Genomic DNA, 144179 nt, shown 5'->3' with positions numbered 1-144179 from the left:
TGCACGGTACATCCAAACCGTCATCGAACCCATCGTTCTACCATTCCTAGACCGGCAAGGGAACTTGCTGTTCCAACAGGAAAATGCACGTCCGCATGTATCCCGTGCCACCCAACGTGCTCTAGAAGGTGTAAGTCAACTACCCTGGCCAGCAAGATCTCCGGATCTGTCCCCCATTGAGCATGTTTGGGACTGGATGAAGTGTCGTCTCACGCGGTCTGCACGTCCAGCACGAACGCTGGTCCAACTGAGGGCCAGGTGGAAATGGCATGGCAAGCCGTTCCACAGGACTACATCCAGCATCTCTACGATCGTCTCCATGGGAGAATAGCAGCCTGCATTGCTGCGAAAGGTGGATATACACTGTACTAGTGCCGACATTGTGCATGCTCTGTTGCCTGTGTCTATGTGCCTGTGGTTCTGTCAGTGTGATCATGTGATGTATCTGACCCCAGGAATGTGCCAATAAAGTTTCCCCTTCCTGGGACAATGAATTCACGGTGTTCTTATTTCAATTTCCAGGAGTGTATTTTGCAGATCTCTGGAGCAGACCCAAGTGCCGCCTTCCAGGCGGGATCCAAAAGGACGGGAATCAGTAGATGTGATGTACATGTACAGACAAACAAATGATTAATGTTTCATAAAAACTGATCTCAAAAGGAAGAGCTACGCGTTGGTCGACCTCTGGCCCTTATACAAGCAGTTATTCGGCTCGGCATTCATTGATTGATTTGTTGGACGTCCTTCTGAGGCATATTATGTCAAATTCCGTCCTATTGCCGCGTTAGCTCGTCAAAATCCCGAGATGGCTGCAGGTCCCCGCCCATAATGCTCCAAACGTTCTTAGTTGGGGAGAGATCTGACGACCTTGTAGACCACGCTAGGATATGGCAAGCACGAAGACAGTGGAGACTCTCGCCGTGTGCGGGCGGGCAGTATCTTGCTGAAATAGAAGCCGAGGGTGGCTTGCCATGAAGGGCAGCAAAACGAGGTGCAGAATACCGTCAACGTATCGCTGTGCTGTAAAGGTCCTGTTAAGAAAAGGAATAGCACCCCAGACCATCAGTCCTGCGTGTCGGGCCGTGTGGCAGGAGACAGACTGGTGGGTGTTGGTTGGTTGGTTTTGGGGAAGGAGACCAAACAGCGAGGTCATCGGTCTCATCGGATTAGGGAAGGACGGGGAAGGAAGTCGGCCGTGCCCTTTGAAAGGAGCCATCCCGCCATTTGCCTGGAGCGATTTAGGGAAATCACGGAAAACCTAAATCAGGATGTCCGGACGCGGGATTGAACCGTCGTCCTCCCGAATGCGAGTCCAACTGGTGGGTGTCCCTCTGCTGCCCGGGGCTACTCCAGACACGTCATAGGCCTTGACTGACTGGAGTAGAACTGTCTTTAGTGATCGAGTTCCGTTTCCACCACTCTCCGGGTCGTCCCCAGACACATCTTCGCTGGTCATTGAGGCTCAGTTCGAAGCGGGATCCATCACTGAAGACAATCCTACTCCAGTTATAAGATATCAACCTGACTGTCGCCCACAATTCTCTATGCGCTATTTTTTTATTCTCAATGAATGTGTGTGTAGTCCCCGTTGTTCGCGCGTCAGTCACAGTTCTTTGAACGCTCTATAATTTATAAGTCACATACGGTCGCTGAGTGCATCCACTTTCCGAATGGAATGTAACCTGATAATATGGAACATTACGTGCACAGTGGACTGACTACTTCGGATTGAGAATTGTGGAGAGTAGGATCGCAGTGGAACTGTAATTAGTGCCATTTTTGTAATCTGCCATCTTGAATATGGAATGAAATCTGATTAACTGCGATAACATTTGATCACTTACAAGAGGATGATGTATACTGGATTGCATCTGGGAGGTTCATTTACGGAAAAATATAATTTCAGAAATAGAAAAGGTACGAGATTTTATTTTAAATGGTTCAAATGGCTATGAGCACTATGAGACTTAACATCTGAGGTCATCAGTTCCCTACAAATTAGAACTACTTAACCCTAACTAACCTAAGGACATCACACACATCCATGCCCGAGCCAGCATTCGAACCTGCGACCGTAACGGTCGCGCGGTTCCAGACTGAAGCGCCTAGAAACGCTCGGTCACAGCGTTTTATTCCAAGATCTAACATCGACAAAGAGCATCAGACAGACTATGATTATGAACCGTGACTTGTAATCATTTTGTTGTATACATTTGAGAATTCAACTAATAATTAATTTTATACCTGGAAGTGTGAGAGAATTGCGAAAAATACTGGCGAAGCGTCATCTCCTGCCCAAAACTTTCCATTCAAATTATTAGATATTATTCAGTGATGATAATTTAACTCCAATTTTAGGGGTGAGAAGTTAAATTCGCAATCGTGATTGAAATTCTTCTGGGTATTATGCCGCGTCATTGCTAAAAACTGACAACAATAATAAACTAGTTATTATTATTGTTGTTAGTTTTTAGCAATGACGCGGCATAATACCCAGAAGAATTTCAATCACTATGACACCGGCCGCGGAAGCCTAAGTTCTCATATCAAATTCGCATTCGTTTAGACCAGGACTCTGTGTATACAATCTGTGTGTATCTGTTTCATGCTACAGCCGAACGAGTACTGCTGCTACGACATTGGGTGTAGACTACGCGGTGCGTGCTTTAACCGGTACAGTTGTCCCACACTACGAAAGAAGCGCCATAGATTTATTTTTTTGGCAGTACTCGCCGCCTTTTCCGCAACGGTCTCATTCGCATTTTACTGCGGATTGCGGTTCGAATCTCTACTCCTCGTACGTACCTCTGCAAGCAGTAAATAAGAACGTTAATGTACTATGCAAATTTCCAATTTACGAAACGGCTCCTATTGAGAATGTCGACAGCAAAATTCATTACTCTACATCGTGCCCGGTCTAAGCGGTATCTCACAGAGAGGCGTGCAGTCATTTGGAGCCGCTATCTGTGCCGATCGGCTGTTCGCTGCGGTCCTACGTGCGCTGGGCGCCCAGAAGCGGAGGGATAAAATATATCGGCCGCCAGGAGCACGTCCCACCCAGGGGGGACATCGCAGATAAGAGGGGCGCGCGGAGGGCCAACACGGCTGCCAGCGGCTAATTACGGGCGACGTTTCGCAGAGGAGAACGAGAGAGCGAGTCCAGCGCGCAGCCGTGGGTGGCGCTGCCCCGCCACTGTACGCTCCACGGCGGCCGGTCACGCGAGCGCTATCTACATCTGACCCGCAAATCACTGTTTTGGTGCCGGCGTGATTTAGTGCCCCGTCGCCGTGGGAGTTTAGTAGGATTCTCAGTACTCCAGAAAAAGCGGACGCTTTCCTTCACAGAACGCTCACTACGCACCGAGTAAGCTTCCACTCCCCACTCGTTCTAAACGGAAGCCAAAACAAAAACTCCCAGCGCCAAAAAAGATTTGTGTGAGATAAATGAAAATTAATAGTCGTGTTTCTACATCTGAAAAATGAAGCCTACTCAAATTTCGAGCCAGTCACACAGTGGTTTTTTGAAGGACATCATCTTTACACCAGTTATAAGTTTTTATTACACTATTGCAATTTCGGTCTTAGGCCATTATCAAGTACTGATATTATGACTTCAAGCCATGTCAAAGTAATGTAAGCTTACACATTCGTATGTCTTTTTTTTTTCTTTATTGTATTTCAATTCCCCATCGGGGCGGGCTGGCAGCAGCATATGCGCTGCTCTTCAGCCGAAAGACAGAGAACAAAACAATAGAAGACATTTAAAAACAGCAAAGGAGAGAATAAGGTGAACATAGATATAAAAAAGGGGAAACATCATGGAAGGCAATAGACAAAAAACGGGGTGACTGTAAAATGGAGATAAAAAACTGTTTAAAAGTAGCACACACAAAAAGCCACAACTGCGACGATTAAAAGAACACAAGGCACAGTATGACTGGAGCATAAAGGTGTTGACGGATGGCATAGCGCATAACGTAACACTGACGGCGAACCTCAAGGCAGTACACAATTAAAATCACACCTCTTGACGCACAGGAGAAACAGCACTAAACACAACACTGATGTGGCACATTGATGATGATCAATACAGAGGATCTGCCAGGTTCTAGGAGATGAGGGAGACCTGAAGAAGGGAGGGAGGGGAAGAGATGGGGGAGGGGAGCGGGGGGCGCGCGGAAGAGGGCCAGGTACGGAGGGATGTGGGAAGGAGAGAGGCAAGTATGGGGTGCAGGGTCTCAGGGGAGGGGGGGACGGAGGAAAAGCCGCTCTGGGAGAAGGAGGAAAGGGGAGAAGGGGCCCTGGGGGGGGGGGGGGGGAACAAGGCCAGGTTATAGTTGGAAGGAAGGGTAGATGTCACGGCGAAGTTCGTCATCCGGGAGGGGGAGGCATTGGAAACTGCCCTGATAAAGGAGATGGAGGGTGTGGAGGTGGAGAGAGGGAGGGATACAGCGATAGAGGCGCGGCAATGGGCGGGGGGTGGAGAGGAAGGAGGAAACCAGAGAGTGGAGGGGATCAACCCTGCGAACAATGTAAAGGATGCGGAGATGTTGGAGGAACAGGAGGAGGTGGGGGAAGGGGATCAGTTCATACAGGAGCCGTGTGGGGGAAGGAAGGCGGATACGGAAGGCAAGGCGGAGCGCATGGCGTTCAAGGATTTGGAGGGCCTTGTAAAAGCGGGTGGGGGCGGAGATCCAGGTGACGCTGGCATAACAGAGGATAGGACGGATGAGGGATTTGTAGGTGTGGAGGATGGTAGAAGGATGCAATCCCCATGTCCGGCCAGACAGGAGTTTCAGCAGGCAGAGGCGGGAATGGGCTTTCTGCTGGATGGCCAGGAGATGAGGGGTCCAGGTGAGGTGTCAGTCAAGGGTGAGGCCAAGGTAGGTCAGGGGGGGGGGGTGAGTTGGATAGGACGACCATAAAGGGTGAGGTAGAAATCATGGAGGCGAAAGGAGCGAGTGGTGCGGCCTATGATGATTGCCTGGGTTTTGGAGGGGTTGAGATGGAGGAACCACTGGTTACACCAAGTGTTGAACTGGTTAAGGTGGGTTTGGAGGGTACGTTGAGACCCTTGAAGGGTAGGATAGAGAGCCAGGAAGGCGGTGTCATCAGCATATTGGAGAAGGTGGACTGGTGGGGGTGGCTTGGGCATATCAGCTGTATACAAGAGATAAAGGAGAGGGGAGAGGACAGAACCCTGGGGGACGCCAGCCGTGGGATAAAAGATACGGGAGTTGGTGTTGTGGAGGGTGACATAGGAAGGACAGTGCGAGAGGAAGGAAGCGACCAGATGGACAAAATTGATAGGCAGGGCGTAGGTTTGGAGTTCAAAGAGGAGACCGGGATGCCATACACGGTCATAGGCATTTTGGAGGTCAAGGGAAACAAAAATGGCGGAGCAACGGAAGTTGAGCTGGAGGGACAGAAGGTGAACAAGGTTGAGGAGTTGGTTGTCAGCAGAGAAAGAGGGTCGGAAGCCACACTGGGTAAGGGGGAGGAGGTGGTGTTGAGCAAGGTGCTGATGGATACGGTGGGAGAGGATGGATTCAAAGACCTTACTGAAGACAGAGGTGAGGCAGATGGGACGATAGGAAGATGCAGCAGAAGGGGGTTTGTTGGGTTTGAGGAATAAGAGGACGCGGGAGGTCTTCCACAGGTCAGGGTAGAAGCCAGTAGAGACATTATAGAGATGGGCGAGGACAGTTAGGAAGGAATAGGGGCTTTCTCGAAGGTGACGGTAGGTGACACAGTCGTGACCAGGGGCCGTGTTGCGTTTGGACTGGAGGAGAAGTTTAATGTCTTGTGCTGTGATGGGAGTGTTGACGTCGGAGGGGGGCAACTGCCCCAAGTACTGGAGACTAGGAGCAAGTGGAGCGACCGAGGTATTGGCATGTTCCCTAACGGTGGGGAAAAGAGAATAATCAAAGTGGGGATCATCGGGGGTGGAGAAGACCTCGGAAAGGTGGGAAGCAAAGTGGTTGACCTTACTGAGGTTGTCAGGAAGGGGGCGATCGTTATGGAGAAGGGGGTAGTGGGGAGCGGAAAGGTAACCAGTAAGATGATGGAAGGCGGACCAGTACTTGGAGGAGTTGATAGGGAGGGTGGCGTTGAGTCGTGTGCAGGTCTGGCGCCAGTCTCGGCGTTTCGATGCTGTAATAAGGTTCCGTATGTGTCGCTGTATTTGCCGGTGGTGTTGGAGTGTATCCCTGTCACGAGTGCGCAGGAAGGAGCGATAGAGGCGGCGGGATTCACGGAGGAGGAGGACAGCCCGCGGAGGGAGAGTGGGATGGTGTGGGTGGATGGTTTTAGTAGGAACATGGGCCTCCACGGCGTCAGTAATTACCTTCTGAAGGAAGGACGAGACGTGGACGATGTCGTCAGGACGGCGATAGGTAAGAGGGTGGCTTTCGACCTGGGTGGAGATGGAGTCCTGGTAGGCATCCCAGTTTGCACGGCGATAGTCATGGACGACCTTGGGAGGGGGTGCAGGGTGCGGAACCAGAGGGGGGCGGTTTGCAGATGTTATGGTGAGAAGGACAGGGAGGTGATCGCTACCTGTGGGGTCAAGGACGGCGACAGTGATACGCCCAAAGAGGTTGGCAGAGGCAATGACAACATCGGGGGTGGTGTTACTTTCGGGTCGGGTGTGCTGGGGAAGGGGAACAAGGTCACCTTGGATTGTGGAGAGGAACTGATGCCACCGCCAAAGGGCAGCAGGAGTGCGGTTATGGATGTTGAGGTCGGCGGCAATCACATAGGTGGAGAAGGTGTGGTCAATGTGTGAGATGAAGTCATAAGAAAGAGGAGCAGTGGAGCGGACATAGATGGTGGAACAGGTAATGGTGAGGGAGGGGAAGAAGACGCTAAGGGGTCATTGAGGAGAGTTTGTGGCCGGACAGGGATATGCTTAAGGTGGCCAATCGCGACTCCACCCTGCGCACGAGGACCAGGAGCATCAGTGCGGTGGAGGAGATAGGGGGAGGTGCGGATAGAATGGTGGGGCTGGAGAAAGGTTTCGTTCAAGAGGAAGGTGTCGACCTGGTGGTGGGGGAGGGTGTGCATGAGGAGGTATTTGTTGGAGTGGAAGGAGCGAATGTTCTGGAAGAGGATGCGAGACTCATGCCACGCCATGACAGGAAGGAGGAGGGGAAGAGAGGGAAGGGAAGAGACTTAAACTAGGGTGTCGAGGCGGGTGAAGGTGAAGTGGGCTTGGTTGTGGGAGTAAGTGGCGAAGGTGTTCAGGTGGAAAACAGAGCGAGCAGCAAGGGATATTTGTTGGAAGGTGTGGGGGCGCTGAAAAGGGTGAATGTTTTGGAGTACAACGGTAATGAACCGGATGATGTCATCGGCCGTGGGGGGTGGACGGAGGGAATTGTTGGGATGGACAGGGGGATCGACGGGGCGAACTGGGACTGTAAGTTCAGGGGAGGCTGCAGGTATTACAGGAAGGAGGAGCAGCGAGATTGGGGCAGTTCTTAAGAAAGTGGGAGGCCTTGCAGTGGAGACAGGTGGGGGGGTTTTTGCAGTTGGGAGCCAAGTGGTCATTGTACATCAGGCACCGCTGGCAACGGTAGGATTGGGGAGGGGATTTGGAGGATTCAACAGGGTGGCGACGGTGGTATATCAGGGCACCCTGGGTGAGGAGATGGTCTATGGATGGGGCGGATTCAGAGAATACCCGCATGAGGTAGGTGGGACCAGAGGCATTGTGGATACAGCGTGCAGAGCGGATTTCCAAGTCCGGGTGGGAGTTCAGTTCTACCAACACTTCATCCTCTGTGATCACCGGGCTGAGCTTGGTGATCACAGTGGTGTAGGTGGGGGGGCGACGGGGAGGCTGGGGCTGACGAGGAGTGGAAGCGGAAAGGAAGGGTGTCAGAGAGGCATGGGGGCCAAACATAACTCATGGGAGTTTTCGCAGGAGGTCTGTGTGAAAGGATGGGGACGGGGACTTGATAAGGACTGAGTCCCTGCGGGGAATGAGTTGGGAGATGGGAGCACCAGGTAAGTACTTTCGTATTTCCTTGGTGAGGGTACGAGCGTCGAGGAACTTAGGATCGGGAGTTGACAGGACAAAGGTGTGGAGGGTGGGGGCCAAGGTATGGGTGGCAGGAGGAGGGGTGGTGTCCATGGTGACGACAGGTGGAGGGGGAGGTGGTGTTGATTTTGTGTGGGAAGTGGCGGGAGCAGAGTCGGATAGAACGCGCTTTTGGGGTTTTTTTGGAGACTGGAGGCTGCGAGGAGGGGAGAGGGACGGGGAGGAGAGGGAGGTGGCGGGTGGCAGATCCCTGTGGCGTAGTGAAGGCACCGGGAGAAGCAGCTGGTTCAGTGGTGGCGATGGTGGGTCGGCGCGACGTGATGCGTGCAGGAGATGCAGAAGACGAAGCGATGGGGTCGGTGAGAGACGGGAAGCCAACCACCTGAGGGGCGGCAGCAGAGGCGGCAACAGAGGCCTACGTGAGGGCGGGGGTAGGAGTGGGAGCTGTTGAGGGTGTGGAGGCTGGAGGAAGGGTGTAGAGGTGTGGGTATACAGCGGGGGAGGAGATAGGGGGATGGGTAATTGGGGGAAGGGAGGGGGAGGAGTTAGGAGGGAGGCCAGGAGAGGCACTCCAGGAAGTGACTGTGGGAGAGGGGGAGGGGGAGGTGTAGATGACGGTGGAGGTGGGAGTACTCATTGCAGACGAACGGCAACGGACAGACAGACGTGCAGCAGGCAGCGGCGGCGTCGGCGTCGGCGATGGTCGGCGGCGAACAGACGGACGAACAGCAGGCGGCGGTAGCGGCGGCGGCGGCAGCGGCGGCGGCAGCGGCAGCGGTCACGACGACGGCGACGGCGATGGACAGCGAGCAGGCAGGCGGGCGGACGGACGGACGGACGGACGGACGAACAGCGACAGCAGCAAGCGGCGGGCACACAGACAGACAGACAGACAGACAGACACAATCTTCGAAGACGGAGATTCCACCCTGAGAGTAGCCCAGGCTTTGCAATCTGACGCTTTCGAAGGAGGGGATCCAACCCTCTAGATGTTCGTATGTCGTTGTCAGTACTGTTAAATACATTCGTGACGTTTTTACACAGTGCGAGCACACGTATTAGTAGCCTGCAAAAACTAGTCTGCGGCTGTGGTCTAATGCATTCGTGACCAGTGATGGGTTAACGAACATGTGCACTTACAGATTATGTTGTTTTACGATGTTTGAATACGTGTCCTCGCACTGTGTAACAACGTCACGAGTGTATTTAACACCATTGACAACAACAGACATCTCCGGCAGTACTCCGAAAGGATACTGCCCTTCGATTGTGCCATTCCAGCACTAATCGAAGCGCTAGGATTTCAGGTGCCGGCCAGCCGAGCAGCAGCGGTCCAGCCGAGCAGCAGCAGTCCCAGCCGAGCAGCAGCAGTCCCAGCCAGCCAGCCAGCCAGCCAGCCAGCCCGCTCTCCAGCGGCAGCGGCAGCAGCAGCAGCGGCCCCGGCCCCAGCCCCGGCCCCGTCCGCGACAACAGCAGCAGCAGCAGCAGCAGCTGCGGCATTCCTGCCAGCCGTCGCCAGTGCCAGCGCCAGCAGCGTGGGCCTCTGGTCTTCATCCGTCTTCGTCTTCGTCTTTCGTCTTCATCTGTCCCCAGTTTTTTCCTTTCCTTTTCGTCCTGTGCATTTTTGTTTATCCCTGTCGTCATGTCAGCCGCCACCACCACTACAACCACAGCCATAGTTTATATTTCCCCCTCCGCCGCCACCACCCCCATTACATGGTGTGCCCAGTCACACCCCCCTCTTTCCATCCCTCCTCTTCTCACTCTCCCTTCGCCCTCGCTCTTTGTCGCCCCCTCTCCAGCTTCTTCCTCCCGCTTCTTTCCCTCTGATCCTTTCCCCCCAGTCCCCCAGTCCATCACTGCAGCTCCAGCTAGGGTGCCCAACTCTCCCCATCGCCTTCGCCATCACCGCCACCACTGTCGCCGTCGCCTTCACCGTCACCATCTCCGGCGCCGACTGCTGCGTCCATTCCAGGACCTGCCCCTTCCCGCCACCTCCCTATAGCTCCCGTCCCTCATGTCACCACCCACCCTTCTGCCGCCGTTAAACACCCTAGTGAGTGACACCACCACCTCCTCCGCTCCCAAAAAGGCCCCGCCCTGTCCTCCTTCCCCCCCCCAGGATGCCATGGATGTCTCCCCACCTGGCCCTGCTCCCTCCGCTTCCTCCTCCTCCTCCTCCTCCCCCTCTTTATACAAATACCTTCTCTCCCGTCCCAATCCTTCCCTTCTTGAGGCCTGGAATCTCTCCCTCCTCCTCCACCAACACTTCCCGGGTGCCCTCATCTCTCTCCTCACTCCCAGATGGGATTCTGTTCTCATCTCCTCCCCCAGCCCAACCCTCCATACTGACATCCTCTCCCGCCTCCCCATCACCCGTTTTGGCCCCAACGCCTCCCTCAGCCCTGCTCCTTTTCCATCTCCTACCTGCCAACCCCAACCCCCGTGTCGCCCGCCAACCCTCACCACCATGATCACTCGGCTCAGTCCGTCGATCACGGAGGAGGAGGTGTTGGTGGAGCTGAAGGCGCATCCCACGCTGGAGGTGTGGGCAGTCCGCCGCATTTTCAACTCGGCCGGCCCCACCCGCCTTATGCGGGTTTTCTCCGAGGACGCCCCCTCCATTGACCGTTTCCTGAAGGAGGGTGCCCTCCTCTTCAACCAGCCCTATAACGTCGACCCCTCCCATTCCCCTCCTCAATCCCTGCGCTGCCAGAGGTGTCTGCACTATAATGCACACCCAACAACCGAGTGCCACGAGGCCCCCACCTGCCCACATTGTAGGCAAGCGCACTTCCTTTGGCAGTGCCCTAACCTTCAATCCCCTCCTTCCTGTAATACCTGCGATCTCCCCCATCCCACCTACTCCCAAAAGTGTAAAGCCCGACCCCTTCCGACCATTCCTGCACTCACCGTCCCTGTCCGTCCTCTGGATGCCCCCACCCCTCCTGGCAATTCCCTTCATCCCCCTCACCGCTGAGGACCATCAGGTTCCTCACCATTGTGCTACAAAACGTCCACCCTTTCCAGCGCCCTCACACCCTCCAAAAGGTCTACCTCGCCGCCCGTTCCATTTTCCACTTAAAAATGTATGCCACCTACTCCAACAACAGGCCCATTTCACCTTCTCTCGTCTTGACACCCTTGTCTAAATCCCTGTCATGGTGCGACAGCACCGTATCCTTTACAACAACATCCGCTCCCTTCCCGCCAACAAGAACCTCTTCCTGCACACCCTTGCCACCCACCGCGTGGATGCCTTCCTCCTCAATGACACTTTCCTCCAACCCCAACACACTGTCCACACGTCATCCTACCTCCTTCACCGCTCCGATAATCCTCTCACAATTGCGCGTGGCGGAGTTGCCATTGGTCACCACCGCCAGATCCCAGTTCGGCTCCAACCTCTCCTTCCCAACCCCACCAAACACCTGATCCTTAGTCTCTTCTTCCCCGGCCTTACTGTCAATTGCGCCACCATCTATGTCCGCCCTAACGTCCCTATTCCCTTCGACTTCCTCTCCCACATTGACCGTGCCTTCTCCTCCTACGTGATCGCCGCTGACATCCATAGTTGTTCCACCGCCCAGTTATGGCGGTGGCATCAGGTCCTCTCCTCCCTTCAAGGCGACCTCATCCCCATCCCGCAGCACACCCATCCCGAATCCAACTCCACTCCTGATGTTATACTTTCCTCCCCTAACCTCCTTGGCTGCATAATGGTGGATGTCCTGGAGCCTATTGGTAGCGACCATCTCCCTGTCTTCCTCACCATTTCAGACGGTCGTCGCCCATGCCTTGACCCTCGTAATGACCCTCCCCCAAAGTACGTCCATGACTATTCCCGTGCCACCTGGAATGCCTCCCAGGATACCCTCTCCACCCAGGTCGATAGCCACCCCTTCACCTACCACCACCCTGACGATGTAACCCATGCCACCTCCTTTCTCCAGCAGACCTTGTCTGTGGAGGCCCACGTCCCTACTGTCGCCATCCACCCCCACCGTCCTACCTTACCCCCATAGGCCGTCCTCCTCCTCTGTGAATCCCGCCGTCTCTACCGTGCTTTTCTCCACACGCATGACCCGAACACACTCCGACACCACTGGCAACTCCAGCGACACATTCGAAATTTGCTCGTGGCTAAGAAACACTGGGACTGGCGACAGACATGCACCCGTTTAAATGCTACCCTACCTATAAACTCGTCCAAGTTCTGGTCAGCCTTCAGTTGCCTTACCGGAACTAAACCCTCCCCCTACTATCCTCTTCTCCATGATGATCACCCTTAGTTAGGCCAATCACTTTGCCTCTTGCTTCTCCGATGTCTTTTCCATCCCCGATGATCCCCAGTTCGATTACTCCTTCTTCCCGTATGTCCACGATCAAACTGACACCTCTGTCCCTCCCTTCGCACCTGGTTTCCAGTACTTGGACAACATTGCACACACAGACCTCAATGCCCCTATCACTACACTGGATCTCATTGCTACACACTGCACGAAACGCAACACCGCTCCTGGTCACTATCGTGTCACCTACCATCACCTTCGTGAAGCTCCTGTCTCTTTCCTCTCCACCCTGGCCAGGCTCTACAATGTAGTCCTGTCCACCGGTTACTACCCCGACCTATGGAAAACCTCCCATATCCTGGTGTTCCTTAAACCTGGTAAACCGCCGTCCGCCGTCTCCTCCTAACGTCCCACCAGCCTTACCTCGGTCTTCAGCAAGATCCTGGAATCTATCCTCACCCGCCGCATCCACCAGCATCTCCGCCAGCACTGCCTCCTTCCCGTTACCCAGTGTGGTTTCCGGCCGTCCTTCTCTTCCGACGACCTTCTCCTTCACCTCACTCATCTCCTTTCCGAACAGCTTAATTCCCGTCGCTCCGCAATCCTCCTCTCCCTGGACCTCGAACGTGCTTATGACCGCGTATGGCATTCCAGTCTCCTCTTCAAGCTCCAAACCTTCACCCTTCCCATTAACTATGTCCGTCTGATCGGCTCCTTTCTCTTCCACTGTCCTTCCTACGTCACCGTCCATAACACAGATTCCTACACCTTTTTTCCATCCGCCGGTGTGCCCCAAGGCTCCATCCTCTCTCCCCTTCTGTACCTTTATATACGGCGGACCTGCCACCGCCGTCACCCCCTGTCCACCTTCTCCAGTTTGCCGATGACACCGCCTTCCTTGCCCTTGCCCCCACCCTGCAACGCTCCCAACACCTTCTCCAATCCCATCTTGACCGGTTCACCACTTGGTGCAACCAGTGGTTGCTCAAGGTCAATCCCTCCAAAACCCAGGCGATCATTGTAGGCAAAACCACCCCTTCCTTCCGCCTCCTTGATTTCTATCTCACCATCTATGGCCGTCTTATCGCCCACACCCCCACCCTTAAGTACCTTAGCGTCACCCTTGACCGTCGACTCTCCTGGACTCCCCATCTCTGGACAATCCAAGCCAAGGCATGCTCTCGACTCTGTCTCCTCAAGCTCCTTTCCAGCCGTACGTGGGGTCTGGACCGCTCCACCATACTCCACACCTATAAATCCCTCATCCACCCTATCCTTTGTTACGCCCATCCGGCCTGGGTCTTGGCCCCCCCAACCTTTTATAAATCCCTTCAAATACTTGGACGCCATGCTCTCCTCCTCGCCTATCGCATCCATCTCCTCTCTCCCACGCGGATCCTGTACGATCTCATTCCGTTCCCCCATCTCCTTCTTTTCTTTGAAAGGATACAGATCCTGTACACCTCCCGCAAACTCGATCCTCCTCACCTGCTTGTCTCACCCATCCTCTCCCGCCCCCACCCGCTGCCGCGCCTGTATTCCCATGTTACACCCGGTCTCCATCTCTCCACCCTCCTTACCCTCTCCCAAGGTGGCTTCCGCCAGCTCCCCCTCCCTGATGATGTCCTCCTCCCCTCCATCTACCCCTCCTATCAACTTTGATCCTTCCCCCCCACTTCCTGTGTCCTTTCCTTTAGGCACCCTCCCTCCCTTCCCCTCCCTTCTCTTTCCTTTTCCCCCTATCCCTTCCTCCACTCTTCTTCCCCCAGGCTTCCCCTCCCCCTTCCTCCCTTCCCGCTATCTCCCCTGCCCATGGCATCTCCCCTCTCCCTCTCCCGCACCCCCCCCGCCCGTCCTCCTCCCTTGGCAGGTCCCCGGACTTGTTCACGCTCAGTGGACTTTCGCGTGCCGGAGATCATCGCCATCAGTGTCTCTTGTGTGTGCCTTCGTTTTGTGTTTAGTGTTCTTTCGCCGTCATGCCTCCACCGTTCATGTGTGCGGTCGCTGTCATCTGTGTTATGTGCGCCGTGTCAACAAGTGTTAGTGTTTTTTCTCGTCCAGCGTGAACAGCTTCATGTTTATTGTTTTTTGTATCTACATTTTTTGCCCACCGTTTTTATTGTATTGTCTGTGTTACCTTTATGTCATATTATTGTGCCACTTAAGGCTGAAGAACAGCGTAATATGCTGCTGACAGCCCGCCTGTATGAGGTGATTAAAATTACAATAAAGAAAAAAAAACATACAAACTACCATCTGCGCCCATCCTGTCCGCCTCTCCCCCACCCTCACCTGCCTTGGCCTCACCATTGACCATCACCTCACCTGGATCGCTCTGCTCCATCCAATCCAAAGCCCACAACCCCCTCCAACTTCTCAAACTCCTCTCTGGCCAGACATGGGGGTTGAACCCCTCTACCACCCTCCACACCTAGAAATCCTTAATCCATCCCATCCTCTGTTATGCCAGTCCCGCCTGGATATCCGCCCCCCCCCCCCAAATTCTATAAGTCCCTCCTGATCCTCGAGGGCAATGCACTCTGCCTCACCCTCTGTATACGCCTCTTGTCCCCCACGCGGATCCTCTATGACCTGATTCCTTTCGCCCATCTGCTCCTATTCCTCAAACATATCCGCATACTCTACACTTCTAGCTGCCTTGATCCTCCTCATCCCCTGGTTGCTCCTCTCCAATCCTGGCCCTCTGCCACGCCTTTACTGTTGTGTCCCCCTTACCCTCCATCTCTACACGCTTCATCTCCTTTCCCAAGTTGGCTTCCATCAATTCCCCCTGCCAGATGATGCCCTCTCTCCCTCCATTTATCCCTCCCATCAACCCTGATCCTCACCTCCCCCTCCCTCCCTCTGTCCTTTTCCTGGGCTCCTTCTCCCCCCCCCCCAATCCATCCTGTTCTTTCCCTGCCTACCCTCTCTCTGCCTCCCTTCTCTCCCCCAAGTCCTTTTGCATTTCCTCCTCTGCCTTTCCCCATTCCCTCTTGTGTCTGCCCTGCCCCCTTTATGAGTCCTCTGTCGGTCCCCCCCCCATTCGTTTTTCCTGTCATCCCCCCCCTTTTCTTCCCCTCATCTCTTCAGATCCCCCCCCCATCTGCCCTTGGCTGTGGTGTGTCATGTTCATTCCGACTTTTTAGTACAGATTGTTAAGTGTTGTGCGTCTTTTCCGAAGTGTTGCGAACGGACATCATATTGTCGCTGGGTGTGATTTTTGTATCTCTTGCGAACTGAAACCAGACTGTCGCCGTGTTTTTTAATTGTCTGTCTACTATTTTACCTGTCTGCTTCCTGCATATTTTATTAGCATCGCCCACACTTTGTTTTATGTTTTAACATTCCACAATTTTCCCCCTTTTTACAATTTAAGTCACCGTTTTGTCGCTTGCTTTTATGGTTTGTTATCTTCTTCATATGTTTTAAAAATTCTATAGGCTGAAGAGCAGCTTACTAAGCTACTGCCAGCCCACCCCCTTGGGGAGGGGGGGAATCGAAATTCAATAAAAGAAAAGAAAAAGACATACAAATGTGTGAGCTTACATTACGTTTACATGGCTTAAAGCCATAATATCAGTACTTGAAAACGGCCTAAGGCCGAAATTGCAATAGTGTAATAAAAACTTGTAACAGTCACTGGCGTAAAGATGATGTCCATCAAAAAAATTTTTATGACTGAATCCCAGCTACAACAAGTTTACACAAGAGTGCTACTGGTAGCGCCACTATACTGACGCAAATCGGGTTTGCTTTAAATGCAATTTATAATGGCCGTGTGCGTTAGTTACCTTTAAGAGTGAACATGGTGAGCTGATGTAAGTCAAGAGTGCCTTTAAGGCGACAAAGACGCTATTATCAGTACCTCACTTAGTTTGAACGAGATGGTGTAATCGCGGAAACACTTGGCAGGAAAGTAGCCGCTATAAACGACTGCTAACAGCGGTGATCACGAGAACGTACAGTCGCAAGAACAACGGACTCAGGACGGCCACTTTGCGCTACCGAGAGGGAAGACCATCGTGTTTGGCGTATGGCCCTAGCGAATCATACTGCATCTGCAGCAGCAATTTGATCAGCAGTTGGCACCAAAGTCACACAACGAACTGTTACAAATTGGCTACTTCAGTGACAGCTCCGAGCCAGATGTCCTGTAGTGTCCATTCCACTGACTCCAGGTCACCGCCTTTTGAGGCATCAGTGATAGCAAGCGAGAGTTCATTGGAAAATAGAGTGGAGGTGTGTTGTGTTTTCTGATGAAGGCTGTTTCTGCCTCGGTGCCGGTGATGGCCATGTATTGGTAAGAGGGAGGCCGGTTGTGGGCCTGCAACCAACCTACGTGTGCTAGACACACTGGACCTACACCTGGAATTATGATCTCGATTGCGATTTCGTATGACAGAAGCAGCATTTTCGTGGTTATAAAATGTACGACTGGCTGGTGATTCGACTTGTGCTGCAATTCACGAACAGTATTCCAGGGTGTGGGCCGTGCTGTGGCTCGTATTGGTGCCGTTTGTAGGTTTCCTCTGTTGGAGGCCAGACGTTTAGTTGGCATGGTTGTGGTCGTTTGTCTTCTTCTCGTGTTGACGGGCGCCAGTTGGTTTCGCAAGCGTTACCTGTCCGCTAGTGGCAGCAGCGGCGGTTATCTATATGTAGTAACTGTTGCCCTATCTTTGGGGGCGATGTCGTTGTTTTTCCAGATCGTGTGAGTGAACGAGTTCGGTTGGGGACTCAGGAGGAGCAAGGTCCGCGCAGTGCGAGAACATGCTGGGATCGCTGGTGGCACACATGGACTGCCGGATGGAAGGGCTTTGTTCACTAGGGTTCACGACCTCGTCGTAAACCGGATCCAGCAAGCTTTAAGATGAGTGCATTTCAATCCAAGTAGAGAAACCTTCACCACTGCGATATCTCGCGATTCTGCAGTGACTTGGGTTCGTGTTGCCGCTCCTAGAGTCGCCGAGGCGAAGAGCAGCGTGTGGATTGCTTGTGGAAGGCGGTGGTAGTGATTCCTTTCTCGTTCTGGTGCTCTAAACACAGTATTCTGGGGACGTAATGCAGACCACCGGTTCCGGCTTTGGCGTATTGTTCCGTCGTTGCATTTGGTTTATAGGACGTCAGGTAGCTTCAGCAAGATTATCATTGGTCATTCGTTAGACTGCCACTAGTCTGAGTTACCATTTTGTGAAGTGAATGCAACTCTTGGCTGCCTATCTCATCGCTCGCGAAAAAGTTTCTTGCCGTCTGTGGCCCCTTGCGTTACAAAGTTTACCATCATCTTATTTCACCCGTTTGGTGATCAGTTGCTTGTTGTTTTATTAACCTTTCCGATTGTATTTGCTGTTTTACAGCAGGTTTCTAAATTTTTAATATTATTGCCATTCCTGGCGTGTAAGGCCTTCAGTCATGATTGTGGTCATTTCCATTAAAAATTTAATTTGCTCTTTGAATTTTAGCAGTAAACACTAAAATCTTATTTACTACCATTCCTGGCGTCTGATGCCTTCTGCTGTGTTTGTGGTGACTTACCTTTAATATTTCAATACCTGTAAATTTCAGCGAGTTCTTAAACAATGCTTAATTTATTGGCATTCTTGGCGTGTAAGGCCTTCAGCCATGATTGTAGTCACTTGCCTTAAAATTTTAAATTTCTATTTACATTTACGCAGTAAGCCCTAAAATCTTATTTACTGCCATTCCTGGCGTCTGATGCCTTCTGCTGTGTTTGTGGCGACTTGCCTTTAATATTTCAATACCTGTAATTTGTAAGTTGCAGCGAGTTTTAAACGATTCCTAATTTATTGCCATTCGTGGCGTGTAAGGCCTTCTGCCCAGATCACAGTGACTTGTTTTCAAAACATTATTTGTTGTATCTGTATTTAATGCCGATTTGCTAAATTGTAGCTCACTGAAAACACTATTATTTGCACAGTTGTTTATTCCTTCATTAATAACGTGTGGTATTTTATTTATTGTTGAGTCTGAAATTACTAGTTTAAAATAAATTGTGTGTAATTGTAAAAGGCAACCAATAGTAACTGATTACGGCCCCGTCCACAATCGTAAGCGAATCCGGCCTTCCCTTGACTATCAGGTCTCAGGGTGTGTCCCAACAGAACAACGCTCGCTCGTAGACCGTTCTTGTAACGCAACGTGCTCTACAGAGTTTCGATGTATTACCTTGGTGTGCTCGATCACCAGATCTGTCTCCAGCCGAGCACATATTGGACATAATTGGGCAATAGCTCCAGCATCATTCACAATCAGCATTAACCATCACTGTATTGACTGTTCAAGTACAAAAGGCATGCAAATCCATCCCAGAAACTGACACCCAACATCTGTACGACACAATGTATGCACCCTTGCATGCTTGCATTCAACATTCTGACGGTTACACCGGTTATTGATGAACCAGAGTGTCACATTTGAAATGGCTTTTATCGCACTTATCTTAGCCTATGATCTTGCACTGCTCTACAGTAACTATTTCTTAGTGCTGGGATTTTTTTTCGTCAGCATACATTTCAGTGGACATTATCGATCACAAATTTAAACAAAAGGAAGTAGAGGAACTCACTTACAGGTAAACATAGGTAGTATGATCATGTCTCTGGTACCCATATCACACCCAAATTCGATTTAATCGCATCTTGACCGTTATGTAAGTCTGCTGGCCTAGAAGGTAAATCATCTAAGATGTAAGGGAGCGTAATATTCCTCTTCAGTTTCTTCTTCTTGATCGACGTTTCGCACCCTGTGCTGGCAACCTCTTCAGGATTTTTTGGTTCCTAAGTTCATCATACACGCCGTTGATTGCAGTAATTATTTATCTCACAACTGGGCAATGTGCGATTTGCAGGGGGGGATGGGGGGGATTTCCCCCCTCTGCATCAGACCATCCCCTCCTCTGGTTTTAGTTTATGCATCCCAACCTGGGATGTTTATTTCCCACGCACTGGAGTAAAACTTTACATATAATTTAAATTTGTGGAGCCGAACACTGAAATTTTTAAATAAGTCTTACTATTAATATTATTAATATGTTTCAGTTTTCTATCATCAGAATAAGTACAGCTTTTCACAAATGTGCCTCTACTTTTTGAATTCCTCTCGTGTACCTGTATGTAGATGATTTTGTAAATAAGCTTTACCTATAATGTACTTTTAAAGATATAACAAGGGATGGCTTTTCTAATAGTGCATAAGCGTGAATAGTGAGTTTCGGCATTAACATCTTTTTATAAATAGCTGTTTAACCATGCATAACGCCACGGTCCAAGCTAGTAACATATATAATTCTACTAACCCCCTAAGACATCCCCCCCACTGGTAAAAGCACAAATCGCACCCTGCAATTGGGCCATTTTCGAGTGGTGCAGCAAAAATGTCAAACTTTAAAAGTTCTCTGATATGTATACATTAAAATGTAACATGTGCTGCAGCAAAATATTTTGCAGCACCACTTGAAGATGGCTCAAAGGCGGAAACTGTAACTGTGAAATAAATAATTTATACAGTCAACGACGAATATGATGTCCTTCAAAAAATTCTACATGACTGTGAACACCGACTACGGAAGTTAATCTTCAGGATGTTGTTGTTTTCACGGTTAACTGAACACCAGAAAATTCTGTCGAAGACAACAGCAGAGGGTTCGAAACGTCGACTGAGCAGATAGAAAGTGCCAGATAAATGATACGTCCTAACGTACTACATTTTATCTTTTCATTTCAACTGAGATTGATGTGCAGGGTGGTCTGTAAGTGTGGATCTACCCTTCTAAAACATAGGTGGATAAACAGAAACATTAAGTCAATTGATAAGAGGTAGTAGGGGCGGCAGCATCTCTGAGGCTATGTTACCAACACGGCGGCCATTGTAGAATTCAACGTTTCGCATGCAGTTCGTAATTTTCAAATAGGAAGTGGGTCATGCGATATCAGACTGACAGAAAACAACACGATATAAATAATGGTGCTTTTCATTTCAGTATAACTTACTTCGTTCTTGAGTTATGCCAAACGTTTCTGCCTCACAGATTTACAAGTGACACAGGAAACTGGGTTATCCGCACATCGATAACGGACAATGAGAATTTTGACCACATATAACTAGCACCCATAACGAGCTCCTCTACACGCTGTGAAGGGCCAAGGGATGTCTGCCAGCCGCCCTGTAATCCTCTGCCTTTCGGCATCATGCTGATGCGGTGTGGAGGGGCATGTGGTCAGCACATTGCTCTCCCGGCCGTTTTGCAGGCTTTCCCGACAGTGGAACCGTTACTGCTCGGTCAATTAGGTGCTCAATAATTGGCACCACGAAGCTTAGGGCACACCATGCCAGTCCTCCAACCAAGGAAAAATGTTTGGCAGTACTGGGAATCGAACTCGGGTCTGCTGCATGGCAGGGTGCTATTTGTCCACCTCTGTAGCTGAGTGATCAGTGTAGATGTCTGCCACTCAGCTACAGAGGCGGACAAATAGCACCCTTAAAAAATGCAAATGTTACAACATCTCACCGGAGACGATCCATATCTTCGGGTTCAGTTTACAGAGTGGGTGACACGCAATGTAGATGACATCCGTCTTTTCCTCTATGACGTACAGTTTATGGATGAAGCTAATTTCTGTGTGAAGGAAGAGATAAATAAACAGAATCACAGATCCTGGTTAGATGTCAACCGTCACTGGATGGATCCATGGGAGCTAGAAGACACACCAAAAGTGATGGTTTGGAGTGGTACGTGGGGCTGAAGAATTGTTGAGCCTTCTCCTTTTCAGCAGGCAACGGCCTTGCCGCAGTGGATACACCGGTTCCCGTGAGATCACCGAAGTTAAGCGCTGTCGGGCGTGGTCGGCACTTGGATGGGTGACCATCCAGGCCGCCATGCGCTGTTGCCATTTTTCGGGGTGCACTCAGCCTCGTGATGCCAGTTGAGGAGCTACTCGACCGAATAGTAGCGGCTTCGGTCAAGAATACCACCATAACGACTGGGAGAGCGGTGTGCTGACCCCACGCCCCTCCTATCCACATCCTCAGCTGAGGATGACACGGCGGTCGGATGGTATCGGTAGGCCACTCGTGGCCTGAAGACAAAGTGCTTTTTTTTCTCCTTTTCAGTGTACATTAACAGCAGCCTGTTATCTGCCAGTGTTAGACGAATATGTGCTGCCTTCACTGCTGTTTGAAGATGAACATTCCCAACTCTCTTTCAGTGTGATGGTGTCCTACTTCATTACAAGCTAGCTGACTGGACATACCTGGACATCCGGTTTTCCCAGAGATGGAAAGCTGGTAGAAGTCTGGTGGAGTGGCCACCAGGTTCCCTGGATTTAAGTACATTAGATTGCTATCTATGGGGACATGCGAAGGCAACTATTGATGCAGGGAAAGGTCAGAAAACTTTCACACGTCAGGGAGCGCACTTGCATTCCAATATGTGTGTTAGTTAGTGGGTGAAGCGGATAATCACAGCCTTGCAATGCGCCAGACAACACGCCGAACACATCCTTTAGCATTTATGTACTACCAATAGTATTCGCCTTGTTCTGTACAAAATGCTACAAAGATTGTGAATTAATAAAGCGATGCTTAAATGAAAGCCACAGTTCTTCTTCCCACGTAACTCTCTATATGTTTTGTATGTTACATGATCTCCTTCCAGTTTCAAAAATTACGAGTTGTATCCAGAATGGTGGCTACCAAATTCGCCACCACGTTGGTAACATAGCCTCACAGTTTTACCCCCTGTCCTATCTCATACTATTTGACTTTAAATTTCTGTTTATCCATCTGGTATTTTCTAGAAAGGCCGTTCCACAGATATGGACTACTTTGTAGTATATGCACCATTTACATACAGTAATACAGGCAAACAAGATATGTAAATACAGTGACCGTTTATTAGACAATCAACCAGTGTTTGTGTACCAATATAAGAACAAAAGTACACTCTGAATAAAATGACAGCTGTGTATGACCCGTCTCATACACCTATTGACGTCCATACATTTGGCAGGAAGGTGTCCATATTGATATGTACTCACAAACAGCGCTGGAATTAGCATCTGAATACTCGTGCATTTATTTACATCATTCAAGTGTTGTGAAACTGTGTGACCCACACAGTGCACTATTAATTGTCACAGACAAGATGTGTCGCTGATGGCCACGTGTCAGAGCACTATTCTCTGATTAAGCTGGGTGTGTGTGAACAAATTGTACATAGTGTGCTGGTTGTGTGGACCACGTGCTGTCTCGGCTTTGCTCGATCTTTCTTGGAAGTATCCAGAACAGCGCGATTTTCAACGAGTACTGCGCTGTAGCAGGTTTTGGTCGGCAGAACTTTCTTCAATTCAGCAAATCTGTGGTGTCAGTACTGGTTACCTTTCGCTATTTGTTCGTCTAGTGGCTGTTTCCACAAAAAGAGGCAGTCTAGTGATCTATAGTCGGAAGCCTTTATAAAATGAATGGGAATGACAGAAGAGAGAGATGGCGATTCTCGGTATATATTATGCAGTCACATAAGGAAATCTGCTATGAAACAGCATTACAATACCATGCAAAATGAAAATAAAGATTTAGTTGACAATGAAAGAGCAAAAAATTACATTGATCAACAGATGAGATTCATTACTCTGTACATCAAGAAGCAATTTGCTAATTTTCTAAATTTGCAGGCTTGACGCACGTGAAGAAATTGGTGATATGAATAGTAAAATTTCTGAAGTCGCAAGCATTATCCCACTACCACCTGCAACAGTCGTCGATGGAACTGAAAGAAGGGGCTGCATACTTCAAAGGGCATTGGTTAATCTAAGGAGCGTGGTTGGAACGATTTTTCGATTTAAAGTTCTCTACTGTTGAATTTACGAAGGAACAAGGAGTGCAGGAACATCTGGAATGGATTGGAGACCTCGCATTTTATATGCACTTGACTGCACACTGCCCACAATAAGATACTACAGTGTGAGGAATGACTTCTTTCTGATTTTATGGGGATGCATTTAAAAAGAGAATCGCTTTTTACGAGGAACACTTTCTGACAAACACAGTCCAATTCCCTAAGCCGACTTAAAGAAAATGCAAGGTTTGAAGAATTGATCGTGGCTGGAAAGAATTACAAGGATAGTTCCCTAAACGTTTTGAGAATACTGGCAATCTTACATCTGTTTTACAGTTGTTTCCGAGACCATTTGCTGTTTCAGTCATAAACACCCCTGTGCATGTGCAGATGCAACTGACTGCGGAGTAATTCCCATTTTAAAGGCAAATCCCATTATCGCTAAAACTGTCTAGCATATCTACACTGCTTTCCGCAGGTACAATTTTCATGTCTGCACAATGAAGTTGCAAAAGTGCTCCAATATTTCAACCGATATATATGTGTGTGAAAGACTTGGTTTCTATTATGAAACTAAATGTCATGATTACGAGGCAATCTGAGTGCAAAAATATGAAATTGTACACATCTCTCTGTATGTCGACAGTTTGTACCAGAAAAAAATATATTACATCTCCAGTGCGCAAAAATAATTAAATAATACTGAAAATCTGTTTGGTTCTTGATCTATGTTGTTGAGAAGTGTGAAATATAAAACCAAGTCATACACAGTGTGACTGTGTTGCCTTTTATATACAGCCTATTTACAGTTTCCCTCTCCTCCCCCACCCCCCCTCAAGCAAGCATGGAGCGGCAGTGGGGGAAACGTGCCAGTTAGGCTGTGTGCTATGGCACTTATGCTGTGGTAAAACTCATGAGCCAAATTCTTGGCCACCCTGACGTAGTGTGAATTCACCGCAATTTGATGACGATGTTGTCTGTCATTTTGTTCAATTCCATTGATGTCCCTAAAGTAACATACGTCATAATATCAATTCGCTCTTGACAAAAGAAAGGGAGCAGAATACTAAAACATTCCACAATGTTTAAAAATGGAGGCTTTCACATGTGCTGTCACTAGAATAGATTGGGATAGATGGGATGTCAAGGTCTATGTTTCTTGGAAACTGAAGTTTTGACCTGATATTGCTGGGAGGGATGGTGTCTTTGTCTACTATCTCTTTTTAGCCTTGTTCACACATCTCACCATAGTAGAGTTCGTGTTTTTGTGTCTTTATAGTCTTTATAGACTTAATGTTATTATATTGCTTTATTATCATGATAAAATGCAAATGTTCTTGTCCAAAAGGGCCAGATACATGAAAGGGGAAAAAGTTATAGGTTTCACAGCACCTGGACAGAGAAAAATCATACGTGCTGTGTCAGAGTAATATCCACGTATTTATGTTTAAAATCTATTCCTGACTGCAGACGCTACTTCATGCATTGAGTACCTTAGGTAACATCCTAACAGTGGTCGTCAGTCACTCCATGCATTGGTAACACGCTAATCCTAGCATCCGCCAACACTTCATGAGGTGAAGAGGAAAAAAATGCTTAAGGGGAGCCAGAATGTTCTATCTCCTCCACATTAATTTCAGCAAATATAAACATTTTTTCCTTAAACTTTAAACATATGGCTCTGAAATTTGGACAATATTTTCAATGAGTATTTCTGTACAAAGTTGTAATGCCATGTTAAGAAATATTTATTGATTTTTGTTTTACAATTTTTTTAAATGTTGCCAATTTTTCTCTAAAATTTTGCAATTTTTCTTCTATAACTCCTTAAATATACAATATTTTTTTACATTTGTTATGACAATGAAGGAAATGAAATAAACAATACTGTCTATAATTTTGATTCATCTACTGTTGGTAGTTTTCGAGAAAATCTTCCTTAAATACGAAAATTTGAATCTTGTGGGAGGTGGCTTCCAAAGTTTTCTTAAATACATTCCCGCTCCATGTGATGGATCATCAGCATCCTCTTCTTTTCCTGGTGTTAGTTGTTTTTTCACCGGTCTCTTCTTGCTGTACCTCTTAGTCTTTCTTCATCAATTATGCGCAGTGTGAAAATGGTGTTGTGCCCTGGTTGGAGACCAAAACCTTTCGACATATCACATTTTATAATGTCTCCAGCATTGTATGTTGCAATTGCATCATACACTACAAAGTGCAATGTTTTTATCTGCACAAACACTAGTTTTGGAATCACAACCCAAATTAAACCGTTCACACTTCCATTGGGATTTTGTGTTTTCCCATGTAGGTACTTTTGCAATAAATTTGGCACTGATAAATCTCTGAATACGGTCTTAATTATATCAATTACAGCATTTGGCAAAACTTTTGTATGGTCATAATTCTTTCCTGCCCCCTATGAACCATGGACATTGCCATTGGTGGGGAAGCTTTCTTGCCTCAGCGATACAGATAGCTGTATCATAGGTACAACCGCAACAGAGGGGTATCTGTTGACAGGCCAGACAAAGGTGTATTTCCTGAAGAGGGGCAACAGTCTTTTCAGCAGTTGCAGGGGCAACAGTCTGGATGATTGACTGATCTGGCCTTGTGACATTAACCAAAGCAGCCTTGCTCTGCTGGTACTGTGAATGGCAGAAAGCAAGGGGAAACTACAGCCGAAATTATTTCCTATGACATGCAGCTTTACTGTATGGTTAAATTATGAAGGTGTTCTCTTGGGTCAAATATTCCAGTGGTAAAACACGCCGGTCGTGGGCTACTCAGGAGGACGTCGTTACCAGGAGAAACAAAACTGGTGTTCTATGGATCGGAGTGTGGAATGTCAGATCCCTTATCAGTTAGGTAAGTTAGAAAATTAAAAAAGGGAAACGGATAGGTTAAAGTTAGATATAGTGAGAATTAGTGAAGTTCGGTGACAGAAGGAACAAGACTTCTGATCAGGTGAATACAGGGTTATAAATACAAAATCAAATAGGGATAATGCAGAAGTAGGTTTAATAATGAATAAAAAATAGGAATGCAGGTAAGCTACTACAAACAGCATAGTGAACACATTATTGTAGCCAAGACAGCCACGAAGCCCACGCCTACCACAGTAGTACAAGTTTATATGCCAACTAGCTCCGCAGACGACAAAGAGATTGAAGAAATCTATGATGAGATAAAAAAATTATTCAGGTAGTGAAGGAAGACGAAAATTTAATAGTCATGGGTGACTGGAATTCTATAGTAGGCAAAGGAAGAGAAGGAAAGTTAGTAGGTGAATATGGAATAGTGGTAACGAATGAAAGAGGAAGCCACCTGGTAGAATTTTGCACAGGGAATAACTTAATCGTAGCTGACACTTATTTTAAGAATCATGAAAGAAGGTTGTATACGTGGAAGATGCCTCGGGTCACTGGAAGGTTTCAGATAGATTATACAGGGTGAGTCACCTAACGTTACCGCTGGATATATTTCGTAAACCACATCAAATACTGACGAATCGATTCCACAGACCGAACGTGAGGAGAGGGGCTAGTGTAATTGGTTAATACAAACCGTAAAAAAATGCACGGAAGTATGTTTTTTAACACAAACCTACGTTGTTTTTTTTAAATGGAACCCCGTTAGTTTTGTTAGCACATCTGAAGATATAAACAAATACGTAATCAGTGCCGATTGTTGCATTGTAAAATTTTAATTACATCCGGAGATATTGTAACCTAAAGTTGACGCTTGAGTACCACTCCTCTGCTGTTCGATCGTGTGTATCGGAGAGCACCGAATTACGTAGGGATCCAAAGGGAACGGTGATGGACCTTAGGTACAGAACAGACTGGAACAGCACATTACGTCCACATGCTAACACCTTTTTATTGGTCTTTTTCACTGACGCACATGTACATTACCATGAGGGCTGAGGTAAACGTACACACGTGGTTTCCGTTTTCAATTATGAAGTGGAATAGAGTGTGTCCCACTGGAAACGCGTCGACGTATGTGGTATCAGCACGATGGTGACCCTGCACATTCCGCAATTAACACTAGGCTGACCCTTGACAGGATGTTCGACGGGCGTTTCATAGGACGTGGAGGACGCATAAATTGGCCAGCCCGTTCTCCTGATCTTACACATCTGGACTTCTTTCTGTGGGGTATGTTAAAGGAGAATGTGTACCGTGATGTGCCTACAACCCCAGAGGATATGAAACAACGTATTGTGGCAGTCAGCGGCGACATTACACCAGATGTACTGCGGCGTGTACGACATTCATTACGCCAGAGATTGCAATTGTGTGCAGCAAATGATGGCCACCACATTGAACATCTATTGGCCTGACATGTCGGGACACACTCTACTCTACTCCGTAATTGAAAACGGAAACCACGTGTTTACGTGTACCTCACCTCTCATGGTAATGTACATGTGCATCAGTGAAAAAGACCAATAAAAAGGTGTTAGCATGTGGACGTAATGTGCTGTTCCAGTCACTTCTGTACCTAAGGTCCATCACTGTTCCCTTAGGATCCCTACGTAATGCGGTGCTCTCCGATACACACGATCGAACAGCAGAGGAGTGGTACTCAAGCGTCAACTTTAGGTTACAACATCTCCGGATGTAATTAACATTTACAATGCAACAAACGGCACTGTTTACGTATTTGTTTATATGTTCAGATGTGCTAACAAAACTAACGGAGTTCCATTTTAAAAAACGTAGGTTTGTGTTAAAAAACATACTTCGGTGCATTTTTTTATGGTTTGTATTAACCAATTACACTAGCCCCTCTCCTCACGTTCGGTCTGTGGAATCGATTCGTCAGTATTTGATGTGGTTTACGAAATATATCCAGCGGTAATGTTAGGTGACTCACCCTGTATAATAGTTAGACAAAGATTTTTAAGTTGTAAGACATTTCCAGGGCAGATGTGGACTCTGACCCAATCTATTGGTTATGAGCTGTAGATTAAAACTGAAGAAACTGCAAGAAAGTGGGAATTTAAGGAGATGGGACCTGGATAAACTGAAAGAACCAGAGGTTGTAGAGTGTTTCAGACAGAGCGTTAGGGAACGATTGACAAGAACGGGGAAAGAAATACAGTAGAAGAGGAATGGGTAGCTTTCAGAGATGAAATACGGAAGGCAGCAGAGGATCAAGTAGGTAAAAAGATGAGGGCTAGTAGAAATCCTTGTGTAACGGAAGAGCTATTGAATTTAATGCTGAAAGGGGAAAATATAAAAATGCAGTAAATGAAGCAGGCAGAAATGAATACAAACATCTCAAAAATGAGATCGATAAGAAGCGCAAAATGGCTAAGCAGGGATGGCTAGAGGACAAATGTAAGGATATAGAGGCATTTATCACTAGGGGTAAGAGAGATACTCCCTACAGGAAAATTAAAGAGACCTTTGGATAAAATAGATGGTCAGATGGGAAACTAGTTACAAGCAAAGAAGGGAAAGCAGACAGGTGGAAGGATACAAGGGTGATGTACTTGAGGGCAATGTTATGGAAATGGAAGAGGATGTAGATAAAGGTGAAATGGGAGATATGATACTGCATGAAGAATTTGACAGAGCACTGAAAGACCTAAGTCGAAAAAAGATCCAAGGAGTAGACAACATTCCATTAGAACTACTAATAGCTTTGGGAGAGCCAGCCATGACAAAACTCTACCATCCATGACAAAACTCTACCATCTGGTGAGCAGTATGTATGAGACAGGTGAAATATACTCAGACTTCAAGAAGAATATCATACTTCCAAACCCAAGGAAAGTAGGCATTGACAGGTGTGAAAATTGCCAAACTATCAGTTTAATAGATCATGGCTGCAAAATACTAACACAAATTCCTTACAGCAGAATGAAAAACTGACAGAAGCCGACGTCGGGGAAGATCAATTTTTGATTCTGTAGAAATGTTGGAAGATGTGAGGCAATACTGACCCTTCGAATTATCATAGAATCATAGAAGATAGATTAAAGAAAGGCAAACCTGCGTTTGTAGCATATGTAGACGTAGAGAAAGCTTTTGACAATGCTGAGTGGAATACTCTCTTTCAAATTCTGAAGGTGGCAGGGGTAAAATACAGGGAGTGAAAGACTTTTTACAATTTGTACAGAAACCAGATGGCAGTTATAAGAGTCGAGGGACATGAAAGGGAAGCAGTAGTTGGGAAGGGAGTGAGACAAGGTTGTAGCCTATCCCCGTGGTACTCACTCTGTATGTTGAGCAAGCAGTAAACGAAACAAAAAAAAATTGGAGTAGGAATTAAACTCCATGGATAAGAAATAAAAACTTTGAGGTTTGCCGATGACATTGTAATTCTATCAGAGATAGCTAACGACCTGGAAGAGCCGTTAAACGGAAAGGACAGTGTCTTGAAGGGAGTATATAAAATGAATATCAACAAAAGCAAAACGAGGATAATGGAATGTAGTCAAATTAAATCAGGTGATGGTGAGGGAATTAGATCAGGAAATGGGACACTTAAAGTAGTAAATGAACTTTGCTATTTGGGAAGTAAAATAACTGATGATGGTCGAAGTAGAGAGGATATAAAATGTAAATGGGCAAGGGCAAGGAAAGCGTTTCTGAAGAAGAGAAATTTGTTAATATCAAGTATGAGCTTAAGTGTCAGGAAGTCTTTTCTGAAAGTATTTGCATGGAGTGTAGTCATGTATGGAAGTGAAACATGGACACTAAATAGTTTAGACAAGAAGAGAATAGAAGCTTTCGAAATGTGGTGCTACAAACGAATGTTGACGGTTAGATGGGTAGATCATATAAGTAACGAGGTGAGAAGAGGAGTTTCTGGCACAACTTGGCTAGAAGATGGGATCTGTTGGTAGGACATTTTAGGAGGCATCAAGGAATCACCGATTTAGTATTGGAGGGCAGCGTGGAGGGTAAAAATCGTAGAGGGAGACCAAGAGATGAAGACGCTAAACAGATTCAGAAGGATGTAGGTTGCAGTAGGTACTGGGAGATGAAGAAGCTTGCACAGGATAGAGTAGCATGGAGAGCTGCATCAAACCAGTCTCAGGACTGAAGACCACAACAGCAATAGAATCACCATCCCATATGTAGTTAGCATATCGTACATGATACCAACCCTCTGATCTGGAACAAATTCTTTTCATTCCCTCTAAATCCATGACTCATCTTGTGTCACGAAAATTTGCTACACAACCTTGATTATGTTCCTCCTTGGTATTTCCCTTACACCTACAATGTATGGAGAGAACAGCAACATCAATAACTTAGCAACTGTCTCCACTGGTAGGCGTCATGACTCCATTTAGAGATTTATGACCTCTACATTGCCATGATCCATCTAAAGCAACACTTAAATCTCTACAATCTCCATTATCAGTCACAGCCTTTTCAAATGCTTTTTCTCGTTGTTGCTTGTGCAACATCTCAGCGGAAGATTCCACCTATTCATTATAAAATCCGAACTTGGTTGGTGGTTTTGGCAAGTTCATAATTCCACATAACATTTTTTCTGCAGCACTGCCCTTTCCTACGCCACGCTAACTCTGCATTAGCCTAACATTTATGTCATACACCTTCTTTCCACTACTACCACTACAAGAATTATACAACGAAACCTCTCCACCACATTTGTCACATTTCAATAACATTTTACATGCAAAACCAATGTGTGAAATTATTTTCAATTTGAGTCCTCTTTCTTTGCAAACTTGGCATAATGCATTACGTTTTAAAATATTAGACAGCAAGGAAATGTTAATTATTTCATTCACATCATCACTGTCACTTTCATAGTTTTCAAATTTTCCTTCGCTGTCAAAAAGTTTCTTGCTGGAAGAAGTTTTCACAAACAGACTTGGAGTGGTTGGTGAAGCAGATGGAACAGCATTTCCCTTTGAAACAGCAAAGGATTTCTTCTTCTACTCATTTCATCTTTTCTTATACACTCGATTGCTGAAATGGGGCATATTTATATCCACAAACCAAATACATAGAACAAATACGAGAAAAATTCGTTAAATACGCAAAATTGTTGAACCAATCAGCAGACACATAGAAAACTTCACAAGTCAACATAAACCATGTGCCATTTATGTTTATGGATTAGAAGACAGCGAGTGGTGCCGTCAGCGATAACACACCAGTTGTCTATGGCCATTTACGCGGCGCGGCGCATCAACTTTAAAACGATAAAAAACACACGTAGAATTCATTTAGAAGATTGAAACTTGATTTGTTTTAATCAGAAAACTCCAAATAATTATATAATGAAAAAAACCACAAAACTTTCATTTTGCCATTTTTATCGTTGTGGCTCCTTTTAAGACGTGTATGTATATGAGGCATATAGTGCTGCTCATAGAACCGATATTACCCAGTTCCAGTACAAGATTAAATTTTATTTATGCTAGTATGTACTAGCAACTGTGGACAAGACTGCATATGAACTAATTATATACATCAATATAACCAGGTGTCATTAAGTAGTTGCTAGTATGTTGCTGGAATTTTAAATAACTGGTAAGTAACATTCAATACAGTTTCATGTAACTAAAATTAAGACTGTTGTTTTTGAATAAAATAATTTAGGGTAGTGGCTGCATCACTGTAAACTGCTAAAACAACAAAATTGGTAATGTTTCAACTCACTTGCTGTAGTTCTCTTCAAGGTGGTTCACTGTTGTATACTGGCGAATGTCTTCCTATGTACTCGTATACTGTCATTTTGAGTTATTTGGTAGCTCCTGACGCCACTTATCTGATATGTCATTGAACAATTTGAAGAGGCTGTTGTGGAATGGGTGGCTGTATGGCATGCCATTACCTGTGCTACCCCAGTGGTTTACTGGAAGGCAACTGTAGTAGATGACTGATAGAAGGTAGCATATAGGCTGCTGTTGCCTGTGCCATTTAGACAGTTCTTCGTTGGTGATTGGAAGGCAATAAATAACAAATTGACATCTTGTATCCAGGGGATGGTGTTTTTCTGCAGTGAGGCCACATGGCAATTCTCTTGCAGCCACTGTTTATACTGCTAAACCCAGCTGAAATTGTGCTGATGACTGGCAAACACACGTGGACTGCTGGGCTGGATTAGCTAACAGCCAGGCCTTACTCAACTTGTACCCATCCTCCCTGTTTATATTGTTAGGGCCTTTGATTATTTCGATAGCCCCTCTTATTTTCCATTGCTGCATCCACAGCTGCCAAACAGGCACATGAGGTTCTTGAAAATTGATAGGACAGGCACATTCCTGATGGTGTTAAGCTACAACTGACATGTTCTGTTCCAGTCAAACATAACGTTCATGCACCGAGACGCAAGAGCTAATGGGTCTCCCAGTTCCATCAACACAGACTACGCCACATTAACACTGAAGTTTGTAGACACCTGCTATGTGGAGAGCATTCATGGGATCCTCAGCAGACCTTACCATATCTTCGATCGTGCTGCCACTCTGAAATGTAGGTATGATAACTCTGCAGCACAGAACATTGTCTACACATTCGCTGTCGCCTCTCACATAAAAGTATGCGAGTAACAGGAAGAGTATGTTCGTTGTCTTTGATCTGTTTTTCTTCACTGCATCTCACCGCTCGTTGTATGTCTCTGTTCTTGTATCTGTTCGTGTGGGATGTTGTCTTGAGCTCGTTCAGTTCCTGTTGTACATAGTTGTCTTCAGTACTCCGTTGAGCTCAAGCAGTTAGTATACGTAACACAGATTTCTTTCGTGCTGGATGATGATGCAAATCCGCGTGTGTGTATCTGCTGGTGTGCTTCAGTTTCCTGTAGACTTTATGGCCTAGTCTGCCAGTAGATGTTCTATATGGCCCACATATCCAGGAAAGCAATCGTTCCATTTTTTTCCACTTCTAGCTTGAATTGTATGTTCTTGTGTTAGCTGTTGAGGCTCTCATAAAATCTTCATATTTCTGCTTCCTCAAGCGGCCGTATGACGAGCGTGTCATCCCCATCTCTCAGCTGGCAATTTGGGCACAATGGCATGGAATTTAGAGCGGTTTGTTCGAAGGCTTCCATGATATGTCAGCTGGTTCAGGTGAGAGGGTGGAGCCCATAGCCGTTCCATCTGTTTGCTCTTAAAATTTGCCCTGCCAACTAATATATGTTGATGACAAGCACAGCTGTACTAGGTCACAGATGTCTAGCGGTATTTGCTCCTGTAGGATGTTGATGGTTTCGGCTGTAGGCACGTTAGTTAACAAAGATTTTATTTTTTTATTTATTTATTGTTCTGTGGGACCAAATTAAGGAGAAGTCTCCATGGTCATGGAACGAGTCAATACATGAAATTATAACATGATAGTAGAAACAGATAAAATGAAATATAAGAAACATATTCAGGCGACAGTTCGTAAGCTTAAATAAAGAAAATCAACAATGTAACACTGGAATTTGGTTAATTTTTCAGCTCTCCCAGGAGCTCCTCGACAGAATAGAAGGAGTGAGCCATGAGGAAACTCTTCAGTTTAGCCTTAAAAGTGTTTGGGATACTGCTAAGATTTTTGAGTTCTTGTAGTAGCTTACTGAAAATGGATACAGCAGAATACTGCACTCCTTTCTGCACAAGAGTCAAGGAAGTGCATTCCACATGCAGATTTGATTTCTCCCTAGTATTAACTGAGTGAAAGCTGCTAACTCTTGGGAATAAGCTAATATTGCTAACAACAAACGACATTAAAGAAACTTACACCACAGATAGCTCGAACAGCCCGCTTTTGAGCCAAAAATACCCTTTTTGAATCAGAAGAATTATCCCAAAAAATAATACCATATGACATAAGCAAATGAAAATATGCGAAGTAGACTACTTTTCGTGTTGAACTGTCACTTATTTCAGATATTGTTCTAATGGTAAATAAAGCAGCATTTAGTTTCTGAACAAGATCCTGAACATGGGCTTTCCACAACAGCTCACTATCTATCTGAACGCCTAGGAACTTGAACTGTTCCGTCTCTCTTATAATATGCCCATTCTGTCTGATCAAAATATCAGTTCTTGTTGAATTGTGACTTAGAAACTGTAAAAACTGAGTCTTACTGTGATTTAGCATCAAATTATTTTCCACAAGCCACGAACATATTTCATGAACTACATTATTTGATACTGTTTCAATATTACACACAAGATCCTTCACTACCAAGCTGGTGTCATCAGCAAACAGAAATATTTTTGAATCGCCTGTAATAGTAGAAGGCATATCATTTATACGAATAAGAAACAGCAGTGGCCCCAGCATCAACCCTTGGGGAATACCCCACTTAACACTGCCCCATTGGGACTGAACATCACTACCACTCTCAATATTGCGGAGAATTACCTTCTGCTTTCTGTTCTTAAAGTAAGAGGCGAACCAATTGTAAGCTACTCCCCTTACTCCACAATGGTCCAGCTTCTGCAGGAATATTTTGTGGTCAACACAGTCAAAAGACTTCGTTAAATCAAAGAAAACACCTAGCGTTCACAACATTTTATTTAATCCGTCCAAAACCTCACAGAGAAAAGAGAATATAGCATTTTCAGTTGTTAAACCATTTCTAAAACCAAACTGTACATTTGACAGCAAATTACGTGAATTTAAATGCTCCAGTAACCTTGTATATACAACCCTCTCGATAACTTTAGCAAACACCAATGGCATAGAAATAGGTCTATAATTGTTAACATTATCCCTGTCTTCCTTTTTATAAAGTGGCTTCACTACCGAGTACTTTAATTGGTCAGGAAACCGACCACTCCTAAAGGAAAAGTTACAGATATGGCTAAGTACTGATCTAACATACATAGAACAATACTTCAGTATTCTGTTAGATACCCCGTCATATCTATGAGAGTTCTTGGTCTTTAGTGATTTAATTATTAACTCAATCTCCCTCTTGTCATTGTCATGGAGGAGCATTTCAGGTAACAGTCTCGGAACACTTTTTTCTACGAGCGCTATATGATTCCCTGTTGGGACTAGGTTTCTATTTAGGTTACCTGCTATATTCAGAAAGTGATTATTAAATACTGTACATATATGCGACTTATCAGTAACACGGACATTCCCACTAAGCACTGATTATATATCCTTGACCTGTCTCTGCAGACCAGCCACTTCCTTTACGACTGACCATATGGTTTTAATTTTATGCTGAGACTTAGCTATTCTACCTGCATACTACATACTTGATGTCGAAGCTGACTGTAAGATCCGTAGCTACTAGTTGCTGTTCCCATATAAGCTGGATGAAATGCATAGATTCCTTAACATGAGAGTACATATGGTCAAACACTGCGTAATTTGTGGACCACATATTTTGCTATATAATATATGGACACTTGATCGCACTGGCAACCAGTCTTAAAGGATAGCTTTCCTTCTGGACCTTAGGTACTCGATATATTCTTGGTGGCACTGAAACGTTCGACATAAGCCCCCCCAGGTGTGTCGATCGATTCTAGAACCCTCAAGCATGGCTTGCATCTGCCTCACTATCTTCGATGTGGTATGACTTGTCAGTTCTTTGCACATGAGGTCATTGAACAGTTCGCTCCTTTTGGCTTCATATAATGTAGTGTCCAATATTACTGTTTTATTGGCTTTGCCTGAGCGTAAAATTACAATTTATTTGTTGTTCCATAGTCCACTTAGGGCTACTCTTTGTCCAAGTGAGATATTCTGCTGTGGATGCAGGATTCTAGTTATTTCTTGAGTATCTTCTCTGCTCCTACCTGAGGCGGTTTCCAGAAAGAGGCTTCAACGGCTTGTGTAATGTCCTATGTCAATGTGCACTGGGGCGTCACAAAAACGTTTAAACCCGTAGACAGCACATCTGTAGCTGCCTCGCTGAAAGTATGTGCTGATAGGTTCACCACAGGGCGAGACATGTGCAGCTTCGGTTGAACAGTCTGTTTCACCTGTGCAAGCTCCATAAATTTCCTCTGCTGGCAACCCATTACTCCTTCACTCCACGTGTAGGCTTGTCTGTACGTTATTTTGTCGTCCTTTTCTCAGTCAGTTTCCGTTAACTTGGCTGTCAACCATAAATAGTTCTCAAATAACTACCTGTTGTTAAAATCCAGCATGGAACAAAGATGATGGATTCTTTCCCGAAATAGTGAATGGCTAACACATTTGAAAATATTACTTGCTTTTCTCGTTCCGAAATGTGGTTGCTCCCAAAGGAAACTTAGTATAATGTCGTGATCTCGGCATCTCTTCATGATGGCGAAACCATTGAGCCGCTCTTCTTTGTCTTCTTCAGTTGTTCCAACTTTCGAATAGGACCATAAACTTTCTACCCATACAGGTCACTAATATAAGTTTGTAGGCTTCCACAGCCAGTGTCGTTTCGGATTAAATAATTTACGGTATTGTTCTTATGTCAAAGTTGTTAGTGCTGTTGAGTCCCCTGGTTTCACCAACATAGACTTCGCTGCATTCAAACTTAAGTTTGTAGACATCTACAGTGTGGAGAGCATTCATAGAATCCTTAGTGCACCTCAACAAATCTCAGATCTTATGGCAACTCCGATATATTGGTCTGATACCTGTGTAATGTAGAACCTTGCCTAGATGGTTACTGATGCCTCTCACATGATGAATGTGAGCAGCAGGAAGAATAGCTTCCGAACCTTTATCTGTTTTGTCTTTGGTGTACCTCATAGTTTCTATTTCTCTGTTGATGTGGAGCTAAACATGCTCAAGGCAACATGCTGTGTGAATGTATACAACAATACAGACATGAGATACGGCAAAGACAAAACAGACAAAGCTACAGAAGTTACCATATACAAGAGGCCTCAGCGACTGCATTAGCAAAATATGCACTGAGCAGATATCAGACCTATATTTTCAGTGGCCACATGTGTTCACCACGCCTACTAATCACTTACCAGAGTGGCACAGGCAACAAACCGTCAATACGTTACCTTCTACCAGTCACTTACTAGAGTTGCCTTCCAACAAACCACTAGTGTAGCACAGGCAATAGTGTCCCATGCAGCCACTCCCTCCATAACAACCTCATCAAATTGTCCAATGAAATCTCAGATATGTGACGTCGCGAGCCACGAGATAATCGAAAATGACAGTATATAAAGGAAGACATTCACCAGTATACAGCAGTGAACTGCTCTGAAGAGGACCACAGCAAGTCGGTCGAAATGTCGGCAATTTAGTTGTTTACAATGAGGTGGCCCAGTACCGAAAATAATTTTATCTAAAGTGACACAAGTCATGGAAGCTTACAAGCTTAAGATTATCCTTGTTTATCCACAAATCCTTGAGTAAGCGATCTACATACTCCATATTAATAATTAGCACTGACCTCAGTTGATTACTTGTTAATTATTCCTGTTGACTTTATATAAATGCAGCACTATTTTATTTATATTTAATGAAGATCAGATGCATGTTATGTATCAGTTGGTATTTAGGTCCAGGTAGGAATGATACAGCATATCATGAGGTGCAGTTCAACCATGATTACTCCCTGACAGTTGTGAGTGACACAATCAAGTAATGATTACTCTCCCTATATGCAATATAAATACCATCTTTAAATCGAGAAAAGTAAAGTAATTCAGGACAGACCTACCATTTTGCGAATATCTGCTACTTACATTCTTCTACAATACATAATAGCAACAGCTTTTGCTTAGATTGTCGATTACTATCGCTCACTTAACACTAAAAGCTTATTTTAATCTTAGTCAACACTGTATTATCTCTGTTTTCTTTCCAGTGTAAAATATAGAACTGGCTTTCTTTCCTTTTCTTTCCCAAAATATTTACCATGAACTACCTCTATTAACTGTAGCACTTATAGTGACACTATATTAGCTTCATGGTTCATTTTCATCCACAAAAATCTGCTGAAATAATATCGTAAAATTAGACACATAAATAACATATTATATTCTGAGCTTTTCTCTGTAGTACTACCAACAGTAAGCTACCAGTATCTTAGACTTTCTAGCCTCTCTCCCCCTTACTTTATTTTCTTTCACTTATTTATTTATTATTCCTTTTCTTCCTGGGACTCAAGCTTATTTTGTAGATTATTTCATCTATTTCAACCAAACACTCAGGAAGTATTTTATTTCCTTTTTTGTACCAAAACTTTATTCCATATTTATGTGTACAACAGAATATCAATGATAGTGGATGGGTACTAGTAACACTTTGTCCTGAAGCACAATGACTAAAAGTCAAAAAATCTATAAACAAAAAGCCAGAGAGCCACTCTGTTTTTGGGTGCTGAAGTTAAGCAATCCAAGCAAAATAAAGTTTCTTAAAATGTTGGCAAATCGCATCCCACTTTCATTCCCTAATGGAAGTGTCACTCACCATCTTAGTACTGAAAGTGATGATAGTACTTTGACATGTTTGCATAAATGGTTCCGATGGGGTACTATTTAACTGTTGTGAGAAAGATCTTGACAATTTATGGGCAACACTCACTGTACAACGAAAGTAGAGTTTGGTCCCAAAATTTTCTAGTGCCTGTTTAATCAAATATTTTGCATATTGGGTCACTACTACTCAAAGCAAACCACAAATCAATCAGCTACGCCATATCAATCCGATATGCAAACAGAGCAACCACACTATCATCTGAGTGTGTTCCAGTCCTCCAAATAAACACACCAAACACTCAGTTACCCGAGAGTTTGCTAATTTCCTATAAAAAAACAGTGAGCACTCAACTGCCTTGGAGTATGCCAAACAGAAGCACAAATCAAAGTACACAGAACAATTTGAATCAGTATCAATAAATGCTTGATCCAAGTATAGCTCTCCCAATGAAATGTTGCCATCATCCAACAAATTATATACACCTGCTCTTTACACCATTATTTTGCAAGACCTCCCATGCTAGCAATTAATTTACTGACAACGGAAACCAACCAGACCATATTTAATGGCAGAAAACTTGTATAGCTTAACAAATCAAATGGTAGTAGTAGTTCACTTACCATACCTGCAAATATACTTCTGACTACATGAGATCAGTAATCAGTCTGATTTGTAAGAACCCGCACTCAATTAATACTGCAATCTGCACTGCTCCACTTTGTCTACCCATCAAATGGTTAAACTGTGAATGTCAGTGCAATAGCTTCACTGTGACCCACCCTAATACCCATGTTAAACCAAGTTTATTCATTTTTTCAAACAAAACATTGTGCATGTGTGAGCATGTACATTTGTATGCTCTCAGACTGAAATTTGATTTCTTGAATCAATTGCCTACAAGGACAATTATTTAGGAGATGAGGTTCAAAAACTTTCTTAGCAGCTGGGGAAGAGAAACTATATGGAAAAATATGACCGGAGTGCACAGGTGATGTACAAACACAGATGGGTATGAGGCTGTGGCAACAGAGAACTACATACAATGGAAAGAAATTGGAAGATGACAGACAATTACATGGTAAGATAGACTCACAGAATCTGTTATAGATAAAATTCAAAATTATTATTGCATGACCATTAGGCAATATATTGATATAGTATCAGCAGCATAAGATGGGACAAAATTCCCACAACAGTGGTTGTCTCAGTCAGTAAACTGTATCTTGGTGTCTTTGATAGAGTGGCAACATCAGTCAAGGAAATGTTGCAAAGTGTGAAGTCCTGAAAATATTGTTGCCAACTCTTGTTTGTTCCACAATGAAACACACTTCCAATTTAGTTAAAGAAAGACAAGGGCAAGACAACACAGATGATATATTATCCCTTCCATTCTGTGGTTATTAATTATTATTATGTGAAACACAAGAAAGGTATGATATAAGATGTATATATATTGATTTGTAGGTGGCCAAAGATAATTATTAAATTATGGTTGGTTGGTTTGTGGGATTAAAGGGACCAGACTGCTACGGCCATCGGTCCCTTATTAAATTATGTTTCAAATGAGCGCCAGGCATTGTTTCAAATGCTTTTGGTGAAATGTAATGTAGGCTAAGTTCACTGACCTAGAATAAATCGTATCTTTGAAAGTATGCATTTTTCATGAAATAAAATTAGAGAAACTTTGCACTTTAGTTAATTGAATAACTCAAAATGATTCTTTCTGCTCCGGCTGTGGTGATATGTGACACAGAAAAATAAATTTAAATATGCCATGTAATGGCGGCCAATTGTTGCCAGTCAAAGATCACTGCTGCTCACTTCACAGAGACTGAAAAAATGCTATGTAACTTCTTGCAATTATTAACTCAGGAAGAATTGTTTGCATGGGTTCTTTAAGTGACACACTGCCCCCACTTTTTGTAAATATATTTCCACAAAGCACAGAATACACACTTGAATTATTCGCTACATACGAGAACAAAAAGAACAAAAGCTACCGCAAGTGTACCTTACATACAGCAGAAGAAATGATCTGACCCAAAATAATTTTAAATATCTTTTTTCTCTTGTATATAATGACAAAGATAATAATGTTCGTTTCGAGAACATTATGCACCACGATCTCATCTAATATAAATAATCAGCATCAATATTTCAAAAGGGACACTATAATGAGCAGGAAAAAGGTAATTGCAAGACGAGATGAAAGAGGATGCAGTCAACCCATCATACTGTGCTGGAATGCATTCACAACTTTTATCGCTTTTTCCCATAAGTTTTATTTATTAAGTACAAAGTGTACTTTTTCTCAGCTTCTACTTGCCAGAATTTGTTCAAAACTACTTGGTATATTCATTAGAGTATTGTAGATATTTTAACACAGGATTTCCTTATTTTGTGAATCTCAAACAAGTTAGAGCATTGCATACATACAAAAGTGAAGACAGTTTTTTTATTTTTATTTCCACTTTAAAAAAAATAATTATTGTGTTAAAACTAATCAATATTTTTAGAAATTCCTCTGCTGGGGTGGTTAGAAATATATAACCTGCAAGTCATATTTTTCAGATTTTTATTCCTGATAGTTTCTGAGAAAAGGTAGCTTTTACATGAATAAATTAAACCATTTTGGAACCACTTAAGCAAACATACGTACAGCACTAGCATCACCTTCAAAAATTTAATCACTATTGTTGGTTACCGATTTGGGTACCATCTTCGCTTCTCAATTGGCTATTGCTGTAGTCCATCGATTCTGCATTGGTACTCTACAACATACTTCAAACAATCATATATTAGTAAATACTTATATTGACATATGATCAATATCTAAGACATGTCAGCATAAATCGAGCTGTTGTGCCTACAAGTTAAGATGACGGAACTATTGTGACAACAACTAAAATATGTCAAATCTTTTTGACCCATCACATCTACATTGTACATAAATAATAACACAAACTGACTATACAATTTTCATCAAATAATCTTTTTAACAGTGTAAAAGCAGATCTATTGAATTAGAAAAATACAGCTGCTTTGACTTTATTTGGTTTTTAGAAAGAAAAATATACAATGACTAAGGCAAACAGATTCATTATATTACCTTGCAAATATCGTTTAATTTGTTTTTTCTAGCAAATACCTGGATGACACTTTTCCTTTAGTTCCACTTTTTAGCAATTACAATACAAATTTTATCAAAAATATCCCTTGCCAATTTTCCTTTGCCTATTCATAAATATTGTCATTGTTGTAATTCTACTGTTTGTCCCAGCATATTTATTGATCGAACAGGCCACTGGTATGCTGCCAGATCATAATGGTCAACAGGCATAATATCTCATTGATCAGACGTGTCACTACTCTCGGGTTCATAGACAAACCGACCTCCTGTGGACACACAGCCGATTTCTATCCCCTCAGTCCCCAAGCCATTCTCTACACTATCTGCTCCCAAGGGTGCATGTCATTGGCCAAATTGGTGATCATGTCTCCATCTGTGGCCGGTGACACCTGGCAGGGCAATCCAGTTATGGTAACATGGGTGTAGTTACTCTGTCTGCCCTGGCTGCCAGAACATTGTGTTTGCTCCATGTCTTCTTAATGCAATCTAGTGATGGTTCCAAGCCTTGCTGAGATTGTAACCATGGCCACGGTTTGTTAGATTATCCCTGGTGCACGTTTTGGAGACCTCTCCAATGATGCTGTCCCAAGATATTGGAAGTCTGCGCTAAAGTCCTAGTACATTGGTGTTCCATTGTAAGAATCTCTGACAAACATTGCTCTGCGACCGCCATGTTGCTAGGATACATTAATCGAGTGTGCCACTGGCATACTTTGCTCTAATGTCTGACAGTATATACTGTTTATCCGATATATGTCTTGCCACATTGGTATGGAATCTGATATACCCCAGCTTTCTGTAAGCTTAGGTCATCTTTAGTGCTTGACAATGATGGGCATGTTTTATTGGGTGGGCAAAAGACAGTTACTACTCTGTACTTTTTCAGTATAGTATGTTCCCACTGAGCGAGGTGGCGCTGTGGTTAGACACTGGACTCACATTCGGGAGGACGACGGTTCAATCCCGTGTCCACCCATCCTGATTTAGGTTTTCCATGATTTCCCTAAATCACTCCAGGCAAATGCCGGGATGGTTCCTCTGAAAGGGCACGGCCGACTTCCTTCCCCATCCTTCCCTAATCCGATGAGACCGATGACCACGCTGTCCGGTCTCCTTCCCCAAACCAACCAACCAACCAACCTAGTATGTTCCTGATCTTTCTAAACAGAGCACAGTTGTACTGTAAAACTATGGTAGCTGCCTGTTTCCTTATGCCTTCGGCCATCATCACTGATTGTACTGTAATGGAGGGAGGGGGGTTGTAGAGCGTGCCTAGTCTGCCATTACAGCAATTTCTTTTGGAAACATAGTTCTGTGGTGTTCCCATTTCCATGGAACATTCTCTGCATCTGACATGGTACATGCCTCATGTACTAAAGTTTTCAGTATCTCATTTCTGTGAGAGGACAGTGGCAGCAGTATGTGTGTAAGTACAGGACAGTGTACTTTCTGATGCACAGCTCTTCTTCCAATCTTAGGTCGAGGAAAAGTAATCTTTCTTCTGCTTTGGGTTCTGTAGGGAATTTGATGTTAGGATTGAACCGTGGTTTTATTTTTAAAGAATATTCTTAAGAATTTATTTTATTTACTAAAGATTCATCAAGAACATTAACACATTTAATCACACTATGTAAGCATGGAAGTAGTTGCCAGGGAGTAACTGATGAAATCATAAGCAAATTGCTTTTAGCAAATGGCAATTTTATTCACTTTAACAGTGCCTAAAAGCATTTTTTTAAAGAAACAGTTTAAAATTATAATCGGAAAGCACCCTCTAAATGTCAAGTTACAATTTATTCAGAGGCAGAAAGAAACAAGTTTTGACTGTATGAGCTTTCAGGCAGAGAACCTCGCTGCTCCCTTTTGACACGGCCGTAGCTACGACTGATCACAACAGCCTCTGAAAGACTACACTGGTGCAAATCTGCAACACACCAAATTACTTAAAACTAACAGTTTTAACAATTTACAGAAGCACACAATCTATGCACCCTCGTAGGAGGGATGGAAATGGTACAAAACACTAAAAATTAAAATCTTAACTTTGCCACCGGAGGTGCAACTTGATTTTAACTTCTAAGAAAAGTCTTATGGTGAAAGGGTGGCAACTTTATATAGTAAAATGATCATTTAAATAAAAGCCCATGGAATGCAATCTCATATAAAATTTTACAAGGTTGGCCAAACAAGTTTCGATGCTCTACAGTAAACAGATACCACCTCTCAAGATGATAGGCAAGGTCAAAACATATTTCAGGAATTAGGCCATTACACTCCAAGCAATAAATTCGTTAACAGACCAAATCCGACAAACATGACAGAGGCAGCTACTAACGTATGGTAGATTGATAGGGAGATTGCTCTAACCCGCCCCTACTCCACAAGGGAAAAACGGACCACCCAATTTATAAACAACCACCTTCCTGCAGGTGGGCAAACGGAGAACAATGGTGGGATGACCCCAAAGAAAAACGGCTGGTGACCTCACCAAGAAAACAAGTAGAATTTAACAAGAGTAAATGAAACAACAGATCACCAATCACTTAACTTCTAATAAACTGCGATTTCTCGAGAAGACCTGGCGCAGCACCCCAAAATCGTTCTCCCGAACCGTCCGCTGCCAACCGCTTCAACGGACCCAGGAAGGCGCACCGATCTCCCGTCTCACGGCGTCGCAGCTCGCACTGGCCAGACCAATGTCGTGTGTTGACTCCTGTTGCTCTCGTGTCGACCGCGAAGCCACTACCCCTCCTATACGGCATGGACCACTGGACTCAAGTGGCGACCTTGCATGCGCAGACGCTCAATACGGACAAGTCATCTTGTGTCTCAGTGCGCGACTGACCAACCGATCGATCTAACCGTCAATGACCATTAACTGAGCAAACTGGAGCAGACTGGCGGCCTAACGCGCAGACTCAGATACAGGAACTAAGACCCGACCTGACGACCACTCGCTGAGTTCTCTTACTGGCAGAGTGGTAAGACTCTCATATTGCCAGCTTTAAAGGTTGATCTGAACGAAATACATACTAGGACTCCGGACGACAGACAGACACTAACTGCCTCACAAATGCGGATGAGAGACAGACTAGCTAGCTGGGAACGAAAGACTGACCCAGACTGACCCCTGGCTAGCGCATAGCGCCCCTTAAATGCATATGAACAGGCAACCTTTCCCCTTTCTCACCAGAGGGAGACACCAAATCTGTGACTGCCACAGCGGCGCCAACGCCAGAAATGGAGGGCGACTGCTTCACACTATGCGCTGTGGTCCGCTCTTCAAAACAGCAATTTTTACCACGGCTCAAGGACGAATGAAGGTTAGATGTGGGAGGAAGTCATGGAGTTTGTCCCTTCCACGGGGCCAGATGAGCAACGTTTTGTCAACATAATTGAAAAAGCAAGTGGGTTTTCATTTGGGCTGGCCAGTGTGGCCAAGCGGTTCTAGGTGCTTCAGTCTGGAACCGCGCGACCGCTACGGTTCAGGTTCGAATCCAGCCTCAGGCATGGATGTGTGTGATGTTCTTAGGTTAGTTAGGTTTAAGTAGTTCTAATTTCTAGGGGACTGATGACCTCAGATGTAAAGTCCCATAGTGCTCAGAGCCATTTGAACCATTTTTTCATTTGGCTTTCAGGGCTTATTCCTCGAAGTGCTCCATATAGAAATTCGCAACCACAGGCGAGTATGGCCTCTGCTTGTTCATAGTAATCTCCATTAAAGAGAAAATACGTGGAAATCAGGACATGGCTGAGAAGGTTGGTGGTCTTCCCATCAAATTTCTGACCATTGAGTTTAAGTGATTCTCAAAGGAGTACGCTGATGAAATGACGGCCGATACTCATCAGGATATCTGAGGCCTTCAGACTGAAGTTGAGGCATTTCACAAAATCCACTGAATTGTGGACATGATGAAGGCATTTCCCCACATAAGTGTTTTGTATTTCATTATGATCATCAATATTTTGCCAACAAACCTGTAGGAGCCCTGATGTTGCTGACAATTAAGTGTAACTGGAAAACATATTTGTGGAACTTAGGAAGTACATATCGTCTTGGCAGTATAGACCCTCGTGTTAGCTATGTCTTGTTGAACCACTGTGAAACGTTCGAGTCCTTGAGAAGTGCACTGGTCTTTTTCTCCACCTTTTCGATGCACTCAGCATTGATCTTCCTGTAGGAGTCTTCATCTAGCAGGATCTGCATCTTCTCAATGTAATCCTTTTGGGAGAGAACAACAATGACTTTGCCTTTGTCAGCAGGTAATATAACAATCTCTGGACACTCTCTGAGGTCTCAAATGGCTACCCTCTCTTTGCTGGTAATGTTTGACTTGGTAGACTTAGTTCTCGTCAGAGCACATCAATTTCCACTACATATTTCTTTGATGCATCAGGCCGTGGTCACACCACGAATTGTTCAACTGTTCTGACTATGTCCAAACTGGTGTGAACTTATGAGATTGGAGCAAATTTATGTACCATCTCCAGAACCGAAACAGCGTCTCCATTCAGCTTCATGTCTGTCTAACTGATGACAGTCTTGAAGGGGGCTTCCAGTGCTGATTTGTGGGTGAGATGTACCAACTTTCATGCTTAATATCCTGTACTTTCCCCAAATGCAGAATTGGCTGCTACCCAGGCAAAACCATCAGTCCAGTCCCAGGTCCAGGAATTAAAATGTCTGGCCAGTTGTAAATAAAGTTTAAATAGTTCCTGGCAGTTGTTCTCCAGGCTCCAGTGAGCAAAAAGTATCATCTCGTGCACCAAGAGAAAGCTGGCTTGCTTCTTGATTCTCCTGGCTGCCACTGAATCGATTTCATGCATCACCTTAGCACAGTTTGGCACAACATACTCAGCACGATACCTCTTCAGAAATGTGAGAGCACACAGTAAATGTGATCTTTGGTGGCGCAACTTGTAGAATTTCTTCTTGCTGTGATGCAGCCCCTCCCTGGCTATGATTCTCCAGTATCTCCCAAAGCATTTGTTCCTTGAACAGTCCATCTGTGTAATGCAGGTTCATACTGTGCAACAGTCACAATATTTCGGCCATCAGACATCTCGCCGTAGACAGGTGTGCTGACGACCTGAGCTCCTGGGGGACGCAGCTGACTTATACTATGTGATCAAAAGTATGTGGACACCGGACTGAAAATGACTTACGGGTTTGTGGCGCCCCCCATCGGTTATGCTGGAATTCAATATGGTGTTGACCCACGCTTAGCCTTGATGACAGCTTCCACTCTCGCAGGCATACTTTCAGTCAGGTGCTGGGAGGTTTCTTGGGGAATTACAGCCCATTCTTCACGGAGTGCTGCACCAACGAGAGATATCGACTGATGTTGGTCAGTGAGGCCTGGCACGAAGTCAGTGTTCCAAAACTTCCAAAAGGTGTTCTATAGGATTCAGGTCAAGACTCTGTTCAGGCCAATCCATTACAGGGATGTTATTGTCGTGTAGCCACTCCGCCACAGCCGTGCATTATGGACAGGTGCTCGACCATGCTGAAAGATGCAATCGCCATCCCCGAATTGCTCATCAACAGTGGGAAACAAGAAGGTGCTTTAAATATCAATGTAGGCCTATGCTGTGATAGTGCCACGCAAAACAACAAGGGGTGCAAGCCCCCCTCCATGAAAAACACGACCACACCATAACACAACAGCCCCTTAATTTTACTTTTGGCACTACACAAGCTGGCAGATGATGTTCACTGGGCATTTGCGATGCCCAAACCATGCCATCAGATCGCCATATTGTGTACCTTGATTCGTCACTCCACATAACAGTTTTTCCACTGTTCACTGATCCAATGTTTATGCTCCTTACACCAAGCAAGGTTTCGTTTGCCATTTAGCGGTGTCATGAGTGGCATATGAGCAGCCGCTCGACCATGAAATCAAAGCTTTATCATCTCCCACCTAACTGTCGTAGTGAAACGTCCCCTTTGAACAATTATACAAGACTGTGCTTAAACTGACATACAATATTTTTAGCGCAACGCAATCTGACTTTCAAAAATCCCTGCAAAAGAATGGCCCTGAGTAACATTAAACTATACCTTTCAGAAATCACTTACCTCACAAAAATCTTCATTGCTCGAACTACTGCAGTACAGCGAGCGCCACTACTGCCAGCTAAATAAAAGATTCAAACTACGGAAGGCACTAACTACTGGTAGGGATAGTTAGCAAATGAAAGATATTAATAGAGAACAAACAATGTATTTACCTTAGTATCATCAAAAGTCATAATATATATAGCAGTTCATGACAAAATAACAAAACTCCGCCATCTCTCTCCCCACATCCACCACTGCTGGCGGCTCACCTCCAACTGCACAACGCTACGCGCTGTTCACATCCAGCTGCCGCTGCCCAACACTACAATGGCAGACAACAATGCAAACTAGCCACAGACTGCACACAGCACAGCCAGTGATTTTCAGAGCGCTACGTGGCGTTACCATTATAAGAACCTAAACAGCCTACTTACAGTAGTACTTGCAGTGCATCCTGATGCAGTTTGGAATTCTTGTGTGATGGTCTGGAGAGATATCTGCATGTTACACATTACAACCCTCTTCAACTGTTGGTTGTCTCTGTCAGCCAACAGACGAGGTCGGCCTGTAAACTTTTGTGCTGCATGTGTCCCATCACGTTTCCACTTCACTAACACATCGTAAACAGTGGACCTAGGGATGTTTAGGAGTGTGAAAATCTCGAGTACAGACGTATGACACAAGTAACACTCAATCACGTGATCACGTTCGAAGTCCGTGAGTTCTGCGGAGCTCGCCACTCTGCTCTCTCACGATATCTAATGACTACTGAGGTCGCTGATATGGAGTACCTGCCAGTAGGTGGCAGCACACTGCACATAATATGAAGAACGTATGTTTTTGGGGGTGTCCAGATACTTTTGATCACATAGTACATTTCTGTATGCAGTTCCCATCTGAGGGCGCTTGTTGGTGCCCAAGGAGGTGACACAGCGCCCACCACAGATGCCAAAGAGAAACCTCTAGTATACAGGGTATGCACCATCTGAGATGCAGAGTGTCTTCCCCAGGAACTAGTACGCCTCACAACTGTGTTACAGAAAACGGTTATTCAGAATGTTAGATTACGAATGCTCTGTGCCCTTCCACTACAGTACATTGTATGAAGATGGACGAAGTCATGGAGACAGAGGCAGCCACAGTCTTTTTACTCTACACAGGCGCACTATTGGGAAAAATTGGGCACATACTGAGAAAGAACTTAGTGAGAACTGTTCTTTTCTCACGCAATAAAACACGAGCGTTGCTGGGGAGCATCGAAGACGACCTTAGTTTACATTTATGGGAGACAGTATATACCAAATTCAGCACAAATGTGTGCGAGATATACAGTGGACGAACAGCATACACCATCAAAGATTGATGCTGAGTACGCCAGCAGTACACTCAAGTAATGTATCCCATCAATTGCAGATCATCGTTTGTTCAAGGCTCGTGCAATGGAACATGAACATACCACGATTTTAGCACATACGTCCATACACTGGATCAGTGTTGTTAGAGAGTCCATTGAAATTTGTGGGACGATCTCATCAACCAGGGTTGTGGTTATTATCTCAGCAAGGACTGGCAACCAGCACTGGGTGTAATTAAGATGATGTTTAGCAAACAAAACATTGTGTATCATGTAAAAAATGAGAAAGAATGGCTGCAAATATTGAAAACACCATCACATGTAACTTTTTGGCAGTTGGGTTACTGTTAACCTTATGTCCTGACAAGTAACTGCTTTACAGACAAGAGCATAAATATCAGTTGGCTCGACTGACCCATTCCACCAGGACAGATACAACAATTAGCAGATATATTTGCTAGTGTTAACCAAAGTGTAACATCTACAGTGATACTTCACAGAAGTAAGATTTTAATATTAGTGGAGTCATGGAGTGAGAAGGAATATAAGTTTTGAATTAATAAAATGGGATTTTAAACTGTGACAATGTGCAGCTAAAAATAGCAGTTACCTGAGAGTAGAATCCAGAGAAATCACTAATATTGGAAAGTCACAGTTTAGCCTGTTCCCACAATTTGATTAATTTTGTATAGCACACTACCGAAAAGCGGAACATCTGGAAAAGCAATGACAATATTTATAAAGGAAATCAATTTACCATATCTATTGTGTTTTTTCTGTGCTTCGAAGAATGTCAAATTATTGTATGTATCCCTTTCGGTATAGTTGACATTTTCACTTAGAAAAGCTATTTCGTGAATATTTCTTCATCAATTTAAATTCTTATGTGTATGTAGTGTAAGTGTCAGCTGTTCCATTATTGTATTAGCTAAAGCATTTTTCTCTTTTGGATTTCTGTCCTGTCTTATTGGAAAACATTCAATGGAAATAATATCTAAGTCACTGTGTAATATTTGAAATGTGTCACATAAACAAAGCAAAATAAAAAATTAATACATTAGTGAGTGTGGTGAAAATAGGTTAACTTTTTATGTTAACAAATGACGATATCCTCTGGATAAATTCTAGTGTCTGATTCCACTCATTGGATTTGACTAATGGTGTCATACATAAGGCAAAGATGCTGCATATCAGCAATCTATGAAGGGAATTGATCATACTCATAAACAAACGAATATAGCATGCGACAAAATAATAAATTTAATGCGATTATTATTTACACACGAATTATATGTAAATGAGTTGAAGATAACCGAAATAAGTAAGAACAGGAGTGTAAAAAATTTGTGTCTAACTAGAATTATTATCATAATTTATGCAAATGGAGGGGCACAGAGAACCATAAACTGTAATACAGTATAGCACATGGTGAAATCGTTCTATTGCAAAATTATGTTAATTTTATTATTGATTATTCATTCAAATGGGAGAAGCGCAGGAAAGTTGGTGTTTTGGGCGGGGAGAAATTAAATTAGAACAGAACAACGGAAAAATAAAGAGAATTATAACAAATATGCATTACCAACATGAAATATGGAGAAACATCAACTGGAAATCCTAAACAAATCAGGAACTGACGTAAAGGAAATACATTAAAAATTAACAAATCTTGGAATTGGTAACTGGGATTGACCTGTATAAGAGGTCAATTCTAGTTACCAATTCCAATATTACTAACTTTACTGCAGAAGTTCAGAGAGCAGCTAAGAGTGCAGAAATAGTACTACATGTAACACAGGACTTGAAAAAAAGATCTAATTAATGAAATAGCGAATAGGTGGAATAGGAAACTAGAATTGACCTACAGGTCAATTCTAGTTATCTATTCCAATGTTTGTAGCTATTTCGCGGTAAATCAGAGAACAATTATGAGCAGAAAAATGTTATTACATTTGAGACACCTACTGGAAAGAAACGATCCAGTTAATGAGCCATCGAATAGAAAAAAGGGTTTAATGAATGAACAATCGAATAGTTGGAATCGGTAACAGGAATTGACCTACATAAGAGGTCTATTCTACTTACTGATTCCAATGCTTGTAGCTTTTTTGCGGTAATTCAGAGAGCAATTACGAGCAGAAAAATATTATTACATTTGAGATAGCTACTGGAAAAATGAAGATCCCATTAATGAACTTTCCAATTGGAATCGGTAACTAGAAGTAACCTATATAACAGGTCATTTCTAGTTACTGACTCCAATATTACTGTTTTGCGGTAGTACAAAGAGCAATTACAAGTGCAAAAATCTGGTAACATATGAGAAACCTGCTTCGAAAACGATCTTATTAGTGACCTACAGAATATGGCCAGACTTTCAAAAAATGAAAATCTTTACATGACTGCATGATCAAAAAACAAAACGCAAAAATAATCAAACTTTGGAACTGATAACTATAATAAGTAACACCAGCTACAGTAGCTCAAAATAACATTCAGTAAAGTTGATACATCAGGAATTAAAGTAAAATTAAGAGAAGTATAGCAAAAACATCGAAGAGGAAAACATAAAAGTGGCTACACAAAACGAAACTTACCACATATGAACTTCCAAAGGAGTGAAGGATCGAGACTGACAAGAAGAACAAAATAAGGACATAACAAGAAATAATAATGTTAAGATGTCAAACTATAACGAAATACACAAAATCGAGAATAACTAGTCAAAAAATTAATAAGAAACACAAACTGCCAGGCACAAAAGAGGCACCACCCAATCAGTTCTTCCCTGCCACCTGTCCTCAACCAGACGCAAAATTTTAAAATAATAAAAAGAATGATATCACAAGTCAGTCAAGTAAACCCACAGGTACAAGACACAGCAATTCCCCTCACCCACCATTGTAACCAAATAATATTAAAACGACAGAAAAACCTGTCCCCAGAGAAACCAAAAAAGGAGCAAACCCACAGTACAGTAACAGAAAAAAACGCAACGTAAAACAAGGAAAAAGCATCAGACCCACCAACGCCTAACAAACAAAACGAGGCTTGTTCATTTTGCTGACTATTTTCATAAACGCAAGAAATACACAATAACCTTACGAATACTCTTCCTCCAACAGAATTCATGCAAATGGCCTCACAACACAGAAATGCTTCTATTTTGCCACCTGACAATAGATTTTATGGTCGTCCAATACCCCTCAATAGTAGTGGTACATGGCCCCATCTTGTAATCTTTAAACTGAATATTGTGATTCATGATCAAATGATGATAACACCTTTCACCCAGGCGCTTGTATGAAGCAAACCCATCTGACATGACTATGGAACCTTCTTCCACATATTCTTCTATTAAAGATGTCATTACTTCCTTTGTACGATTTTGTACAACCCTAAATACAACATCACGATCCCCTCCAGAAACTATACTCCAAAAATCCAAAGTCCAACAGCCTCATGCCCCCTTTATACTTTCTCTCTCCTAAATGTGATTTGTCTACTTCAACTCTAATCCCCCCCCCCCCATAATCCTCTATCCTCTATATATTCCCCACAGATTTCTCTACAAAATGAAACCGGTTAACTAAAGTGCCACACGAAACACCTTCTTCATGCATGACAGATCTACAAGAATATTGATAGCAAAAATAGTAGGTTAACATGACAGTTAATTCTAAATTCAGCCTTGATCTTTCGAACCAGGCCCCCCTGTGTATAGATCTCCATACATTATTTTTTCTGCACCTCCACCTTTGTCAAACTCATATAATTTCCACAAACACTGTACTTGCAAAATTCTGCAGTAACGCCAAATGATTTCAAAAATCTTATAGCTGACTTACTCTCAATCATTTTCTCATGGAGAATTTTCACTGTAAATACAAATGACTCATCCATAATTAAAAGCAGTTGTGTGAGAAATCAAGAACTTATGAATTTCGACTACTTTCGTCAACAAAAGATGCCGAAAATGAATTACAATATGAAAACAAAACAATATATGTAGAAATTTTGATATACGCGTAACTAGGAAATCCAGAGAAACCACTTAACGTACGTAATTTGCGGTACAAACAAAACAACGTCATACATTACATAATTGGTCAAAGTCGACGGGTGGAGTCGGGTACTAGAATTGACACCATCCTCTCGCCACCAGCGTCAACGTCACAGTGCTCATTCCGAGTACCTTGACCTTACCTTAACGTCCCAGTCCATCCCGTTCCATTCCACCCATTGACCGCCTGTGTAAATCAGACCATTTGAAATCTTGTGGAATGTTTTGTTTATTACGTTTCGCTACGTCCCGTTCCGTCAAGCTGAATCAGCCTTTACGCTGGTGGAATATGTTTCACCAAACTTAAAGTACATATCGCTTGCGAAGATGCTAATGTAATATTTTTATGTCCTACAAACGCTTTTGGGAATTCAACCGTGTATAACATTACCAATGCAGGAGGCATCATTTTTCTCTTTCACCGTTGATTCACTATTTTTTAGCTAATGATAGTGAAATCTTTGGTAATGTCTCACAAATGTCATCTGAGGTTGGTGCATAGTTTAAGGTCTTTGGATCCGGCGTCTGGTTTTGTGCTGTTGTTGTAGAAGACGCGGAATAGTGATTGTATTGAACGAGTTGTAACGTAAGTACGTTTTTTAATAAGGGCATCTGAATGCTTGTGAAATAAGTTTTTCACGTTGTTTCAATAGAAGTTTTCATTTAGGAGAAGTTGCTTGTACTATGTAAAATAAATCCCGCGGCGTGTTGTCTCGTTCGTGGCTGAATAGCTGATAAAGAGAAAGCTTTGTTTAAGCTACAGTCAAGGTGAAGTTTATATGTTTAATTGCAGCACAACAGTAACAAGATGAAGATGGTAAGAGGAAGAGGTCGAGGTGGAATGGGAAGAGGAATGGGCAGACCAGGGCCATTCAAAGTTAAGCCTTTTGTCCCTCGTCACCCTTTCGATCTTACTTTGTGTGAATCTGCGTTTCCTCGTGTAAAGCCATTGCCTGATGAGACTGCATTCACGCAGGTAAAACTTTCGTGTTACATTTAACCTTAATTAATAATGAAATAGGCTAATATCTATAGTTTGAGTACATAGAAATAGTATGTCTTCCTGGTGCTTATGTCTGTAAATCTGGCCATCTGTACGTTTTACCTTAGCGGTCTTGTAAAGCAGTTTTTTAACTACGTGTTTTTTTATGTATTTATTATGAGCCTCTTGTTTACTAGAAATATGTCCGTACAATGACTTTTAGTCTGACAATTTCAGGTTTTGTGGCATGGCATATTCAGCTGCTGGTAGCAGACGAGTGCATAATTGTTTACACAAGAATAACTGTGGAGTTCCATAACATTATTTCACTATACTTTTCTATGCATTTCACATCTGCAGATCGTTTTTATTAATAGGTTATATAGATCACATGGGTAATTATTGTTTTGGTGTTCGCTCATGTTCCTCTATACAAGAACTATTAGTACTTAGTCGACCTGTAATTTGCCTTCTAGTGCTGACAGTTCCTTCATGTTTTTAAAAAGAATAAATTTGTAGGTAGTTCATGCTTTATGACTACTATTGTTTGTAGCAGTTGTATTAGGCTGACATAATTAAGATTACTATTGCTTGTTTTTCTCATCATATTTTACTGTGGTGCTGCATTCTTGCAAAAAAAGAACTTTGGTTTTCTTTGTAGGCACTTCTGAAGAGAAATACAGACCTGTCACCATCACCTCAAGAGCAGACTTCTGTACTAAATCTTGTGACAAAGATACAGACAGTAATGGACAACTTGGTTGTTGCTCCAGGTGGCTTTGATGCCTGTCAGTTGGAAGAAGTTAGACAAGTTGGATCTTTTAAAAAGGGAACTATGATGACTGGACATAACGTGGCAGACATTGTTGTCATACTGAAAACCTTGCCAACAAGAGAAGCTGTTGATGCGCTTGGTGTTAAGGTGCAAGAAGATTTGAAAGCTCAAGATCCACAAGAGAGTGAGTAACTCAATCATTCCTTGAGAAAATGTCAAACATTGTCTTTACAGTAGTAGCATTAAATTGGCAATTTTTTGGATATTGGAATATTGCAGTATGTGAAATGGCTTATTCTGTGGGAATACTTATGTAATAAACATACTCGGAAAATATATTTCGGCAGAAACAGTGGGGAAAGAGGTTTTACATAAGATATAAAATGTTTTGTGTGTGTGTGTGTGTGTGTGTGTGTGTGTGTGTGTGTGTGTGTGTGTGACAAATATAATGTTAAAGTTTGTACAAAATGTTTCAGTTCTCTCTATGTTAACAAATGACCGTGGCTTCGAGATCAGTAGTTCTGAAGCAACTGTGAGGGTTTTAATGACCACTGTCCATCACAATCTTCGGAAACTAGACCCTGAACTGCATTTAGACCAGAAAATTTTGCAGAGTCATTTAGCAGCAATCAGACACAGGTGAGAATGTTTCCCATGTTCATAGTATTCACTCTTCAAAAACGTGTAAATGTACTAATAAAATGAGTCGTCTGTTTCTAAAAGCTTCAGTCTGCTCTGTTCTACTTTTAAGAGGCGTTATCGGAAGAATGCTCCTGACATTGCTTGTTTGCTGTAGAAGGCATGAATTAAAGTTGAAACTTGTTACTTATTGTTAGGGATAGTTCGCTTTACATTATTAGGGATTGAGTGTGCTGTCATTGAAGTCTGAAGATTTGATGTTCTAAACTTGGTAGTATTCATGGTGTTAATTCATTTCATAAACTGACTGCCTCTGAAAACCTCGAAGTTTATCTCTAATGGCTCAGTGGTTGCTGTTCTTTACAAGAAACGATAATGACAGCCAACACCACCTCATATTACACTGGTGTGGAAATATAAACACCAAATAAAAAACACAAATTCATAATAGTGTAATGTAAGACACAGTTATATGCAAATTTGACATAGACAGCAGTACAAAATGACAAAATATGGTGGCAATACACACAGTGAAAAACCACAAACTATAGAAAGAGGTTTCAGCAACAGTGGTTAACCTATATGCCTCAACTGAAGATGCAGATACCGATGGTTGATAGCTTACACAACAAAAACATTAACCACACAAAATATCCAGGCACCAAATTTAATATTAGAGATGGAGACTCATGAAAGGAAATAAACTTATGAAGAAAATATAGTGTACAGTAATAAAACAGCCTTTACAAAATTCAAGAAACAATTTAGAAAACTGAGACTATAACACATACCTCAATTAAAAAACAAATGACATGTGAAACAACTTGAATGCCAACCTCACCTTCCCCGCCCATAAAGGAAGAGAATACACAGCCAGCCAGTCGCACTTAACTTAGGAGCAGGGGCCTATATTTGTTGCCAATAATGAAAAATGACAGTAATGCTGTAAAACAGGTCTTCTAACTGGGCTCAACACGAGCATGCAAGACAGAAGAATGCCTTTTGTCCTTTTCAACAACAGGTCTGACAGGAACCCCCACTCCCCTCCAGTTACTCTCAATAGTATTTTTTGCAGGCCCCAATCTTCAAATCCAATGTTAAGGTTCACAATGAGGTGATTACGGCCCCTATTGCACAACACCTTGTATGAACTGAAGTCATGTGACAGTAAATCATTTAGATACATATTCCTCTTAGTGAATGTAAGACACATGTACCTACTGAGATTGTTAGCATGTCTCCACCTGAAATAATAGCCCCAAAGACCAACATGTATTTCTTCACTCTTATCAAAAGAGCTTGTCAGCTTTCACTGTAACTCCAAACAGCATCCCTACCCTTCTAATGATCCCCTTCATTTAGTGAATACAGCACAACGACTCTACAGAAAGAAAATTAATCAGTTGCTGTCTGTTCAGTACCACCAGCTTGATGCTTGTTATGTCTGATAAAGGACTAGTATTATAAATAGTATATCAACAGACCTATAACACAAGAACAATGTTGACCTTTCCAGTGACGATCTGTGCCACACATCGTGGGGGCATCTCCACATACACCTATTGGAAGAATGTTGTGAGAAGACCGTCATTAATCTTATTACCACCTTTAATTTCTTACCACAACATGAGACCATTAAATCTTAATTATGGATCCCTCTTGCAAAAATCACATAGCAAGAGTGTGAACCAATGTAACCAACTAATGAAACAAGGCTTAGACCATAGATCTATGATCTAAGAATAGGAGTATAGCGCCGGCCGAAGTGGCCGTGCGGTTAAAGGCGCTACAGTCTGGAACCGCAAGACCGCTACGGTCGCAGGTTCGAATCCTGCCTCGGGCATGGATGTTTGTGATGTCCTTAGGTTAGTTAGGTTTAACTAGTTCTAAGTTCTAGGGGACTAATGACCTCAGCAGTTGAGTCCCATAGTGCTCAGAGCCATTTGAACCGTTTTAGGAGTATAGCAAAGCAATAAAAGGATAAATATGTTACACAACTATAAGGCACTAGATGATATTTGAGCACTAAAAGGAAATAGTGCTGTGGACATGTTAAAATTGATTTTGCATTGGAGATAATTTTCAAAATAAATGGTATACTACTTACTTGTTGTGATACTTAAATTTCTCCAGGCGTATTTTGACAAAATAAATCTCGGCTGAACAGCCTGATATGAGTGTGCATAGGACATGCACGTTCATACCAGGCTGTTCACCCGAGATTTATTTAGTCTTAATTACTTATTGTTATTTCTGGGGATTAATTTATAGCTTCACAATATGTACACCACAGATTTCTTGTGCTCGGTTGTGAAACTTCTCTGCTTTGAACAGTTCTCTGTGGCATACATGATCACTGTAAAAAAAAAAATTTTAAATTACTATTGTAGTGGTAGGTTGCGTGTTCATAATACATCTGATGGGGAAGTATCTGCCACATGATTTTGATAACTTATCAACTTTTCAGCCGTTGGTTTGAAGAAAATGCCCACCATTCATCAATAAAAGTTCTTATACGCCTATTGAGAGATCTAAGAAACAGATTTGAAGGTTTTGAACCTCTTTCTCCGTGGATGCTCGACTTGCTGGTAAGTTGACAGGCATTTTTATTGTACTTGATTGTAATGGATAATTGGAATTTTAAAAAACAGTTGACAAATGTGCACAAAATATTTGTCGGGTTGTCATAATCTATTCTGTACAAAAATATAAAAAATAGCATTTCTCAGTTTTGAAATTAGATTTATAAATCAAGTATGTACGTGTGAAGATGGTAGGACTTCATGCATGACAGTGTAAGGTCTTACATGTCAGCTGACATGCAGTATGTTCCATAATCATTGCATTTATGCCTATTAGTAATGAGCACCCAGAAAGCAGAACTGTAATGTGCAGCTTTGAGTGTCTTCATTGGTGATGGTGGTTGTCGTGGTGGCAGCGGAAGTTGTAGTGCAGTGTAAATAGGTATGTTAAGTGTTTAAGGAAAACTATTAGCATTGGCTGTTACAGGAAAATCATAAAGGATGTGTAAAAGGGCTCAAATATAAACACGTGTCACATCTACAAGGATTTAATCTGATAGTCAACGGTGTAGTCTGTGGTAGTGTAAAATCTTGACAAGATAGCAAGTTGCTCTGCCGTTATTTACTACACATGATCACGGCTTTTCGAAGTGGAATTCATAATCGATTATTTTTCCTAAAAGTTTAAGGAGGTTAAATTTTAGTTTGCAAGCTGTCGAAAATTAAGAACTACGGCATACTCATATGGATGCTGTGTGATTAGAGTACAAGATACAGTTCCTCATTTAAGGTAAATTCTGGTGCTGGACAGCCTTTAGCAGCAACAGTGATGGAACTACTGATACCTTCTTATGGAAAGTTGCATCAAATCTACATGTATAATTATTATTACGGTGTAGAACTTGCAGAGAAGTTACTTGAAAAGAAAATTCAAGTTCACGGAACAATATGGAAAAATAGAGAATTTCTGGAAAAATTAAAGTGCGCAAAAGTCAATGTTTGAAGCTTGTGATCAATGGGAAGGTGAAGTACCCGCACTGGTATGAAGAGCTTTGAAAAACTAAAACAATAAAAATGATCTCTACAACACATAATGCAACTTTGACTGACACTCAAAGAAAATGTAGCAAAATGAATTACACAATAAAAAAACCTGAAAGTGCATTAGACTGCAATAAATACATGAAAGGAGTGGATCAGGCAGACCAATATTTATTACCCTGTATACAGAAAAATTGTAAAAAGGTTTGCTTGTAACTCTTAAATTGCACATTATTTAATGCATTCCGTACGTGTCCATATTTCAAAACAGAACACAAAGGTCCGATTTCACAATTTATTGAAAGCATCTGATTTGTGGATAAGACATTGTATCTTTTTCTGAGCAAAACTTTGAGGTTGCCACTACATCGCGTACGTCTCGTCGTGATCTGGTTGAGACTTTTTGGTCACATAAAGCGACATATTTATTTGCATATGTACACCTTTGAAATTTCATGAAAGTAAGGGAACAGGGCTGAGAACTTACGAGAACTAATGATGAGAGTAGTTAGACTTAAGAAGATTGTAATCTCCCGATCATGTCAAGAAAAGCTGGTGATAAGCCAAGTAATCTGAATTAGCACTGCCAGCTCCAAGCAAATAAATTGTTACAAGACATGCAGATGGCAGAGTGTTAAGCTTGAAGTTACACTGATAAGTAGTTCATGCACATAATAAAAGCTTCAGGCTCCCATGCTGATGTGATAAGTCTAATTGTTAATGATGTCTGACTATTTTCATGAATATTCTAGAAATTAATGAATATAAAAAAATTCTAACCTTCATTAATCAGAGAAACATTTGTCAGGTCATGATTAGTTGCCTCTGGGAAGGGAAAGGTGAGATATAGGCGAAATGAGTAGCATATAGGGCGATAAATAAGAATTAGATATAACTAATTAGAAGTGACACTTCATTAGGGAAAATGATTGAGAGGCATGGTAATGCAAAAAGTAATTGCCACATATTTCATGGTTTACCTGATATTACAGAATAATATACACTATGGGATCAAAAGTACGTGGACAGCTCACTGAAAATGATTTAAAAGTTCGTGGTGCCCTTCATCGGTAATGCTGAAATTCAGTATGGTGTTAAACAACCCTTAACTTTCATGACTGCTTCCACTCTCACAGTCATACGTTCAATCAGGTGCTGGGAGGTTTCGTGGGGAATGGTAGCCCATTCTTCACTGACTGCTGCACTGAACAGAGTATCGATGTTGGTTGGTGAGGCCTAGCATGAAGTCAGTGTTTCAAAACATCCCAAAGGTTTTCTGTATGATACAGGTAAAGTTTCTGTGCAGGCCAGTCCATTACAGGGATGTTATTGCCGTGTAACCACTCTGTCACAGGCCGTGCATTATCAACAGGTGCTTGATTGTATTGAAAGTTGCAATTGCCATCCCTGAATTGCTCTTCAACAGTGGGAAGCAAGAATGTGCTTAAAATATTTTAAGCCTTTGCTGTGATAGTGGCACACAAAACAGCAATGGGTGCAAGCCTCCTCCATGAAAAACATGACCACACCATAACACAGCCGCCTCCAAATTTTACTGGTGGCACTACACATGATGGCAGATTACGTTCACCGGACGTTCATCATACCCACACCATGCCATCAGATCGCCTCATTGTGTACCGTGATTGGTCACTCCACACAATGTTTTTCCGCTGTTCAACATCCAACGTTTACGCTCCTTACACCAAGCAAGGCGTCATTCGACATTCACCGTGGTGATGTGTGGCATATGAGCAGGCAGCATGAAATCAAAGTTTTCCTACCTCCTGCCTAACTGTCATAGTACTTGCAGTGGATCCTGATGCAGTTTGGAATTCCTGTGTAATGGTCTGGAGAGATGTCTGCCTGTTACACATTACGACCCTCTTAGACTGTCGGTGGTCTGTCAGCCAACAGACGAGGGCAGCCTGTATGCTTTTGTGCTGTATGTGTCCCTTTACATTTCCACTTCACTAACACTTTGGAAACAGTAGACCTAGGGGTGTTTAGGAGTGTGGAAATCTCACGTACAGACGTATGACGCAAGTGACACCCAATCACCTGACCATGTTTGAAGTCCATGAGTTCTGTGGTGCGCCTCATTCTGCTCTCTAGCTGAGGTCGCTGATATGGAGTACCTGGCAGTAGGCGGCAGCACAATGCACCTCATATTGAAAATGTATGTTTTTGGGCGTGTCCAGGTACTTTCATGTGCATAGTATATTTCAACTATAGTGACTTCTCAAGACAACATTAAATGAGAAGTCTCTAGCCTGATAGCTAGTTCTGCAGTTCTCTTCGTTGACTTACTATATTCTAAGCCACGCATCACATGCAACAAACTTGGGAAGTTATATACTGTATCTAGACAACATGCACAGTTCCAGTATTCCGATTGAGCTTGCTGCATCGGTCCATTATGCCACAATGGATAGCACATTCTAATTAACGCTTACAGTGCTTATTTATTTTCAGATAGATCTTAATTTTGTTGAAATTTTTTAACGAGTTCAATGCTAAGTGAGGCTAATTCAACTAGCAGATTGTGCAAATGACTAGTTTCTTTGTTGATGCACAACAAATGTTCATAACCATGCTGTCTGTGGTCTTCAGCATCTCAAGAAAAAGAAACAAGATTGGTAAATGAAATTTTACATACAACTTTGGGTTATGACAACTGAACCATAACTTATGTTCTTCATAAATTTACTAAATTTATGTCCGCTGATCAACCAGTATGTCGTAAAATTTTCTTTGTATGGTTTGTATAAAATGAAATGCAATACAGATTAAAAATATTTTTCTTTCACAGGCACATAGTTCAATTATGAATAATCCCAGTCGTCAGGCATTGCCAATCAATCAGGCATATCGCAGGGTTCTGCAGTTGCTTGCAGCTGGTTTGTTTCTCCCAGGATCAGCAGGTATTGTTCTACATAATTTAAAGCTTTATTTTGTGTATAAATGTTAGGTAATATGCGTACGTAATACTTCAGCACCCTCTCTTATTTTGATTGTTCCCATGTTGATTGTTATGAGGATCTATACCCCTGATCATGAGCTGCGTGTTGTTGTGTTGAACTTCTTTGTGACACGTACAACATAATTTAAATATTGACAGTGAGCAACAGATTAGATAAATAACTGTCTGGTGCTAAGGTTGGATATTATCTGTTGGGATGTTATAATGTAAGGCTTCTATTAGTTCAGCCCAAACATCCATGGTAGCAGAAAAGTGGTTTTACTACACTAGTTCTGTAAATGTGCCAGTTGCACACTATAACTATCAACTTGAACTTGACAGGATGGCACTAGTACAAAATGTAGTGACACAATAAGATATAACCGAATATGATACAGCAATATTTTAAAAATGATGTGTTTTGGCAGTCTGATACTTTTGCTGTAATGGAATTTAATTTAGTAGACATTTGATATCATCTTAGTCCTCCATAAATATATTGCAAAGTCGGAATACTGTCCTCACAACATAAGTAGTATAACTTTACTCTCTACTGCAGTGACAGGAGCTGTACAGAGCTGGCTGCAGGCACTAAAGTAGTCTACAGTTGACAGTGCTCTTAGCCAAATGGCAATACTATCGGCAGAATTGCACGACGTACAGGTGGAGGTGGGGAAGACGCAGGTGGTGGTCTGAATTTGTGAGTGCTATGTGGAGGCTGCTGCTCGGAACAAAGGCACTAGGCAAGTAGTGGTGGTGGTGGTAGCAAACTGTTGTGGTTATCCTTCAAGTTTTTTAATCACTACCTACTTGAACATGGTATCACTGGTAGGAATAACTGTATCAAAGGACTGCATTGATTGTTGTGCTGTGGCATTTGCAGTTGTAAGACCCTGTGCAGTACACAAACGCAGCATCGCCTCCTCAAGGCTTCTCGCAGGCTTACCCTGTCAGAGAAGAGACTATCTGTTAAAACAGTCATATCATAACCATACCTTCTGTAATTTCTGCACAGCATTTTATGCAACCAGCTGCCAACCAAAATGAATGGCCACAGCCAAACTGTGGCTAAGAGCAGAGTTGACCACCCACAGACCTAACATGCTGCACACACACACACACACACACACACACACACACACACACACACAAAATTCTTTCTCTCCCCTGAATGTAGGTGGAAGTTGTCTTTGAAATTAAACATTGAGTCTCGTCATTCTTTCGTCCTCTTTCTCCACCAACCACTCCCCCACATCCATCTCCAGTGCTGCTCCAGGACCAGTAGTAACTCATCCTGTTGGCATAGTTACCCATTTTTGCTCACATTCTCTTCTATTCAGTACTGCACCTAACTGTGCACAACTGCCTGTGGCTAGAATGAACTCATTACTGGCACATGCCTGTGCATCCGCAGCATCTCCTACTCAGCTGTCTTCCAGCCTTCTACAACCCTCCCATCTGATTGCTGCTACTTTTCCCCATTCCATCCAGCACGGCTGCTTGCCTCAGTTGAGCTGTTATCCCGGCACAATCTAGTAAGTCAGGACAAAGTAGCTGTGCAAGTGTTACTTTGTATGTGTATGCTATAACTCTGACAAAATGATTTGTTGGAAAGCTGGCAAAGTTCTCAGTCTAGTTTTTGTGCCTTCCAACAATTCACTGCCTGCAGTAGAGTTGTTACATTTATTTTTTTAATTATTGATCCAGGGTAGTTTGCAGCGAGATGACCATGTTATACTCTAGTGACAATCTGTTAGGCTTCTCTTCCCAAATTTTAGAGAGACTGCAATGACAATTCATTGGCTCTCCTGAGTCCTAGTTTGATTTGCTTCCAGAGATGTAAATAGAAGCACCTACAAGAGAAATACATTCAGAGGTACTCCACAAGCCTTCGTATGATGTATGGTGGAGGGTACCCTGTACCATTATTAGTCATTTCATTTCTTGTTCCATTCCCAAATAGAAAAAGGAAAAATGACTTACTATATGCCTCACTATGAGCCATAATTTCTCTGGTCATTGTTTCATGGTGCGTAAATGAAATATATGCTGGTGGCAATAGAATTGTTCTGTGTCCCGCAAAAAAGGCCTTCACTCCAGGTATTGGCACTTGAGCTCACAGATTATCTCTGTAATAATCACTTGTTGATCAGACCTAACTGTAACAAATCTAGCAACCCATTTTTGAATTGCTTCAATATCTTGCTTGAATTCAACCTGGTGGGATCCAAAACACTTCAGGGCTCAAAGAAGGGTTGAACTCATGTTCTAAACATGATGTCCTTTACAGACAATGCATGCTTTCGTAAAATTCTCTGTATAAACCAAAGTCTGCCTTCCCTCCTACTGTCTTTATCAATTATATGCCTTGAATAGTTACACCTAGATATTGAAACAATGTGACTGTGAACCAATACACTGCTAATGCTGTATTCAAAAATTGCAGAGTTGGTTTGTCTACTCACTTGTAGTAACTTAAGTGTTTCTACATTTAAAACAAGCTGTCAATAGTCACAAAAAATTGCATCAGTCATCTTGTCATCTTACAGTCAGTTGACAACACCTTCCCGTATACCACAGTGTTATCAGTAGGTGCAGATTGCTGCTCAGTCTGTCAGATCATTGATGTATGTTGACAATAAGTGTGTTCCTATCACACGTATCACACTTCACTGGGGTACTCCTGATAATACCCTTGTTTCCAATGAACACCCAGTGTTGAGGACAACATATTGTGTTCTATTGCTTAGTCTTCGAACCACTTGGGTATCTGGAACCTGTTCTGTATGCTTAGACCTTTAAGTCAACCACTTCAAATGCTTTGTGAAAGTCCAGGAAGTAGTAGTCCGTTTGTTGCCCTTGATCCATGGTTTACAGGATACTGTGTAAGAAAAGGGCAAATTGAGTTCTGCACAAGCAATGCTTTCTAAATCTGTGCTGATTTGTGGACAGAAGCTCTTAAGCCTCAGAAAATTTGTTTATATTTGAACTGAGAATATGTTCAAGAACTTGGCAGCAGACTAATGTTAAAGGTATTGGTTGCTGATTGTACAGAACCATTTTTCCATTTTCCAAGTGTATGACTCACCTGTGCTTTCTCCCGGTTGCTCACAACTTTGTGCTGTGTGAGAGATCCGTGATAAATGAAAGCTAAGTAAGGAGCCAGTGTTGCAGAATACTCACTGTGAAACTGGACTGGGGTTCGATCTGGAGCTAGTGGCTTTGTTTTTAACTCACAGTTGTTTCTCTACAACAGGGATGCCTATTACTGTTTCCTCCATACTAGGGGATGTGCGACGTGAAACAGTGGTATGTTTGTATGATCATTCCTGCATGAATGATTTCTTAAATGCGAGGTTTGAAACTGTGGGAGGGCACTGTTGACAGTAGTTCAGAAATTGAACTTTGCGGGACTCCGCTCCATTGTATAACACTAGACTTGGATCCACTGAACAGGTTCAGTTCTCATCTACACTAGCAGGAAACACACTTGGCAATGTCGCTAAAATTGGTGATTGACATTATTATTGTGCTTTGATAGCAGATATTAATTTTACTTAGTAGAAACACAGTATTTATTACCAAAGATGCCGCAGTATAAAGATCGAGGAAAGTAAGTAGAGAAAGGTCCTTCAAAAAGATTCTGCAGTGGAGTGTGCACTGATATGAAACTTCCTGGCAGAGTGAAAATTTCATTCTGGAAACATTCCCCAGACTGCAGCTAAGCCATGTCCTTTCTTCCAGGAATGCTAATTCTGCATGTTTCGTAGGAGGGCTTGTGCAAAGTTCGGAAGGTAGGAGACGAGGTACTGGTGAAGTAAAGCTGGATGCCTCAAGAGTCATGCATGGGTAGCTCAGTCGATAGAGCAATTGGCTGTGAAAGGCAAAGCTCCCGAGTTCGAGTCTCGGTCCCGGCACACAGTTTTCATCTGCCAGGAAGTTTCGAACATAGTGTTTAGCTAAAGTTGGTAAGAATGATAGTGTCAATTAACTGACAGCAAAGCTTAGGATAATTATAACTAAAAACAACTTCTGACACACAGGTAAGGATTCTGTTACAGAATCTAGTGTCAGAATGTTGTCCAAAAAACAAAAAGTATAGAAAATGTTCTCAATGAGAAGTACCAGTTTTACAACAGGAGATAATGCCTCGAATAATAGTGTAGAATAAAGGTAAATTATTGCTTTGGAACATGAAATAAGAAAGTAACATGGAAAGAAGGAAAAGAAATTAAAGAACTGGAACTAAAATAAATGAAAAAAAATCCAGATTTCAAACTGACATTTTGTAAATTTATTCTAATTTTGTAAATGTTTTATGTAAATAACATTGTTACTAAATGCCGTCCACATTGCTTTATGACTGTTAGCATTGTTTTCTCTGTTAGAACTGGAATTCCTTCTCCTAACAAATATTGTCATCCATTTTAGACTTCTTACCTGGTGCACTGATGTCTTTTATGTTTTTAAAGTAAAATGCTGCCATAACTGTTAAGAGATTTAGTTTTACTCTGAGTCCTATAGTCAATAGCTCAGCATTTTACACATTAAGAAACATTGTTCAAGGTGGAAAAAATGGCAAGGCGAGAAAAAATACACAGAACTGATGCAATATTGAGCCTGGGGTTTTCTGGACTGCACTCGGCGACTCACCCACTGAGTCACCAGGTGCATAGAGCATTATTGTAGGAGTTGTTCAGTTTTTACTGGCTACTGTTGAACTCTGTGTACTTAACTTCTCACTGCAAATATTTTGAATCTATAATTCTTAAACCGTCACTAAGTATCTATACAATGCTGTTAATTAATCACATTGTAATCTTGTAAGATTGTTACATCAGGTAGCTACACTCATTGCTTACATAGCTGAGTAATTCACAATCTAACTGTACAGATCCAAAAAAAGTATTTTGAGCTTAAGCAGAGTGAGAGAGGGAGTATTAATTATTCAAAAAATTTTGTAATACCAATTATTTATTATTTACATCTTAATGTGTGTTTGCAGTAGACAAAACCATCATTTGGTAATGCCTCTAGGTTGTGAACTGATAATAGCAATTGAACCTACCTTCCTCAACAAAATTTTGCCAGTCATAAATGATCCCACTTTCCAACAATGGTTATACAATGCAGACTATTGCGTTTAGTTTTATCTAAGTTATTTTCTGTGCTAATCGAATGTCAGTTGCTTTATAGTCGGATCCTACTGTTAAGAAATCTTTTCTGAAAGTAGGTTTTTGCAGTGTAGCCTCAACATAAAATGAAATACTGTTCTGCAGAAGAATGCTTAAGGTTAGTGTAATACCTAAAGTGATACATGAAGAGGTACATAGTCTAATATAGTTTCTTACTGGTTCACTGGAAAAGTCAGAGTATCAAAGCAAAAAATATGATCAAACACTTCCAGAACATCACATGAAACAAAACACACAAAATATGTAGTGTAGATTGCCACCCACTAAATTGACAATGTAAAATAAAGGCATCTTATGAAAAATTGTCAGCTCACTACCAATCCATCTGGCAGTTCCTACAAATAAAATTTTATTCTCCTTCTTCCACATCTTTCCTGAACTGGAGCCTTTGAAAGTACTTGCAGCTATGCCCCCCTCCCCTCCCCTTTATCATCTTCATTGTGCAGTTGGAATAGCTAGTAGTTCCTGCAATCCACTCAAATGCTGACTGTAATGAAATTTCATTCCCTTGTTTGCCTCTTCAAACCCAAATCGAATGACATTATGTGTAATCAGACGTGTGATTAAGAACTTTCCTTGTACCTGTGGAATGTAAAGACTGCTGCTATGCTATGTAATGTAGTACAGAGATTGCCACAAGAGCGCACACAGTGCACAGATTGCCACCAAACAGGCAGCCCAGGCCACTGCCCCTTCAGAACAGGGTGGACTCGCCCAGCTGTCACGGCAAAAATGTGTTCCTGTGGATTGGTATCTTATTTTGTGCAAGCTGTCAAGGAACAGGTAATTTAGTAAGGGAGTAAATGTGGGAATAAATACTACAGAGGTAGACAAAGACTTGCATATAGTAAGCAGGTACAAACAGATGTAGGGTGCAGTGGTTATGTAAATGTGAAAAAAAGCACAAGCTGGACGTGCAGGAGGCTGCAACAAACAAGTCTACAGTCTAAAATAGCAATGTAACAAACAGGAAAAATGGCAGTATCGTTTTCATGTTTGGCACTTAACTATTCGGATTTACACTTCCTGACTTGCAAATAATACAATACAATCAAATGTACTAAAATAAAAATGCAGATGGTGTTACCATGTCTTACTCAAATGACAATTTTTTGCATTGCTTGTTAGATTTTTGCTTCTAGTATTACTATGCCAACAAATCAGATGCTCAAACCATGTAGGTGCTTCCGAAGAGATCTAATTATTAAAATATTGTTTTTAGGCATTTCAGATCCATGTGAAGGAGGTAACATACGGGTTCACACAGCAATGACTTTAGAGCAGCAAGATATGGTGTGTCTTACTGCACAGACATTATTGCGTGTGTTAGCACACGGAGGTTACAAGCGCATATTGGGTCTAGAGGGCAGTGCAGGTATGAATCTATATTAAACCAAAGTATTAGCATTCGTGATGTTGTCACAAATTGCTAAATAAAAATTCATTTTATCCAGGTATTGCAACTGACATGTCTGTCTGGGATGGTGTGGTGGTGTCTCCATTGGACAAGGCATATGAAAAACCACTGGAAAAGAAAGAAGGTGAAGAAGATGATATGGAAGCTGATGGTGGTGGTGATGAAGCTATGGAAACTGCAGAAAATTAATGCAGGCCTTATTTAAATCCCTGTGTGTGTGCATTGTTTAAAGATTTTTATTATATTTGTTTTAATATTAACTTTCAGGACCATTCCATCAAGCTGTTACAGTTGATGTTTGTGTGATGTTTCATGACTTTTCACTGTGATGTGTGTACATTATACTCATAAACAATGAAACCTAAACATGTGTATTCTATACTTACGCCCTTTCCTCTATTAAGTAACTCTCAGTGTATGATACTGGACTGAGCTGTTAACTGATGACAGTGTACTGTGATATGGGTAATGGACAACAGTGCTCCTAATAATTATATTAGGTATCCAGGACAGTCTTTTCCTTTATTAGCTCTCTGGACGGAATAATATGAACTACTAAAGGTTAGTGTTCTATTTTGCATTTATTTCCAGAATACAAATACAGTGCAACATCAAATTACACTTTCCAAAAACATTTTAAGCTGTAAATGTTACATATAGAATACCCCTTGGATATTTGCGCTTTAGGTATGTGTACATAAAAGCCATAAAGTACTTGTCAGTGACTTGTTTATTGCCTAGTAAAGATTTATCATCTAACGAAAACTGCTGATGTAACTGGAATTAATACTGTTGGGAAGTAGAAACATTTGATTCAAATTTCGTATGTCATAATCGATGTTTCTGGAAAGCTCGCAGCTGTCATTGATTATTTAAATAATGAAACACTGCACCAATTGCGTGTTTTTTATGCATCTCTTGCATTGTAGTTGTCTTCTTGAAATTATCAGGTACTGTGCCTCTTCAGTTATGTAGAAACATGCACATGCGCGCGCACACACATTCTGTTTGCACGTGACAACCAGAATAAATTCTTGTAACACATTTTGCTCAGCATGAGAAATACGTAATTGGTGCTGTATTTAAACCAAAAATATTTGAGCAACGCAGAGTGAGTGATAGTATGAGCCAGTGCCACAAGTGACCAAATGCTGAAACACACTTAATATGGTTTGACAAACATGTCATCACAATCACATCATAAAACTGCGCGCATGGAATAGGCACGGTTCGGAATCAGTTGCGATTGGTCATATCTTTATTCAAACAAACCTAGTTACTCCCATCAGCCACCACACTGAGTAGAGCTTTGGGGGGGGGGGGGGGGCGCTCCTGTTCCATTTTTCACACATTCACCAGCTGAAATTCGCTGAGCAGAGCACCAACCACGTAATGTTTGTCAACACTATTTGACAGCCAACAGCATGGCAGCGTCACTTTAAATCAGTTTTTTCGCCACAAACATTTTTTTCACAGAGTGTAAATTGCGGGAAAATTACAAATACGTTGACACAAAATTGGGTGCAAATTAACATTGTCGACATAGGAAATTTGACAGGAGCGGTAAGTCTTAAACAGCAGGAAGACATTAATTCCAGGACCATAAAAGCGCGGTTACAGTGTAACTCCTTTCTCTCCGAACCTTACGTGAACAATACTACACCTGTCACCAAGCACTCTCCGGCTGGGTTAGGGAAGTATTCCTACTTCCAAAATGACGTGAATGGAGTGGAGGTGTTGGAAGGGTGGAGATGGACTCTAATGATGCATAAGCAGTGGGTGTTTCCATTAGTGCCACTGTGCATTTTAAACATGGTTTGGTTGAACAAACTGTGCTATTGCCATTGAAACTTATTTTACCAAAAAAGTCTATTGCTGCAGAGCATGTGTACTTATCAGATCCCCCTACTCAAAATGCTTTTACTAACTGGAAATAGTGTTTTATGGGTGGAGAAGTTCTGTGCATGTGGCAGTGTTGTACAAAAGGTAATTGGAGCTTAGTGGCCTGGTCAAATTCCAGAAGTCTGTTCAGTCAGTTCTGAATGGTACATCAGCATGGTCCAACAGTTTTTGAAACCACAACTTCAACAAAGGGATTGGGACTACTGTGGTTCTGGCAGGATAGATTCGTGACTCATAATGCTGGAAATGGATTGTTGTAGGAAGGGAACTCTTAATGTCGGCACTTATCTCCCGGTATGGTGACATTTCATAGCCTATATGCTCACTGAATTTAACTCTGTACAGCTATTTTTACATCAAGAGAGGTGGATAAATACAACCCTATGTACAGCATGCAGTACAAATGGAAGTGGACTGTATTCCACAACAGATGCTTCACAAAGTTATGCAGAACTTCAGAAACTGGCTGTTCAATGCATTAACAATGAGGGACATCACTTTCGAGACCTGTTGATTACCTTGTGAAATTAACTTCCAGTTGTACCCTATTGATGCCAAAATAATTTGTTCTAAAATTTTATTAACCTTTATTTTTCTCCGTCCCGAGTTTTGACCATTTTCATACATTATCCAACGAAGTAAATACAAATTCCGTATTGTTCATCTTCGAATGTAGCAGAATTTCAATGTACTACGAAAATACGACTGGCAAGACTGTTTGGGATGTTTGTCAATATGGCCAACTCTACGTTCTGAATTTTTTCCTACCTGTGAGATGGTTGCTAATAGGAACCTGATGAAATGTGAATCACATGCACTATTCTCTTCACCATAACAATAATACGAATATAAAGATTTTGCCATGTATTCTTTCGTGTTTGCTGCTATTTCATTTAAATCCTGTCTGCCTAATAAACTGCGAAACTAGAGTGAGACAACAGCAAACGCGGAAGAATATACGTATCGTGTCATGTTTATATTCGTATTATTTTTATGCCTAATAGTGATAGTCAGAAATGAAGCACGGCAACTGACTAGATTTTTAAATCTAAGATGACTAATTTCTGTGCAGAATTTGATGTACTAAAGAAGCGGCCGCAAAGATTTTCAAACGGAGAAAAATTTTCACCTAACTCTCGTCCAGAACATGTTCTATCATACGCAGTCTATTATTTGGTTCTTGTTGCTCATTATCAAAGAAAGCAGCAGTGTAAGTAACAAGCACAAAAGCAAGCCATGCCGCGAGCGGCGACAGGCCGTAAACACGCACTATCAGAATGCGACAAACAGTGCACGACACAGTACAGTAATGCATTTTCAGCTTACAGTGGCGTAAACACCTATAACAAACGGCACTTATCAGATCAAAGCAAAATAAGCAATCGATTCAAACCAGACGAAGCACGCGAAAAAGGAAGGGTACCCGTATAAATACTGATGGAGCGCCTGACGCATAGCAATGGCTACCTGGTAAAGCTTAACTGCTAAGCTTACGACTCGAACCAAACTACTGTAGCTGTATCGTCATTCATTTGACCTAAATTGTGTCTCATATTACAATGGACCAACTTTGTTTCGATTTGGAGGTGCGGCCTAAAACTTTTCTCCCCCCTTGAATTTCGAGTCTCATTTTTCAGGTGCGGCTTAGATTCGAGTAAATACGGTACTGCAATCTACATCCATTTGAACCTGCTTCCTCAAACCAAACTGTTGATGTGTTGAGGCAAGCATGTCCTCTGGGGCACACATTAAATGGTACTGAAATTCCCTGAAACATTGTGTATTTCCTGTATTCTGAATAAATAAATAAATTATAAGGGAGATACATCAACCAGTAAGGGCATGTAATTTTAATGACAGAGAACATGTCTGCAAAAAAAAAAAAAAAGCTCTGTTACATAATAGTGAATTATGTGCTCTAACACTATAATTTGAAGTGCATTGTGCTAAATTAAGACAAACTAAAACAGTGGTTTCTGTATGGTTCTTGACAATTCTGTTAGTTCCATTACTGGAAGAGAGATGTATGTTAGAAGAATTGTGCAGTTTCCCAGGTTTTTTAATCAATGTGTGTCAGGAAAAAACTTAACTTCCACTGGGCAGCACAACTTAAGAGATGATGAAGATGCTTATGTATAGAATTCAAAGATGTTTAAAGTGACCACATAATCGCCATGAAGCTAACACACAGACTACCATTGTGGCCAGTGGGCAGTTCTTCCCAAACATCATCTGGGAGTGAAATTGAAAAGTGTAGAAAATAGTACTGATAAAGTACATATCCTGTCTCCAGTTTTCAGCAGCACATGTGTTATAACTTAACATGTTGACTGTCTTGCGCGAAGTATCACTGTGTTATTGCCAGGCGAGGCCACAGCATCAGGTGTGAGGCTTGGCTGTGATCACTGACTGGATCGTGGCAGTAAATGTGTTAATGTATCTGTTTCAGTATGAGCAATAATTTAGTTTTTAGTGCAATTTTTGTGTTTTATGTAGTCAAGACAATATGGTTGCTCAAAGTAGCCACCGTATAGTTTTTGGAAGAGTTGAGTCAGCAATTTCAGTTTGATAGCAACTTACAGAACATCACTATCTTGATACAACTGTTATTTTGTGTTGTCGGTTGTCTAAAGGTGTGAAAATATTTTCTGTACTGGGCATCACTGTCATCTTTCACCATCAGAACGGTGTGATCTCTTGTTTCAGGCCATTTGAGACCACATCAAGTATGCATCTTCCTCTTAACGTTTCTCTTGGTGTCACCCATCAGCATTTTATACCCTCTTTATTTCTGCCAAAATCAGTCACTTTACTACCCAAATAGCAGAACTCTCCAATTTCTATGTTCCACGTCTCAATTCCCTCAGCATCACTTGATTTGACTCCATTCCATTCCATTGCTGTGGATACAGACAGGCTTGTGAAGTACTTTTGAACACTTTTCTGAAAACAGTCACAAGCAGCTAATTCAGCAACCCACACACTATGGAAACCTGATCTTACTAATAGTGTCAGATATTAGTGATCATGTCATCTTAGTGGCTATGTTTACCAAAGTTAATACGAGTAAATCAGTCTAGAAGGCCAGGAAAGTGTTTTTGCTAGAAAGAGCAGATAAGCATTAGTTAGCATCTCACTTGGACAATGAATCGGCATTATTTAATGTTCCAGTATGATGCACATAAAGAAATAATGGAAAAAGTTTAAACAGATAGTGAATCATGCTGTGGAGAAGTAAGTGGATTAATGACAGTGAAGACCAACTGTGGTTTAACAAAGAAATTCAAAAAATTCTCAGGAAGCAAAGGCTGTTGCATTCAAGATTCAGAAGACAACATGCAAATGACAGCCTAAGGTTAGTAGAGATTTGTGTGTCAAAAAGGGTTATGTGCAAATCCTACAACTACTATCACTGTCATGTCTGAGCAAAAAATCTGCTCGAGAACCCAAGAAAATTCTGGTCCTATGTAAAAGCAGGTATGTTTCCATCCAGTCGCTTGTTGATGAGGCTTTTCACGTTTAAGGAATTGTTCACGCAGGAGAATCATACAAACATACCATCATTTGACAGTTGCACAGACTTCTGTATGGAGGACATAGTAACACCTAACCCTGGCACACACAAGCAATTGAAAGAGTTGAAAACAAACAACTCGCAAGATATGGATGGAATCCCAATTCGGTTTTAGAAAGATTACTCTATGGCATTGGCCCCTTACTTAGCTTGCATTTATTGTAAATATCCACCTAGTGCAAAGCCGTAAACGACTGAAAAAAAATAAATAAATATTTTGAAAAATGTACATAACTCCTGTGTGTGAGAACGTACGTGCAAAATTAGACCAATATTGTTAACATCAGTTTGCTGCAGAATTCTTGAATATATTCTGAGTTCAAATATAATAAATTTCCTTGAGAGCGAAAAGCTTCTGTCTCTGAATTTGCACAGTTTTAGAAAACATCATTCACGCGAAACTCAGCTTGTCCTTTTCTCACATGATACAGTGCAAACTATGGATGATGGGCAGATTCAAGATTTCGAAAAGCATTTGGCATGGTGCCCCACTGCAGACTGCTAATGAAGATATGAGAATATAGAATACATTCTTAGATATGAGTGGACTTAAGTAATGGATCATAATACTCTGTCCTGAGCTGCAAGTGTTCATCAGCGATAAGGGTATCGCCAGGAGCGCCCAGGGAAGTGTACTAGGACCAATATTACTTTTTATATATGTAAATTATCTGGTGGACAGCAGTCTGTAGTTTGATGATGCTGAGGTGTATAGGAAGGTGTCAAAGCTGAGTGACTAAGAGGATACAAGGTCACTCAGAAAAAATTTCTAGTTGATATGATGAAATGGCAGCTAATTCTAAATGTAGGGGGGGAAAAAAACCTGTAATGTCTGAATATGGCATTAGTAGTGTCCTGTGTGACACAGTGACATCGTTTAAGTATGTGGGTGTAATGATGCAAGTGATATGAAATGGAATGAGCATATGAGGATTGTGATAGAGAAGGCGACTGGTCAACTTTGGTTTATTGGGAGAATTTTGGGAAAGTGTAGTTCATCTGTAAAGAAGACCCTACATTGGTTGCTGGAGTGACCTATTTTTGACTGCTGTTGTAACATTTTAGATCCCTGCCAGGTCAGATTAAAGGAACACATGGAAGAAATTCAGAAGTGAGGTGCTAGATTTGTTACCAGTAGGTTTGGACAACATGCAAGTATTATGGAGGTGCTTTGGGAACTCAAATGGGAATCCCTGGAGGGGAAGGTGACCTGTTCAAGGAACACTACTGAGAAAATTTAGAGAATCGGCATTTGAAGTTGACTGCACCACACATTTCTACTGCTGCCAACATACATTTCATGTATGGGGGACAAAAATTAGTTACAATAAACTAAAGCTCTTACGAAGGCATATAAAAGTCGTTTTTCCTTGCTCTATTTGCCAATGTACCAGGAAAAGAAATACCTGGTAGTGGTACAGGGTACCCACTGCCACACAACATACATTGGTTTGTGGAGTATTTATGTAGGTGTAGATTATACTTTTGTTGATATTCATCTTACAACCTGATTGAGAGACTATTTCTTCAGTTCAACTGATCTAAGTCTTGCGCTCTGACAAAACTACAGTGCCATTGCAAAACAAGTTTTTGTGCCTACTCTCAGGGGTTTAAATCATTTTAAAAATTTCTCCTTGGCTTTATTTAATGCCTGCTGAATGTACGGACTGAATAAAATAGGGAGTAGGCTGTAAACTGTCTCAGCCCCTGCCTTTTATGTACTTTTATAATTGAAGTTTGCTTTCTCTTAAAATTTTGTATAACCTTTTATTCCTACTTTTTCTTCAAAATTCCCATAGTTTCAGAATTGCAAGTAGTTGCCAAAACTTAACTGTTAAAATTTTGTAACAGTGAATAATGAAAGCATTACTTTTATTTTTCCTGATGGGTAAAATTAAGATTTGATGATAATTACTTGAAATGACATTCCTTTCCTCCAGTCAATGTTTTCCTGCTATGTCTCCTTTTTCCCCCCATCACAGGTTTTTCTTCCTTAAATAACTGTATAATTTAATCTAACAACAAAATCAATTTTTGACAATATTATATATTTGGATAGATACAAAATCTACTCACCAAGAAGAGGCAGAACACACACATAAAAGATGTTATAATTAGCCAAGCTTTCGGAGCCAGTGGCTCCTCCTTCAGGCAGAAGGGCTGAAGGGGAAGGAAAAGGCATAGATTTCAGATAAGTTACTCAGAACTGCTGCTCAGGGGAGACTTACCGGACACAACGAGGGGAAAAGTGGCAAGTCTCCCCTGACCAGTGATTTTGGGTGACTTTTCCAAAATCTACCCCTTTTCCTAGACTCTTCACTCCTTTACTTTCACCCCTCCTCCTTCCCCTTCAACCCGAAAGCTTGCCTAATTAAAACATCTTTTACGTGTGTGGTCAGCTACCACTTGGTTAGTAGACTTTTTACCTATCCAAATACATTATATTGAATAATTTAATGTATCATCATCTGAGAAGCTGGTAGGGATATTCAGTTGTACTGTGATGAGTTATGGCTTTGTGTCTATCTTAGTTATAACAATGTATTTGCTCTTCTGTTCATAGTCCCCGGCATTATTGATTACTTGATATTGTATTGCAAAGTGTACTCACCTGACCTCACACCATGTTTCACTGATTCCCACTGTAGCTAACTTTATCTGCATCCTTTCTCTTTTAAGTTCTCTAACGTACCTACATGATTAAGGGCTTTATTGTTTGACGTCCTGACCTATAGGATGCCATATTTTTTCTTCTTATGAAAACGTATGTCACCTTGAGATGAAAATGACAGTATTTCACCTAGGAGGGGTGCAATCATTAAGTTGTACAGAAGAGCTGCATGTTGTTAGGAAATACGATGGCTGTAGTTTCTCTATGCTACAGTACTAACATACAAGGACAGGAAATGTTTTTCAAAATTAGTGTTTTTGCTAAATAACTCTGAAATGGCAGTTGTTAATAAGATATCACAAAATTTGTAATTTTGTTGTATACACATGTTGTAAATCAGAGGACAGCAATTTATAAATATTCATAACTGATAGTTACTGAATGTTAAAATTGTGTTTTGACTTCTAATCTCCAAGAGACTTGTTTATAATCTTAAAATGAGAGTAGTTCATTTCAAATGTAATGAACTTTGATGTGACTGACTGGCAAGAAATAAAACTGAATTTGGCAAAAAGAGTAACTCCAAATTTGGCAAAGAAGAATAATAAATTTGAGAAGACACTGAATTTAGCAAAAAACACTAGATTTGCCCATAAATTAAACCGATATTTTCCTGTATCTACTAACAAAGTATGGCTAATGTTACATGGCCAGATAAGTGTATCATTCAGATTGTTATACTGCAGTTGCAGAAGAGGCTGCTGCCCTTCTTCAGGAACCGTATGAGACAGTTAAAAACCAAGGGTTGTGACAAAACTGAATATCTGGTGACATGTGCACCACATTGCAATGGAAGAACCAAGCTATTTGGTGGCAAAGGTATATTGGTGTATCGGATCTATTTGAACTGCTTCATAGTAGTGTTTTCTTTTTGGATGCAAAGAGATGCAAGTGCACATACATGTCTTTGTCAAAAACATGTTTCCAACCATATAGGTGATCACTAGCAAGTGGAGGACCAAGAACACAACATGCTAATGATGTGGTGCATTCTGGCGAAAGAGTTCTGAACTGACATATCCTGCAATATAAAGAAATGGGAGTATTTCTGTGTGTATGTGCTAAGAACATGTTTCTATACGTAACATTGTTTATTCATTTGCCTTTTCCGCTATTATATGTATAATCAATAATATTAATGTAATGAGTGACAATGGTGCAAACTATTGTATTATTTCGTTGTGGGTCATTCCAGACCTGATATTTTGAGTGTCAAATGGATGTAAGTGACATCCCTGGAGGCAGTGCGGTAAGTGATAACTAAATTATTGATAAAACGTCACTGAGCACAACATTCAGAATTCAATTCACTCGTATTGTATGTGTACTTCGGTAATAACCACTGCATATGATGGTTACTGTAAACAATATAACAAATGAACTTAGGACTTTAAGTTAGTTACAAACTTTGCTTATTTTTCTCAGAATTGGGATTTTGTCACTTGCACCCCTTTGCTTTTTACTGCCTAATGTAAATCTGGCATCTTGACAGACAACCCTTCGAAATGGTTCCACCTATAGTAAGGTCCTGAACACAAACCGTATTACCACAGCCAAATCTCCCCCGCCCCCTTCTCCCAGCACTGGAAAAATTTGGAAAAAAATAGAAAATACAGCTTTAATGAGCAACACCAACAAAGACAAAATCTGAAGTGAAAGTCATGCAAGACCAATATGAGATTAATTTTGATTAAGTGCTCACTTGAAAAACCATAAAGAAAACTGAGGACATTGGTACAATTTAGCACGAAAAGTGGCATACAACTTTGCTGGAAAAGGGGTATTCTCAAAGTTTATTTCTAAGCATTTGCAAACGATTTATTACTGCTGATAGTATAGATGTAATATTTTGTGAGACAACAAATCTTATTCGAAAATTGGAGAATTAGTGACAAACAAGACCAAATCATCAGAATTATGTATAGAAAACTGGAACGTACTGATTTAATATTTAGGAGAAATTATCCAGCTTAATGGAGGGGAGCAGGAAGCTATTACAGCAAGGTTACAAAAGAGGGGCAACAAACATTATAAATCATTTTCCCTACAGATGCAAACCTATAATGTAAGCCAAAAATTCAGCTCAAATTTATATCTACAGTGAAAATACTAAATTCAAAATAAAAGAATTAAAGAAAAAGGAAAGGTAGTGGAAAATTTACTAAGAAATAAAGAATAAGTGGAAATTTTTAAATTAAGAAGTACACAAACAGGGAGGAAAAATAGCATATGGGTACATCCAAAGAATAAGTTCTATCGCAATGGCAAGGGAAGTTGAACGTTTTGAAAAATTAAGAGGCAAACACAACAGGCTTATGAAAATGTGTAACAGTTTAGAAGAAACTGGTATATGTACCTAAGAAATTGAAGTAAGAGCCAAATAGAAAAACAGAATTTACAAGTGAAATAGTTTGAGAGAAAACTGTAGCAAGAAGGTGGAGGAAAAAATAAACAGTAGAAGATGAAATAAAAGCAAACAGACAGAGTATTAAAACACAATAAGCTAACTTAGCATTTTAAGTGTGGTCCTTAGCTGACTTGCAATGAAAGAAATAATAAAGACAGGTAACCATACTCCTGCAGATGAATATGGCTTGTATGTACACACACTTAAATGATCAGAAAAATAACATCAGTTTTTGGAAGATCAGTGTGCCAATCCCTTACCCCCTCCACAATTCATCCCAGTAGGTGACGAAATGGTGGTTGGTCAGCGCCAGATGGCCTGTCGGCCATAATGTGTAACTATGTCGTCCTGCTTCCATAGAGCCATATCCAACAATGGGTGGTCCACACTCTGACAGAGCGATGTGGGTCCTCAGGAACTCTTTTTTTTCCAAATATGTAACAGAGGAGAGCTAGTAGCAAAGGAAGGCTCATAAAATGTCACTGATTTTACAAGAGGCTCTATCTCTTATAGTAGTATACGAAATGCCTGTGACTCCGCTGTGGTAAGGCAAGTGGGTGGGTGCGTAGAATGTTATACACAACAGTAATAACTTCAGTACTTGTGTTACTTAGATCCCCCCCATCCCCGGCAGTAGTTCCTTCGAACAACGTGGGTAGGAGTTGTCACTCCAACAATATAATCTAAAATACATAGACTGAATGAAGACAACCAATCATATTTTAGTGAGTTGGAGAAAAAAATTTACTACCTGATCTTCTCCCACCCCAGTCTCTTTGTACCTGTCCATTGGCTGGATCATTCCTTCATTATATTTTTTTTTCTTTGTGTAAATGAATTACCATTCACTTGTGGCATGTACTTACCTTGCCTTTACAGCCTACTTGTTCCACTGCTGAGATCATATTAATATTTCACAATAAAGGATGGCAGCCAAAAACAGTTGCAGGATAGGATTTTTTTATTAAAATTCTTAATAAAAAAATCCTATCCTGCAACTGTTTTTGGCTGCCATCCTTTATTGTGAAGAATTTTAACAGTTGCTGCTGCAGCCATGTTTAAAATCTTGTCATATTAATATACCAGTAATTTAAAAACTGTGTATAAAGGGATATTAATCTATATTCCACTGAGTTTCTCATGAAATGCAGTAGGTGGCAATCACAGCAATAGTAGTGCCAAGAATCCCAAAACAACATCAATTCTCAAAAAAGCTATTTTATTTGCACATTTAATGTAAAGACAGGGATATTGCACTTAGGTTTTTCATCCATTAGAATTTTTTAATGTAAACATATTGAGCGTATTACCTTACACAACAGTTTTGCAGAAAAATATTGTGTAATACTGAGTATTTGCTGAATTAAATCAACAATAAATAGATCCATAACTTACAATGAGTCAGACTTTTAAGGCAAGGTGACTAGTAGCACGAGTTTCTTAATTAAAATTTTGTTACATATTTTAAAACACTATTTGCCTTTTTACAAAAACTAGTAACTGTTTTACATTAACTATTAATTATGCACTATTTCTATTGTGCTAATACTACCAATGACTAGACTCAGCACGAAATATGACTTCACGACTGGCTTTGAAAACGTTTAATGACTAGATAAATGTAAAACAATGGCACTCTGTAATTTTTTGTCGGTATATTTCTTCCATCAAAGCACTTACTCTTGAAGCACATCAGGTGAGGCTTACTTAAAAATACAGAGAAGCTCGTTGGTGAGTTATTTGGCTTGGAAAGAAACAGTGTAAGTACCATTTTACACTGACGCGTGGTTGTTCAGTAAACACAAAGAGTCATGTTATTTCACTTCGGGAAGAAAAACAGGACCATTGAATTTATACGAAGTACAAGGAAGTGAAGAAGTTACCTTTTGCCCAACTTGTATTCAGCTACTGAAGTGTTCAGACCATGCTAACACACAATCTTGACACCTGAATGTTACCAGTTTTTCGATAGATGACTTTCTCATTTACTTCAATATTGTATGAGAAAAAAGTATTACAAGACATACTTATTTTTGACATTAAACTAAGTTAATTGTCACTAGTACAGGCAAGTAAATTTGAAGTGCGCAGTCATATTAAAATGGTGAAATACCTGCAACGTTTCTAAACTGTGCTATTTCAGTGCATCCTACCTATGATCCACAAAACACACAGCTAAACTAAGCTAACTCATCTGCACACTTAATAAGAAATATGCATTATTGCCAGTTGAGAACTAGTGTTTCTCTGCTGTACTATTAATAACAGAAATGAAAAATCAGGATGTTATACACAGTTCATTTCCATTCTCATTGCTTATTTACACTGGCTTACCTGCAATGGTACATGCTCACTAGTGAACAGCTACTGTATGTGTTTCATATACATGGATTCATCAAGGGTGAGAAATCAACATTGTGACATGCTATACGTGCATTTTCTCCCAAAGTAACTGGCACTCTGTATAATTTACCACCTGGCCAGCAGACACACAATTTGTACTGTGTTATCAATTGCACTGATGAATCTCTATCGTGATTCACTGATGGTATATCCTTCATATTAATTGAAATCCCTTCATGCCCATCCAGAGTAACACTACCATTAACACTTTTTAGAAAAATATCTTGATCTGCAGACCATACAATTTCCCTACCTTCCATTCGTGTCCCTTCATTTCCTTTAAGACGTATAAATGTCCGTGACTGTAGATAGAGGCTATTGTTGACAGAACTTGTGATCCTGCGTGTCTGTGCTATTTTAATTTGAAGCTTATCAACTCCATGTGGTAGGCCAAAATTGGGAAATCCTGTGGAAAATATAGGCTTTCCTGATACTGGATCATGCACATCAAAGGATTTTACATTATTAACTGTCGCATTGTCTAGGCTCATTTTTAATTCTGACATTTTAGTGGCATCTTTTCCATCGATCCTTAATGAAACTGAATTGTTGTCACCGGCAATTTCAACAGGCCATTCATCAAATCCCTCTAATTTGCCGTCCGGCTTGTACACTCTGTCCAGGTCGGTAGTGCCATAGAAAGTTATCAAACCTTGTTCCGGTACTAGTTCGAGACTCTCCATACCTTGGCCTAACCTTAATACACCTAAAATAACAAATGTTAGCAAAAGGTTCCCCATTGCCAAAAAGAACAAGAGTATAACAAGTGTCCAAAACGCATATGTTTTCCGGCCTCGCAATCCGGTTTTCGGGACGGCTTGCTCGTGTACTGGCTTATAACCGCCCCTTGAAAAAAGAAATTGACACTACGTTAGACACTTCACTGATGACATAAACAACTGATTTAATAACTGTTTTATCATCACACCTCAAGTTGTTTTCATCGTGTTTACTGCTGCTACTTTTTTTGATGAGTGCTTTTTCTCCCATTGTTAGAGTACCAAAACCACTTTCGGAGCCTGCATCAGACAGAGGCGAATTTCTTGAATCTGTCAGCGTCGACATACTTTGCTTCTAGTCGTGTCACTCTTATCAAATCTGACTTGCGACAGTAATCTCGAAGTGTCACTCAACACCGCAATGACTTGTTTACATCTGTTAGACAATTGCCTGACGTTCCTGATTACCAAAGTTGTTCAAATGAAGATGAAAGCCAGTGTAGAAAGCCACCCCAAAGCCATCTGTGTTGATGGCATATCCAAAGGTATTGGGCGTATACCTTGCACTAGATTGTGATAGGGCAATATAAGAAATTTAAGTGAGTGCTTATAAATAGTCTTATTGCCAATACAGCATTATTTTTTGTAGGATGTATCAGAAAGTCAAAGCCTTGGTATAGATTTTAAACTGGCATCCATGTCTTCATTATTTGACGAGCTAATCGTTCGTAGCTACTCGAGGTCGATAGTCTTATCGATATTGAAGTAATTCGATGTTTGAAACTTTGTTGCAGTGTAATCATGGCATCAGAGCGGTACAGCTTCTCATTAACAACTTTCAGGTAATAAAAAGAAAGAATTAGTTTGGAGAGGTTACACTGTCTAAATACTGTGCATAAATTACGATATAGATTAATGATTTGTGTTCCATGGTTTTCAAATCTATGTACGTTCTCTGCCCTCGGTTGTAATTTGGAAACACTGCATTTGTTACTATTGTGATTTATGTTTTTGCAGCCCTTCGGGCAAATTGGTGCAGATCGAATACGCCCTAGCGGCAGTGGCAGCCGGTGCTCCGTCTGTAGGAATTAAAGGTAAGGCGTATTTTAAGAAATGTTCTGGAAATAAATTGTGACCCTGTCAGGAATAGTGAGATCCACGTGCATTTCATACACTGACGCCAAGGAATAAATCTCCTGTTGAAACCATACAGCACATGAGTAATAGTGAATGTATTTATGTTTATACAATGGTGTTTGTGTTGGTCCCGAGAATTCAGGCTTGATTATGACTTTATTCTATGATCTAAATCTTGCTCGTATTAAAAGCAGTGTATGGTTTTATAACGACCTACACGTATCTTTCATGACCACTATCTTATTTCTGCTTTTTCGTATGCTACAAGGTAGGAAGATAATTCTGCCATGTACAACTTCACAAGTTCTGACCCAAGCAGAGAGAAGTTTCACTTACTTGACAAATAATGTCTTAGGCTATTGTTCTTGATGTATTTGGTTCAGTCCTTGATGTTTAATTGGTCCATGATGTTTCATTCTTAGGGCTGTAGCTTGTTCGTATTACGTAAACCAAATTTAATGTAATACAGGACACGTCATAGCATTGCTCGCTTGCTCTCCCATGCTTGTTTCCATCAGGAATTTTGAATGGGACAGATGTCAGGGTTAACTGAAGGTTTCAATATCACATTGCCAAATCACAATCAAAGTGTCACTGTACGACCCAACCTTGGTCTTGATCTAAGCCACAGATCAGCATTTCATCACCGTTAAGATTTTTTTATTCACATTAATTGGATTTCATCAATTCACAACCAGTTTTTCACCTTCATCCTGACATATACCACAGACTATGTGATAGATCAGTCTGTCTCAACAACTTAATCCAAAATAATAAAATAGACATAAAAAGTATTGTCATTGTTTAGTTCTCTTCCTGTTTGCACATTTGAGATGTCACAAACCACATCATTACATCACAAGGCATGGCCATTGTCCGGTATATGTTCTTATAAGAGGTCATTTAGTTCGTGGATTGTAGAATTACATACAAGACCATTAAGGTGGTGGAGCAATATTTGAACAGCTACATATCTGCAAAGTACATCTCAGAGATGAGTAAAGTAGTGTTTATTGAAATCATTTCACCAGCCTGTATTTTTATGCAAGTCATCCTTAGTGTCCGATATATTTATGTGAACGAGCTAATCATCTGTCAAATAACATCCAGATATTCACTGGAGGAAGCACAAACAAATGAACAGCTGTGAACAGAGCCTGTTCTTTCATGTAAATTCCAGGTAAACATGAGAAAACAGCTTTGTCATGTTTGGTTCACATTGCCAGGTGTTTGCTCTTATTTGTCTGGTGGTTGTTGTTTACCAAATCTTCAAAGTAAGTTCACATATTCTCCACTCTAGTGCTTGCCTTGATGTGGACCACACAGGAAGCATTTTGTTTTTCAGTTTATGGATTTATTTTTAAAACAGAATTATCTTTCTTTATAATTTGTCGTGATAAATTAGAATGATGGAGTCCTCAGAAGAGGGAAATCATGCTGACCGAAGTTGTATTTGATGCTTGCATAATAATTCACACACATATTTTTCCTTCCCTGATCAGCATTGCTTGCTTCATCACTATCAGTGCATTTGCCATACAAAATAATCGGAAATACGGAAGCGTCCGATCCCGCCCGTCTGCTCTGACCCATGACATCACAAGTATGGTGGAAACGACCATAAACCACGATTACAGTATGGCTCATATAAAGTCGTTATGTACACATTCTGAGGACGGAAATACATCGAAAAACAAACACACACACTGTCCACAAAAAACCTAATGACACTAATGGGACAAGCACAGGGAATGGGGAGGTTTTTGTTCGGGGACAAACTAAATATAAACAAATCTAGACACCTACCCCCGTACAGAACCACATAAAATGACGAAAAAAACCATCACAAAACTCCCCAAACACCACTAAACACAATATAATCTGTAATCTGACACTTCCCTTGACCTATATAGCTCAACAGCAGCTCTCGATCCCATAAATTAGGATCAAACATTTCCCTTGGGCTATATAGCTCCAAAACATCTCCCGATACCAATACCAACATACACAGCCACACATTGGGATCGAACACTTCCCTTGACCTGCGCACTCTTAATTTTATCCGTCATATCCATTCCTGAACAAAAACAACAACCGATTAATTTTACTAAAATTACCGCACGACGTGCAGTGAACAACACTAAATTAACCTTCACACAAAACCACAAAATCGTCAACTCACTGAAACGAATTCCACTACAAACACAGCCGACACACGGACAATTCTGGATAATGAGCAAGAGCAAACTGAGCCCATTACACCACACAAACGAAAACCCTGTACATACCACCAGCGGGGACAACAAACCATAACACGACGACATCTACAAACTCAGTTCATGACATTACACAACAACACCCTTACGTCACGGGTCGAAGCCGACGCATGGGATTGGACGCTTCAGTCAACCCAAATAATCCTATCTGCTCATCACTGTTTTCATCACAACTGTACCTGTCACTTCAGTGAATGAAACCAAAGAGTTTGATGACCTGAGCACAAAAATAAAAAATGACTGTTTAAAGCGTTTCTTTGAAGATACTCTTATATATAGTAAGATGTTGTGCTTCAAAATTCAGTTTTGAATTCTGTCAGATTACCAACAACACATGACATACTGTTGACATGCTTACCTACAAGTTCTTTTTGTCCTAATGTTCAAACATGCTTAGGTTGATTGGGGCTGTGTTGTGCAATGCAGAGCTGTGCTTCTAAGGAGTCCTGACATTCATCACTGAATGGATAGCATCAATTTCACTGGCTTTAGTTCACCATAGTTCAGCTGATTGGCATCAAATATTTATATATAATCTTCACAAACCTTTGTCATAAATCAGTCTCTGTATTAAAGAAAATCATGTCAATATCATTAGGCCTACAGTAATCCTTGAAATTATCCTGAATATACAGATAGTCTGGCACGTGGAATAAATTTATATTTATGGATTAATTGCTGACAAGAATTATGAGAACTACTAGTATAATAGTCAATAGCAAGTAAGGTTGTAGTACATAAGATTCACTTTACTTCAGTTCTTACTGATTTTATGTATCTATTGTGTGTTGTTACTAACTAAAAATGTACTTTGCAGTCAATTTTAAAAGAACAGTTCTGTCTGTGCCATCAAAAAGTCTCATTTTTTTGTGCGTAGTTTAGTTAATTAATATTGCATGACGGGTTCTGAGATGCAGTTGGCTGTTTTCAGGTGCATGCCTTTGTAGATGGGCTGCTAACAGAACATTCATGAAAACCTGCAGCTGTGTTGCCAGTTCTGCTACACAGCTGTTTTTTGTTAAATTATGTTGGTTGCCTGGCTACGAATATTGTGCCCAAAAATTTTAGAGCCATTACAATTCCGTACTATTGAAGCATGAAGAAACTGGTAATAACCTCAGAATTTCAAAACGCCCTTCCTTCATAATAAAAAAAAGAAAGATTTGGGATTGTATGTTGAGATATAGAAAAATGATGGTATTTCAGTACTTAAATACATATCACTTGGCTGCATCTTATGGAAGAGTGTGGATTCCACAGTCTTCTTAGGTAGTATTGTTGCCACCCACATGTATTTTACTTTGTGTCATTATCTTCGCTGCTGCTGCTGTCATCTCCTAATCTTATTATCAGCTCTTCTGCTCTTTGTCTCAGTGCACCTTCTTGTTGCCATGCCTCTTCCAAGATGTTGCACATCCATGATAATATTGTTCAATTTTGTGGGAGTAGTACAGCCCAAAGCTTCAGGCACTAAAAGTTTAGTGTCCTTAGTTAAAAACTTTTATTTCTATGTGTGAAATATGACTTAATCTGAAGCTACAAGAGTTATGTTGCATTGAAAGGACAATATAGTGACAGGCATGACTCCATTTTCTCGAGAAATTTTGTCAGTGTTGTGAACAGTGTTGTATGATTTATGCTGTTTTATGATTTCCACCAGTTCTGCCCCTTCAATTTCCATGTCACATGATTCTATGCTTTTTTTTTTTAAAGTGAGTCAATTGTAACTTTCTACTGCTGCTTGTAGCAGCTTGGTTCATGTATATAATCGAGCAAGAAAAATCTCACCTGTAAGGAGCTGCTCTCTCACTGTAAGATAGTTTGTTCTACTTCAGCGCAAAAAATACCCTTTTCGTGGTGCTAAAGAAGATAATCGAAAAAATTTTCTGGAAGAAGAGTTTTGCTTGAACAGGAGGACATCATTTACAGGAGGTACTGTTTTTCGATGAAAGTGTATTATGTACAGACCTCTTGAAATTATTTGGTTGGAAGAAGTGAGAGTAATTGATAGTCATTCCAGACCCACCATGTGGACTGATGACACTGTGTGAGGAAAAAATGAATGCTTCAGTTGGAAAAGGCAGAGCTCATTCTTTTACATGCTGGAGTAAACACTGGGTTTGTTCCAAGTGCCTTGATGTTGTTTACATTTAAGAAATCTGAATGCTGCCTTGATGAAGTGGTGGTGGTGGTGGTGGTGGTGGTGGTGGTGGTGGTGGTGGTGGTGGTGGTGGTGGTGAAATAGTGTTTTATACATTCATTGCTTTCAAAGATAAAAGAACTCTACTATAACATTGTCTGTTCAGAAAGAGTGACATAGTGGACTGACTTGAGAAAAAGAGGATAGAATCATTTGATAGGGAGACGAAAGAGGCAAAACTACTGGAATAAGTTTCCTTTAATTTATGTCTATGGTCACAATCTTTTTTTGTTTAACAGATTACCGGTTTCAGTCTTTAATGACCATAGATGTAAATTAAAGGAAACTTATTACATATACGGGTCACTGTGTTTTTTCGTGACGATGTCGCAGCTTGTAAAACTACTGGAAGTCGTGAAACAGAATCACGTAACACCATTTACGACACTGACAAAATTGTACAAAAAAATGGAGAGTTGTCTTGCAGTGTATTCCTTTCAATGCAATTGAACTTGTATAGGTTCAGGTCAAATCATATGTTGCTAATAGAAATAAAAATTTTAAATTGAAAAGCATGGAATATATACATATACAGGGTGAACATTAATAAAACTAACAAACTGCAGGGACAGATTCCTGACAGGAAATGGAGGAAAACAGGTCCTATGAACTCTTGTTTGGTAATGGATGGTGTGCATGCCTCAACAACAAATTGTCCCAGAACACAGCACAGAGCTGCATCGAATCTACGTCACAACAGATGTTCAAAGTGGCCTCCATGGGATGCAGTTCGCATGTCACATCATGGGTTGTCACACTTTTGCACGTTCTGGCCCCTCTCTCAATAGCGTCACATGTGTTGTGGAACATACTATTGGAGAGGTCAGGACATTAGGAACTGGTTCAGCATACACAGAACTTCTCAGACACCTCAGAGGTAAAAATCCATGGGATTTAAGTTTGATGATCTAGCAGGCCATGCTACAGGGCCTCCACGTTCTATCCAATGTCCAGCGAAGAAGACGTCGAGTGTCGACGAACTGTAATGCCGAAGTGGGGTGTTGCTCCATCATGCAGAAACCACATAACCTGTAATATTGCCAAAGGCACATTCTCAAGCAGCCTAGGCAAAGTAATCCGTTGGAAGTCCAGGTATGTTCCTCCGTTGAGGCAGTGTGGAATAATGTTCAGTTCAAGTATGTAACTGGCAAGAGTCCCTGCCCACACACTGATGCAAAATCAATGCTGATGAGATGCCTCAACCATTCCATGAAGACTGTCTGTACCCCACAGATGATGATTATGCAGATTGATAATGCCATTTCTGGTAAAGGTTACTTTGTTGGTAAAGAGGTTTGATGACAGAAATCCCATAATTGTGATGTCCTGGCACAAAAACTATCGACAAAATCCTTCCTGTAGAGGGAAGTCCGCTGCTGACAATCCTGGCACTCATTGCAGGTGATTTAGAAAGTAGTGATTGCCACGCAGGGTACATGTAATCGTACTTTGGCTTACATCATGTTTGTGAGCCACTTGTTTGGAGCTTGTACTAGGGTTCGTTTCAGTATCCTTTAGAACCTGGTCCTCCAGATATGGTGTACACACAATCTGCTGCCTCACTGCATGTTCAGCTGTTTGAAAGAACTCTTGATTTGACAAATGCCCAAAAAGCACCTGAAATGTTGTGTGATGTAGTTGGTGTCTGTGAAGGTACTTGTTTTGGTATAGCTGTGCTGCCTCTCAACTGTTTTCATCTGCTTGCTCGTACACAAACACCATCCCGGCTTGTTCCTGACATGGATACCGGACCATTCTGCTGCTTACAGTTGTTGTGTCAGTCACATATCCTGTAACACACAGCATGTGGTCAGAGGAACTGTCATTCGTCAGCGCCATCTACCGTGGCGTGCATTTCCAGACACATGTTCATAGGATCTTTTTCCCTCCACTTTCAGTCACAAATCTGTCCCAAAAGTTTGCCGGTTTTATGCTTCACATGCATAAACTATCAGGGACCTCTTTTTAGTGGCCTGACTACTATAAAGCATGAGGGTTTGTGTATGTGGATGGTGGTGACAAGGCAAGGCATTTTGATAAGATGCACTAGCATTACAAAAGAAAGCAAAAAGTGTTACTGTTGATGGCTCAACAATTCAGTAGTTGTTCAGTACTTTATGTCTCCTGTGAAACTTATAGTAATACCACCCATAAAGACACAAATTTGAGTGTACCTGAAGATGAAGTGTTACTGATCGTAATATGTTATACAGTAGTAATACACAAACTTGTTTTTGTAATGGGTTTCAGTCTTCGTTTACACTACCATTTAACAATCACAGTTGGCCTTAATTTGAAGGTTAACTAACTGTACAGGCTATTGGCAGCACCCCCATGTAGGTTAAAACTTCTGATGTTATCACACTGTATCATATTTCCTCTTCTTCATAATGTTTTGATTCTACTGCAGACCTAGTTGGAAAGAGACCACTCGTACAGACGACATTCCCTCTGAATTATTGAAATCTTCAGGGAAGCCAGCCATGATAAAATTATTCCACCTGGTGTGCTAGACAGGAGACAAGCGAATTACCCTTGGACTTAAAGAAAACTGTAATAACACCAGTCTGAAAGAAAGCAGGTGCTGACTGATGTGATTGCTGTCAAATCCTCAGTTTCATACATCATTGTTGCAAAATATTGACACAAATTATTTACAGAAGAACAGAAAATGTGGTGGAGGCTGTTTTTTGTGAAAATCTAGGAACACATAAGCAGTACTTTTCCTCCCACTGGGGGGGGGGGGGGGGGGGGCTCACCACTCTTTGGTGGGTTTGTGCTTGGCTACCACGTGTCTCCAGCGTTTGCAGCATTTTTTCCCTTCCATGCTGCATTTCTGTCCTCTGGCTATTCTTTTTCCCCTCCCTTGGGGAACATGTCTGGGGTATTATTGGTAATATTCTGCATTCTGTCACTGACATGTGAACAGTCTCCCCTTTGTTTTTCGTTCCCTTTTCCTTTCTCTGTTTCCCTTCTCCCCTCGTTCCTCTGCTTTGGTGTTTAAGGATCTTCTCCCTCCCTCCCTCCCTCTCCCTCTCTCCCCCCTTTTTTTCCTCCTCCCCCCCCCCCCCCCCCCCCCACGCATCTGACATGTAACAAGTGACTGGGTAAAGTGTAATTCCGAGCCCTGGGTCGACAGGTAGGGTTCACACGTACCCCCTCGTACAGGCCAGATGCAGGGAGGGGTGAATGCCTGAGCTGTAACCTTCCCAAATTGCCGATTGGTCCCTCCGTCGGGTGTTCAGGAAGTGTGACCTGAGGTATGAGCAATCACCTAAGGCGGGTGTGCCTCCTTGTGAAGGGGGCCCCCAGTTGGAAAGAGGGCGACATCGGAGACGCTGGCAATCCTGGGGGGCTTTCCTCGCGAGGAGTCAATTATCTTCCCACTCTGCGTCTACAAAACGTAAACATAATGGGGGTAATGATTCCAAGACCCTTCCTGCTGCACCACTGTTTCTCTTGGTCTCACGTACTGAAGACGGTCAGTTCTTCGCTAGGGTAAATCCGTTTATTATTCAGAAAAGTGTAGATGCAATTGCTGGTCCTGTGAAATCCTGCTCTCGTTTACGGAGTGGCACTTTGCTTTCGGAGACCACTTTTGATTCTCAAGCACGACAACTTCTTGCTGCTTCGCTTCTCCACGATTACCCTGTTTGTATCGATGCCCATAGAACTTTGAATTCTTCCCGTGGTGTAATTTTCACCAGGCGGCTTGACGATCTAACAGAGGCCGAAATACAATCTTACCTCTCTGATCTGGGTATCATTGCTGTCCATCATGTAATGAAAAATGTAGATTCCTCCTTAGTGCCCACCTGCACTCTCTTTCTCACCTTTGGTAGAGTTGTGCTTCCATCCAAGGTCAAAGCAGGCTATGATATTATCACTGTCTGGCTATACATTCCAAACCCGATGCACTGCTAACAGTGTCATTGTTTCAGCCACACGAGAATGTCTTGTCGACACCCCACCAAATGTGACACCTGTCGTAGGGATGCGCATGAGTGTGATTGTCCACCACCTCCTCCCCGCTGTATCAACTGCAATGGCAGCCATGCCACCTCCTCTCAGGTGTGTCCAGTGTATCTTGATGAGCGGGCTGTTCAAGAGATCAAGGTAAAGGAAAAGGTGCCTTATCCAGTCCCTCACAAGTTACTGGCTAGTTGCAAACCCTGCGTTCTCCCGTCTGGTACCTATAGTTTTGTTCTTGTTACCCCTCGCTCCATGAACGACATGGCCACGGAGACATGTGACGTCCAATTCAGCTCTGGGTTTGTAAAATCACCCAGTGTCAAGGTAGCATCGCCAGCCCCCCGCCCAGCTGTGCAGCAAGCTGTCAAACTCTCACTGCAAGGGGTGAAACCACCGGCTACATAACCTTTAAGCCAGAATGGACAGAAGGAGCACTCTTGTGAAGACTTCCTCTGCCCCTCCAGCCAAACAACACCTGAGTCTTCATCTAACCAGAAAGGCTCGAAGAAATCCACCAAAGACAAACGGTCTTGTCCTTCACCACTTCGAAGATCCTCTTTGATGGTGTCTGCAAGTGATACCTTAACCCGGCCAGCCTCCATGGAGCGCCTGCACAAGCAAGCTGATGCTTCTGTGGACCCCATGGAGTAGGATCCTCCTGCTTCTGTGCCCTGTAGTAGTGCCTTTTCCCCAGCTGTTACTCGGCAGCCTCCGAGGTGACACCCCTATGTCTCTTCCTCATCATGACTCTCCTCCAAAGGAACGTCCACTGTGTTCGGTCCGACAAAGATGATTTACGGCTGCTTTTAGCGGCACAGTGTCCCGTTGTATTCTGCCTTCAGGAAACGAAATTGCGCCGTCACGACTGCTTCGAGCTTTCACATTTCTTACCAATTTGTTTTGACCTTCCCCCTGAAATCGGCATTCCCTCTCATGGGGGCATCATGCTGCTCATACGGGATGAAATTCATAATCAACCCATCTCCCTGGCTACCAATCTTCAAGCTGTTGCAGTTCGCTTCCTTCCCCACCTGACTTTTTCTCTCTGTACCATATATGTCCCTCCATCATTCGCTGTCACCAGGGCAGACTTCCTTCAACTTATTGGGCAGCTACCTACCTCATTTTTGCTACTCGGTGACTTTAATGTGCATCATCCCCTTTTGGGTTCTCCCAGGACCTGTCCGAGAGGTGCCCTCTTAGTCGACCTTCTTAACCAACTCAACCTCTTCTGCCTTAACACTGGAGCACCCACTTTCCTTTCTGACTCCTCGCACACCTATTCCCTTTCGGACCTATCCCGCACTGCCCAGCTTGCCCATCGTCATGAATGGTCCGTTTTTCCTGACACCTACTTGAGCAACAGTTTCCTGTGTGCTATCTGTTTGCTGACTCCTACCCCATCTGCATGCACACCTAAATGGCAGCTTCCTGAGGCTGACTGGCATCTTTACTCCTCCCTGGCGACCTTCGAAGAAGATGATTTCCACAGTTGGGATGACCAGGTCAAATACCTCACAAATGTTATCCTGTGCTGCAGAACGTTTCATCCCCTGCACTTCCTCTCTACCATGTCGTGTCCCAGTCCCTTGGTGGACTGAGGCATGCTGCGATGCAATTCGCGCACATAGGCGTGCTCTCCACATTTTTAACCGCCACCCTATGCTGGCAAACTGCATTCATTGTAAACAGATGCGTGCAAAGTGTCGTCGTGTTCTTCGGAATAGCAAAAGAGCTAGCTGGATTTCATTTACTAGTTCTTTTCACAGTTCCACATCATCCTCTGTCATGTGGGCCAACCTCCGACGGCTCTCTGGAACCAAGATCCATTCCCAAATTTCTGGCCTGACAGTCGCTGACGATGTCATCGTGCATCCTATTGCTATCTCCAACACCTTGGGGCGCCATTTTGCGGAAGTTTCGATCTCTTCCCACTATCACGCTTCCTTCCTCCATCGGAATTGAGTGGAGGAAGCTCGGGCGATACCCTTCTCTTCTCCAAACCATGAGTGCTACAATGCTGACTTTACTATGAGGGAGCTAGATTATGCTCTCAGTTCATCCCAATCCTCCGTCCCAGGACCTGACACGTCATCCACATTTGGGTGTTGTAGCAGCTTTCTCTTGCGGTCAAATACTTTCTGCTAAACACGTAAAACCGTGTGTGGGCAGCAGAGGGCACATTTCCGGGACACTGGAGTGAAGCCACCGTCATACCCATAACAAAGCCCGATAAGGACAAAAACCTTCCTTCTAGGTACTGCCCCATCTCTCTCACCAGTTGCATTTACAAGGTGATGGAACGTATGATTCATGCCCGGCTGGTGTGGTGGCTCGAGTCTCGCCATTTTCTAACGAATGCACAGTGTCGATTTCGAACGTGGCATTCTGCAGTTGACAATCTTGTTACGTTGTCCACCCGTGTCATAAATGGTTTTCTGTGGAAATCCCAGACTGTGGCTGTGTTTTTTGATCTGGAGAAGGCCTACAACACCTGCTGGATAACTGGTACTCTCTGTACTCTTTACATGTGGGACTTCGGTGGGCACCTGCCCTTTTTTCTTCGGACATTTTTACAAGACCCGAGTTTTCGAGGTGTGTGTGGGTTATGCCTTGTTGGATTCCTTTGTCCAGGAAAATGGTGTGCCTCAGGGTTCGGTCCTGGAAGTCATTCTCTTTGTTATTGCCATTATAATGGCCTGTCTCCCACTGGGCATCTCTGGCTCTTTTTTTGTTGACGATTTTGCCATCTATTGCAGTTCTCAATGGGCCTGCCTCATCAGGCAGCGTCTTAAGCACTGTCTTGATCACCTTTACTCCTGGAGCAATGACAATGGCTTTCGCTTTTCCACTGACAAAATCGTCTGTACGAATTTCTGGCGGCGCACATGGTTTCTCCCACCATCTCTACATCTTGGGCCTGTTGCCCTTCCATTGGTTGAAACTACGAAATTTCTGGGGCTCATGCTTGATAGGAAACTCGCTTGGTGTTCCCATGTGTCTTACCTGGCAGCCCGCTGTACATGGTGCCTCAATCTCCTAAGTGTCCTCAATGGTACTTCCTGGGGTGCCAATTGAACCACCCTCCTCTGTTTGTACTGGTCCCTTGTCTGTTCGAAATTTGACTATGGGCGCTTTGTTTATGTGTCTGCACGCCCATCTCTCTTACGCCATCTCAACACTATCCACCATCATGGCTTCCGTTTGGCCACAGGCACCTTTTACACCAGCCCGGCTGAGAATCTGTATGCTGAAGCTACTGGACTACCACTGTCCTACCGCTGTGACTTTCTCCTTAGCAGGTATGCATGCCATTTGTCTGCCAAGCGTGGCCTCTTTCTTCGATGATTCCTTTGATCCCCAGTATGTGGCACATCCATCTTCTCTGTTACCTCCTGGAGTCTGCTTTTGCCACTTGTTTTGGCAGCTTAACTTCACACTAACTGCAACTTTGCCGGTGGGTGTGAACTCTTCACCACCTTGGCTTCATGAAGTGGCCCGTGTTAACCTTGGCCTTAATTTACTCCCTAAGGACACTACTCTAGCCTTGGTCTATTGCCTCCAGTTTCATGACCTTCACATGGAACTTCACGATAGTACCTTTCAGACTGAATGTGGGATCGGATGTGCCTTAGTCATTGGCACCTGTGTCTGTTGATATCGGCTTCTGAGACACTCATCAGTATTTACAGCCGAGCTCTTTGCTTTGTATAAGGCCACGGAGTACATACGACTACACAGCCTTTCCAATTGTGTCTTCTGCTCAGACACGCTCAGTGCCCTCCAAAGTCTGTGTGCAGTGTACACTGCTCATCTCTTAGTGCAGCAGGTCCAGGAAAACTGTCACTTGCTCGCTCTTGGTGGAGTCAGGTGGGCCTCTGGTCATGTCAGTCTGCCAGTAAACAAGGCTGCTGATGCTGCTGCCAAGGCTGCAGTCCTTGTATCTCAGCTCACAAGTACTTTTATTCCATCCGATGATCTCTGCATTGCCATCTGTCAGGTGGTGGTGTCCCTTTGGCATCAACAATGGTCCTCCCGTCACGGAAATGAGCTTCGGCTTATTAAGCCTCTCCCAGCGCCTTGGACAACCTCCTCTCGGCCCTCCAGCTGGGAGAGATTATTTTAACTTGGCTGCATATTGGGCACTGCCTTTTTAGGCATCATCATTTGCTAAGTGGTGCTGCCCCACCACTTTGTACACATTGTGCCCAAATTTTAACAGTCGGCCAGTTCCTGCTGGAATGTCCTTTTTTAATTAAACAATTTACATTGCAGCTCAGGTTTGCCGTCTGATTTATCAGCCGTTTTAGTGAGTGACGCAAGGGCTGTCGACTGCATTTTACTTTTTATCCACCGAAGCAATATGCTGAAGGTCATTTAATTTTTAAGTTTGGACTTCTGTTTGTGCATGGTGTTTTTTAGCCCATTTTCCATGTGCCTGTTTTTAACTGTCTGCTATTCTGTCCATTGGGACTGACATATAGTCATTTAACTCCTTTCTGTGTTCGTTTTCTATAGTTTTGACTTGGGTGCGTATAACCCCAGTTGTTTTTTGCGCCCTAAAGCGAAGCATAACAAAACAATACTGTCCCTGTCACGTATTATAGAAGGTAGGTTGAAGAAAGGCAAACCTACGTTTACAGAATTGGTGAAGTTTGAGAAAGTTTTTGATTATATTGACTGGACTACACTTCAAAACATTGAAGGTAGCAGAGATAAAATACAGGGTGGAAAGGCTATTTACAACTTGTACAGAAGCCATACTACAATTATAAGAGGCAAATGACGTGTAACGGAAGTCTTAGTTGAGAAGGGAGCGAGACAGGGTTGTAGCGTATCCCTGTTGTTTTTCATTGTGTACTTGAGCAAGGTGTGAAAGAAACCAACTAGAAAATTGGAAAGGGAATTAAAAGTTCTGAGAGGAGAAATAAAAACTTTGAGGTTTGCTGATGACATTGTGATGGTCAGACAGCTAAGGACTGGGAAGAGCAGTTGACTAAGTGGATAGCATTGTGAAAAGGAGATAAAAAGAAAAAAACAGTGAAAGTAAAAAAGAGGTAATGGAATTAGTCAAAGCAAATCATGCTATACTGAGGAAAAACTAGATCAGGAACTGAGACACTGGAAGTAGCAGATGAGTATTGCTATTTGGGCAGCATAATTAGAGATGATGATCCAAATACAGAGTATATAAAATGCGGACTGACTAAAGCAAGAAAATGCTTTCTGAAAATAGGAATTTGTTAAGATTAATGTAGATTTAAGTGCCAGGAAGTTTTTACTGAATATATGTATTGAGAATGTACACTTGTGTGGAGGTGAAATATGGACAACAGAAAATTGAGACAAGAAGAAAGAAGCATTTGAAATGTGGTGCTATAGAATAACAGTAAAGATTAGCTGAGTAGATTGAATAAGAAATATGGAGGTGCAGAATCGAGTTGGGGGAAAAAAGAAACTAGTGGCACAACTCAGCTGAAAGAAGGATCAGTTAGTGGGACACGTCCTTAGGCATCAAATTGGTAATGGAAGGAAGTTTGGAGGTAGGGGGGGTAGGAGTTCTAGAGGAAGAGAAAGGCTTGAATACAGTAGGCAGCTTCGTGGGGTGTAGGTTGCAGTAGTTATGCAGAGATAAAGAGACTTGCATAGGATAGACTAGTATGGAGAGTTGCATTGAACAAGATATCAGTCGGAAGACCACAACAACAGCACAATTGGAACTACTGAGATGTAGATGTTTTGAAGTACCCTGCATCTCCACCAGTGTCGCATCATACCCATAATCAAGTACTCATCCAAAAGCAATGTTGTTAATAAAATACAACACTTGGTAATGAAAGCACATGTATTTTGAACACCAACGTACAGCTGGAACAGAACTGAACTCCTGTACGGAGAGTACTGATATCTATACAAAGATAACGAGAACAAACAATTACCGGTGGTTGGGTTTAAACTAGTGACCCATAGCATGCCAGCCATCTACAGTAACAGCCACACCTAGCTGCTTGGGGCACAGTTCATGGCAAAATTATTATTGGTTGTAGGAATACAGTGCATCTTCAACACTTCCCGTAAAACTACTACTCTTTAAGGAGTTGCTGACTCAAGTGAATTGTAAATAGATTTTGCTGTTGTATCATTGTCGACATTGAGTATGTCTTCTTTTTAGCTGTATATTTGTGATCATTAACTGTAACTTATTTTCCTTATTACAGCATCAAATGGAGTTGTTCTTGCTACTGAGAACAAACACAAGTCAATTCTCTATGAGGAACATAGTGTCAATAAGGTTGAACTCATAACAAAGCACATTGGTATGGTGTACAGTGGTAAGTGTAATTTTTTGTTGATTCACTATGTATTGTAACTGGTGTTACTCATATTGTGTCGTCGTGACTACTTAGTTTTATTCCAGTTTTAGTCCTCTTAAGGTAACTGGTATATGTAAATTTTCAAGTGTGCTAGCAATTTATAGGTTGGAGGTATCCCGTTTGTTCTCAGAGTGTCTCTATGAAAAATTCTCAGAAGTTGGGTGTTTTTTGTGATCCTGAATGTTGAATATTAATGTTAGTTTTTAATAGTGAAAACGAAAGAAGACAATTAATCCATTGACCCTGCATGATGTATGTAAATGCTGTAGGAATCAAAATTTAGGCTTGGGAAATTTTATTTAAGAAAAGTATAAAGTACGGGACAGAATTGCTGGCTAGTGTGCGCGCGCGCGCGCACACACACACACACACACACACACACACACACACACACACACACACCACACAACACAACACACAAAACACACACACACACACACACACACACACACACACACACACCTCATATGTTGAAACTCTGTTAGCAAGGCAGGTCTTTTTAACCTTCCCTATTCTTCTCAGTATATTACAACTTGGGATAAAATTTACCAATTCCTCGACACATTTTTAGGGCTGCAGTCATGAAAAAATTCAAAAATGGAGTTAATTTGTGATACTGACAATATACACTCTTGTTAGAAGAAATTAGTAAATGTAACACAATATGGTGAAGTAAATGCTGCATTAACTGTAGATCACAGACACCAGTTTACTGCAAAATATGTTATGTACAACATGCAGAACTCCTGAAAATTCTCAAAAATATACATCCATTCACATAGAAACACACTGAAATTTTGAATGAATTGCTCCCTCCCCCGCCCCCACTCTCCTCCCCCGCCCCCACTCTCCTCCCCCGCCCCCACTCTCCTCCCCCGCCCCCACTCTCCTCCCCCGCCCCCACTCTCCTCCCCCGCCCCCACTCTCCTCCCCCAACCTTTATTAACCCTTAACTCACGAGGTGACTTTTCTGTAATGTACACCACAAGGTGGGGTCTCTGAGACCTCTATGTTTAAACAGAGATTAAGGCCAAAAATGGTTTGAAATTTTTAATTTATGCTATATAACATTTATTTTTACAATCATTTAAGTGTTGTTTAAATGCTTCTAGTTTATTTTATTGCACTAAACAAAGCTGGCAGCATTTTACTATTTATCACACAAAAGCACATTATTTCATGTGGTTCTTTTAAATAGTACACACAAATAGACTGTGAGAGTACTGAATTTTACATTCTGAAAAATTATACAATCTCTGTAGCAAATAAATTTCCAAATAAATTAAATTCCAGGGTTTAAATTTGCACATAAAAATTCCACCCGATAGGTGCAAAAAGAAAGTCTGTCAAATTCATGTTCATTGCTGGGAACTACTCAGAACACATTCAATTTTAACAGACACATTGAAGAAATGGACAGAGCCCCATCACAACTTTCCTAAAGTTCTTCCGCTGAATGACACTCGTGTTTGGTAGCAGAACTGTGATCACTGGCTAATGTAAGATCCTTGTCTTTTCCATTTATTTGTTGATCTATATCACTGAAACATTCCTCTGTAGACTGACTAACAATTTCATCAAACTCAAGAAAGTTAAAAATGACACATTCATGCCAACAAATTTTAAGCTATATGGTACCGTACTGGAGAAAACAGGTATGTGGTTGACAAGGTTCGGTCTAGGAGAATCCAACACCTATCAGGAGTAGATGTCAACAATAAACACAGAAGGCAGTAATGTAACCAACAACAAAACATCGTAGGGTTGGCAATTTAAGGTAGGTGGGGGAGTTTAGAAGTATTCCACCACAACTGGTCTTGGAGAGTGAGTTCAAAAATTTTCACGCAGTCTGAGAGACCACACTTCTTGAATTATGGGTTTAGGAGGATAGTTCTGTTAAGAATGTATAAAGCACAAGCACTCATATATGACGATTTATGTATCACAATACATCCAAGGCTTGATACTCTCTCTGAAAAATCATACAAACTTGACATGAAGAATAGACTGCACGAATCTAGAATTTTGAATCAGACCTATCTGGTTCATTCATTGTTATCAAAGAAAAATTTGGAAGTCAGCTTACACAAGTAAGTAAATATGGAAGATGCGTGCATCTTCTACTTAGCTGATTTTATGGCATTTTCTGTGCTATTATTGCTGAAGATGAACACTGTTGTGTGAGCGTATCACAGTCCATATCACAAAGTGTGAAGCTTGAGCAAAGTATGTTCTCTGTTTGGGGTGACTAACAGTGCAGTCCTGACTCCTAATTCCCTGTAAACCTCAGAACAATTGTTCTGTCCTAATTGTGTAAACATGGTGCTACCAACTTGTAAAAAATAATTTAAAGGAGATGACAATGGCTATTGATACATATTTATAGTTGTATTTGCCACTGTATAATAATTTTTTGATATTTTTTTGCCAGGTAGTAATAGCAAAATAAAGTGTCTTTTCATTACATATCAGGTATTTTATTTCGTAGAAGCACTGATAGTTAATTGGCTTTGAAGTAGCTGTATCAAGATTTAACCATGAAAGAACGTAATGAATCACATACATCCGAACTTTTAATTGTGATGTTAAGTGGCCAACAACATAAGGCACTAAGTAAATAGCCCATACTCAGGGAATCAGTGATGGGGAACAGGTGCAGGAATCTTGCACTGCTACCCAAGGAAAGATCCTAGAGGATGTCGTTTGCTGTTGCGTTCATGTACCCATTATGAAGCGTCCTGTGTATCATCCAGTGGGTATCTGAGACTTGCAGATGACTATGATGAGTGCATCTACAGTGTAGTAATGTTGCGTTTCTGTTGTCATGGATGAAGGTAAGGGAGAGGGTGACACGTGGTGCCTGCAGATGCCCTACCCTTCACAAAAGGCACTAAGGGGGCCGTTGAACTTAACATTTCCATCCGACGGATGGATCACCATCAAGTTTCAAATGTCCTTGCTTCATGAGACACTGTAGAGAGGGTTGTCATTCAATCCAAGACATTGGCACAAAACTAGTGATAATAAACATCATGCCACTGCATCTCCTCCTCTTTGTGGCCAAATACTGGCAGTGAAAATTTCATCTATCTCCCAGATTCGAACCGGTTTACCTCCAAGTTGAGTACCACCACACAGACTTGCGTAAGTGACCTCGGCTGCAGAGGTTGGTAGTTAAGTCTTAGGTTGATGGAAATTCGGATAGAGTGCAGCATATATGTGTCATGGTCAGTAATCATACACAGATAATAGACTAGTGTGCTCAGGTTGTACAGAGGTGTGATGAAGATTTGGGGAGTGGGGAGGGCACATCATCTGCTTGTCATAAGTTTGCCAACAAGAGAGCAGTGAGCAGATGTGCCCATAGCAATAACTTGAAATAATTGCACCAAATCCTGACCTCAGTTTGTAAGTTCACAAAATAATCACCGTAACAGTAAAAATATATTTGTGCCACTTGATAAGCAACAGAAATGAGGATGTGAAGTAACATAAGATGTAGCTAACCTGTGACCACTGAATGTTTTCTGAAAACTAAGTAAACTGTTCATTAAATGTAGAGGATCATGATGTTGTGAAGTCACCATTGTTTGCTTTGATGATTTAAAAACATTCTATTTGAATTTCCTGAAAGGCTAACTATTGCAGCAGACTGCAAAATCTGGCCATAGTTTGAGTATGAGTGTCACTGTAAATAAAAACAGTAAAGGTGAATTATTCAACCAGTTGTAGGGGGAAATACAGTTTAATGTGGATTCTGAATCATGGCATAACTTGGCATTTTTCGTGTCAGCAAGTTACTGCAAGAGGTGAAAGAATCGTCAATTACCTGAAAGATTCCTACAACCAAATGGGTAATGAATAACAGAGCTTTGAATTTGTAGTATCAAAATAAATTTTAGTGTTCTGTTTACATCCAGCAGTTATCAGCAGCTGGACTAAAGTCATTTCACTATTCAGGTCATGCTTTTGTAGTACTAGCAGCTAAATGAATGGTCAAGATGATTACTTTATAAGCATCACTTATTCACTCTGTGAATATTAGTAAATAAAGTTGACAACATTCCGAAACCTGTTACACACACCAGTGCTGTATTAGATATGATGCTATTATCTTGGAGACTTATGAGTGGTTGTAATTTGATAATCTTGCAGTAACTTGCATTGGCCTTGTTTTGCAATGATGTAGAAAGCTTGGGACAATATGCTATTAAATTATTTACAGTCATATAATTATTCTGTTCTAAATATATTGGAATGGCCACACGTATTTTATGATCCTTAAAGTGATGTACTACACTAAGCAGATGGCAGGATTTTGTATTGTGTGAAGCTATAACATTACATTGAGTACTATGAAGTGTTTGCCTTTTCTTTCTATATTTTGTTGATGAATTGTTCTTAATTGTGAATGCCCTTGGTCAGGTATGGGTCCAGATTATCGACTGTTAGTGAAACGTGCAAGAAAGATGGCTCAGCAGTATCAGCTTATATATCAAGAACCTATTCCAACTGCACAGTTGGTCCAGAGAGTTGCTATGGTCATGCAGGAGTATACACAATCTGGGTAAGTTGTATAATTTTCTTTCAATCATGTAAAACATCTGAGCATGTTCTAAAATAACAAGTATTGCTATCTGTTAAATGTATACAGAAACAAAAAAAGATGTAACATTAAGAGATAATAAACTGTGATACACTTAAGTAATCTGCCCGCATCTCGTGGTCGTGCGGTAGCGTTCTCGCTTCCCACGCCCGGGTTCCCGGGTTCGATTCCCGGCGGGGACAGGGATTTTCTGTGCCTCGTGATGGCTGGGTGTTGTGTGCTGTCCTTAGGTTAGTTAGGTTTAAGTAGTTCTAAGCTCTAGGGGACTGATGACCATAGATGCTAAGTCCCATAGTGCTCAGAGCCATTTGAACCAACTTAAGTAATCTGTGCCAAAAAAAGTAATTCAATTCTAGAAATTTTAGATGGACAACAAATAATGCAAGGAGTGAAGGTCATAACATGCACTGTAGCTGAGGCATTCCATAAACAAAACTGAAATGATTGCTAAGCTTTCCAGATTTTATTCCTCAGAGGTAGTTAACAGGAACACAGACAGTTAGAATAACTTGGAAGATAATCTACTATTCTCTCGCACACATTTTCGTCTCAGTTACTGTCGCCCTGTAGTGTCCTTTGATTCTTATTGCTGCAGTTTGCTTTCTGTACCATTGGTAAATAACACTTTATTCCTTATGTGTTGTCCTTTGTAACCTTAGAAATTGGAATTTAAAGTATCTGTAGAAATAATTGTTCTTCTGTTATATTGAGTAATGTTTTTGTTCCACCTGCTTTATGAAATTAAGATATACTGACAATTACTTCTAAAGTACATTCTTGAAATGACAGCAAGCTTACAAAGTTAATGTAGTTTTTGTGCTCTGCTGAGAATGGCAGTAGGATGTTAGTTCATCTTCATAATATACATTAGTTAGAATTATTGAGAGATATCAGGAGGACAGCCTGCATCTTTGCTTCAGAAGGAAACTTCATTGCTGGCCAGTACTCCCTTCACGAGCAAAATTTACAGTACCGATGATAGGGATAAAAGTACAAGAAACTATATTAGCTTCCGCAACTAGTCATCCTTTCTTCATGGCAGAAAGAGGGACTATTTGGGGAAAGTTAAAAAAGAAATGCAGGCCACACAAACACCAGGATCAGAGGGGCCCACTTGTTGTGAGGATGAGGGGAAACAAAGATCAAGAGGAAGGTGAGAGATAGTAGGAGGTCAGTAACTACTGTGTCAGATTCAGTCCTGAGATGATGACAGTGAAAAGTAAAAACAAACTAAGAGTACGAGAAATGATATGAATGGTGCCAGGGGTAGGTTAGGGTGAAAGGCGAGCTTGGATTGGGGGAGGAGAGATGAAATTGGCTTTGAAAAAAAAAAAAGATATTTTAAGAAATATGAAATTACACAATTAAAAAATATACAATGGCAAAGGACAGTTATGCACCCAGATAGTTGTGCATATTGTTCGGGGAGGTCTGCTGGTCCCGGATCAAATCTGCCGAGCGAATTAATGATGATGGTCAGTGTGATAGCCAGCCTGACTCCTGAGTTAATAATGAGCATCAAAATGGGTACAGGGATTAGTGAACACAGAGTTGTCGTAGTGAGATTGAATATTGTAACCGCAAATCCTCCAAAATAAACGAAAAATATTCCTATGCGAAAAAGCAGATAAAAATTCATTTGACACCTTCCTGAGAGACAATCTCCACCCCTTCCAAATTAACAATGTATGTGTAGACCAGATGTGACTTGAATTCAAAGAAATAGTATCGGCAGCAATTGAGAGATTTATACCAAATAAATTAACAAATGACGGAGCTGACCCTCCTTGGTACACAAAACGTGTCAGAACATTGTTGCAGAAACAACGAAACAAACAAGCCAAATTTAAACAGACACAAAATCCCTAAGATTGGCAAACTTTTACAGAAGCTCAAAATTTAGTGTACTTCAATGTGAGATGCATATAATAGTTTCCACAATGAAACTTTGTCTTGAAACCTGGCAGAAAATCGAAAGAGATCTGGCCATATGTGACGAATGCTAGCTGCAAGATACAGTCAATGCCTTCTCTGTGCAATAGCGATGGAGATACTATCAAAGACAGTGCTGCCAAAGTAGAGTTACTAAACACAACTTTCTGAAATTCCTTCACTAAAGAAGACAAAGTAAATATTACAGAATTTGAATCAAGAAAAGCTTTCGATGTGAGTGACATAGAAGTAAATATCCTCTGAGTAGTGAAGTAACTTAAATCACTTAATAAAAGCAAGTCTTCTGGTCCAGACTGTACACTAATTATCTTCCTTTCAGAGTATGCTGATGCAATAGCTTCATACTTAACAACCATATACAACCATTCACTCAACAAAAGATCCTTACCCAAAGACTGGAAAGTTACACAGGTCACACCAATATTCAAGGAAGGTAATCGGAGTAATCCATCAAATTACAGTCCCATATCGTTAACGTCGATATGCTGCAGGATTTTGGAACATATATTGTGTTCAAACATGAATTACCTTGAAGAAAACAGTCTGTTGACACACGGTCATTTAGAAAACACTGCTCTTGTGAAACACAACTACTCGCATGAAGTGCTGAGTGCTATTGACAAGGGATTTCAGATCGATTCCGTACTTCTGGATTTCCGGAAGGCTTTTGACATTGTACCACACAAGCGGCTAGTAGTAAAATTGCGTGCTTGTGGAATATCGTCTCAGTTATGTGACTGGATTTGTGATTTCCTGTCAGAGAGGTCACAGTCGTGGTAATTGGCGGATAGTCATTGAGTAAAACGGAAGTGATTTCTGCCATTCCCCAAGATAATTTTATAGGCCCTTTGCTGTACCTTATCTATATAAAAGATTTGCGGAGACAATCTGAGGAGCCATCTTAGATTGTTTACAGATGACAGTGTCATTTATTGACTAATAAAGTTATGAGCAGATCAAAACAAATTGCAAAATGATTTAGAAAAGATATCTGTGTGGAGCAAAAATTGGCATTTGCCCTAAATAACCAAAAGTGTGAGGTTGTCCATATGAGTGCTAAAAGGAATCTGTTAAACTTTGGTCAAGTCTAAAGGGCATAAATTCAACTAAATACTTAGGAATTATGATTATGAACAACTTAAATTGGAAGGAACACACAGAAAATGTTGTGGGGAAGGGTAACCAAGGACTGCGTTTCATTGGCAGGACACTTAAAAAATGTAGCATGTCTACTAAGGAGACTGCCTAAACTATGCTTGTCCATTCTCATTTAGGATATTGCTGCACGGTGTGGGATCCTTACCAGATAGGATTGACAGATTACATTGAAAAAGTTCACAGAAGGGCAGCACGTTTTGTATTATTGCGAAATATGGGAGAGTGTGTCACTGAAATGATACAGGATTTTGGATGAACATAATTACATCAAAGGTGTTTTTCGTTATGGCAGAATCTTCTCACAAAATTTGAATAGTCATCTTTCTCCTCCAACTGCGAAAATATTTTGTTGACACTGACCTACATAGGGAGAAACGATCACCACGATAAAATAAGGGAAATCAGAGCTTGTATGAAAAGATATAGGTGTTTGTTCCTTTCACATGCTGTACGAGATTGGAACAATAGAGAATTGTGGAGGTGGTTCGATGAACCCTCTGCCAGGCACTTAAATGTGATTTGTATAGTATCCATGTATATGTAGTTGAGAATGTTGTTTTTTTAAAGCTACTTCCATCTATGTTGCTACCACACTCCTGCCTCAGTAACATGTTTTGCAAGAATTTAGAAAGCTGTCGCTCACATTAATATGCCAGACAGTTGGAATACACACATTCCAACCTGGTGGTGCTGGGGGGGATAAAGGTGTGGTGAAAGGACGAGCATCTGGTCACCCTTTAAATTAACAATGGCAAATGGTTAATAACCATGTCAACCCTGTGCCGATGTGGGATAGGGGCACAAGAAAAAGAATAATAGTAGGGGATAGTAGTTCTTCTGTGCCCGTTTGTGTGCTCTGCCAGTGTAGTAGTGGTCATTTCTACGTTAGTTGGAAAACATTTCTGTTTTTTATTTGCTCTGCCTGTGATACTGTAGGCTCTACCTTCGGTGGGGCTATGTTAGTGGGTAGTTTGTGGGTGCATGGGGCAGGGTATACAGTTTGCACAATTACAGAGGTAAGAACCTTCACAGAGGAATAGTGGTCTAGGTTTCTACTGGTGTGTTGGACTTAGCTGGTGTATAGGTGGAAGGAAATTACTAATCCCTGTACACCATTAAAGTCATATGGTGACATGTACTGTTACGAGTTTGTTGGATTGTAACTCACTTGTATGCACTGAAGACAGCTGTAGCTGAAATCTGGATATGCAAGAGTAATAAAAAACAAGTGGGATTGCAACTGATTCCTGTGTTCCTATCCTTCCTGTCATATGTTGTAACACAGATGTTAAATAAGCTAGAAGGGTGAAAGTACGCAACTGTTCATAATGTGAAAAGAGACAGTCCCACTCTGGGGATTGACATGAGGAAATCATAGCCTTGGCTGTGTAGTTTTTGAGACATGTAAAGTGTGGTTGACAAGGAAGATGTTTCAGGTACCAAATTAAATCTGGAAGGATGGTATGTGCGAGGGGTGTGGCGAAATTTATGTATTTATTTATTTTGTATGCTGCCTCTGTGTCAGTAGTTATTCTAAAATGTTGACAAGTATAGAACATTTTTCTTGCTCATGTTTTTAAGAATATAGGAGTATTCACTTGAAAATGGGTAACAGATGAAATCAAATGATCATGATGAAAGTGACAGTGATTGCATAACAGCCAAGCTGGAAAATTTAATTGTCCTTCAACGCCTTTTGGTTCGTTTTGTATGGGCAGAGACTTGGCTGTTGGCTTCAGTAAGGTGGAGGTCAACAATAGGGAAGATAGCTTTGCATTTTGAAAGCGTGAGATGAGTTTGCATTGCTAAAAGTTATTAAGGAGTTGCAGAAAGTATAGAGCAGGTCTTCTTCGCCATGAGTCCTGACCTCAAACATGTTTACAATAAATCTGTACCAAGCCAAGTTGCCACACATCTGGGTTTCCAGGAGTGCCTCTTCCATTCAGCCCTTGAAAAGGTTGATGTATAATGAAGCCATTCTGGTTCACGTAGTAGTCTCCTTGATTCATATTTTACATTCAGAGGTGAAGGGGTTAGTTATAGTTAGGGTTGAAATGGGCTAGAGTGACAGTAAATTAAGTTTAAGGAAGGCCTTCAGGTAGCTTTTGGAAGAGGTTGCATTCTAGTGTGAGAGGCAAATGTAAATGGGATGGTTGGAATTGATGATGAGATGTACAGGGAAGTAGTATCTGTTTTTTCCTGTGGATGGAATGAATACTGATCAACAGTGGCTGTATTCATTGGTGGAGGTTGCTGGGATGGTTGTCCTTGTGACATGTAATATAAATAGTGATGTTTGACTAATCAGGCCAGTAAGGCAACTATGTGTACTGCATCAGAAAGCAAGGTTCTATAATCAATTTTTGACCAGTGCCAGGAGGTAGTCAATATAGACAAAAACGAGAAGCACCATTCAGTAGAGTTTATACAGCAGCTGGTGGTTACAGGAATTTATATCTACATGATTACTCTGCAGTTCACAATTAAGTGCCTGGCATAGGGTTCATTGAACCACCTTCAAGTTGTTTCTCTACTGCACTGCTCTGGACCAGCATGTGGGAAAAATGAACATTTGAGTCTTTCTGTCCAACCTCTGATTTCTCTTACTTTCCTACGATGATCAACTCTCCCTATGTAGGTGGTGCCAAAAAAATATTTTCACATTTGGGTAAGAAAGCTGGTGGTTGGAATTTCATGAGAAGGTCTTGTTGCAATGAAAAATGCCTTTGTCGTAATGACTGCCACCCCAATTTCCATATTTCATAGTCTTCTGGTTTTCCCCATAACATTATCTATATTATTATTCCAAGTTAAGTTATTCATAATCATAACCCCTCAGTATTAGCTGAATTCTGAGCCTTTAGATTGATGTGGTTTATCATGTTATTGAAATTTAGCAGATTCTTTTTAATACTCACGTGGATGACTTCACACTTTCATTATTTAGAGTCAATTGCCACTTTTTGTGTCGTACAGATACCTTGAGTGAATCATTTGGCAATAATTTGTTTTGATCATCTGTTGACTTTACTACACAGTAAATGACAGCATCATCTCCAAACAATCAAAGAGGTTGCTCAGATTGGCTCATAAATCATTTATGTATATCAGGAAAAGCAGAGGGCCTATAACATTTCCTTGGGGAATGCCAGATACCACTTCTGTTTTACTCAATGATATTAAATCAGTTATTATGAACTGTGATCTTTCTGTCTGGAAATTATGAATCCAGATGCACAACTAAGATGATACTTCGTAGGCGTGCAGTTTGATTAGAAAATGATTGTGAGGATATGTCAAAAGTGGAAATCTAAAATCTGATAAGTATGGATTTGACATCTCCTGCCGAAAGCACTCATTACTTTTTGAAAGTAAATAGCTATTTTACAGAACAATATTTTCTGAACCCTTATCAACTATTAGTCAATAAATAATTTTCTCCGAGGTAATTCATAATGTTAGACCACAGTATTATTTCCAAAATCTTACCGCAAATTGATATTAGTGTTATGGGTCTGTAATTATCTGGATTAATCCTGTTTTCTTCCTCGAGTATTGGTCTGACATGTGGGGCTTTCCAGTCTTTAGATATGGATATTTTGATGAGTGAGTGGTTGTATAAGATGACAAACTATGGAGCTATTTTATCAGCATACTCTGAAAGGAACCTAACTGGAGTACAGTGTGGATCAGTCCTTGCCTTTATTAAGTGATTTAAGGTGCTTCACTGCACCAAGTATATCTACATCTAAGTTTCATGGATTTGCAATTGTTCTTGATCTGAATTCTGAAATATTTACTTTGTGTTCGTTGGTGGAGGAATTCCAGAAAACTGTTTAATAATCCTACTTTAGCGGCACTATCATCAGTAACATCACCATTGCTAATGTGCAGTGAAGGTATTGAGTATCCTTCCACTGGTGTACATTACAGATTGTCTTTGGATTTTCTGCAATATTTTGAGACAGTTTCATTGTGGAAACTGTTAAGAGCATGTCGTGTGGAAGTTTGCACTGAATTTAGAGCTCCTGTAAAACTTTGCCGAACTTGAGGATTTTGTGTTCCTTTAAATTTAGCATTTTTTTGTCGTAGTTTCTGCGACAGTGTTCCGACCTGTTTTATGTACCATTGGCAATCAGAACCATCTCTTATTAATAAATTTGGTATGTGTCTCTCAATGGCTGTCAATATTGTTTCTTTGAATTTAAGCCATGTACGCTCTGTGCTTACATAGCCAGATTGAAAAGGCTGGAGACTGTCTCTCAGGAAGAGGTCAAGTGAATTTTTATCTGCTTTTTTAAACAGCTATATTTTGCATTTAATTTTGCTGGATTTGAATGTTACGGTATTCAGTCTTGCTACAATGACCTTGTGGTTGCTAATCCCTGTATCCGTCATGATGCTTCCTGTTTGGTTGCAATTATTTGTTGCTTGGACGCCAAGTATGTTCTCGCAACTGTTCAAATTTGTTGTTCCCTGAGCTAATTGTTCAAAATGATTTCCAGAGACAGCATTCAATAAGATTTTGGGTGAATGAATTACTTTTATTGTTTTTAGGTATTAGGGGAATGAGGTATAAGGTAAGTGTCTGTGGATCGGAATGGGTAAGGAGTTTTATGGGAGTATTGTGTGTGGCCTTAAGGTTTAAAATATTTTATGCATATCACTTTGGATGGAAGGAATGTGGTCATTAATTCTTTCAGACTTAAATTGTTTCCGTAGTAAGGAAACTTTTTTAAATAATGATGTTAGAAACATGAATTATACAAATACACCATTTGATCAAAAGTATCCGGAGCCCCCCCCCCCCCCCCCCCCCCTAAAAAAATCATTTGACATCGTGAGAGAGCAGAATAGGGCACTCCGCGGAACTCACGGACTTCGAACGGGGTCATGTGATAGGGTGTCACTTGTGCCATACGTCTATACACGAGATTTTCACACTCCTGAACATTCATAGGTCCACTGTTTGTGATGTGATAGTGAAGTGGAAACGAAAAGGGACACATACAGCACAAAAATGTACAGGCCAACCTCATTTGTTGATTGACAAAGGCTGCCGACAATTGAAGAGGGTCGTAATGTGTAACAGGCAGACAGACATCTATCCAGGCCATCACACAGGAATTCCAAACTGCATCAAGATCCACTACACGTACTATGACAGGCGGGAGGTGATAAAACGGAGATTTTATGGTAGAGCGGCTGCTCATAAACCACACATTACGCCAGTAAATGCCAAATGATGCCATGCTTGGTGTAAGGATCGTAAACATTGGACGATTGAACAGTGGAAAAACGTTGCATGGAGTGATGAATCAAGGTACATAGTGTGGCGATCCGCTGGTAGGGTGTGGGCAAATGCCCAGTAAACATCATCTGTCAGCGTGTGTAGTGCCATCACTAAAATTCAGAGGTGTTGTTGTTTTGGTGTGCTCGTTCTTTTCATGGAGGGGGCTTGCACCCCTTGTTGTTTTGCGTGGCACTATCACACCAAATGCCTACATTGATGTTTTAAGCATCTTCTTGCTTCCCACTGTTGAAGAGCAACTCTGGGATGGCGATTGTATGTTTCAACATGAAAGAGCATGTGTTCATAATGCTCAGCCTGTGGCGGAGTGGTTACATGACAATAACATCCCTGTAATGGACTGACCTGCACAGAGTCCTGACCTGAATCCTACAGAACACCATTGGGATGTTTTGGAACACTGACTTTGTGCCATGCCTCACTGACTGACATCGATACCCCTCCTCAGTGCAGCACTCCGTGAAGAATGGACTGTCATTCCCCAAGAAATCTTGCAGCACCTGACTGAATGTATGCCTGCGAGAGCGGAAGCTGTCATCAAGGCTAAGCATGGGCTAACACCATATTGAATTGCAGCATTACCAATGGAGGGTGCCACAAACATGCAAGTCATTTTCAGCCAAGCCAGGTGTCGGGATACCTTTGATCACATAGTGAATATGCACCAGTTTCCTAAATATGCTGCTTTGTACTCAGATACGTGCACTGGATCTCAATGAACACAGAAATCACTTCAGACCAAAAGACTTTATTTACATAGTGCAGCTAGATGTGAACTCCTACACACACAATAGATGTAAGATTATCTGTTTTTAGTAAATAACAAAATGATTCCACAAATTATATTCGTAATGTTCTACAATTTCTGGTTAACAGTAGTTGTGTATTTATTTTGTTTTTTGTACCATCCCAGCATTTACTTTCTCAGTTTCTCCTTTGCTAATAAAATTTAAACCACGAACAACTGTCAATCAATCTATTTTGTCAGTGTTATGTCATCCATGCTGCAAATTTCTTCTGAAAATCCTCTTCCCTTTTTCAGTGCCTCCTTGTCTGGCATTAGAGGAGGGTTAGCAAAACAGTTCCAGCAGCATAAATGTTTTCTTGTTTCAGTGCTCGGAGAAGCTTGTATGAAGAAAAAGTATCAAAATTCTGTATTTCTCTTTTTACTCTCTGGGCCAACTGAAAAGCTGCTGTTAGTCCTTGTCCAAGTGCCTTCAGTGAAGATTCCTGAAATTCAGTTGTTCCCTGAAAAAGAAAAAATCATAAGCTTGTCCACTGTTACCACGTAACCTGTACATTTGATACATCGTGGAGTTGCTTGCCCCGGCCCCTTGCTCCATTTCACAGAGAGAGATGCCTTGTAAAGGGGATCATTGCCTCATCAACTGCTAATTCTTTCTCCACAAGTAACTGCAAACATCTGTTATGAAGAGTAGTTCAAATTTGGTCTGAGTTGAAATAATCTGCTTCTTGACATGCTATCTAAGAATAATTCTAGTTTCATTGTCATGTCCCAGTACATTTAAACTCTGAGAAATTTTGGAGTTAACATAATTATATGAAACCGAAACAGTGTTGTGTGCTCAGCTAGTGCCATTTGATTGAAATTGTCAATCTTACCACTTTGCAATGCATATATGTTTGCCATATCAACCATGGTGCTGGAGAGGTCATTGGGAGTGTACTTACTTCAATAAGCTGAAAGAGAAAGTAACTCCTGCTCTTCAGTATGTTGATTCCATTCAGAATATGAATCCAGTATAGATATTGGATGATGGCGCCACTTGATGTCCTTTGTTTCTAATAAAATGTATTTTGTATCATTAATTTCATTGTTGGCAACTACGGTATATTACTTTCTTGAATATTGCTGTCACTGTCACCAGTGACGTTACACACAACTTTCATCTCTGTTTACTTTATCAGCCCCCACTCTCACCTTTTTCTCTCAAAATACAGGAGGATTCTATACAAAACTGAATCTCCCTCTTACAATAAGTCAGAATCTGACATCTTCCCATTGATCAGCATATCTAAAGAGGCGTCTGCATCTTGCTTATTTGAAACACTGTTACTTTGACTTGAGGAACAGAACTTAAAAATCAAAAGGTCACAAATAATTTTCTTAGTAGCAGTACTTTTCTGTATGTAATATTATACAGTAGGCTTAACCACATTGTCGATAACTAGATCTTGAATACTATACTAATTTTTCTAATTGCAACTAATTATAAAAATTATTAGTAATAAAAACTGACATGTCTGTTTTGAAAAAATCCCAATCAAAACTCATAAAAATTGTTTAGATAACAAAGTTAAAAAAAAAAGGTAAAGTAAGAACAAAGTTCTAGGTTGTATCATATACTGTGCGTGAGACCTCATGGTTACAATTGTGAACACTGAAAAATGTGATGTCTTTTTAAGTGCTTAAGTAATTAATTTTGAAATGTTTGTTGTTGCAGTAAATAAACTTTTAAATCAGTAAGTCCCAACAAAATAACAGTAACAAAATTCAACTATATAGAGGAATATAACTGACCAACCATTTCTGTATTCTGATGGTCACAAGCTTCTGCACAGTGCTACATTCAGTTGTGTGTTTTTAAATGCATTGTAGTAGGCAGCACTTCCACAGTGTGAAAAGATTGAACGTTCACAAGTGTGTGTGTGTGTGTGTGTGTGTGTGTGTGTGTGTGTGTGTGTGTGTGTGTGTGGGCAAAATACTTCTGTTGCAGCTGAGACACAGTAAAAATTAATGTACACAATTGCAGCCAATGAGTCTGAAACAATTAAGAATGGTTGTGTGTGACAAGATGCCAGAGAGCTGATGATGCCCTTCTGCCACATAATTCTCACAAGCATGTACCACAGTAATGGAGCCTTTGTCTGCAGGGAGGATGTTAGAGCTATTTATCTCCAGGTCACTCTCTTGTCTTTGATGTCTATTATATTTTATATTCTTCATTCTATTCATATTTTTCAGTGGTGTTCGTCCTTTTGGTGTGTCCCTTCTGATTTGTGGCTGGGATGAAAACCGTCCGTACCTCTTCCAGTGTGACCCCTCAGGAGCATATTTTGCTTGGAAAGCAACGGCAATGGGAAAGAATTTTATTAATGGGAAAACATTCCTTGAAAAGAGGTAAGCTTTTTACTAATGTAACAAAGAAATGCAATTCATAATGACTGCCATCATCTAAGTGGGAACACAATTTGGCAAGTTTGCTCTTAAAAGCTAGAACTTTGCACTGAGTCACAACTCTTTGTAGCACATATGACAGACATGTATTTCACAGTCCGTAATTTTCATTATCGCTGTATTAAGAGATAGTTCCTATTTTACTTTTATCAGTACAGTTATGAAAGTTATGCAGGGCTACACATTGTATTCAGCAATTCATTCGTTTGTCAGTGTTTTCTCATTGGAGCAGTTATTTGGAAGATTAAGGTCACCTCCTCTGTCATGTCATTTTCTAATCATTTAGTTTTATGTTGTAGGTTCTATAATCTTTTGCTCAATTGGTTTTCCACAATAGTATTTACTACCAAAATTTTCTAGAAAGAAGTAAACGTGAAAACATATTTTGTATTTTAGATACAGTGAAGACCTCGAACTTGATGATGCAGTCCACACTGCTATATTAACACTGAAGGAAGGATTTGAAGGACAGATGACAGCTGATAACATTGAAGTTGGAATTTGTGACGCTGAGGGATTTAGGCGGCTTGATCCATCAACTATTAAGGATTATCTTGCAAATATCCCATAATTTTATGGAACAATAAGTTGTTGAATGTGTTGTGTGAAAATGTTACGGTGGGATGTGCCCTATTGTCATAATAAAACACTTTTATACAAGTGATTTTGTGGTCTTTGGATATGAACTCCTTGTTTATAGTATGTGCAACCATTACAATGTGATACGAATGCAAAGTGTGTTTATGGTAAGTATTTATAAATACAAATTATATATTAAAAATAACAATTTTCAGGAATTGTTAAGCCTTTCAGAACAGACCCTCTAGTTAGTTTATATTCCTGCCATTCGCTTCATAAGAGCATTAAGTGTTAAGAATTGTTGCTGGGAACATACCATTACTTGAAGAAAATGTGTAAACTAGAACAAATACAGATGCGCTGGCTGTATTAGGATGTTAGTGAGGGACATAGTCTTCAGTGACACAATGAACTCCAGTTCAGTTGTAGTAGTTTTATAATGCACATGTGGAAATTTGTCTGTTTTCCATCATGTCTGCAAATCTCAATGTAAATTCTATTATGTTCCTTTGGAAAACCAGTGACTGATTTTGTGTCATGTATTTGTCCAGTGTTAGTTGGGATTCTGTTTGTAATGACCTTGCCATTGATAAAATGTTAGACTGTAGTACTCTATCTTTTCTTTTACTGTCAGTGGACAGAGAGATTACAGAACCTGTTATATTACTGGGTATGAAAGAGGGTATTGCAAAATATTGAAATTTTGTAATTACTTGATAGGATCACTTAAAAACTATCTTTCCAGTGTATTGATTACCAGTGTATTCTGCAAATTATTGGAAAATGCAGTTAAGTTGAAGGTAGACAAAAATACTTCATGTACCATTTCCACCCTTCCCACTGTGTGTGTGTGTGTGTGTGTGTGTGTGTAGGAATGAAATAGGATGTAAAAGTTGTCTGCAGTACACACACTTTCCAAGCTGTTAGCTCCAGTAAGTAAAACAACTGCAGTGATATGGCCATAAGAAGGTAGTGGTTCCCCACAGGACCTCAAGAGTGCTTTGATAAAAATCTTCCAGAGAAGAGGTCAAGAGAAATCCCATTTGAACACTGGGCCAAGGTGATCATCAAGGAAGTCAGAGTTGAAAGAAACTGTTGTTAAATGTGTGAACAATAATGGTAGACACTCAAAACGTTTTGGAAGAGGCTTGGCCACAACTATATCTCGTTTGCTGGAGCAGGGAAACAGCATGGTGAATCTTACTAAGAAACTACAGTGTTGGAATGTCAAAGAGGACATTTATCACTCCTTGTGGGGTGTTCAGCAAGTGATGTGTGCCCCCTGGATTCAGCTAAATAGTGAGCACCTCAAATTTCTCATTATTGGGTACACGTGGTTTTGATGAATTCCTGGTTCAGAGGTGGAGACTGGAAATGCCACCAGTGCTTTGTAATGGTAACCTGTGGACAAGCTTCAGTGACCACAGTGCGATGATGTGGGTCACTTGAGTGGGATTGTCACTATATTGTCCTGATCCCATGGATGGGGCAAATTTCTGTTCATTGGCAAGGTACACTATGTGTGAATGGGTTAGAATACAATTGAGACAAAACAGTCATTAGGGACCTAAAGGGCACATGCTAGCCATCAGTTCAATTATACTTATGCATGTCACCCCAGCTGTTAAAATACATCTATAGATTTTACTAATTCTCACACCAGCAATGTGGTTAAGGTGGGTTGTTGTGATAATCGCAACTAACGTTTCTGTAACCTGCATGAGTAATTAGAACAGTTACTAAGTAGCTGAATCCAATCCATTCGTGAGTGATTTCAACTGTAAAGAGATCAGAGGGACTACTGAAAAGCCTTAATAGACCTCCACCGCAGTTCTGCTATGTTGCAGAACCATAAACATCATGCAGAACAGCTGATGCTAGTTGTGTTGTAAGACATTTTTAATTACATCAAATTTTGTATCATATCTCACAAAGATGCCATGGATATTGGTAAATCCAAATGTAAGATGGAATGAGAGAATAAATATGTCATTGACCAAAAACGTTAAGAGAATAAATGAGCTTTAGAAAACAATGAATTTGTAATCACTCAATATGAGAATGGAGCCTATGAATTTTCAAAAGCTTGGTGCCTATTTTAGGAGTGATTAATCTCTTTATGGTCAAACTGGCATAAATTTTATTAGGATTCTTTTAATCAGTTAGATAACATAAAATAATCTGTTTTCACCCAGTTGCTAATGTATGAAAGTAATTTTGATGAAGCCTGTAGTTGTCAGTTGTTCCATTAACTACTACTGTTTAATCACTCTCTCTTAGAAACAAAATAAAATCATCGTTTTACAACTAATTTTTGACTATGTGCATTGTTGCTGATAAAAGAAAGTATTGTTCTGTACTTGGAGAATTTTGAAGCAAACTGTGTATATTGTGAGTAGCATTTGAGACTTCCTGTGTAAGAAGCCTTTCAAAATCTTGTTTGTGTAATTTCAGTTACATTTGTGAGAGTCTCTAGATCAAGATAAAACAATAACAACAAAATTTTTGTGTGTTTATAGTACTGTAAAGTGACCACAACAACCCAGTAGCTTTAAGCATACCTGGGAAAAGAAAGCGTACTTAACAGTGAGAATTATTTCACGAAATTGTATATAATGTAAATACACTCCTGGAAATGGAAAAAAGAACACATTGACACCGGTGTGTCAGACCCACCATACTTGCTCCGGACACTGCGAGAGGGCTGTACAAGCAATGATCACACGCACGGCACAGCGGACACACCAGGAACCGCGGTGTTGGCCGTCGAATGGCGCTAGCTGCGCAGCATTTGTGCACCGCCGCCGTCAGTGTCAGCCAGTTTGCCGTGGCATATGGAGCTCCATCGCAGTCTTTAACACTGGTAGCATGCCGCGACAGCGTGGACGTGAACCGTATGTGCAGTTGACGGACTTTGGGCGAGGGCGTATAGTGGGCATGCGGGAGGCCGGGTGGACGTACCGCCGAATTGCTCAACACGTGGGGCGTGAGGTCTCCACAGTACATCGATGTTGTCGCCAGTGGTCGGCGGAAGGTGCACGTGCCCGTCGACCTGGGACCGGACCGCAGCGACGCACGGATGCACGCCAAGACCGTAGGATCCTACGCAGTGCCGTAGGGGACCGCACCGCCACTTCCCAGCAAATTAGGGACACTGTTGCTCCTGGGGTATCGGCGAGGACCATTCGCAACTGTCTCCATGAAGCTGGGCTACGGTCCCGCACACCGTTAGGCCGTCTTCCGCTCACGCCCCAACATCGTGCAGCCCGCCTCCAGTGGTGTCGCGACAGGCGTGAATGGAGGGACGAATGGAGACGTGTCGTCTTCAGCGATGAGAGTCGCTTCTGCCTTGGTGCCAATGATGGTCGTATGCGTGTTTGGCGCCGTGCAGGTGAGCGCCACAATCAGGACTGCATACGACCGAGGCACACAGGGCCAACACCCGGCATTATGGTGTGGGGAGCGATCTCCTACACTGGCCGTACACCACTGGTGATCGTCGAGGGGACACTGAATAGTGCACGGTACATCCAAACCGTCATCGAACCCATCGTTCTACCATTCCTAGACCGGCAAGGGAACTTGCTGTTCCAACAGGACAATGCACGTCCGCATGTATCCCGTGCCACCCAAGGTGCTCTAGAAGGTGTAAGTCAACTACCCTGGCCAGCAAGATCTCCGGATCTGTCCCCCATTGAACATGTTTGGGACTGGATGAAGCATCATCTCACGCGGTCTGCACGTCCAGCACGAACGCTGGTCCAACCGAGGCGCCAGGTGGAAATGGCATGGCAAGCCGTTCCACAGGACTACATCGAGCATCTCTACGATCGTCTCCATGGGAGAATAGCAGCCTGCATTGCTGCGAAAGGTGGATATACACTGTACTAGTGCCGACATTGTGCATGCTCTGTTGCCTGTGTCTATGTGCCTGTGGTTCTGTCAGTGTGATCATGTGATGTATCTGACCCCAGGAATGTGTCAATAAAGTTTCCCCTTCCTGGGACAATGAATTCACGGTGTTCTTATTTCAATTTCCAGGAGTGTAAAAACTGTGACTGGCAGGAGCAAATGTTTTTACACATAGAAATGTGAACCACTTATTTTATAGACTACGCATTGGGAGCACCAATTAGTAATTGTACACCTGGAATAAATGTTTTTTGTGAACTTCAAGAACATATTACTCTACAGATCTTACATGGTGATCTGCAGTGCAGATCGTGAAAAACCACATATTGGTAGGAAATGCAGACTAAAGAATAACTCTTTACTGACTTTCTCGTATTTATGGAAACTGATTTAAAGAAAAACTGGTACAATATAAGACAATTACTGCTATATAGTACATTTATGAAACGTAAGGTAGTGTGCGCAAAAAATTAGTATTTTCGATGTATGTCAGTCATTTAGATAATTCCTCTTTCAAGATTCAAGACTTAATTACTTTACAGCTGGTAAAAGAAAAGTCTGCCATTCAGTTTTCTACTTACAAACTGCACATATTGTGTGGTATCTGTTGTGTACAAGAAGCACCTTTCTTGCACAAAGAGCCCATATCCCTAATGAGATTTCCCAGCTCTTAGAGTATGATATTTGCTTGTACAGAAATTTCAGCTCTTCTTTCTCTGAAATAAGTTTTATATTGTTTTCTTTTTGTAGCACCATTTAAGCTTTTGGAGTCATAATTGCTTCTTTCAAGAAGTAGTAGCATTTTCTCTTCAGTAAGCATAGTGAGTCTTCACTTTAAAAGTTTCTCAACATATTTCTTTTCCCACCAATTTCAACTGGTAGAAAATCTACAGAACTGGTTTTTTTAAAACAGTAGCATATAAATCTCGACTAACATTGTTAAGCCCTGTAGTGAACATTCATAGCCATGCATCTCATACTATTAGTATCGGCACCCTAGATAAGATACAAACTGAATTGTGCACTTTTGTTTGTTCTACTTTGCTAGGTACCACCACCAAGTCCTACCTTGCATGTGTCTTGTAGAGACTTAACACCCACCCAACAAATGACACCAAAGTATAACTTTGAGCGTACTGGTACAGCATTGCATTCGTGTCATTCATCTCTGGTTCACACACTTGCATGTTATTTATTTTACAAATGTGGCACTGATGATTGGTTCTTTGTCAATATTTACAGAAAATAAAACTATTTGAAATTATCGTGGCTAAAATACACTGCACGATTTTTTAAAAAAGTTACACACTCAGAAGACATAATCCGATGACATAATTACACATACACACCATTGGAGAGTTTGTAAATTATTGCGTAGCAATTCTCCCTGACAAGCAGAATGGCTATCAGGTGCAGCTGTCTTGTTCATATTTAGTATGTAAGGGGTATGAACAGAATCAGATGTTGAATGAAAACTGTGTGCTTGTGTGAGACAGTGTTATGAACACCATACAGTTTGAAAAAGGTTTTATTTGTCCGGGTGGTTGAATTGTACCATATCCATATTTGTGGTGGACTGGGATGGAACAGTGGCCTACTGTTTAACACTAAGGGCAGGCATTCTTTCCAAGGCTTCAGTCGACTACGCCTGACCACTGCAACGGAGAATTGCTGTATTGTGTACCAAGCACTTCCATAAACCCTTCACATCTGTGACTGCCATCTGGGAAGAAGTAATGGACATCCTGCAACATTCTGTATCATCCTGCGCCATCGGTCAGAGACTAGCAGCTGCCAAACCAGAGACTTACCATTCCATTTGTAGGGTGCTTTTTATTTTTGCAGCACAAATGGCTGCATGTTGATTGGTTTTATGGACAGGAAGTGTGGACAGCTGATGAATGCCGTCACATTGTGTTCAGCGATGAATTGTGGTTCTGCAGTTCCATGGATGACCACCATTAGTGAGAGTGCCAGCAAGCTGTGGAGAGGTCACATTCTTCCAAAATTGTGCAGAGGCATAGCAGTATTACATACGGCATCATGGTGTGGAGAGCCATCAGATATGATTTCAGGTCACGGCTGGCACTAGCGATGGAACTCTGACAGCAGAACTATATGTTAGGGGCTTCTTTTATTGTTGTGTGTTACTTCTCAAGTGTCAATCTCGGTGCCATTTTTCAACAGGACAGTGCTCATCAGCACATGGCACATGCATCTATGATATGTCTGTGTGATGCTGAGGTACTCGCTCAGCCAGCAAGATAACCAGATCTGTCCCTGATATAACTTGTAAGGCCAGCTTGGATGTCAGCTCCGTCCCACAGCCTGTATCCAGGATATTGACAGTTGTGGCCGAAATTGATGCTGCCCAGAATACTGCAACTTTGACAACTTCTCAACTCAACTGTGTGTGCAGCCAGGTCAGAAGGGGCACAATGTCATATTGGTAAGTGGGCTAATATGCCAAGTTCATAAACTTACGTGATATTGTAATCACTGAAATAACATCAACACCCGCTGTGTGAGAAGTTTCATTTAATTCCCTGCTCGCCTCCCACGTGTTCTCTTTTTTTCAAGGCAATGTATACAGATACAATTTGCTATAAAATAGTATTGATTAAGCAAGTTTTATCAAGCATGCTCAGTTACATGGAGGTTCTGCCTGAGTCGACTTACACATCTCTAACTTTTAGCACAAATTTCATAGAATTCAGTAAGCAACCATGTAATATTGCTTGGTTTTCTCTATGTTAATGAAGATGTAGATGTAGCTAAAAAATCTGGTATAACATTTAGACATTTATATCTCTACAACAGGTACTTTATTCACTCTAATCTTTTGAGCGTGATTGGTTTTGAAATTTATAATCTTATTTTAAAGTGTACACCTCTGCATATTCACCTTAACCAAGAGAGTATATAGAACACTCCCTGATAAATCTGTTTCAAGGAAACCCCCATCAGAAACCTGTACAAATATAAAGTTTGCAACTGAAAACACTTACATAAAGCTTTCATCCTTAGATATTGTCGCATCTAGTAGGTACATTAAGAGGCAATGGAGCAGAAAGCAAGTGCCAAATTGAGTTAATTACTTTAAGTGGACTTTGAGAAATATTTTGTCATTGCATTTGTGGCATTTGATGGCATAAATTATTAGGATTCTCAAATAATGAGATATCAACTGAATTATAATTTGATTTATTATGAATGAAGGAAGGTTCCTTGTAAAATAACAGAAAATGAAACTTCCTGGCAGATTAAAACTGTGTGCAGGACTGAGACTCGAACTCGGGACCTTTGCCTTTTGCGGGCAAGTGCTCTACCAACTGAGCTACCCAAGCACGACCCATCCAAACAGCTTCAGTTCTGCCAGTACCTCATCTCCTACCTTCCAAACTTCACAGACTCTCTTCTTCTGCGAACCTTGGAGAACTAGCACTCCTGGAAGAAAGGATATTGCGGACATGGCTTAGCCACAGCCTAGGGGATGTTTCCAATCGTGCACAACTGGAGCGCAGTTGTTTCAACCACTAAACAATGCAGTTCCAACTTTCTATTTGGCAGTTAATTGCAAATATATTGAATTGACATTTTATGGGAAGAACAAACATTTTTATAAATAAGTTTCATGAAACATAGTTTAGCAAGAATGCTAATTATTATTCAGAAAAAGTTTTTGCAATGATCTGAACATTCAGGTTGGAGACAGTGCAGAACAACAGTTACTGGAAGAAAAGAAAAGAGGAATGGGCATTTAGAAGACAAAGGGATTAATGTTATTAACATAATTGTTTGTTGCACAGTATAGAGTCTGTGTCTCACAGTGGCTTATCTTTATGTGATTTCGTAAACAGTGTTACATATTGTATTTGATGAAGGTACAGTACATTCCGATAAGTATTGTGGGCCATTCAAAATGTATGAGGGGGCTTCAAAAAGTAACTTACTCGTGTAGTCCCATACGAAGACTATTCTGCAACAAGCGATGCTGTGCCAGAATGTTGTGGATTTCCTGCAAACAGAGTCATGTTGCAGTATGGATAATGCCTGCATTATGGTGTGTAAGTGAAATGGTGCTACAATTGGAAACATACTCCAATGCCAAAGTATGTGGGACGGTATGGTTCTTGCGGGCAAAAAAGCTTAATTGCTCACATATTCACTGCAAAGTTGTGGCAGTATATCAACCAAATGCAGTGTCCTGTCCAGCTACACCGAAATGGTGCCAGTAATTTGATCAAAGCCATAAAGACTTGGGTGATGTTGATCGGAAAGGAAGACCAACATCGACCACAGACGAAAGTCACTAGTCAGTTGAGGAACTGATTTTATGCAAAACCAGATGTTTTCCAAGAATTCGGATGTTCTCACAGCAGTTCTGGACTCACATTGAAAAGAACGATGGTTCAAATATGTCCCCTACCATCTAGATTTAGGTTTTCTGTGACCTTCCTAAATCACTCCGGGCAAATGCCATAATGGTTCCTTTGAAATGACACATCCGATTTCATTCCCCATTCTTGAATTATTCTGAACTTTTGTTCTATCTCTAATGACCTCAATGTCATCCTTCTTTCCTTCCTTCAGAATGTTTCTGGAATGGTGCCGTGCTCAAGGAGCCTATTTCTATCATCAAGGAGCCGAATAATTGGTAGAAGGTGTTGACAGATGTTTACAGAGACTTGATGGATATGTTGAAAAATAGTGTCATGCATGTGTGTCACTTTGAAGTGTAGTGCAGCATTCAGTAATGTACTTGGCCTGTCATAACAACATACTTACTTTTCGAAAATGCCTTGTAACAGCTTGTAGCGTCTCTGGTGGAGGACAAAGCCACAGCCTTGTTATTTCATTTTACCACATATTGTTGCTCATGGTACTTATAAAGATTTCATCTTCAATTGTGAAAGTAAACAGATCAAAGTTAGTTTATTTGCTATCTCACACAGTGTTGGTGTTCAGGACAAAGTTTTGTATTATAACAAAAGTTCCTCAACTGTATGACCGGAGCTGCAGTTCCAATTAGTCCATCTTCAAAACACAAATTACTAAGCTCCTCTTCTCTTCATGCCATGTAAGTATATATACAGTTTTCCAATATAGACCCTTGAAAATTACAGAAACTGCTACTTGGCTACATAAGTCTGCATTTGTAATTTTACCTCTGTTTGCCTACTTTACTATTTACAACAAGCAGACAAATTCATATGAAAGTTTCTCTGAGTGTAATACTGGCTGGCTGTTTCCTGTATCATTAACATATGTCTGAGAAATAGTTTTCTGTTATGACAGGATGATGTATTTTATCTCATGATTGTTACTGTCATTTCAAAATACTGCAAGCAAAACATTTAATTCGAGACTCATTTGTTGAACAATAATTTTTTACTGTCACTAATAAAACTCATTTTAAGCCAAACAGTCAACTAGCACATTATTGGAAAATTTGATGAGCAAAACGTGTTTAAGGTATCCAAAAAGTCTCCCTGCCCTCCTGTAACTATCAGTAACCTTCCTTCTTAGTAAAGAGAAAGGGTAAAAGATGGAACAAAACATGGCTGATAAAATGGAACCTAACTGAATTTACTACTAGAGGAACTTAAACCCATGGCGCAGGCAAGATAACTGTTCATCTGTTTAAGGAAACTTGTTTGAACTTAAGACCTCTGTGGCACAGAGATAATGCCTTTAATGACAAGGACAACCTCAGAAGGGATGCGAGAAAAGTTAATTTCACTGCTGCCCCTTGGTTGCATGTTCCTGAACAACTGCTGCTGAAATTTTATGTGCCACATGAGTTCCATCTTATCTAATATAAGGCAGCAGTATGCCCCCTATATCGGACACCACAAGGGAGCACTGGACTAAAATATTCTAACAGACCTCATAGTGCTACTCGCCCAACCAAGTGGGAGGCTTTCTAACATACACACAAGGTGCTATGGGGCTCAAAATTTACTTGCCCAGGAAGTCGAGCTGATGAGAACTTGAAGTTCTCTCAGCATCTATGAATCCTTAACATTGGTAACAACATCCACTTCATTACTACTTAGTGATCATTAGTCACAGACATCCCATTCTGCCCTGCAGTCTTTAAAGATTCTGCTTGGAAGTTATCGGTGATCTTTATTCCAGTAACCACTTCGCAGATCAGCTCTGTATACCAAACAGAATAGTCCTCAAAAGGAAGTTGCTTGGATGGAACAAACTAAGAACAACAGATTGGAAGCTGTACACCCAGTTAGTTTTATTTCACCAGTAAGACAGCCTGCAAGATTAAGGAAATGACATTTCAAGCATGATTTATTATGCAGCTGATTACTCCATCTCAAAGTGATTAGCCCATCTTAAGGGGGTAGTACTCTGAAAATTTCAAAAAATCAATTTCAATGTTCTCCGCGATGCCCTCGTTATTGCATTGTCCATCCCATGTTTGTCAGAAACTGTTCTCGAGTTACAAGGGATTTGTGGAAATGTGTCACGGAAACCATTCACGGGATGGAGGGGGGGGGGGGGGGGGGGGAGGGGTATAGTCGACATATAATTTCAGTGATAGCCAATCAGGCATTATGGAAAGTATGAATGTGTTTGAACTTGAGATCAGAACAGTCTGTCTCTATTAAACTTCTGCATGAAAGCAGATGAAAAGCCTATTCAGTGAGCAGAGCAGCAGATCACAGAAGCTGCCAAAGAGGCCAGCAGGAATGCCACAGTCACAAAGAAGACAGAGGAGGAATTCCTTTTGGATCTGTAATGATTGCTGTATGGTTCAGCGTTTTCTGACTATAAACTGCAAATAAAATTCGATCCAAAGCTTTAAACATATTTTTCAGATTGATGGGGAACCTAACGGGCAAATGGTACATATGATTTTGATTGGAATTTGATGCCAGCGTTCTCCACTGAATTCTGTGCAGCGTACCCAGTCATCTTGTGATATATTCAAAAGTCTATTTTCAGTGCACCGTTTGTCTTGATTTTGTGGGCAAAGAAACTGACATTCGTTCCAAAACATCATCATTTTCTTATAACTTAATAGTTCTCAGTTATCCTCTGTCTGCTGATGGGAAATATATTGAAAATGAATTATGCAAAATATCTACATCTACACCCATACTCCGCAAGCCACCTGACGGTGTGTGGCGGAGGGTACCCTGAGTACCTCTATCGGTTCTCCCTTCTATTCCAGTCTCGTATTGTTCGTGGAAAGAAGGATTGTCGGTAAGCTTCTGTGTGGGCTCTAATCTCTCTGATTTTATCCTCATGGTCTCTTCGCGAGATATACGTAGGAGGGAGCAATATACTGCTTGACTCTTTGGTGAAGGTATGTTCTCGAAACTTTAACAAAAGCCCGTACCGAGCTACTGAGCGTCTCTCCTGCAGAGTCTTCCACTGGAGTTTATCTGTCATCTCCGTAACGCTTTCACGATTACTAAATGATCCTGTAATGAAGCTCGCTGCTCTCCGTTGGATCTTCTCTATCTCTTCTGTCAACCCTATCTGGTACGGATCCCACACTGCTGAGCAGTATTCAAGCAGTGGGTGAACAAGCGTACTGTAACCTATTTCCTTTGTTTTCGGATTGCATTTCCTTAGGATTCTTCCAATGAATCTCAGTCTGGCATCTGCTTTACCGACGATCAACTTTATATGATCATTCCATTAAAATCACTCCTAATGCGTACTCCCAGATAACTTATGGAATTAACTGCTTCCAGTTGCTGACCTGCTATTTTGTAGCTAAATGATAAGGGATCTATCTTTCTATGTATTCGCAGCACATTACACTTGTCTACATTGAGATTCAATTGCCATTCCCTGCACCATGCGTCAATTCGCTGCAGATCCTCCTGCATTTCAGTACAATTTTCCATTGTTACAACCTCTCGATACACCACAGCATCATCTGCAAAAAGCCTCAGTGAACTACCAATGTCATCCACAAGGTCATTTATGTATATAGTGAATAGCAACGATCCTATGACACTCCCCTGCGGCACACCTGAAATCACTCTTACTTCGGAAGACTTCTCTCCATTGAGAATGACATGCTGCGTTCTGTTATCTAGGAACTCTTCAATCCAATCACACAATTGGTCTGATAGTCCATATGCTCTTACTTTGTTCATTAAACGACTGTGGGGAACTGTATCGAACGCCTTGCGGAAGTCAAGAAACACGGCATCTACCTGTGAACCCGTGTCTATGGCCCTCTGAGTCTCGTGGACGAATAGCGCGAGCTGGGTTTCACACGATCGTCTTTATCGAAACCCATGCTGATTCCTACAGAGTAGATTTCTAGTCTCCAGAAAAGTCATTATACTCGAACATAATACGTGTTCCAAAGTTCTACAACTGATCGACGTTAGAGATATAGGTCTATAGTTCTGCACATCTGTTAGACGTCCCTTCTTGAAAACGGGGATGACCTGTGCCCTTTTCCAATTCTTTGGAACGCTACGCTCTTCTCGAGACCTACGATACACCGCTGCAGGAAGGGGGGCAAGTTCCTTCGCGTACTCTGCGTAAAATCGAACTGGTATCCTATCAGGTCCAGCGGCCTTTCCTCTTTTGAGCGATTTTAATTGTTTCTCTGTCCTTCAGTCGTCTATTTCGATATCTACCATTTTGTCATCTGTGCGACAATCTAGAGAAGGAACTACAGCGCAGTCTTCCTCTGTGAAACAGCTTTGGAAAAAGACATTTAGTATTTCGGCCTTTAGTCTGTCATCCTCTGTTTCAGTACCATTTTGGTCACAGAGTGTCTGGACATTTTGTTTTGATCCACCTACCGCTTTGACATAAGACCAAAATTTCTTAGGATTTTCTGCCAAGTCAGTACATAGAACTTTACTTTTGAATTCATTGAACGCCTCTCGTATAGCCCTCCTCACACTACATTTCGCTTCACGTAATTTTTGTTTGTCTGCAAGGCTTTGGCTATGTTTATGTTTGCTGTGAAGTTCCCTTTGCTTCCGCAGCAGTTTTCTAACTCAGTTGTTATACCACGGTGGCTCTTTTCCATCTCTTACGATCTTGCTTGGCACATACTCATCTAACGCATATTGTACGATGGTTTTGAACTTTGTCCACTGATCCTCAACACTATCTGTACTTGAGACAAAACTTTTGTGTTGAGCCGTCAGGTACTCTGTAATCTGCTTTTTGTCACTTTTGCTAAACAGAAAAATCTTCCTACCTTTTTTAATATTTCTATTTACGGCTGAAATCATCGATGCTGTAACCGCTTTATGATCGCTGATTCCCTGCTCTGCGTTAACTGTTTCAAATAGCTCGGGTCTGTTTGTCACCAGAAGGTCTAATATGTTATCGCCACGAGTCGGTTCCCTGTTTAACTGCTCAAGGTAGTTTTCAGATAAAGCACTTTAAAAAAATTTCACTGGATTCTTTATCCCTGCCGCCCGTTATGAATGTTTGAGTCTCCCAGTCTATATCCGGCAAATTAAAATCTCCACCCAGAACTATAGAGACATCCAATTACCATGTCTGAGCCTGCTTTAACCGTGACCTTCACCCAAATCATTTCACATTTCAGATCTCCGTCAATTTCCTTCGATACTATTGCACTTCTTATCGCTATAAACACGCCTTCCCCTTCACTGTCCAGCTGGTCTCTGCGGTATACATTCCAATCTGAGTTTAGGATTTCATTACTGTTTACGTCTGGTTTCAGCCAACTTTCTGTCCCTAGTACTATGTGGGTGTTGCGACCGTTTATTAATGAGAGCAGTTCTGGGACCTTTCTATAGATGCTCCTGCAGTTTACTATTAGCACATTAATATTGTTATTCCCTGTTGCATTTTGCCTACTCCTACCTTGCTGTGTCTCAGGAGGCGTCTTGTCGGGCCTAGGGAGGGAATTCTCTAACCTAAAAAACCCCCATGTGCACTGGACACGTACTCCGCTACCCTTGTAGCCACTTCCGGCGTGTAGTGCATGCCTGACCTATTCAGGGGGACCCTACATTTCTCCACCCGAAAGCGGAGGTCGAGAAATTTGCACCCCAGATCTCCGCAGAATCGTCTGAGCCTCTGGTTTAAGCCTTCCACTCGGCTCCAAACCAGAGGACCGCGATCGGTTCTGGGAACGATACTACAAATAGTTAGCTCTGATTCCACCCCGCAAGCGAGGCTTTCCGCCTTCACCAATTCCGCCAACCGCCTGTACGAACCTCTGAACCCAGACAGCAGGAGTCATTGGTGCCAACATGAGCAACAATTTGCAGTCAGGTGCACCCAGTGCTCTCTATCGCCGCCGGTAGGGCCTCCTCCTCATCTCGGATGAGACCCCCCGGCAAGCAGACAGAGTGAACACTGGCCTTCTTCTCCGACCTTTCCGCTATTTCCGTAAGGGGCTCCATCACCCGCCTAACGTTGGAGCTCCCAATAACTAATAAACCCCTCCCCCTGAGTGCCTGCTCGGACCTTGCTGAAGGAGCGGCCACATGTCCACTCACAGGCAGAGCGGGCAATACCACACGGCCAGCCTCCACATTTACCCTCCACCTCGTGCACCGCGAACGCCGCTGAACCCGCCACTTCCCTTGGGGAGAGGGTGGCCCAACCGCACCCGGTACCCACGAAGATGTCTCGACAGCAGGGACAGTGGGTGAAGCATGTAACACCTGGGGTGTGCCTTGCGACGCACCAGACTTCCCACTGCCGCTACACTCCAAGGCAGCAGCCTGAAGACGGCTGACCGCGGCCATCAACACGTTCAGCTGTTCGCGAACAGTGGCCAGCTCCTCTTGCGTCCGTACACAGCAGTCACACATCCAATCCATCCTAAGGAATCAATTTACTGAAGAGAGTTAATCAACTTTTAACTAGACTGCTAATTCACTAAAGGTGGCTGATTATTGACTAAACTGTGATTGCTAGCCACTTCTTGTAGAAAACAATGAAATTAGCACCACCTGTCTCTGGACTGTATTGAAAACAAACACTAGCACTACTGGCACTATGGTTGACTAAAGGGACTCTCTCTGACTGTATTCAAAACAAACACGAAATCTATGGAACACTATTAATAGCACTCAACAATTAAAGCTTCCTAAAAGCAAAAACACACGGAAGAAGAAGTGACAAGTAAGAAAAATACAGTTGATACTTAAATTAAGGTAGCTTGCGGCACAGCAGACGTGAAGCAGACGGCAGTTAGGACTTTTTTATAGGTCCGATATGAGGCATCGGACACTCCCACCAATGGCCAGTGTTCTGGGTGCAAGAGGTCCTTCCACCTGGTGCAGCAATTACAAGGAGCATCTGATGTAGAGCCAAAACTGATTTCTTAAATACAAAAGTATAAGGAGTAAAACTATGTCATCATATGTACCATTAATTTTTATTTTATTTGGAAAAGAAATTCTGAAAATCACCTATTTTTCATGTATTCCAAGAGTGCTACCCTGTTAAGAGGTTATCTCCGTTGTTGGAGTGGTGAGCACTGCTCTTGCAATTCAGATCTGACACATGCCTCTGTGACATTTTAAACTCCACCCAAAGAAAACCTTACTGCATTTTGGTCTGTGGATTTCTAACAAATGTAGTAGGCCATCTGTAACAGCTGTTCTACATTAGGGGCGTGTATTAACAACAGCTGGAGACACCATCTAGACGATGTAGAACATTTTCCAAAGACTACTGTCTGGCCACGGACAAGGTAGGGTTGAATTCCAGTCTAACAAACAATGAGCTCTACAATTGCCTCACTTCCAGTTGGGAGATAGGGCCAACATTGTCTGAGGCATGAGGTGCTGCACTCGGCCGTGAACATATCAGTGCAGTATGTTGTGGCAGCTTACAAGTGAAACAGTTTTTAATAAAATGTTTCAGTCAGGAGAACTTTCCAACGTATTGAGAGAGATAATTTTGACCCCCTCTGCGATCTAGGGGAGATTTAAGCGTGTGCAAGTAGTTACAGAAGTATTTCCTTAACAATCTGTGTAGGAGGAGCAAATGGTCAACTGATACCTGTACCTATCCTAGAAAACAAGTAACTCCTTATCCTCTCACATTTCTGGTTTGGAAGGTATTGGTCTGCTGTAAACCTAACCTTACTAGTGGCAGGTGTCCAACAGTGAACGTTTTTCCATACTGGAAAAGTGTATGACTTCTTTGAGCCACAACATACATATTTTTAGGTACAGTACTGTCCATCAGAGTACCCTCTTTACTGTCAGAGTGAATACTATAACAGCCAATCTAGAGAGACCATTGTGTAGAGCTGCTTATTTATGGACCATTTTACATATATTACTCCTGTCCTGTAACAGCGGTGGATGTAGCTGAGACATCGAAGGATTGAATCAGAGTGTCAAGTTTTAAGGTTTATACATTGCGAATCACCTAAAACTTGTACCTCAAATATTGCAGGTATGGAACGTGCTATTGATGTGCGGTTTTCACAGGATGGATTGGTGATTAGGGGCTCGTATTGCTATCCATCAAACAGATTGTAACAATACTTCAAAAGTGTGCTTTTTGTGCAAACATACATTTTTTAAAGTGGAGCAAGGCCTATTGACATTAACAAACTAAAGACAAGGTAAATTAGAATGTCAGTGGTGTTTGTTCTAGGATTCTAATGTGAGCTGTTTATGATATATATTGTGAAAAGTTCCCACACTGACTCTTCTACAGCACCAGTGGTAGCATACACTAAAGAACAATACGAGTACACACACTAGTTGTGTGGATTCTGACGGGTAACGAGACAACTGTCCACCACTGGTTGTGTTCAAAATGACGACCAGCAGCGACAGTACCCTCTTCCAGTGTGGTATGGAGTGACTGCTGTACACGTACTAGCATTTCAACAGAGATGTCCAAGCAGACTGCAGTAATACATCATTGCATATAATCGTGAGTTGTTGGAATGTCCTCGTAGACAGTGTCTTTCAGCTTTCCCCACAGAAAAAAGTCTGCAGTGTCAAATCTGGGGAACAGGCTAGCCAAGGTACAGCTCCTCTGTGTTCAGTCCAACTATTTGGAAACAATTTGTGAAGACATACTGTAGTACTTCATACAGCTTTGGCTTGGACAGCCATCACATTGGTACAACAGGTTGCCCCTAGTCTGCTGAGGATCCATCCGTGATAGATGGTCTGTTAGGAGGCTGCAGTACTTGTGCGCATTCAGTGTTCCATCTAAGAAACTTCCTAAGGGCTGATGGTTCACTATCCCACACCACATGTTTACAATCCATGGACAGTATCATTCCACTTGATGAAGCCAACGGGGATTGTCAGTATACCAATAGTTCATGTTTTGGTGCTGGCCATAATTGGTAAATGTCACTTTATCTCTAAACAAGATACAAGATACATCTGTACTATTCCTTCTTAATGCCCACGTACAGAAGTTAGCACAATTCCCATAATCGTTTCCAAACAGTTCTTGATGGAGAGAGATGTGATAGTGATGTAACCAATGTCGATTTAGAATGCTTAGGATGATTGTTTGACTCATGCCTCTTCCTCACGCGATTGCGTAGGAGCTCATGTGCGGATCAGCTGCAACAGCAGCAGGAACATTTTTCCCTTTTCCTGTTACCACTTGTTTCCTTCTGTTACAATGTCTAAGTGTTACACTTCCACTTCCACATAACTGGTTGAAGAGGCTGGTAAATAATTGCAGAGATGTCGACATCTGTTGAGACATCTTGCCACATACACCATACGAGGACGAGCTGCATTCTTCCTACACTCCCCATACACCATGAGCCTGTTGGCTTTTTCTGCATTGGCAAGTCCCCTCGTCCACTCATGAACTACTGCTTGGATTGTCACACACTAACTGAAAAGCAAGTCACAGTGCACTCAAGGAACACACAAGCATACTGTAAGCAAACATAAAAACGTTGAACCTAGCATCTATGCAGGTTGAATGGCACAAGTGAGTATCAGTGTGGAAACTTTTCAAAATATGATATCTCATAAATGACTCGTACTAGTATCCTGCAAGAAACACCACTGGAATTCTAATTTGCCCTATTTTATTTTGTTAATGTCAATAAGCATTGTTGCATTTAAAAATTTGTATATTTGCACAAAAATACACTTTCTAAGTATTATTACACTCCATTTATTGGCTAACAATATAAGCCACTGACTACCAATCAATACATTCTGTAAAAACCACACATCAGTAGCCCATTCTGTTTCTGCAATATTTCCAGTGTAAGTTTTAGGTGATTCACACTGTATAGAGGGTCACTGTGTTTGACCCTAATTGCAAATGTGTATACTATTTTAAATTTAAACACTCAGATGTGATTCCAAGCTGTCACTGCTGTCACATCTAAGTAGCTTAATCAATAGATGAAACAATGGAAACTCCAGGTAAGAATGTTAAAAATATAGGAAAAGACAGATTGCGACTTACCGTAAAGAAGATACGTCAAGTTGCAGACAGCCACAATTAAGACACTCACATATAGCTTTCGGCCACAGCCTTCACCAGTAAACAAACACACACACACACACACACACACACACACACACACACACACACTCTCTCTCTCTCTCTCTCTCTCTCTCTCTCTCTCTTTGCCCGCCACCCCAGCGTCTTGGGCATTCTAGCTCAGGGTGCTGGAGTTGGTGGTCGTGTGTGTGTGAGATGTGCTTGCTTGTGTGAATGTTGTGCGTCCCTCTTTTCTAATGATGAAGGCTGTGGCCAAAAGTTATATGTGAGTGTCTTTTAATTGTGCCTGTCTGCAACATGACGTGTCTTCTTTACAATAAGTAGCAATCTGTCTTTTCTTACATTGTCAGTAACTAGGTCACCTTTTCAACTCCATTTTGTGGCAAAAAAGTGTAGGAAAGGAGGTGTTAGTCTTCTTGGTTTCAGAGTATGGAGGAATTCATGAAACTGAATTAGGAGATGAGCCAGCCAAGGGAGCACAAACTGAGATTCTTTGTTTCAGTGTGTTATCTTTTGAAGTCAAAGATCACAGGAATCAGACAGGGAAAAATATGCTCCACTTTGGCTCTTCTTGACTATTGGAACACTTTCTCCAGCTGCCAGAGGCAGTAAGCATCTGCAAGGTATAAATCTTTGCCACCAACCAGCATGTGTGGTGCAGACTTGCATACATAGTGCCATCATGCTGCAGCATACTAGGCTGCTCTTGGCTCTGCGTCTTTAGTCTTGTGACGACGCATCAAAGTTCTTCACCATGCCAGAACACTGAGCATATCCAACCACTCTTTGCCTTGGTATGTGATCAGTATTCATTAATCATTGGCAATGAACAAAGAAATTTGGAGTTGAACAAACTAGCAGCACTTGGTGTAGCACATATACCAATCTCTCTCGAGGTTCGACCTACTACCAATTTGAATACTGGAAAGACCCTAATTATGTCAAAGGTGCAGGAGGAACTGCGCACCTGAATATATTTTTCACTTATTGTCTTACCAAATTTTTAAATGACAATATACAGGGTAGTCAGATAGGGTCTGGAAAGCTTGAAGGGTGTTGCAAGGTAGATTGTGCTGAGAAATAATTCTTAAGAAAAAAAGTATGTGAGCTGTTCCCAAGTTAATTAGCATTGAAGTTAGCCAGTCAGACCAATGTGTGCACAAACTGAAATGGCCTGCCGAATAAAGTTAGTGTCAGTTTTTCTCATAGCATAGGTGATAGTGCACAAGATGGCTCAGCCTTTGGATTGGGTTTGATCCTTACTACCATCCCATGTCCAATTTTATTATTGCTCTCTTGTTCAGTTTTAGGAAACCAAATAAAGAACACTTTGAGAACACCTTCTCTGGTGAAGCATTTGAATTTGTGTACAGTGGCCTGATTGGGTAACTTCAGTGTTAATTAACTTGGCAATTGTGCAGTGTATTGAATTCTTTTCTTAACAATTATTTTCTCAGCATAACAAGCCTTACAACACCCTTAGGAGCTTTTCGGACTGTTTCTGATCACTCTGTGTATCAATTTTCTTGGGAGGTTCTGAGCAAGGGCATTGTTTCTTACTGCTCTTGTGGGTTTACTTGAGCATGTCATCTAATGAATGGTTACATGTCAACTTGAGGTCAGGAGTACGGATGAGATATATTTTTGCCACAAATTGCTTGTCTGTTGTTACTATCTGAACTCCTTTAAGTGTATACAGTGCACTGACATGGATAAAAAAATCCCAAATATACAGAAATCTCTTCCCTGGGTACAGAGGCAAGGAAAGGTGGTGTTATTTTTCTGGGTACCAGACTGTTAGGTGAGCCAGCCAAGGGAACCCGAGTCAAAAATTCTGACTCGATGTGTTGTCACCCTAGATGCTATGACTTCATTATTAAGGGGAAGAAAAGTTCCTGGAAGTGATGGACAATCAGCTGTGGCTGTTAAATACAATTAATTGGTTATGATAAGCATCCATACACTAACTTAGGTAAGCTAAAGCACTTCTCACTAGTCTGCACAGCACACAGTTCAGTGACACAAAATTTCTTTCTCCACTGAGAGAATGCCACGTGCAGTAGCCTACTTCGGCATATCGAATTCAGTATGCTACAGTCTGACTTGTGTATTCAGACCAAAGGACAAAGTTTAGTTTGCGAGGTGATCTGCACTCAATTTTAACAGACGATCAGGTAAAGTGGTTCAATATTTCAGATTTTGTGAACCATCTGATCTGCCTCCTACTTTATGAGGAGAAAAATTTTGGTGTTTATCAGAATAGCTGGTTTACCTGGATATTTTACAAATGAACAGCAAGCCCAAATTTCATGAGTTCTTAAATTAGTCTTATCTTTGACAGTATCTAGGTGTTTTGCAGGATATGTTTGTAGTTGAAGAAATTACATAATAACTTCGCATTATACACTGAGGTGACAAAGGTCATGGGACATCTCTTAATATCATATTAGACCTCCTCCTGCCCAGTGTAAAGTCCTCTGCAGAAATGTTGAACCATACTGCCTCTATAGCCATCTATAATTGCATTGTTGCTGGTTAAGGATTTTGTGTGCCAACTAGCCTCTCAATTATGTCTCATAAATGTTCACTGGGATTCATGTTGAGTGATCTAGTGGCTAAATAATTTTCTCAGATTGTCCAGAATGCTCTTCAAACCAATCGCGAACAGTTGTGGCCGGTTGACATGGCACATTGTCATCCATAAAAAGCCCATCGCTGTTTGGGAACGTGAAGTCAATGAATGGCTGCAAATGGTCTCCGTGTAGTCAAATATAACCATTTCCAGTCAATGATCAATTCAGTTCGACCAGAGGCCCCAGTCTATTCCATGTAGACACAGCCCAAACCACTATGGTGCCTCTAGCAGCTTGCACAGTGCCTTGTGGACAAGGCTTTGCTTTGGGGTCTGTGCCACACTTGAGCCCTACCATCAAATCTTACCAGCTGAAATCAGAAATTATGTGACCAGGCCATGGTTCTCTAGTCATCTACAGTCCAAATGATATTGTCATAAGACCATGAAAGGTGCTGCAAACAGTGTCAGGCTATTAGCAAAAGCACTGACATTGGACATCAGCTACCATAGCCCACTAACATCAAATTTTGCTGTGCTTCACTGAAGGGATACGTTCATCGTATGTCCCACATTGATTTCTGTGGTAATTTCACGCAGTGCTGCTTATCTGTTGACACTGAAAACTCTGCGCAAATGCCGCTGCTCTTGGTCATTAAGCAAAGGCTGTCAGCTGCTGCATTGCCCTTGGTGAGAGTTAAGGCCTGAAATCTAGTATTCTGAGCACACTCTTGACATTATGGTTCTCAGAATATTGAATTCCCTTGTTGTTGTTGTTGTTGTTGTCGTTGTGGTCTTCGGTCCAGAGACTGGTTTGATGAAGCTCTGCGTGCTACTCTATCCTGTGCAAGCTTCATCATCTCCCAGTACCTACTGCAGCCCACATCCATCTGAATCTGCTTAGTGTATTCATCTCTTGGTCTCCCTCTATGATTTTTACCCTCCACGCTGCCCTCCAATATTAAACTGGTGATCCCTTGATGCCTCAGAACATGTCCTACCAACCGATCCCTTCTTCTAATCACGTTGTGCCACAAACTCCTCTTCTCCCCAGTTCTATTCAATACCTCCTCATTAGTTATGTGATCTACCCATCTAATCTTCAGCATTCTTCTGTAATACCACATTTAGAAAGCTTCTGTTCACTTCTTGTCCAATCTATTTGTCATCTATGTTTCACTTCCATACATCGCTACACTCCATACAAATACTTTCAGAAATGACTTCCTGACACTAAATCTCTTCTCGATGTTAACAGATTTCTCTACTTCTGAAATCCTTTCCTTGCCATTGCCAGTCTACATTTTATATCCTCTCTACTTTGACCATCATCAGTTATTTTGCTCCCCAAATAGCAAAACTCCTTTACTACTTTAAGTGTCTCATTACCTAATCTAATTCCCTCAGCATCACCCGACTTAATTCGACTACATTCCTTTATCCTCGTTTTGCTTTTGTTGATGTTCATCTTACACCCTCCTTTCAAGACACTGTCCATTCCGTTCAACTGCACTCCCAAGTCCTTTGCTGTCTCTGACAGAATTACAATGTTATCGGCGAACCTCAAAGTTTTTATTTCTTCTCCATGGATTTTAATACCTACTCCAAATTTTTATTTTGTTTCCTTTACTGCTTGCTCAATATACAGATTGAATAACATTGGGGAGAGGCTACAACCCTGTCTCACTCCCTTCCCAACCACTGCTTCCCTTTCATGCCCCTCGACTCTTATAACTGCCATCTGGTTTCTGTGCAAATTGTAAATAGCCTTCCGCTCCCTGTATTTTACCCCTGACACGTTCAGAATTTGAAAGAGAGTATTCCAGTCAACAGTGTCAAAAGCTTTCTCTAAATCTACAAATGCTAGAAACATAAGTTTGCCTTTCCTTAATCTATCTTCTAAGATAAGTCGTAGAGTCAGTATTGCTTCACGTGTTCCAACATTTCTGCGGAATCCAAACTGATCTTCCCTGAGGTTGGCTTCTACCAGTTTTTCCATTCGTCTGTAAAGAATTCGTGTTAGTATTTTGCAGCTGTGACTTATTGAACTGATAGTTCAGTAATTTTCATGTCTATCAACACCTGCTTTCTTTGGGATTGGAATTATTATATTCTTCTTGAAGTCTGAGGGTATTTTGCCTGCCTCATACATCTTGCTCACCAGATGGTAGAGTTTTGTCAGGAATGGCTCTTCCAAGGCTGTCAGTAGTTCTAATGGAATGTTGTCTACTCCTGAGGCCTTGTTTCGACTCAGGTCTTTCAGTGCTCTGTCAAACTCTTCACTCAGTATCATATCTCCCATTTCATCTTCATCTACATCCTCTTCCATTTCCATAATATCGTCCTCAAGTACATCGCCCTTGTATAGACCCTCTATATACTCCTTCAAACTTTCTGCTTTTCCTTATTTGCTCAGAACTGGGTTTCCATCTGAGCTCTTGATATTCATACAAGTGGTTCTCTTTTCTCCAAAGGCCTCTTTAATTTTCCTTTAGGCTGTATCTATCTTACCCCTAGTGAGATATGCCTCTACATCCTTACATTTGTCCTCTAGCCATCCCTGCTTAGCCATTTTGCACTTCCTGTTGATCTCATTTTTGAGACGTTTGTATTCGTTTTTGCCTGCTTCATTTATTGCATTTTTATATTTTCTCCTTTCATCAGTTAAATTCAATATTTCATCTGTTACCCAAGGATTTCTACTAGCCCTCGTCTTTTTACCTACTCGATCCTCTGCTGCCTTCACTACTTCATCCCTCAGAGCTACCCATTCTTCTTCTACTGTATTTCTTTCCCCCATTCCTGTCAATTGATCCCATATGCTCTCCCTGAAACTCTGTACAACACCTGGTTTAGTCAGTTTATCCAGGTCCCATCTCCTTAAATTCCCACCTTTTTGCAGATTCTTCAGTTTTAATCTACAGTTCTAACCAATAGATTGTGGTCAGTGTCCACATCTGGCCTTGGAAATGTCTTACAATTTAAAACCTGGTTCATAAATCTCTGTGTTACCATTATATAATCTATCTGATACCTTCTAGTGTCTCCAGGCTGCTTCCATGTATACAACCTTCTTTCATCATTCTTGAACCAAGTGTTAGCTATGATTAAGTTACGCTCTGTGCAAAGTTCTACCAGGCGGCTTCCTCTTTCATTTCTTATCCCCAATCCATATTGACCTATCATGTTTCCTTCTCTCCCTTCTCCTACTATTGAATTCCAGTCACCCATGACTATTAAATTTTCGTCTCCCTTCACGATATGATTAATTTCTTTTATTTCATCATACATTTCTTCAATTTCTTCGTCATCTGCAGAGCTAGTTGGCATATAAACTTGTACTACTGTAGTAGGTGTGGGCTTCGTATCTATCTTGGCCACAATAATGCGTTCACTATGCTGTTTGTAGCAGCTTACCCACACTCCTATTTTTTATTCATTATTAAACCTACTCCTGCATTACCCCTATTTGATTTTGTATTTATAACCCTGTATTCACCTGACCAAAAGTCTTGTTCCTCCTGCCACTGAACTTCACTAATTACCACTATATCTAACTTTAACCTATCCATTTCCCTTTTTAAATTTTCCAACCTACCTGCCTGATTAAGGGATCTGACATTCCACGCTCCATTCCATAGAACACCAGTTTTCTTTCTCCTGAGAAATCCCTTATGATTTCTAAAATGAAATGTCCCATATGTCTAGCTCCAATTCCCATCCCATGTTCAAAGTCTGTTAATTCCCATTGGGCAGCCATAATCATGCCAGAAACCTTTTCACATGAACTGCCCGAGTACAAATGACAGCTCCACCAATGTGCTACCCTTTTATACATTGTGTATGCAATATTACCGCCATCTGTAGATGCATATTTATATCATATCCCATGACTTTTGTGACCTCAGTGCAATAGAATTTACATACGTCCAAAAAATACTTTTTAATAATGTCTCAGATTTTGCAAAGTTTACTCTTAAAACAAGACCATAGATTTCATGAAACTGATATTTCTTTAGTGTTAAGTGTGAAAATGACAACAGTGGCATTTTAATTAACTGGCTATTAAACAGGTAGATTGTTGATAGAATAATAATTTCGTATGAGGAAGGTTTTTTGGAAGTAAAGAGTAATTAACACTTAATTACTATTGAGTGAAATGTAGAATTTACAAAGAAAATAGAATTTATACATAATCTTTCATGGTTGGAAGATTAATATAATATTCAATACAGTGAAATTTTATATAAATGTAGCCATGATAATGTTTGTTACAGTAATTACTTGTAGCTATATCAGTAGTGGCTCCCTAGTGCCTGAGGAGCAGATGCCAGTTCATGATATCTGGTTCCACCTTCATCAACTGGAATCTCAGGTCACCCCGTTTACACATCCCACTTGATTTCTTACTTTCATCAGAAGCTGCTGCACCATGCTGAGCTGATGTTCCACAAAGTATTTCACTGTATATGCCAAACTGAGCAAGTTAACTTCTTGCCAAAAAGAAGATAGGATTCATTTTCACCCTGAATCATCCTGACATGTTCTACATCTTTGGACCTCCTGACAATGGAAGAAAAGTGCATGTAATCAAGTATTGTCAGCAAATTGCCAAGAAAGTTATTGAGCTTCACAGAGTTGTTCTATAAGCAAGTTGATAAGGTGCTATGAATATCACTATCTCATAAAAATATATTCAAACTTATTTCTTTTTTAAATCAATTTAGCAGGTGAATATAATTGTACAAAAACCATATATTTTAACACCGTATTCCATCGATGGACTCAGCAAATGTTAAACATGAAACTTCAATACTTAGCTTTGGTAATGAGATGTGACAGTTCTAGATCTTTCATAGAATAAAATGATGATAAATGGATCTGCCATTTTCATATTTATGAAAATATAACAATCAGCTTCAAACATAATGTTGTTTAGTTATCTTGCAATTAAATAACAAAATTACAATAATTTTCACAGTTTATTATTCAGTGCCTTGCATGATTATCACTTTTTCTTGAAAGTTCAAATTGTTTTGTTACGGTCTCCAGTAATACTGCTTAAAATTCAAACTTGGTACATTGGTTTTCATTTCCTGGCATATCAGTAATTACTCTATTATTAGTATGCTTCATTATTTGCCCACATTAATTTTTTACTGTAAGCTGCTGCTTCATTCATGGTCAGTTTTAATTTTTACGGCAAAACAAACTTTGTATAAAATTTATTTGTTTATATTAAGAAAACTGTGAAGCACCTCATATTTACATGTTTTTATTTAACATTATCAACATTGCCAGTTACAAAATGTCATTACAATGTTAAGCAAAAGTCTTCAATTAACGACCAAGTTGTATGAACTGTCTACTCCAAACCATATGAAAACGCAAATATCTTGAAAAGACAGACTATCAATAAAATACATGCATGTATTGGATGCTACACTAATTCATAGTATTTTATATTTCAATGCTGTTCAACTATGGCAATTACAATTCATACTCTTGCAACCTCTGATGACATTCTCTTGCATCTATTGAAAGTTAATTGAAATCTGTTTTACTTCTCTTCTTTGGTTTGTGTGATCCAAAAGCATCTATTTTTGCACCTAAGCATTTGTCTTAATATTTGTGGGAAATTTTTGAAAGAGTTATTAAGTGACTGGGTTTCTGTCAACTCAAGTTATAGGTGTGAAGCTGAAGTTTAGCAATGAAAGGAGATGTTAAACTTTTGGCATTTTCTCTTCCAGCAGCTTTGTGTTGACCTCAGTGAATTTGTCAGATGTATCTTGAAGATAGACAACGGGAAGGTATTGTACTCTGATTACCTGACACAGGCTTGTTTCAACTGACTGCCAAAATTCAACTGTTTCATCAGAAAATTCAAATAAATGTTGCAAATGGCTTCCGGTTGATAGTCATCTGTCACTGGTGTGTAGGAGGAGGCTCTTAATTCATTGTGATTTTGTTGACAAAGCTTGCAGGAAATTCAGATATTCTACATGTACATCAATACTCTGCAAGGCACCATATGATGCTGTATCACTCACTACTTGAATTTCCTTTCCTGTTCCAATCACAAATAGAGCAAGGGAAAAACAATTATCTATATGATTCTGTAGTTTTTTGTGTCTTATCTTCGTGGTCTTTATGTGCAATGGATGTTGGCTGCAGTAGAATTGGTCAGCAATCAGCTTCAAATGCCGGTTCTCTAACTTTCCCAAAAGTATTTCTTGAAAAGAATACCGCCTTTCCTTCAGGGATTCCCATTTTAGTTCCCAAAGCATCTCTGTAACACTTCTGTATTGCTTGAACGTGCTGATAACAAATCTACGTGCCTGCCTCTAAGTTGCTTAGATGTCTTCCTGCAGTCTGACCTTAAACAGGTCCCAACCACTTGAGCAGTACCCGTAGTATGAACTTTTACTTTGTTAACAGAATTAATGACATAGCTCAGAGATGAATGGTGGGCTCTATGTGGTTCCCAAGTTGTGATGTGACCGTAAACCATAAAATTACCAAATACTCAGCAAACAGTCGCAAAACCATGTTTTATTTATTCACTTTTTCAAATTGATTTCAACTGATTAACAGCCATCATCGGTGCTACAAATGCAAGAATAAAAATAAAAATAATTAATAACAGTGACCAAATGAATAAATGTACATAAAGCTATGTAAAACCAATTAAATGTATATAGGTGCATTAAACCATTTAAAATGCACATACAGATTTACCTTTTCAAGAATTTGTGCCCTGAGTAGTAATACTGCCTTAAGCAGAGGTCAAATATAAGGTGATACATCGAGAATTGACTATGACGTCGAGAAACCAGAAGGGGGTGCTGCTGCAAAGCAAACCCGCCCTCTATGCGAAAACATACAGCTAAAATAAAAAATGAGAAGAAGAAATGACATACAAAGTGAGGTAAAATATAATGATATAATACTAAAATATTTACATAAAATGGATATATTGACAAAGATTTTATCAAACACATAGTACAGTTATATACGCAAAAAGTGATTATACAATTAGTAAAAAGTAACAAACATAGGTGAGAAGCACATAATAGAAGAAATTTTTAAAATTTTTTTAAAAAATTTCTATTTTTTAAAATTATTTATCGTATTATTGAAGAGCAAAAGTTAATCATAATGCCAAAACGTGAAACGGTGTTGGCATCTATCTAGCGTACAGTTAATGATATTCAGGAAGATCGGACTTTTGTTGGCAGATGGCCCCACATTGCTGAATACACATGTAATGTAAACTAAGTTGAGATAAGAAAATTACGGACACGAATGAAATAAACGTATTAAAGAAACAAGTTAGTTAGATATTATTATTTTTTCCATAGCTAAATCTAATGATTATCATGATTATCTGCTACCCTTTGTTCAAAAAATTTATGAAAAATTTGCCAATAAATATAAAGACATGGGAGCAAATGTAATTATAGGGAAAAATGAAGCAATGAAATATATTTCTTTACTATACTATGGGGCAGTTAGTCTTAAAGCTGCATCTAATTTTAGGAAATTCAAGGTTAAGATTGCTTTTTCAACTAAGAATATTTTGGGACAAATTTTAGATCATGACGTAGATAAAGTAAAAGTTTTACACCAGTCGGGGGTTTACAAAATACTTTGTCCAAGCTGTAAAGCATGTTACGTAGGTCAGACTAGACAAAAAATTGAAAGTAGATTTGCCGAACATGTCGCCATTGACAGAAAGGACGCTGCTGATAGGTCAAAATTTGCAACCCACGTTATAAATAGTGGACATGAACTTCCTTGAATTGAGATGCATGTGAGGTCATTACACAGAGTGGAAAAGGGAAATTATTTGATTTGCTAGAGGATATGGAGATCTTTTGCCGTCATAGATCAGCTTGCATGTGCCTTCTCGATCAGCAGGTGACGGTGAGGGGTGTTCATGTTTGGGAGCTCTTCGCTGAGCATTTGCTTGATGGGAATGGAAATACGAGGGTCGGTCAAAAAGTAATGCCTCCCATTTTTTTTCTACTTAAAGAAATTAAGTTAAGTGAAAAATTTGAATTTGGCGCCATTCCTCAAACCTTCTTCTGCAATCCACTG

At 41.4% G+C, this 144179-nt stretch overlaps 3 protein-coding genes and 1 pseudogene across 3 annotated transcripts; 3 read left to right on the top strand and 1 right to left on the bottom strand.

Moving 5' to 3' along the window:
* Window positions 1-21124: 21124 nt before the first annotated feature.
* LOC124725269 lies at window positions 21125-21242 on the top strand (annotated as a pseudogene).
* Window positions 21243-53660: 32418 nt separating this feature from the next.
* LOC124788765 (interleukin enhancer-binding factor 2 homolog) lies at window positions 53661-69069 on the top strand. Its single transcript, XM_047256051.1, has 8 exons — window positions 53661-53756; window positions 53964-54146; window positions 54814-55111; window positions 55404-55566; window positions 58034-58154; window positions 61942-62053; window positions 68509-68661; window positions 68741-69069. Exons 2-8 carry the CDS (start codon window positions 53979-53981, stop codon window positions 68890-68892), a joined length of 1167 nt encoding a protein of 388 aa, XP_047112007.1. The 5' UTR covers window positions 53661-53756; window positions 53964-53978; the 3' UTR covers window positions 68893-69069.
* An 11437-nt stretch (window positions 69070-80506) lies between these two features.
* On the bottom strand, window positions 80507-82836 carry LOC124788785 (beta-sarcoglycan). The gene is made up of 2 exons (XM_047256071.1): window positions 82589-82836; window positions 80507-82506 (listed from the first exon to the last, which is right to left on the bottom strand). Exons 1-2 carry the CDS (start codon window positions 82723-82725, stop codon window positions 81636-81638), a joined length of 1008 nt encoding a protein of 335 aa, XP_047112027.1. The 5' UTR covers window positions 82726-82836; the 3' UTR covers window positions 80507-81635.
* Window positions 82837-83139: 303 nt separating this feature from the next.
* LOC124789784 (proteasome subunit alpha type-2) lies at window positions 83140-115229 on the top strand. The gene is made up of 6 exons (XM_047257255.1): window positions 83140-83221; window positions 83397-83473; window positions 98183-98296; window positions 102764-102905; window positions 114353-114508; window positions 114962-115229. Exons 1-6 carry the CDS (start codon window positions 83181-83183, stop codon window positions 115134-115136), a joined length of 705 nt encoding a protein of 234 aa, XP_047113211.1. The 5' UTR covers window positions 83140-83180; the 3' UTR covers window positions 115137-115229.
* Window positions 115230-144179: the final 28950 nt, after the last annotated feature.

The sequence above is a fragment of the Schistocerca piceifrons genome, chromosome 1 (assembly GCF_021461385.2).
Source record: "Schistocerca piceifrons isolate TAMUIC-IGC-003096 chromosome 1, iqSchPice1.1, whole genome shotgun sequence".
NCBI classification, from domain to species: Eukaryota; Metazoa; Arthropoda; class Insecta; order Orthoptera; family Acrididae; genus Schistocerca; species Schistocerca piceifrons.
The sequence above is the reverse complement of the archived record's forward strand: the minus strand, read 5'-3'. Positions and strand labels throughout refer to the sequence as shown.

What these genes read in the sequence shown, in the direction of transcription:
- LOC124788765 (XM_047256051.1), top strand. Translation starts at nt 53,979, where the DNA reads ATGAAGATGGTAAGAGGAAGAGGTCGAGGTGGAATGGGAAGAGGAATG. An exon ending in ATGAGACTGCATTCACGCAG is followed by an intron (nt 54,147 to 54,813) that starts GTAAAACTTTCG and finishes TTTTCTTTGTAG; the next exon opens with GCACTTCTGAAGAGAAATAC. An exon ending in GGGTCTAGAGGGCAGTGCAG is followed by an intron (nt 68,662 to 68,740) that starts GTATGAATCTAT and finishes CATTTTATCCAG; the next exon opens with GTATTGCAACTGACATGTCT.
- LOC124788785 (XM_047256071.1), bottom strand. Translation starts at nt 82,725, where the DNA reads ATGTCGACGCTGACAGATTCAAGAAATTCGCCTCTGTCTGATGCAGGC. An exon ending in CACGATGAAAACAACTTGAG is followed by an intron (nt 82,507 to 82,588) that starts GTGTGATGATAA and finishes TCTTTTTTCAAG; the next exon opens with GGGCGGTTATAAGCCAGTAC.
- LOC124789784 (XM_047257255.1), top strand. Translation starts at nt 83,181, where the DNA reads ATGGCATCAGAGCGGTACAGCTTCTCATTAACAACTTTCAG. An exon ending in TTCTCATTAACAACTTTCAG is followed by an intron (nt 83,222 to 83,396) that starts GTAATAAAAAGA and finishes ATGTTTTTGCAG; the next exon opens with CCCTTCGGGCAAATTGGTGC. An exon ending in TCCGTCTGTAGGAATTAAAG is followed by an intron (nt 83,474 to 98,182) that starts GTAAGGCGTATT and finishes TCCTTATTACAG; the next exon opens with CATCAAATGGAGTTGTTCTT.